General features: G+C 43.2%; 4 protein-coding genes across 7 annotated transcripts; 3 read left to right on the forward strand and 1 right to left on the reverse strand.

Annotated features, from left to right (window-relative positions):
- The first annotated feature begins 43,184 nt into the window (after nt 1-43,184).
- On the forward strand, nt 43,185-57,375 carry LOC117520953 (transmembrane emp24 domain-containing protein 9-like). The gene is made up of 6 exons (XM_034182288.1): nt 43,185-43,352; nt 47,670-47,770; nt 48,419-48,547; nt 48,645-48,791; nt 50,824-50,939; nt 53,949-57,375. The coding sequence occupies exons 1-6, from the start codon at nt 43,223-43,225 to the stop codon at nt 53,950-53,952; spliced, it is 627 nt and encodes a 208-aa protein (XP_034038179.1). The 5' UTR covers nt 43,185-43,222; the 3' UTR covers nt 53,953-57,375.
- On the reverse strand, nt 53,719-65,102 carry si:rp71-1d10.5 (transmembrane protein 216). Of its 3 annotated transcripts, none has more exons than XM_034182291.1 (5): nt 64,995-65,102; nt 59,394-59,407; nt 59,224-59,317; nt 58,764-58,856; nt 53,719-54,330 (listed from the first exon to the last, which is right to left on the reverse strand). In XM_034182291.1, the coding sequence occupies exons 1-5, from the start codon at nt 65,002-65,004 to the stop codon at nt 54,056-54,058; spliced, it is 486 nt and encodes a 161-aa protein (XP_034038182.1). In that variant the 5' UTR covers nt 65,005-65,102; the 3' UTR covers nt 53,719-54,055. The 3 variants fall into 3 exon arrangements, with proteins under 3 accessions (XP_034038182.1, XP_034038183.1, XP_034038181.1); XM_034182292.1 differs by lacking the exon at nt 64,995-65,102 and having other exon boundaries at nt 53,719-53,994; nt 54,129-54,330; nt 59,394-59,551; XM_034182290.1 differs by lacking the exon at nt 64,995-65,102 and having other exon boundaries at nt 59,394-59,561.
- A 126-nt stretch (nt 65,103-65,228) lies between these two features.
- Nucleotides 65,229-76,702, forward strand: LOC117520955 (transmembrane emp24 domain-containing protein 9-like). The gene is made up of 5 exons (XM_034182293.1): nt 65,229-65,391; nt 73,598-73,698; nt 73,775-73,900; nt 74,198-74,344; nt 74,688-76,702. The coding sequence occupies exons 1-5, from the start codon at nt 65,244-65,246 to the stop codon at nt 74,835-74,837; spliced, it is 672 nt and encodes a 223-aa protein (XP_034038184.1). The 5' UTR covers nt 65,229-65,243; the 3' UTR covers nt 74,838-76,702.
- A 10,120-nt stretch (nt 76,703-86,822) lies between these two features.
- b4galt7 (xylosylprotein beta 1,4-galactosyltransferase, polypeptide 7 (galactosyltransferase I)) lies at nt 86,823-102,785 on the forward strand. Of its 2 annotated transcripts, XM_034182294.1 has the most exons (7): nt 86,823-87,151; nt 87,185-87,273; nt 97,150-97,494; nt 98,338-98,563; nt 100,225-100,308; nt 100,566-100,670; nt 101,530-102,785. In XM_034182294.1, the coding sequence occupies exons 1-7, from the start codon at nt 87,143-87,145 to the stop codon at nt 101,683-101,685; spliced, it is 1,014 nt and encodes a 337-aa protein (XP_034038185.1). In that variant the 5' UTR covers nt 86,823-87,142; the 3' UTR covers nt 101,686-102,785. The 2 variants fall into 2 exon arrangements, with proteins under 2 accessions (XP_034038185.1, XP_034038186.1); XM_034182295.1 differs by having other exon boundaries at nt 86,823-87,273.
- The last annotated feature ends 41,394 nt before the right edge of the window (nt 102,786-144,179 follow it).

The raw sequence follows: 144,179 nt of genomic DNA on the forward strand, positions 1-144,179 counted from the left end.
CGAGGATAGGAGACGCCTGTCCAGATAGGAGTCGGGACCCACACAATTTCCACCGCCAACGGATCTGGAACACACCGGAGCCGCCAAGTCCTGAGTCACCAGGTGGCCACCGTCTCCAGCTGTCAGATCGGGTACTGCTGGCAGGAAGCAGAAACAGTCAAGAGTGGGTGTGTGAGCACACACCCAGTAAACAGTCAGCAGAGTTCTTCTGATAAAGGGGAGAAAACACCTCCACCTCGTGTTTCTCAACTCAGAGTTCGTGCAGAATCCAATGTCACACTAATTAATGCAGGAGTGTGGAGCGGGAACGCCAACTCCTCTCGACTTCCACAAACTCAGCCTCAAGCTGTGAGTGTAAAAAGGATACGTCTACAAACTCAGAATCACAGATTAACAGCTTTCCGAGCTTAGAAGCAAAATACGTTGCAACAGTAAGCTTAGCTGATCAAACATGTGCATAAGGCACCAAAACGGCTGAGAGTTTTACCTGAATACTTCAGACGATTTCTCGGCAAGGGTGTTGTGTCTTCTCCAGGCTTTTATGGTTGGCATGATGAGGTGATGAGTGACAGCTGTCAGGGTTCCTGAAGCTCCTGGCGGTGAACTGCGCCCTCTGGTGCCTGAAGCCCGTCTACAGGCAGGGCGCCCTCTGGTGTTGGCCAGCAGTACCTCCTCATCGGGCGGCCCACACAACACAGGGCATCTTGAGGTTAGCCTAGCGCCCTGCGGTGCTGGACCAGCATCCATCGAGGATGTTGTCAGTGCCTCAGACAGAGAGAAAAAGAGCAGAATCAGTCAACCGGAAATAAATGCACCTGAGCCATTAATTCACCAGCAGTAAATCAACAGGGAAGCAGAGAGGTTACTAAAGTGGCCACCGGCAGTTACAACTGTGGTTCACGAGCAGACCCAGAGTTTAGATGTAGTGAGGCCGAGACTTAATTGTTTGCTAATAATATGAATTAGAATGAGAGGAAGCATAGTTCCATACTACACTGGTATGGTGACCATACAAGTGGGAGAGTTTTAGTTTTAGTCTGGACTTGAATGTCTCTACGGAATCTGACTGTTTTATTGATGCAGGGAGATCATTCCACAAAACAGGCACACAATAAGAGAAGGCTCTGTGTACTACAGACGTTTTTTAACCTTAGGGACACAAAGTAGTCCTACACCCTGACAACACAGACACACGGGGTTTAATTAGGTCAGCTAAGTGGGGAGGTGCTAATAATTAATCATTTTATAAGTTAGCAGCAGAACCTTAAAATCAGACCTCACAGACACAGGAAGCCAGTGAAGAGATGCCAAAATCAGTGTAATGTGGTCAAATTTTCTGCTTCTTGTCAAAATTCTGCCAACAGCATTTTGAACCAACTGGAGACCCCTAATGCTGGTCTGTGGTAAACCAGAAAACAGAACATTGCAGTAGTCCAATCTAGAAGAGACAAATGCATGAATCAGGGTCTCAGCATCAGCCATGGACAGGAAGTGACGAATAGTAGTCTTAGTGATTTTTCTGATGTGTAGGTCAAAGGACGACATGGGATCAAAAATCACCCCAAGGTTCCTCACTTTGTCAGAGTGATGTATAATGCATGAGCCTAGGTTAAGTGTTAGCTGGTCAAACTGATGTTGATGTCCCACTGGACCAAGAACCATCATGTGACTCTTCTCCAAATTTAAAAGTAAGAAATTCCTCGACATCCAGCTTTTCACTGTATCAATCTTCTAAGGACTTTATGTGCATGAGATTACCAGCAGTTATCGGCATGTACAAATGAGTATCACCAACATTGCAGTGAAAAGTAATCCCATAACGTTGCAGTATGTGCCCAAGGGGTGTTATATAAAAGGAGAAAAGCAGGGGGCCTAAGACAGACCCCTGTGGAACCCTGTATTTCATGGCAACAAGGTCTGAGGTGACATTATTGTAGAAGACACAGTGAGAACGACTGGTCAGGTATGATGTCAACCATCCAAGGGCACTCCCCGTAATCCCAAAAAGATTCTCCAGACTATCAAGTAGAATATGATGATCCATGGTATCAAACGCAGCACTGAGCTCTAACAGCACCAGAACCGTAGTGGTGTCCGAATACATTGCAAGCAGAAGATTATTCACCACCTTATTGAGAGCCGTCTCTGTGGAATGATATTTTCAAAAAGCAGACTGCAGTGGCTCAAAGAGATTATTCTCAGTAAGGTGGTCCACAAGCTGCTGTGAAACCACTTTTTACAGAATTTTAGAACAAAATGATAGATTTGATAGTGGCCTATAGTTTTTCAGTAGACTGGGATCAAGGTTACAGTTTTTAAGTATTGGTTTAATCACTGCAGATATAAAACATTTAGAACACATCCTGAGGTCAGTGACAGATTAATACAGTAGGCCCAAGTGTAGGCCACAGATTTGTTTTGTTGGTATAGGGTCGAGCAGCAGGTCGTGCATTTAGCAGAAGTTAGAAGTCATCACATCCAACAGAAGGTTCCTGGTTCAAGGCCATGCTGCCCATTCTCCATGTCATGTGAAGTTGTGTCAGGAAGGACATCCCATGTAAAACTTGTGCCAAATCAACAAGCACATCTGTCTCAGATCAGCTGTGCAGACCCCAAGAGGAAACAAGGGAGAAGCTGAAGGAATCTACTGACTGTTCAGTTGAGGCCACTTCATTCAAAATCTGCCCTGGACAAACAACAAATCTTTGGCAGTAAAATACATATGGCACTTTAAAATAGAGTCTAATGTTGACCTGTTGCATTGTAAAGGATGTCTGACATGAATCCTTTATCCCTGAGGCAATAAAAACAAAAAATGTCATATTAGTTTATCCTGTCAAACTGCTCAATGGAACAAAAGTTTTGTGCTGGATGATGAAACGCAGAAACAGGTTGATGCTACAGCTCTTTTGCAGGCCACTGGTCCAAAAATTAAACTTGTTGAGCTCTTTAGCATGCAAATGATCTATTTTTCTAAAAAAAAAACAAAAAAAAAACAAAACAAAACAAACAAAAACTGACAATTGGATGATGTTGGTATCTCAACCTTGCAGCTGTGATGTTATATACTCGTATTTGTGTGACGCTTCACATCAACAGAACAACAACAACAGCAAAAGTCATTTAATCGGTAAAATTCAAGTGTCTGCCTCCACAGATGTCACTATGAATGAACCAGAAGAGCAGTCAGAGAGCAGATTCTTCCACAGAGGTCCAACAGTCCTGCTGAAACATCCACTTTACATTTCTATCACTGGGAGAAGGTACAAGAAGGTTATTGTTTTGCTGTCTTCTCCATCATCCTTACGTCATGATTCTTTATCTTTGATCGCGACAGCTGAGCTCTGATTGTGATCTTTGTTTCTGAAAACTCACCTGATTACTGACTTTTGAGTGTATCTTTGATCCTTTCATTGACATTGGTTCATGTCTTTTTGAGATGTTCTAACAAACACAGATGAAAACATTATCTCCTCAGCCCAGATAGATGTGTCACAGTACTTTCATTATGCCTCAATCACATCTGCATTTCTTTTCTAATGAAAGGAATTAGAGTTAGAAAAGCAGCTGCAGCGGGTCAGGGTCAGCAGAAACAAAGGCACTAAAGCAGCTCTGGTGGAACGACGACTTCAAGGTTTAAAATAAGGTGACATCAGACAGCTCTGTTGTCCTCCTCTAAGATAATACACTTCTGACTCAAGATTCCAGAATATTCTCAAGATTTTTTAAGATATGGGGCCCTTTCTTGATGGCAGGAACATGACAAACAGTGCAAATGCTTTTGTCGTGTCTCCAGGTTCTGTTTGCTGTCAAGAGGCACGTAAGATGAGCACAAACCAAAGGGGCTCCAGAACGCCGCCTCATGAATCACAGGCGTGTTGTGCATCTGACATAAAATCAACTAACCAGAGTGTCTTTTCCTGTAAACTGGACTACTCCACATGCATAGTGCTGTGGTATGATGCAGATGCAAGTGAGAGAGTTTCTTGTGAGGAAAAATATCTGCGCACCTGCAGCAGGTGCAGGAACCACACAATGTTGGAAGCACCTTGGTTGATATGACACCTGTTTCCACCACTGCCATGTGTGAAGATTCTTCACTGAACAAGGTGAATTAATGGAAGATTTATGAAAGACAAGTCCACACTGAGGTGCCTCACCTGCAGCACTGTTGATGGTAAGGTAAAAACTGTTAACCTTTCTGCTGTGATGTGTTAACATGGAGGAAGCATATTAGTTGTTCTTTTTCTGGTTGGAGTTCCTGATTACTGTTTCTAATCTGTTTTTGTATCACGGCACTGTGGTGACCAATCACACACTTCCAGCCATCAGGAGGGAGAAAAGAGGTATAAACAAAAACTTGCTTTATGAAAGTTTTCCAGTCTTCTAGTAATTAGTTTTGTGTTATTGTTGTTTTGTGTGCTATTGTGCTTCTCTGTGCCCAGGAGCTCAAGTGGATTTGTGATTTAGAGGATGTAGGCGCTGGTTGGAAAAACCATAACTGAGTCACATGGACATGATCCCAGGGTGCAAAGTGTGGTGCACAGAGTCATAAATAAGAATTTGGCTTCTGACTTTGGGGAAGTGCTTCAGATTGATTTGATAGTTTTAAGTTAGATTGTTGCAGCAGCACATGCAAGATCGAGTCAGTCTGGATTTGGATCTAGACTCCAGAAATCTTTGTCAGTTGTTTGTTACAATTAAAAAATATTGGCTGCTGTATTCCTGAAGCTATTCCTGAGTTTCTTGAAGAGGTGACACCTTCACCAACATGTACTGATCTACTGCAGGAACTGATCCAGATCAAATGATTCCTCTGGATCTTTGGGTCAAGAAAAAACAATTTCCATACAGTCTTATAAAGGCCCTGGACTTGACCTGCACACTGGTGCCTGAGTGGATGAGGTTATAGGACTCTTTCTGGATGGGTCTCCAGTCCATTGCAGGTTACTTCACCAGCCAAGACTGACACCCATTTACAACTGGGTGGACTCAAACATGACTGGGACTCAAACCCAACTCCTATCTCGCTGAACTGCCTGCTCTCGATATCAAAATAATAGTATCTTAGAACAGATCAGATGAAGGAAGAACTCTGTGCTAGAAAGAAGAAAAGTGCTGTTCATTGTAAAAAGAAAAAATATATATACATCTGCTTTTTGTTTCAAGTACAATAACTAAGTGGATTTTCACCAAGGGGACATTTCGGGCTCCATAACAGCCTGAATAAAGGTTAAGATGTAGATTTTCTCGCAGCTCTCTGCACGCTTCCTCTGATGGACAGAAAACATCCTCTGACTTGGTTCATGTGAGTTTCAGCATCTGTGTCATGATTAGAATCATAACCCTTGTAAATATGCATCTTCCTCCAGTCTTACTCTCTGACTGATCACATACATTATGGATGTTCTCCTCTTCCTCCTCCTCCTCTTCTCTTGCAGAACCTTTTATGACAAATACAGTTTTCTTTTTTCTTTTTTTTTTTCTTTTTTTTTTTGTTCTCACTCCCGAGCAGTGACGATGCTTCACTGCCCCCAAGTGGCTGCTGTGTCTGCGTCTACATGGTACACGGGCTGTGAGGGGCAGTTATCATAAAATGTGTGCAGGGCTACGAGCAATTACCATAAAATACATGCAAGGAGGGGCAATTACAATAAAATAGGTGAAGGGTTTGGGAATCTAATAAAATGGGTGCATCTAGACCCCCATGCATGTACTCTGTGCGCTACACTAACCTCAACCCCAACACACATTTGCGAAGGTCAAGATCTGCCCATTGTTTGATAATAGCCCCGCCCTACTCCCACTTTAGAGCTGCGCCCAGTCCCACTAGTCAATTCATCATCTAAGGCGCTTCACACAAATAAGGCTGAACCTCACTCACCCTCAGAGCAAACACATGGCAACGGTGGTCAGGAGAAACTCCCTCAGGTGTTTAGGAACAAATCGGGTCCGGTGGCACTGCCCGTAAGAAAATAACAAATTAAACAAAGTACCACAATCAAGTGTCATACACGCAAAGACAGAAATGTCGCAGCTAAGCAACTTTCTAATAACTCTGCCTCGACTTCGTGGACGATGCTGTGACCACAGCGTGACTGCAACACTTGAGTTGCTGAGTGAGGAAGTGGACTGTCCGTGACTGCACTTGTCCTGCGTCAAGACTAAGTCAGGATTTCAGTGACTTGGCTATCAGAAGTGTGTGTGTGTGTGTGTGTGTGTGTTTGTATGCGGTGAAGGTGTTGGACTTGTAGAGACATTCACTGGTCTGGGTGACATGAAGACTGGACAGAGATGTCTTTGCAGGAGGACGAAGGTCAGAGGCTTTATGGACCCGGTACTCCGGTACTTCCTGTCTCACTGTGTGGTTCTGAGTCTCAGATGCTAACCGGTGACCTCAGGGGACAACTGGATGTCTTTGGTACCAGGTCTCTCTCGGAATCCTTGGGTACTGTTGGATTGACTTTGTGTCAGATGAGGAGGATGATTTGCATCGTGAAGGAACATCAGCTGTGACATTTTGGCCATGTGGTGAGTTTTTCTAAACATGATTCATTTTGAAGGTGCCTGAGTGTTGAGGACCCCAGCTGGAGAAGGTCACGGACATGCCCATGGTTTTCTTGGCTGTGGCAGATAGATGGGTACTTTTGGGAGGTGGGGATGGACTGGTTGTCTGTCAGAGTTTGTTGCCATCTAGGACCACGGTGTGGTGAATGTGGTGAGGCAGAGCACCAGCACCACCTTATGCTCCCAGATCTGACGTGACCTCTCTCTACTTACGTTTTAGAATAACTGCTGAGGAAAATAAATGTTTTGAATTCTGCAGAACTCGACAGGTGCTCCCTGGTTTTTTCCTGAATTGTATATTTTTTTAAAACAGGACTTCTTCGTTGATTAACGTCTTCAGCTTCCCAGCCTGTTTACGGCAGCACACAAACCCAGCACCTGGAAATACAGTCAGATGACTTCATTACACAAAAGCTCTGAAATTAAGTGACTTCAGGAAAAAAACTTTAATAGTCAACTTGTTAAATGTGACAGATTAACTCTCCCAAGGTTTCAAGTATCAGCAGTTTCATTTTAATTTCATACCAAAATGATCTGAACCCAGCGGCAACAAGGAAAAGGAAGGAAAGTTCTTCTAACTGCACAAATCCAGAAAAAGGACATGTTCATGTTACCGCTCACGTTAGGGCCCGGTCACACGGCGATCGCTGAATGAAGGAAAAAAGTCACAAAGTCACAAATGGTCGAGAAAAAGTGGACTACAGGTCTTGACAGTTTTGACAACAGGTTTGTCTTCACAACAACATGTGAGCACGTGTGTGCACGTTCCAGACACAGACGACATACGAACGTGTGCATAGCTGTTTGTGGTGCACAGCTGTCTGTGGCTGTGCATAGAGCATCTCCCGCCACAGACAGCTGGAATGTGTGTAAATAGTTAAAGTAGTTGATCAAACGTTCTTGTTGCTAATGTTTCTGTTTGAAAATGTTACTTTTCGTCCCTCACATGGACGAGTCACATTCAGCTCATCAGATCTTTAGTTATTGATCTATTCAGATATCGTCAACGTTCATGCAAGACATTGGACTTGGGAGGATGGACAAAGTCGGATGACAGTCAAACGGAACGCTGACGGTACGGGAACTACACAAACGATGAGGAACCGTCACGACAGAAAGCAAAATACGGACAAATTGAAGTTGTTGTTGGGATTCGTTCACATTTTTCAACAGTTTGAAAATTTTGACGAAGCGCCAGCTGCAGAAACCAAGCTGGACGACGGTTAAACGATGTCTCCAAAAGTCAACGTAAGTCCAGATTTCTTGTTTCGTTTTGGCTTTGGTATCCTTCGTTAGTGCCGTGTGACCAGGGCTTTAGCAGCTAGTTGGAATCATCACCTAGCAAAGTTAGTGCTGTTAGCAGCTAGTTGGAATGATCACCATCACCTAGCAAAGTTAGTGCTAATGTTAGTGTAGCATATACGTTAGTATAAACATTAATTAGTGTCACTATAAGATAATAAGAGCCTGAAGGAGGCTGCTATAGAATACCATAGGTAATAGAGCACTTAAGAGTAATGTGCTAATGTATTAGCTAGCATCAGAACTTGGTTCGACTCTAGAAGAGAAGAGACAGAGACTGGATGTAGTTTATACATAAAAATGGTACCATGTATTGATACAAACAAAATAGACAAGACAACATTAAACATTTAGAGGTGACTGGCCAATCAAGACACTCAATCAGCTGCAATGTTTACAACAGAATCCAAAACCACTTGCAACCCCAAATATACGGTGTGCAAAAGTCCATTTGATGAATGCGAGTGGCTGTGGCACCCAACCAATCGCTTACAGTCCAACAGCTCTACTGAGCAGAACAGTTCATACGACTCAAAACCCACTCCACTCGACTCAAAAACAAAGTGTCCATGGGAGTGAGTGTGTTTGTGCTGGGGGGTCGTAGAGTGGAGTGTGAGAGTGAACAAGTCGGCTGCAGGAGCCTCCTACCAACCCATTGAGGTAGGTGTAGAAGTTGGTTGAGATTCAGGACTAGCTCAGTTCTTAGCTCGCCATCAAGACCTGGCCAATTCCACGTATTCTAACAAGCCAATGCTCCCATCAAACGCTTGGATCATGGTAGCTCGGCTCCTGCAGCAACAAATCCAGCGGCGTCTCCTGCATTCCCCGGTGTTTCCTGAATGACGGTAATATAGCCAACTAATTGGCTGGCTGCGGTCACATGACCGGTACGCAAAGCATGCAGGGGAACCAAAAATCATTTATGCAAAATGATGCATCACACTATCGGGGTTTTTTTTTTTTTCTTTGTTTTACCCGTGTTACACTAGCAGATAATTAGAATCATCGCCATTACCTAGCAAAACCAGTGCTAATGTTAGCAGGTAATTAGAATCATCGCCATCACCTAGCAAAGCCAGTGCTAATGTTAGCAGATAATTAGAATCATCGCCATCACCTAGCAAAGCCAGTGCTAATGTTAGCAGATAATTAGAATCATCGCCATCACCTAGCAAAGCCAGTGCTAATGTTAGCAGCTAGCTGGAATGATCACCATCACCTAGAAAAGTTAGTGCTAATGTTAGCAGCTAATCGGAATGATCACCATCACCTAGCAAAGATAAGGCTAATTTTAGCAGATAATTAGAATCATCGCCATCACCTAGCAAAGCCAGTGCTAATGTTAGCAGCTAGTTGGAACAATAACCATCACCTAGAAAAGTTAGTGCTAATGTTAGCAGCTAGTTGGAACAATCACATCACCTAGCAAAGTTAGTGCTAATGTTAGCAGGTAATTAGAATCATCGCCATCACCTAGCAAAGCCAGTGCTAATGTTGGCAGGTAATTAGAATCATTGCCATCACCTAACAAAGACAGTGCTAATGTTAGCAGGTAATTAGAATCATCGCCATCACCTAACAAAGACAGTGCTAATGTTAGCAGCTACTTGGAATGATCATCATCACCTAGCAAAGTTAGTGCTAATGTTAGCAGCTAGTTAGAATGATCACCATCACCTAGAAAAGCCAGTGCTAATGTTAGCAGCTAGTTGGAATGATCACCATCACCTAGCAAAGCCAGTGCTAATGTTAGCAGCTAGTTGGAATGATCACCATCACCTATCAAAGTTAGTGCTAATGTTAGCAGCTAGTTGGAATGATCACCATCACCTAGCAAAGTTAGTGCTAATGTTAGCAGCTAGTTAGAATGATCATCATCACCTAGCAAAGTTAGTGCTAATGTTAGCAGCTTCTCAGACATGTCAGTAATTTGCTTGTTGGCTCTCTCAGCCTTGGAGGCAACACACAAAAATATGTCCTGAACTTTTAAGTGGATTTTTGGGGACCAGTGAAGCAGCACGTAACATCCAGTGATGGTCAATTTGATCAAAGTGGTCTTTTGAAAAGTGGCTACATTAACGTAGAAATGAATGACAACAGGTTTTTCTGCAGCACAGTAGCTCCGCCCACAATCAGTCTTTAGCATTTTCGCCGCAGTGCGTTGAGGTGTGCGCCTGGATGTTGTAATTTTTTATTTTGATGCCTCAGAAGAGTTGACTCAGTTTGTGTTGGAGTTTGCAAAGTCGTCGTTGCGATTCATCGGCAACACAAAGTCTCTGGGATTCAAATTGCTCGTGACCTCTGACCCTGTATGCTTCAGCTGTGTTTCCCATTATCCCTCTGTGCGTGTCTGCTGCTGTTGATGGAGCATCAGAATATGATTTCAGGCGACTTCATTTGTTTTATTTATTTATGTTTTGCTGCCTGTGCGGCTTTAAACATAAATCAGTGCGCGTCGAGCGCCGAGCTCATATAAATGTCAGGAGAGACAGCGGAGCTCATAAACCTCTAATTTGATCTTTATTCATCTGGGACACAGCGTGAATAAAAGCTCACCTAGTAAATCATCATTTTCTGCTTTGTGTCAACACCGAGTGCTCCGTCCATCCATACATCACTTCTGTAAGCCCCGCCTTCTACCGCTGCTGGCTGTAGTTGCAGAGTAGCTCCACTTCTGATTGGCCAATTCAGCACCCTCCCTCGTTAAGGCTGATTTGTGAGTGAGTGCTTAATTATAAGTAATAGCTTATTTGATGCATTTAGAAAATAATTCACAGAAGCAATTAATTAAATTTGCCTCTAAGTGATGTGATTGGAAAAGTTTTAAAGTATCATTAAATGTGCTGATTTATAATTCTACATCATTATTGTCTTTTTTTGATGGATGTTTACTTTTTGTGTGTCTTTCTATCAAATCCAGCCCCACAATTTATTTCAGTCTGACTTCAAATTTTATTTGCTGTCATCCGTTAAACACAGACAGGTGCTTTGATGTGATAAAAAGAAGAAGGGCTCTCAGAGGACACACGCTGCCTCCACCAGACTGCTAACACCTCCACCATCTGACAGGGCATCACAGCTTTATGACATCATAAAGAAGACAAAAGGAAAACACATTCAGGCAGGTCTTTGCTCACGTGGTGAGTATCCCACTGCAAAGATAAATCAAAATTCTTTCTCACATTTTTGAGATATAGCATTCTGTCAACAGGTTGTTGGATAGGAAAAAAATCATATAAGCTCCACCTTCCTCTGTTAGCTGCTAATTTACCAATTACAACATATTGCTAGTCATCATTACAAACTAGTGTCAAGGTAGCGTGCACGCAAGTCGGGGGGTGGTGCGAAGCCCTGATTACCTGTGAAAATGAGAGGTGCACAGTCATAACCCCACAGATGTTGGCACCATTGGCTCCTCAGCCAAGCACATATACCAAATCTTGAAGAAATTCACGTTTTTTGACTTACGAGGTCTGTCCATAAAGTATTGTACCTTTTTATTTTTTTCAAAAACTATATGGATTTCATTCATATGTTTTTACGTCAGACAAGCTTGAACCCTCGTGCGCATGCGTGAGTTTTTCCACGCCTGTCGGTGACGTCATTCGCCTGTGAGCACGCCTTGTGGAAGGAGTGGTCCCGCCCCCTCGTCAGACTTTCATTGTCTGGAAATGGCGGAATGAAAAGAACTTTTTTTCCATCAGAATTTTTTCAGAAGCTGTTAGAGACTGGCACCTAGAAACCATTCGAAAAATTTATCTGGCTTTCAGTGAAAATTTTACGGGCTTCACAGAGAATAAGGACTTTAACTACAGCTTTAAGGACCCCTTTAAGGATGGTCGGTGAGCCGCGCTGCGAGCTGCGACGATGCGGCACAAACCACTGGATCATTTCTAAGCTGATGGCTCTGTGGATACGAGACCGTCGTGTGCTCTTTCTCTGGTTATCACAAGACCTGGACATCAGCCATTTTCCGGCAGATTTCACTTTTAACAAGAGATTTTGTCATGGAAAGCCGCGCGGAGGCTTCGCGCGTCACGACCGATTCGCTGATGAAGCGAGACAAAGGAACACCTCCGTTTCGGAGTGTTAGAGGACAAGTTGGGACATGTCCAGCTCTCCACAAGTTCTTTTATACTCACTCGACTGGTAAGCACTGAAAGCCGAGATAGACATGTTCCAACTTGTCCTCTAACACTCCGAAACGGAGGTGTTCCTTTGTCTCGCTTCATCAGCGAATCGGTCGTGACGCGCGAAGCCTCCGCGCGGCTTTCCATGACAAAATCTCTTGTTAAAAGTGAAATCTGCCGGAAAATGGCTGATGTCCAGGTCTTGTGATAACCAGAGAAAGAGCACACGACGGTCTCGTATCCACAGAGCCATCAGCTTAGAAATGATCCAGTGATTTGTGCCGCATCGTCGCATCGTCGCAGCTCGCAGCGCGGCGCACCGACCGTCCTTAAAGGGGTCCTTAAAACTGTAGTTAAAGTCCTTATTCTCTGTGAAGCCCGTAAAATTTTCACTGAAAGCCAGATAAATTTTTCGAATGGTTTCTAGGTGCCAGTCTCTAACAGCTTCTGAAAAAATTCTGATGGAAAAAAAGTCCTTTTCATTCCGCCATTTCCAGACAATGAAAATCCGACGAGGGGGCGGGACCACTCCTTCCACAAGGCGTGCTCACAGGCGAATGACGTCACCGACAGGCGTGGAAAAACTCACGCATGCGCACGAGGGTTCAAGCATGTCTGACGTAAAAACATATGAATGAAATCCATATAGTTTTTTTAAAAAATAAAAAGGACCGTTAATTTATGGACAGACCACGTATATTCTGCGAGACCTGCGTTTACGCATTTCGGTAGATATTTTTTTCAGTATTCACGTTTTGCAATTCATGATTTGCAGCTGATTCACGTTTTAAGGGTTAACAGGCTTCAGCAGCTCTGCAGTAAGTAATGTGCTGTGTGCATGTGACTGAGGAATGCACAGTCCAGTGTTGAAATTCAGTTGATTGTTATAATGAAGATTTTGCTAAAAGATTTTTTTTTTCAACTACATTTAAGTTGCAATTTTCCATTTTCCCATGGAAAGTTTCAACTTTAAACTTATGAAATTCCCCAAATTTTGCAACCCAAGTCCCAAATAAATGGAAGCAATGAGACCTGTCACGTGCAGTAGTTTTTAATGTAAGTTACAAACTGTTTGGCTCGTCTTTAACTGGATTTTTGTTGTCGTGCTTTCTCTGTGTGTGTGTGTGTGTGTGTGTGTGTGTAGGAGCACTGTGACACAGACGGAGTGAGCTGTCCTTTTCTGTTAAATTTTTGCATGTGTGATCAGTGTTTGTGACGTAGTTTTGTGTCTTTGTGCAGATGACCTTCTATCAGCAGGCTGCTCTTTTCTTTAAACCCTGATTCAAGCTGATTATTTTTCTCCATCACACTTTTTCCTCCTCCTCTTCATGGCCCGTCCTTTGTCCATCCTTCTTTCTTTTCATGTCCCTTCATCCTCTCTGTTCTCTGCATGCTTTTTCTTCTTGTCTCATCCTCTTCATCTTTCTCCTCTCTGTTACACACCTCCTCCTCAAATCTCCCTCTTCTTTCACTACTCCATCTTTTCACTTTTGCTTCTCCTTTTTCTTGCCTCCTTCCATTTCTCTTATCTTATTGCACTTTTTGTTTTATTTCTCCTTCCTCTCCATTTTTTGTTCTCAGCCTCTGATTCTTTAGCTCTTCTTTTCTCCTCCCCCTCTTCATTTTTTACCCCTTCCTCCTACTCCTCCTCATTTCCTTATCTCCTTTTGTTGCCTCCTCCATCGTGTTAATCTTTCTTTCCTTCAATCCTCGCCTTTTGTCCTCTTGATCCTTCATCCTTTACCACCTCCATCTTTCACTTATTCATCTCTTCCTCACCCTTTCTCTATCGTACCATTTCACCCATCCTCTCCTCCGTTGCACCTCTTCCTTGCCGCCTTTCTCCCTACCTTGTTTCATCATTTTCCATATTTTGTCTCCTCGCCCTCTTATTCTTCCTCACATTTCTTGTCCCCACCTCTGCGCCCTCCTCTCCACTTTCTTGCTTCCTCCTCTATTCCTTTCTCATTTGCTCATCTCTTTCTTCTTTCTCATTCACACTCATTTCTTTTTTCTCATTCGCACTCATTTCTTTTTTTCTGATATCTTTCCTTTACATCTTTCTATCCTCCTGCTCGCCTAACCACATCACAACTTCCTCTATCCCTTCTCCTCCTCTTCCATGTCTTCTCTCTCTTCTCCCTCATTCTCTCATTTTGTTCCCTCCTCTTCATTCACTTCCCTTCTTCCTTTCCTCCTCCCCTCAGTTTTATCTTTTGCCAAATTGCTTCTTTTTCTCCACATTTTCCTTTTTTCACTCTCTCCATCATTCTTCTCCTCCTTTGTCCCTTCTTCTTTCTCTATTTTTCAGGTCTTCTTCGCTGAAGGGTTAACAGCTGCTGGTCATGGAGCTTTACTGCCATCTGCTGGTTGAATACCAAACCTGCAGCAGAACAGAAGAATTTCTCGTGCGAAAAAATATCTGCATTTGATCTTTAAAAAGGTGTTTCTGCTCCTCAAACATTCTTCTTCAATCCTTCAGGTTTAGACTCTCGACAGCGTGAACACGTTTCCCTCCAGATACTGTGAGAAACATTTTTTTTTTTTGAAGCGAATAAGTGCCTCTGTCCCTCTCTGCTGCTTCACTCGGTAATAACCCCCATTCTGTCAGAGCTTTGTGAACTAAGTGCATCTTTTACAACATTTGAATTCATTATTTATTGATGCTTGTGTGTTATACAGTAAAAGGCTGCGGCTCCATGAAGCTCCAGAGAGGAAAGAATATTTGATTTCTTTCTTTATGGCAGTTTGCGGTTGCTGCAGGAGAAATAAAGACTCTGTCAGACTTTCACTGTGGCTGTTACCCAAACAGAAAGACCAAAATAAAAAGAAAACATCCTCCGGATTTCTGTTCAAATGTGAGTTAAAATTGCATGATCGTAAATGTGAAAAAGTCTACAAAAGCAACGTTCGGTTAGGTCCGTATTTATTTGGACATTGACGAGGTTTTTGTTATTTTAAATGTCTGTCACGGCATTTAAGAATTGTGAGCATGTAGTGAGGATTTGGTGCTAATCATCCAAATCAGTGAAAGGCAGCAGAGGAGGGATGTAAACCCTGCACGCTCTGCACACCACAATATCAATGCACAGGTAAATATACGAGGTCTATTAGAAAAGTATCCAACCTTATTATTTTTTTTTTCAAAAACCATATGGATTTGAATCACGTGTGATTGCATCAGCCAAGCTTGAACCTTCGTGCGCATGCGTGAGTTTTTTCACGCCTGTCGGTTGCGTCATTCGCCAGTGAGCAGGCTTTGAGTGAGGAGTGGTCCACCCCTCTCTCGATTTTGTCATGGAAAGCCGAGCAGAGGCTTCGCGCGTCACGATGGATTCGCTACTGGAGCGAGACAAAACCACCTCCGTTTTGATCTCACAGGACGGCTTTGAGATGGCGTTCAGACAGCTGTCGGTGGTTTTTCCATCGAGTGATTATCCGAGAAATTGTGGATGTGCCTGGACATGCCAGAACATGTCCTGTGAGGCTTCATCACGGTGTTGCTTTGCACCATGCGGCACCGCACCGCCGCGACGCGCGAAGCCTCCGCTCTTTCCATGACAAAAACTCCTGTAACAGTGGAATGTGCCGTTCATTTCCAAACTGGACGCTGTGTTTTATCCGGGATGTCATCTGGCTAGCACAGGAATTGTGAAAAGACGTGGACATCAGCACTTTTTCAGCACATTGAGACAGACGTGCGGAGGAATTCTGCGCGTCGCGGCGGCGCTGCATGGTGCAAAGCAACACCGTGATGAAGCCTCACAGGACATGTTCTGGCATGTCCAGGCACATCCACAATTTCTCAGATAATCACTTGATGGAAAAACCACCGACAGCTGTCTGAACGCCATCTCACAGCCGTCCTGTGAGACCAAAACGGAGGTGGTTTTGTCTCGCTCCAGTAGCGAATCCATCGTGACGCGCGAAGCCTCCGCTCGGCTTTCCATGACAAAATCTCTTGTTAAAAGTGAAATCTGCCGGAAAATGGTTGATGTCCAGCTTTTGTGATAACCAGAGAAATTGCACACGATGGTCACAGATCCATACAGCCATCCGTTTAGAAATGAAATGGTCGCTCAGCCTGTCGATGGCGGCTTCGGAGCGCGGCGCACCACCAGTCGCTCTGGGCCGTCCTTAAAGCGACAGTAACACTCCGTAATCTCTTTGAAGCCCATAAAATTTTCACCAAAAACCATCTGAATTTCTCGAATGGTGTCCACTTTGATGTCCCTCACAGTTTCTGAAAAAATTTTGATCAAGCAAAGTGGCAGTCTCTGAGCCATTCCTAAACAATGCAAAAAATGACGAGAGGGGTGGACCACTCGTCACTCAAAGCCTGCTCACAGGCGAATGATGCAACCGACAGGTGTGAAAAAACTCACGCATGCGCACGAAGGTTCAAGCTTGTCTGACGCAATCACACATGATTTAAATCCATATGGTTTTTGAAAAAAATAATAAGGTCGGATACTTTTCTAATAGACCTCGTACATCTGTCTGTAGTGGTGTTTTTAACTGTTTATGATATCATCGTGTGACTTCTGTGTGACTTCATGAAAACTTTCATACCAGTCAATCACAAATGTTTTGCCAAAAAACATAGGCTAGTTCATGTCATCCATCTAGGCTTCTTGGTTGTTGAGGTATTAAAAAAACACGTTTTTCAGGCCATCTTTTACTTGACCTTTGACCAAACTACTGAAAGATCCATTCACCTCTCAATATCTACCCAAGTAATATTCCCAACAAGTTTTATCTATCTCAGCTTCTTCGTTATTGACATTAATTTTTAAAAATGGGTGTGCTTCTTTTTGTGTGTGTGTATGGGAGGGGGGAGTGTTGGGGATGGGGAGCCATGTTTTGTTTGACATTTGACAAAACTACCCCCAAAATCTACCCCCCCCCCCCCCCCCCCCCCCCCCCGCTTCACTTTTAATTTCGTGCAGCCATCACGGTATGAATTAGAATGAATTTGTGCTGCCATGATGAAAATGAGGCGCTTCTCATCACAATATCACAAACCAATAGATTAATGTATATTTTGTCCTGCTGAATCACAACTTGCCCTGAGACCAGGTTGAATATTCATCCATCAATAATGTTCAGAGATATGAGAAAAATTGAATTTTGGTGAGAAATCTGGCAGCCATCTTGAAAAATAGTGGCCATCTTAGATTTTCAATTTGTTCTTCAGAAAAGTTTTAAAAGTATCTCAATGTGAATATTTCTGCCAGGTTTCAACCTTGTATCATCATTTGAATTATTATTTTTTCCATTGTTTCCTCCACTATTTGTGCCAGTAACTGGAAAAATACACTATTGACTGGAAAGACTGTAAAAGACTTAAACAGAAGACAAACTCATGGTTGGAGTCTCCCATGTGCCTTCTGGCGAAATCAATCTTAGATTTAATCTGTCTTATTTTTGACAAAGAAGTGTACTGTTGTGCACTTGCAGCACCATCTTGGGGCTTTATGAACAACAGTCATCGTGTGTCAAAGTGTTTTGATGTCAAAGGTTGTGTGAGAGCCTGCGTTTGTTTGTCTGTCTGTCCATTTGCAAAAACTACAGGTTCTTGCTTGATGATCACAAAAAGGATCTGGTCACACAGCATCAAAGTGTACAGTGGATCAGGAGTCGGAGCAGCATCTACCAAAGCTCCCTGAGGTGAAGCAGTTGAACACCTCCTCCATCTCTGTCCACTGGATTTGCTCCTTATCCCATCAGGTGTGCAGTCTTACTGCTCCCTGCCACCAAACCTGGTGAGAAAGAAAGCCAGCATAAAAATATGATGCAGGCTCAAACAAGTTATTAAAGCTTTGTAATTTTCCATTACTTTTTCACTTTTTTATTTTTTTTTTTTAAATGGCTTTCAGTGTAGTTTGATGACTATCACCCCTGTGTGTACCAGCAGAATGCATATGCAGTGTGAACCTAAAGCCGAAAACTCTGCGCCTGTCATCAGACCAGATTTTTGGCAGCTTAATCTCATCCTGCTGCCTCCTGATAGTCACACACCAGTGCTGTGCCTGACCACATCACCCACAGGCGTGCAAAAAAAAAACAAAACAAAAAAAAAACAACCTAAATGCACTTGTTGTTTAAACACAATTATGCCAGGTGTAAAATGAAACCAAAAATGAATTTAGGGGGGAAATATATCTTATGGAGAGATGGTGCAGAAAGAGCTGAGCAAATGTTGATGGTGGTTTAGATGTGGCTCAAAATCTTTACATTTATTTCTTTATTGAATTATTTTATTTCTGGGCACCACAGTGCCTTTGTGGTTAGCACAAGAAGCAAGAAGATCATGGGATCGATTCCCACCTGTAGCCTCCCCGTATTTGTGTGGGTTCTCTCCGGGTGCTTCGGCTTCCTCCCACAACTAAAGGACATGCAGGTTAGGTGGATCGGTAACTTTAAACTATCCGTAGGTGTGAATGTGTCTGTTTGTGTCCCTGTGACAGACTGGCATCCTGTCCAGGGTGAACCCCGCCTCATGCTCTGTGACTGCTGGGATAAGCTCCAGCCCCCCGTGACCCTTAATTGGAGTAAGCGGTTGAAGATGAGTGACTGAGTAATTTATTTCTTGTGGATTAATTTTCCTGCTGAGATTAAACAGTCAACTGCCAGTCAGTCAACTGACTTTTTTTTTAAATACAGACCTTCCCTTCTTTGCAACCATGTAAGTTAGAATTAAATATTCTAATGTTTCAATATTTTAATTTTATTTTTATATTGCAAATATATCAGTTTGTTTTAATGATTATCTTCTTAATTAATGTACTGATTTTCTGATTTTGTTATTATCATTACGCTGTCATTCAATGATTATAATTCATTCGGAATTAATTTATTAGTATGATTTAAAAAGTCAGAAATAGAAAAATTGTCCACACATAAAAATGTCAGTAAAATAAAAATACATCAATTTTATAGCCCAACTGCAATGAATCAGACCCCCCCCCCCCCCCACACACACACACACACACACACACACACACACACCAAAAATTCCTGGATCCACCCCTGAGTGTAGATTTCTTGACCAGAAATTTAATTAGACTAATATATTTGAAATGATTTTGCATTTTTACCATTTTTCTTTTTTTCTTTCTTTTTTTTTTAACTCACACACAAGTCCGAGGTCTGGATCCAGCTGACGAGTTCCAGTCAGACTTTATAGAAGTGTTTGGGATTGTTCTCAACACCCTGAGGGGACTGAAGCATTCGTGGTGCACAAGCGATGGTAAATGGTAAATGGACTGCATTTATATAGCGCTTTTCCATCTGCATCAGATGCTCAAAGCGCTTTACAATTATGCCTCACATTCACCCCAATGTCAGGGTGCTGCCATACAAGGCGCTCACTACACACGGGGAGCAATAGGGGATTAAAGGCCTTGCCCAAGTGATTTTCCAGTCAGGCAGGGATTTGAACCCAGGATCTTCTGGTCTCAAGCCCAACACCTTAACCACTAGACCATCACCTCCCCTATGGCACCTCCCCGATGGCAAACCAAGAAGTAAACCGTAGACGTGCCGGTGTTCTGTCGCCCTCACAGGTGTCTCATTTACAGGGCGACAAACGCGCCCTTCTGAGCTCGCCCGCTGTGTTTGAGTTTTAGCGCATCGCGCCTCCCTGCTGCTCCTTGTGCTCATAAAACAGGACGTGAAATGTGAATTGTCAAAGACGTCTACGAATCCCTTTGAGACGCAAGCTGAAAGAAAACGTGTAAAAATGTAAATGCGTCTGTTGTGAGTCTTTTGTTGGACGTTTTGTGCGGACTGGGAGCCGAGATGAAGCTGGAGTTATGAGCAGAGGTGTTCAGCAAAGTGGCACAATTTAATTTGCGTTGGCGGATGGACTCGGTAATGAAAGCTCGCCGCCTTAACTTCGCTCTGCTTTATATTCACGGTGACAAACGAGCGAGGCAGCCATCGTGGAGACATGCAAATGCACACAGCTCTTTAATACCAGCTTCAGCCAATTGGAGGCGACTTTGACAAGCAGAACAAATGCCGTGCGCACACAAACACGTGCGGGTCGGGAAAGAGCGGCACCAATGGCCGAGGCAAACGGCGCTTGCTTTATCCTCTTTTCAACGCCGCCGGTCACATTCTGCCTGTTCGCTTACTGTTAAATTAGTCATCTGAGATTAGAAATGGCTTAAGGAAGTTTTCCTGCCAAAGTCGATAAACCCTCCAACTTTATGAAAAAACAAAAAAAAGTAAGTTTAGGTTTGTTTCAGAGCTGCATAAAAACTTTTCAGATGGAGGCGTCTACTTAGCATTATGTGAACTGACCAACCTGATGTATTTAACGGGTTTGCAGCACACTACAACCACCAACAGTCACACTGGCTCCAGTACTAGGAATCAACTCCACCAGGAAAGATGTTTAAAGTACTCATCCAGTTTTGTTTTTCTCAAAAAGAAAAAAAAGAAAATACCAAGCAGCTCATTTCACACTAACCTATCCTCAGCCAAGTCCTCTAACTCTTCCTGGGAAATATAATCCCTCCAGCATATCCTGGGTCTTCCCAAGACCCTCCTTCCAGTCAGATGTGCCTGGAAAACCTCTGCAAGAAGGTGACAAGTGACGGAAGCCACTTAGGGCTGTGATTGTACCTGTGCTGTGCAACTTCTCTCTTTTGCCATAACCAGTGTTCAGCTTCATGGAGGCGTGGCACAGAGAAGAAAAGGTGACGTGACATGTAAGGTACAATTTGTAAGAAGGCACATAAGCGACTCAAGATGAAATTTGATGTTTTCTTATATGAAAAGCCTCCATGAAGCTGTGGCTGTGGGTTCAACAAACAAAAGTTACAATCCTCAATCCAGTTGGGAGACACAGTGCATCTGGAAAGTATTCACAGCACTTCACTTTTTCTACGTCATAGCCTATTCAAAAATGGAGTAAATTCATCTCAAAATTCTACTCACAACACTCCATAACGACAACATGAAAAAAACTTTGTTTTTTATGGAAATTTATTAAAAATAATAAACAAAGCAATCACATGCACATAAGTATTTACACCCTTTACTCAATACTTTGTTGATGCTCCTTTGGCAGCAATTACAGCCTCACATCTTCATGAATATGATGCCACAAGCTTGGTGCACCTATCTTTGGGCAGTTTTCTCCATTCCTCTTTGCAGCACCTCTCAAGCTCCATCAGGTTGGATGGGGAGCGTTAGTGCACAGCCATTTTCAGATCTCTCCAGAGATGTTCAAGGGAATTCAGGTCTTGGCTCTGGCTGGGCCACTCAAGGACATTCACAGAGTTGTTCTGAAGCCACTCCTTTGATATCTTGGCTGTGTGCTTAGGGTCACTGTCCTGCTGAAAGATGAACCGTCGCCCCAGTCTGAGGTCAAGAGTGCTCTGTAGCAGGTTTTCATCCAGACTATCTCTGTACATTGCTGCATTCAGCTTTCCCTCTATCCTGACTAGTCTTCCAGTTCCTGCTGCTGAAAAACATCCCCACAGCATGTTTCACTGTAGGGATGGTGCCTGGTTTCCTCCAAACATGATGCTAAAGAGTTCAATCTTTGTCTCATCAGACCAGAGAATTTTGTTTCTCATGGTCTGAGAGTCCTTCAGGTGCCTTTTACCAGCTCCTGCTGGGCTGCCATGTGCCTTTTACAAAGGAGTGGCTTCTGTCTGGCCACTGTACCATACAGGCCTGATTGGTGGATTGCTGCAGAAATGGCGAGGTGATGGTCTAGTGGTTAAAGCGTTGGGCTTGAGACCAGAGGATTCAGGTTCAAATGCCAGCCTGACCGGAAAATCACTAAGGGCCCTTGTGCAAGGTCCTTAATCCCCTATTTGCTCCCAGTGTGTAGTGAGTACCTTGTATGGCAGCACCCTCACATCGGGGTGAATGTGAGGTATTATTGAGCATCTGATGCAGATGCAAAAAGTGCTATATAAATGCAGTCCATTTACGGTTGTCCTTATGGAAGGTTCTCCTCTCTCCACAGAATACAGCTAACCGAAAAATTAGCTTTGATAACCATTAAACCGCAAACTGAAACGTTAACTTTTATAACGCTAAACCGCTAAAAAGTTTAGCGGAAGTCAATACTAAGTTTTAGTATTGACTCGGTATACACTGTGGACTACTGATGCGCAAGGTTTGAGTTTAAGCACCGCAAGGGCTGCTGGGTAAATTCAAAGGCGATCACAAACACAAAATAATAAATAAATAAAAAATAAAACCCCAAACACTTTCATCATCTTTCTCAAATACAGTAAATCACAGTATTAGAAGTCACAGTTTATCTTTTATATTTATAAACCATTAACAGAGCTACGGCTCTGTTAATGGTTTATAATGGGCCTGGCCTGTGGCAACCTCTTCTGGTGGTTGGCTCTCACTGCGGTATTGTATCACTTCCTGTTCCGGAGCACAGCGGTGTTTTGCTGTATCTGTTAACTGTTTAATCTGCGTAGTTAGATTGATCTAGATAACTAGATAACGATTTATTTCACAGTGTAATCTTCACATGCCTTAACTAAAGCACTCTCTCTGCTGAATCACCTCTAAATTATTTTCACATTATTCACTTTGTGTGTTTTTAGGAATCCGCTAGCTTAGCGCAGCTATTAGCTCTTAGCCGGTTTAGCATGGCAGCTTCTCCTGTCTCTCCTGCACTTTTCTGCACTGGGTGTGAAATGTTTAGTTATTCCTCAGCCTCCTTTAGCAGTAACGGTACTTGTAATAAGTGTAGCTTGTTCGTAGCTTTGGAGGCCAGGCTGGGCGAATTGGAGACTTGGCTCCGCACCTTGGAAAATCCTACAGCTAGCAGGCCCCTGTAGTTGGTTCGGACCAAGGTAGCTTAGCTGCCGTTAGCTGTCCCCCAGCAGATCTTGAGCAGCTGGGAAAGCAGGCCGGCTGGGTGTATGTGAGGAAGAAGCGTAGTTCTAAACAGAAGCCCCGTACACCACCAACCCGTTCACATTTCTAACCGTTTTTCCCCACTCGGCGACACTTTGTTCCTCGGCCGAGGAACAAACTCTGGTTATTGGCGACTCTGTTTTGAGAAATGTGAAGTTAGCGACACCAGCAACCATAATCAAATGTCACTTTAACCACACTTTAGATCTTGTTCTGACATATCAATCAATCAATCAATCAATCAATTTTTTTATATAGCGCCAAATCACAACAAACAGTTGCCCCAAGGCGCTTTATATTGTAAGGCAAAGCCATACAATAATTATGTAAAACCCCAACGGTCAAAACGACCCCCTGTGAGCAAGCACTTGGCTACAGTGGGAAGGAAAAACTCCCTTTTAACAGGAAGAAACCTCCAGCAGAACCAGGCTCAGGGAGGGGCAGTCTTCTGCTGGGACTGGTTGGGGCTGAGGGAGAGAACCAGGAAAAAGACATGCTGTGGAGGGGAGCAGAGATCGATCACTAATGATTAAATGCAGAGTGGTGCATACAGAGCAAAAAGAGAAAGAAACAGTGCATCATGGGAACCCCCCAGCAGTCTACGTCTATAGCAGCATAACTAAGGGATGGTTCAGGGTCACCTGATCCAGCCCTAACTATAAGCTTTAGCAAAAAGGAAAGTTTTAAGCCTAATCTTAAAAGTAGAGAGGGTGTCTGTCTCCCTGATCTGAATTGGGAGCTGGTTCCACAGGAGAGGAGCCTGAAAGCTGAAGGCTCTGCCTACCATTCTACTCTTACAAACCCTAGGAACTACAAGTAAGCCTGCAGTCTGAGAGCGAAGCGCTCTATTGGGGTGATATGGTACTACGAGGTCCCTAAGATAAGATGGGACCTGATTATTCAAAACCTTATAAGTAAGAAGAAGAATTTTAAATTCTATTCTAGAATTAACAGGAAGCCAATGAAGAGAGGCCAATATGGGTGAGATATGCTCTCTCCTTCTAGTCCCCGTCAGTACTCTAGCTGCAGCATTTTGAATTAACTGAAGGCTTTTTAGGGAACTTTTAGGACAACCTGATAATAATGAATTACAATAGTCCAGCCTAGAGGAAATAAATGCATGAATTAGTTTTTCAGCATCACTCTGAGACAAGACCTTTCTGATTTTAGAGATATTGCGTAAATGCAAAAAAGCAGTCCTACATATTTGTTTAATATGCACTTTGAATGACATATCCTGATCAAAAATGACTCCAAGATTTCTCACAGTATTACTAGAGGTCAGGGTAATGCCATCCAGAGTAAGGATCTGGTTAGACACCATGTTTCTAAGATTTGTGGGGCCAAGTACAATAACTTCAGTTTTATCTGAGTTTAAAAGCAGGAAATTAGAGGTCATCCATGTCTTTATGTCTGTAAGACAATCCTGCAGTTTAGCTAATTGGTGTGTGTCCTCTGGCTTCATGGATAGATAAAGCTGGGTATCATCTGCGTAACAATGAAAATTTAAGCAATACCGTCTAATAATACTGCCTAAGGGAAGCATATATAAAGTGAATAAAATTGGTCCTAGCACAGAACCTTGTGGAACTCCATAATTAACTTTAGTCTGTGAAGAAGATTCCCCATTTACATGAACAAATTGTAATCTATTAGACAAATATGATTCAAACCACCGCAGCGCAGTGCCTTTAATACCTATGGCATGCTCTAATCTCTGTAATAAAATTTTATGGTCAACAGTATCAAAAGCAGCACTGAGGTCTAACAGAACAAGCACAGAGATGAGTCCACTGTCCGAGGCCATAAGAAGATCATTTGTAACCTTCACTAATGCTGTTTCTGTACTATGATGAATTATAAAACCTGACTGAAACTCTTCAAATAGACCATTCCTCTGCAGATGATCAGTTAGCTGTTTTACAACTACCCTTTCAAGAATTTTTGAGAGAAAAGGAAGGTTGGAGATTGGCCTATAATTAGCTAAGATAGCTGGGTCAAGTGATGGCTTTTTAAGTAATGGTTTAATTACTGCCACCTTAAAAGCCTGTGGTACATAGCCAACTAACAAAGATAGATTGATCATATTTAAGATCGAAGCATTAAATAATGGTAGGGCTTCCTTGAGCAGCCTGGTAGGAATGGGGTCTAATAAACATGTTGATGGTTTGGATGAAGTAACTAATGAAAATAACTCAGACAGAACAATCGGAGAGAAAGAGTCTAACCAAATACCGGCATCACTGAAAGCAGCCAAAGATAACGATACGTCTTTGGGATGGTTATGAGTAATTTTTTCTCTAATAGTTAAAATTTTGTTAGCAAAGAAAGTCATGAAGTCATTACTAGTTAAAGTTAATGGAATACTCAGCTCAATAGAGCTCTGACTCTTTGTCAGCCTGGCTACAGTGCTGAAAAGAAACCTGGGGTTGTTCTTATTTTCTTCAATTAGTGATAAGTAGAAAGATGTCCTAGCTTTACGGAGGGCTTTTTTATAGAGCAACAGACTCTTTTTCCAGGCTAAGTGAAGATCTTCTAAATTAGTGAGACGCCATTTCCTCTCCAACTTATGGGTTATCTGCTTTAAGCTACGAGTTTGTGAGTTATACCACGGAGTCAGACACTTCTGATTTAAAGCTCTCTTTTTCAGAGGAGCTACAGCATCCAAAGTTGTCTTCAATGAGGATGTAAAACTATTGACGAGATACTCTATCTCCCTTACAGAGTTTAGGTAGCTACTCTGCACTGTGTTGTTATATGGCATTAGAGAACATAAAGAAGGAATCATATCCTTAAACCTAGTTACAGCGCTTTCTGAAAGACTTCTAGTGTAAGGAAACTTATTCCCTACTGCTGGGTAGTCCATCAGAGTAAATGTAAATGTTATTAAGAAATGATCAGACAGAAGGGAGTTTTCAGGGAATACTGTTAAGTCTTCTATTTCCATACCATAAGTCAGAACAAGATCTAAGATATGATTAAAGTGGTGGGTGGACTCATTTACTTTTTGAGCAAAGCCAATAGAGTCTAATAATAGATTAAATGCAGTGTTGAGGCTGTCATTCTCAGCATCTGTGTGGATGTTAAAATCGCCCACTATAATTATCTTATCTGAGCTAAGCACTAAGTCAGACAAAAGGTCTGAAAATTCACAGAGAAACTCACAGTAACGACCAGGTGGACGATAGATAATAACAAATAAAACTGGTTTTTTGGACTTCCAATTTGGATGGACAAGACTAAGAGACAAGCTTTCAAATGAATTAAAGCTCTGTCTGGGTTTTTGATTAATTAATAAGCTGGAATGGAAGATTGCTGCTAATCCTCCGCCCCGGCCCGTGCTACGAGCATTCTGACAGTTAGTGTGACTCGGGGGTGTTGACTCATTTAAACTAACATATTCATCCTGCTGTAACCAGGTTTCTGTTAGGCAGAATAAATCAATATGTTGATCAATTATTATATCATATACCAACAGGGACTTAGAAGAGAGAGACCTAATGTTTAATAGACCACATTTAACTGTTTTAGTCTGTGGTGCAGTTGAAGGTGCTATATTATTTTTTCTTTTTGAATTTTTATGCTTAAATAGATTTTTGCTGGTTATTGGTAGTCTGGGAGCAGGCACCGTCTCTACGGGGATGGGGTAATGAGGGGATGGCAGGGGGAGAGAAGCTGCAGAGAGGTGTGTAAGACTACAACTCTGCTTCCTGGTCCCAACCCTGGATAGTCACGGTTTGGAGGATTTAAGAAAATTGGCCAGATTTCTAGAAATGAGAGCTGCTCCATCCAAAGTGGGATGGATGCTGTCTCTCCTAACAAGACCAGGTTTTCCCCAGAAGCTTTGCCAATTATCTATGAAGCCCACCTCATTTTTTGGACACCACTCAGACAGCCAGCAATTCAAGGAGAACATGCGGCTAAACATGTCACTCCCGGTCCGATTGGGGAGGGGCCCAGAGAAAACTACAGAGTCCGACATTGTTTTTGCAAAGTTACACACCGATTTAATGTTAATTTTAGTGACCTCCGATTGGCGTAACCGGGTGTCATTACTGCCGACGTGAATTACAATCTTACCAAATTTACGCTTAGCCTTAGCCAGCAGTTTCAAATTTCCTTCAATGTCGCCTGCTCTGGCCCCCGGAAGACAATTGACTATGGTTGCTGGTGTCGCTAACTTCACATTTCTCAAAACAGAGTCACCAATAACCAGAGTTTGATCCTCGGCGGGTGTGTCGTCGAGTGGGGAAAAACGGTTAGAGATGTGAACGGGTTGGCGGTGTACACAGGGCTTCTGTTTAGGGCTACGCTTCCTCCTCACAGTCACCCAGTCAGCCTGCTTTCCCGGCTGCTCGGGATCTGCCAGGGGGGAACTAACGGCGGCTAAGCTACCTTGGTCCGCACCGACTACAGGGGCCTGGCTAACTGTAGAATTTTCCACGGTGCGGAGCCGAGTCTCCAATTCGCCCAGCCTGGCCTCCAAAGCTACGAATAAGCTACACTTATTACAAGTACCGTTACTGCTAAAGGAGGCCGAGGAATAACTAAACATTTCACACCCAGAGCAGAAAAGTGCGGGAGAGACAGGAGAAGCCGCCATGCTAAATCGGCTAAGAGCTAGTAGCTACGCTAAGCTAGCGGATTCCTAAAAACACGCAAAGTGAATAATGTGTAAATAATTTAGAGGTGATTCAGCAGAAGGAGTGCTTTAGTTAAGGCACGTAAAGATTACACTGGGAAACAAATCGTAATCTAGATAACTAGATCAATCTAACTGCGCAGATTAAACAGCTAACAGATACAGAAAAACACCGCTGTGCTCCGGAACAGGAAGTGATACAATACCGCAGTGAGAGCCAACCACCAGTAGAGGCAAGCAAGAGCCAAATGAAGGCCTTGAGTTCCTTGAGTTAGGGTGAGTCCACTTGGAGGGGGATGTCCTTCGTTGAAAGCCACACCTCCTGCCCGGGCTGGTAAGCAGGGGCCGGGGAACGCCGGCGGCCTGCATGGGCTGTAGCCCTCGTCCGGGCCTTCAACAAAGCAGAACGGGCGGTGCGCCACACCCGACGGCATCTTCGTAGGTGGGCCTGGACCAAGGGCACACCGACCTCTCCCTCCACCACGGGGAACAATGGGGGCTGGTACCCCAGACACACCTCAAATGGGGAGAGGCCGGTGGCAGAGGACACCTGGTTGTTATGGGCGTACTCGATCCAGGCCAGATGGTGACTCCAGGCCGACGGGTGCGCGGATGTAACACAGCGGAGGGCCTGTTCAAGTTCTTGGTTGGCCCGCTCTGCCTATCCATTCTTCTGAGGGTGATACCCGGACGAGAGGCTCACGTTGGCCCCCAGTTCTCTGCAGAAACTCCTCCAAACCTGTGAGGAGAACTGAGGACCACGGTCCGAGACAATGTCAGTTGGTATCCCATTCAGACGTACGATGTGGTGGACCAGGAGGTCTGCTGTCTCCTGGGCCGTAGGGCGCTTCGGAAGGGCCACGACATCGGCCGCCTTGGAGAGACGTCCACTATCGTGAAGATGGTCATCATGCCTTGGGACGGCAGGAGGCCCGTGACAAAGTCCAGGCCAATGTGAGACCAGGGGCGACGAGGCACCGGAAGCGGTTGCAGAAGTCCTTGTGTCTTGGAGTGGTCTGCCTTGCCCATGGCACAGGTGGTGCAGGCCTGGACATACTCCCGGATGTCGGCCTCCATGGACGCCCACCAGAAGCGCTGCCGGACAACTGCCATGGTCCTACGCACCCCTGGATGACAGGAGAGCTTGGACCCGTGACAGAAGTCCAAGACTGCAGCTCTGTCCTCTGGTGGAATGTATAAACGGTTCTTTGGTCCAGTTCCGGGGTCCGGGCTCCATGCCAGGGCCTCCCGGACGGTCTTCTCCACATCCCAGGTGAGGGTGGCCATGATAGTGGACTCCGGAATAATGGGCTCCGGTGGATCCGACAGCTCAGTCTTGACCTCATCTTCGTGCACCCGGGACAAGGCATCCAATCTCTGGTTCTTGGTCCCGGGGCGGTAGGTGATTCAGAAGTCAAAATGCCCGAAGAACAGTGACCAGCGGGCTTGCCTGGGGTTCAGCCGCTTGGCGGTCCTGATATACTCCAGGTTACGATGGTCAGTAAAAACCGTGAACGGCACAGACGCTCCCTCCAACAGGTGTCTCCACTCCTCAAGAGCCTCTTTCACCGCAAGGAGTTCTCGATTGCCGACATCATAGTTCCGTTCAGCTGGGGTCAACCTGCGAGAAAAGTAGGCACACGGGTGAAGAACCTTATCGGTCTCTCCGCTCTGGGATAGCATGGCTCCTATCGCTGAGTCAGAGGCATCCACTTCAACCACGAACTGGCGGCTACGGTCGGGCTGCACCAGAACTGGTGCAGACGAGAACCGACGTTTCAACTCCTTGAACGCGGCTTCGCACCGATCTGACCAGGTGAAGGGGACTTTTGGAGAGGTCAGGGCTGTCAGGGGGCTAACTACCTGACTGTAGCCCTTAATGAACATCCTGTAGAAATTTGCGAAGCCGAGGAACTGTTGCAGCTTCCTATGGCTTGTTGGTTGGGGCCAATCTCTCACCGCCGCAACCTTGGCCGGATCAGGGGCGACGGAGTTGGAGGAGATGATGAACCCCAGGAAGGACAAAGAGGTGCAGTGAAACTCACACTTTTCACCCTTCACAAACAGCCGGTTCTCCAACAACCGCTGCAGGACCTGACGTACATGCTGGACATGAGTCTCAGGGTCCGGGGAAAAGATAAGTATGTCATCCAGATATACGAAGACGAATCGGTGCAGGAAGTCCCGCAAGACGTCATTAACCAAAGCTTGGAACATCGCAGGGGCGTTAGTGAGGCCGAACGGCATGACCAGGTACTCAAAATGACCTAATGGGGTGATAAATCCCGTCTTCCATTCGTCTCCCTTCCGGATCCAAACCAGGTGATACGCATTCCTAAGGTCCAGTTTGGTGAAAATTTGGGCTCCATGCAGGGGCGTGAACACTGAATCCAACAGGGGTAAAGGGTATCGATTACGAACCGATATGTCGTTCAGCCCCCTGTAATCAATGCATGGACGAGTCCGCCATCTTTCTTGCCCACAAAAAAGAAACCCGCACCCATCGGGGAGGTGGAATTCCGGATCAGCCCGGCAGCTAATGAGTCCCGGATGTAGGTCTCCATTGATTCGCGCTCAGGACGTGAGAGGTTGTACAGCCTGCTGGACGGGTACTCAGCGCCCGGGACCAAATCAATGGCACAATCATACGGACGGTGCGGGGGAAGGGTGAGCGCCAGATCCTTGCTGAAAATGTCAGCAAGGTTGTGGTACTCAACCGGCACCGCCGTCAGATTGGGAGGGACTTTAACATTTATACTGGGAGGAACCAAGGATCCTAAACACTTCCGGTGGCAGGTTTCGCTCCACTGAGTCACAACCCCAGACGGCCAATCAATCCGGGGATTGTGTTTAATCATCCATGGGAAGCCCAAAATCACACGAGAGGTAGAAGGAGTTACAAAAAACTCAATCTCCTCCCGGTGATTCCCAGACACTACCAGGGTTACATGTAGTGTCTTGTGTGTGATAAAAGGGAGAAGAGTGCCATCTAGTGCTCGCACCTTCACTGGCGAAGAAAGCGCCACCAGAGGGAGCCCTACCTCCCTTGCCCATCTGCTATCCAGCAGATTCCCTTCTGACCCCGTGTCCACCAGTGCTGGGGCTTGAAGGGTTAAATCCCCGCTCAGGATTTTAACTGGGAGTCGTGTTGACAGATGTGTATGACCCACGTGAATGTTTTGACCCCCCCTCAGCCCAGTCTCTAAGGGCAGGCGTTTGTGTTTTGACCGTTTGAGGCAGTCTCTCTGCTGATGCTCACTCGAGCCGCAGACAAAACACTCCCCGCGGACCAGCCTCCTCTGTCTGAATGTGGCCCTGCTCGTGTCCCTAGCACCGTCAGCAGGGGGAGCTGTAGCCACACGGAGCGCTGTGGCTGTGGAGCGTGGGGAAGACGGCTCTCTTTCGGACCCAGGAGGAAGAGGGACGGCTTGTGCCTGACCACGCCCTTCGCCTCGCTCCCGTCGGCGTTCTTCTAACTGATTGTCCAATCGTATAACCAAATCGATAAGCTCAGCCAAATCCCGCGGTTCCTCCTTAGCCACCAGGTGCTCCTTCAAGACCGACGACAGTCCGTTTATGAAGGTGGCGCGGAGCGCAGTCATATTCCAGCCGGATCTCGCAGCCGTGATGCGGAAGTCGACTGCATATTCGGCTGCGCTGCGGTGCCCCTGTCTCATTGACAGCAGCACGGTAGACGCGGTTTCGCCTCTGTTAGGGTGATCAAAAACAGTTCTGAGCTCCCTCACAAACCCAGTATAAGAGGCGAGGAGCCGTGAACTCTGTTCCCAAAGCGCTGTAGCCCAAGCGCGTGCCTCGCCTCGAAGCAAATTAATCACGTAAGCCACCTTGCTGGAGTCAGACACGTACATCACGGGATGTTGTGCAAAGACGAGCGAACACTGCATAAGAAAGTCCGCGCACGTCTCCACACAACCTCCGTACGGCTCTGGGGGGCTTATGTATGCTTCAGCGGATGGTGGGGGGGGGTCGTTGAATGACCAGTGGAATGTTTGTATTCAGCACCGGGTCGGCAGGAGGAGGAGCTGCAGCAGCGCCCTGAGCGCGCGCTTCCACCTGCGTGGTGAGAGCCTCCATCCTGCGATTAAGGATGACGTTTTGCTCGGTTATCAGGTCCATCCGAGCGGTAAAGGCGGTGAGGATATGCTGCAACTCACCAATCACGCCTCCAGCCGACGCCTGCGCACCCTGCTCTTCCATTGGCTGTCCAACAGATGGTTGACGCCCCTCGGGATCCATGACGTTGGCCGAGATATCCTGTTGGGGAAAGTGTAGTGACACGGACCCACAACAGGGGACGCAAATGAACGGTCAATAGATGAGCCAAAAGGTAACAATTTAATGTTGTGAATGTGCACAACGAATATACAGACAATCTGAGAATCTGATAGCAGTCAATACACAAAGGTGATGTGTGGGCAGGCTTGAGGATAGAAGACGTCTGTCCTGAGAAGAGCCAGAACCACACGATTTCCGCCGCCACCGAACCTGGTTAATACTGGAGCCGCCAAGTCCCGAATTCCCAGGTGATCACCGTCCCCGACTGTTGGATCTGGTACTGCTGGCGAGGAGCACAAACAGTGAGATGTGGGTGTGTGCACACCCAGTAACAAAAACAGTCAGAAGGTGGAAAGTCACCTCCACCTCTATCTGGTTGGGGTGTGAAGCGAAGCCGTCGCTGATCACACCAAAACGCCAATCCCACAGATAAGGCAAAACCCACAGGAAAACGGCTACAAAGAAGTTCAGACTATAAAGTCAGTGTTAAGTTCAGATACAGCAGAGAATATTACCTTCACAGGTAGACGATATCTCGGCAGCGAGGTGGAGATGACATCCGGCTTTTATGGAGTGATGAAATGATGGGTGACAGCTGTCATGAGTTGATGTGTGACAGCTGTCACTCCCGGTTGTGTCCGTGGCGGCAGCGCCCTCTCGCGCCTGAAGCCCGCACTTCAGGCAGGGTGCCCTCTGGTGGTGGGCCAGCAGTACCTCCTCTTCTGGCGGCCCACACAACACAAATCCTCCTAAATGCCAGTGGGACAGGGCCCTAAGATAGCATCACGCCACGCAAGGTGGAATGCTTCTAATTTTGAACTACTCCATTTCCGTTCTAGACCTCTAGCCTCATGCTTGAGGTCACGCAGGTAATCATTGAACCAAAATTACTGTGTTTTGGGGGGCTGTGATTTTAACAAAGGTGGTGCAGTCATGTCGAGTGTAGTTTTGAGCACTGAGTTTAAACTATCCACAAGACTGTCTACTGACTGGGTATTTGCCAAATGTGACGCTAAGACATCAGGCAGTGTAGCTTCAAGTTCAGTCTTAGTTGAGGAGTTGATGCATCACCTTAGTGATAAATAAGGTTGTTGTTCCACAAAACAGCAGCAAAACTGTAAACTTAATAAGTGAGTGATCAGAGACCACCGATGTAAGAGGCATGATGTCAATATTCGGGACAGCAATACCACGTGCGAGAACCAAATCCAGGGTATTTCCACTAATGTGCGTCGAGTCCTGAATGCATTGCCAAAATCCAAATGCATCCACAATTTCCATAAATTTGCAGAAGGGATCAGAAGGCTTATTTTTTGAACATTAAAGTCACCAATGATCAGAATGTTATCTGGACTAGTTGACAAGTTAGAGATGAATGCACCAAATTCATCTAAGAATTCAGAATATGGGCCAGGAGGCCTATATACAGTCACAAAATAATACGGCTGATTTTTATTCTTCTGACCTTGGCAATGCGTAATATCCTGAGCAAAGTAGAGAATCAGATGCTCAAACAAGTTATATGAGGTCTGGTTAGAAAAGTATCCAACCTTTTTATTTTTTGCAAAAACCATATGGATTTGAATCACGTGTGATTGCATCAGCCAAGCTTGAACCTTTGTGCGCATGCATGAGTTTTTTCACGCCTGTCGGTTGCGTCATTCACCTGTGAGCAGGCTTTGTGTGAGCAGTGGTTCAAACCTCTCGTCGGATTTTTTTGCGAATAAAATGTCTGAACGATTTGAAGCTTTGCTGCATCAAATTTTTCCAGAAACTGTGAGAGACCTTCAGGTGGACACCATTCGGAAAATTGAGATGGCTTTCAGCGACAATTTTATGGGGATTACACAGATTAAGGAGTGCTCCAGCCGGTTTAAAGACTGCCCACAGCGTCTGAAAGCGCGGCGCACTCCGAGCGCCGATCATCAGGCTGAAACCCCGCTCAAACAACCAGATCATTTCCAACGTGAAGCTTTGTTGATCCGGGATGTCGTCTGACTTCCACAAAAAAGGCAGAAGGCGTGGACATCAGCACTTTTTCGGCACATTCCACTGTTACAGGAGTTTTTTCCATGGAAAGAGGAGCGGAGGAATGTGCCACCGTGCCGCTCATGGCGCGGAACAAAACCACCTCCGTGTTGGTCTCACAAGACGGCTTTCAGACGGCTTTCGGTGGCTTTTCAGTCGTGTGACTATCCGAGAAATTGTGGATGACCTGGACATACCAGAATATGTCCTGTGAGGCTTCATCATGGTGTTGCTTTGCGCCATGCAGCTCCACCACGACGCACGGAATTCCTCCGCACGTCTGTCTCAATGTGCCAAAAAAGTGCTGATGTCCACGTCTTCCGCAATTTCTGTGTTAGTCAGACGACGTCCCAGATCAACACAGTGTCCAGTTTGGAAATGAACGGCGCATTCCACTGTTGCAGGAGTTTTTGTCATGGAAAGAGGAGCGGAGGGATGCGCCACGGAGCCGCTCATGGCATGGGACAAAACCACCTCCGTGTTGGTCTCACAGTACGGCTTTCAGATGTCTTTCAGACGGCTTTCGGTGGCTTTTCAGTCGTGTGACTATCCAAGAAATTGTGCATGAGCTGGAGATGCCAGAACATGTCCTGTGAGGCTTCATCATGGTGTTGCTTTGCGCCATGCGGCTCCACCACGACGCACGGAATTCCTCCGCACGTCTGTCTCAATGTGCCGAAAAAGTGCAGATGTCCACGTCTTCCGCAATTCCTGTGGAAGTCAGACGACGTCCCGGATCAACACAGCATCCAGTATGGAAATGAACGGCACATTTCACTGTTACAGGAGTTTTTGTCATGGAAAGAGGAGCGGAGGAATTCCGCGCGTCACGGTGGAGCCGCATGGTGCAAAGCAACGCCGTGATGAAGCCTCACAGGACATGTTCTGGCATGTCCAGCTCATGCACAATTTCTCAGATAGTCACACGACTGAAAAGCCACCGAACGTCATCTGAAAGCCGTCCTGTGAGACCAACACAGAGGTGCTTTTGTCCCGTGCCATGAGCGGCTCCATGGTGCATCCCTCCGTTTCTCTTTCCATGAAAAAAACTCCTGTAACAGTGGAATGTGCCAAAAAAGTCTTGATGTCCACGTCTTCTGCCATTTTTGTGGAAGTCAGACGACGTCCCGGATCAACAAAGCCTTCACATTTGAAATGATCTGGTTGTTTCAGCGGGGTGTCAGCCTGTCGATTGGCGCTCGGAGTGCGCCGCGCTCTCAGACGCTGTGGGCGGTCTTTAAACCGGCTGGAGCACTCCTTAATCTGTGTAATCCCCATAAAATCGTCCCTGAAAGCCATCTGAATTTTCCGAATGGTGTCCACCTGGAGGTCTCTCACAGTTTCTGGAAAAATTTGATGCAGCAAAGCTCCAAATCGTTCAGACATTTATTTGCAATAAAAATCCGATGAGAGGGGTGGACCACTGCTCACACAAAGCCTGCTCACAGGCGAATGACGCAACCGACAGGCGTGAAAAAACTCATGCATGCGCATAAAGGTTCAAGCTTGGCTGATGCAATCACACGTGATTCAAATCCATATGGTTTTTGCAAAAAATAAAAAGGTCGGATACTTTTCTAACAGACCTCGTATTTGTGACCCCAAACAGCTAATAAGCTAAACCTAAATTTATAAATAAGAGCAACACCCCCATCTTGATTCACATCATGGGGGACGTGACTAAATGTATATGCTGGTGGGCAGGCCTCATTTAAGGGGAGGACAGCTGTAGGTTTAAGCCAGGTTTCACATAACCCAATCACATCTAAGTGATGATCAATAATTAGATCATTAACCAACAATGATTTTGAGGATAGTGATCTTATGTTAATAAGACCCAGACTAAGGACCTCAGTGGGGTTGACAGTTGGACTGTTTGGGTTTAGGGGTGGTTCCAGAGTAGCATATACGAGGTCTATTAGAAAAGTATCCGACCTTATTATTTTTTTCAAAAACCATATAGATTTGAAGCACGTGTGATTACATCAGACATGCTTGAACCCTCGTGGGCATGCGAGAGTTTTTACACGCCTGTCGGTTATGTCATTCGCCTGTGGGCAGTCTTTGAGTGAGGAGTGGCCCACCCTCTCATCGATTTTTTTCATTGTTTAAGAATGGCTCAGAGACTGCTGCTTTGTTTGATCAAACTTTTTTCAAAATTGTAAGGCACAACTGAGTGGACACCATTCGATAAATTCAGCTGGTTTTCGGTAAAAATTTTAACGGCTGATGAGAGATTTTGGTCTGGTAGTGTCGCCGTAAGGATGGCCCATGGCGCCTGACGGCGATCTGCGCTTCGAGGCGGCAGCATCTCGCCGTTTCAAGTTGAAAACTTCCACATTTCAGGCTCTGTTGACCCAGGAAGTCATCAGAGAATAGAGAACTTTCAGAAGAAGTTGGCATGAGGAGTTTATTCGGACATTCCATTGTTAACGGACATTTTGTAATGAAAGAACGTGCGGGCAGAGTCGCATGTCGGGCCGCTCCATGGGAAGTCCTTACACCGACAGAAACACCCCATAATCTCTCATCAGCCGTTAAACTTTTCACCGAAAACCAGCTTAATTTCTCAAATAGTGTCCACTCGGATATTCCTCACAGGTCCAGAAAAATTTTTGATAAAGCAATGCGCGCCGTCTGGAGCAGCGTGTGAAACAAAGGAATTCAGCCGAGAGGGTGGGACCACATCTCACTCAAGGCCTGCCCACAGGGAAATGACGTCACCGACACACGTGAAAAAACTCATGCATGCGCACGAGGGTTCAAGCATGATTGGTGTAGTCGCACGTCATTCAAATCCATATAGTTTTTTTTAAAAATAAAAAGGTAGGATACTTTTCTGACAGACCTCGTATAAGATGCCTCGAAGTAGGTTTAGGTTTGAGACATTCTACACGAGTTGTAGGTAGCAGACACGAAATCTTTGATATTACTGGAACAACTATTGGGCCATCCTCAATTTCACCATCATCCAATGTAGTAATGGGTATTAAGTTTGCAAAGCATATCCCTCTATGGACATGTCTACTGAAGCAGACGGTAGGCACCATTACTGAGGTATTACCTAGATTTACAGAATTTGAATTTCCCTCCCTGGCAGATAAACTGCACTATCACCATAGTGGATTTTCTGCACTAATTTCTCCGCTAAGCTAATGGATTCCACATCCACATTTGTCATAAGCCTTGCAGGCTCTCTAATCACCTGCTCCATGGCCTGCTGTCAATTCCTAATGTTACCCTCCCTGAAGAGCTCTATCTATGTTCGCAGACAAGATGGCAGCGCCTTCCCTAGTAGGGTGGAGTCCATCTGGCATCAGCAAGCCACGGTGGCCCCAGAACGAAGGCCAGTTATCAATAAAGCTAAAGCCTTGCTGTCTACAAAATTGTGCCAGCCACTTATTTAACGATGTCAGCCTGCTAAATGCCTCATCATTACCCCGGGAGGGGGGGAGGGGGGCAGAGGCTATTAATCAATGCCGGCACATCTTTCTGGCAAGGTCACAAGTCCTCTCTATGTCCATTTTTGTGACCTCTGAGTGCTTCATACTTACATCATTGGTGCCAATGTGAATAACTGTGTGACTATATCTCATGTCATGTTCCTTAGTCTGTCGTCACTTCTGCGGCATCAGCACTCTAAGATGGGAGGCAATGTCGGGAGCTGCGGAGCCAGGAATACATTTAATGTCAGCTGGCGTCTGTAACCTAACTTTGCGGGTGACAGAATCCTCCATCACTAAAGTCCGGCGTTTTGGCCTGGAGACAGCAGTGGAAGTTACTCGTGGGCTCAGAGAATTCACATCCCCCTGATGTGAATTCTCTGAGGGGGAGAACCGATTCACAGTTCGCAGTGGTGACTGTGATCGGGGTACCACAACCGGGCACCAAGCCCTATGGGGCTTCCTCCGCCTAGCCACAGTCTGAAAGCCGTCCTCCACAGCCGGCGTTTCTAGGCTGATGCTAATGGGCACACTAGCCGGCCCATCACTAACCTCATCTGGAGTGCCTGTAACATCTAACTCCACTGAGCTAAGAAGCTGTTCTAACTTATGGACACGGCTCTCTAAAAGAGCCACCCTATCTTTCAACATCACGCAGGATTTACGGAGGGTGTAAAGTAGTATACTTTGTGCACTAGGAAATTTAAGAGTACAGCCAAGCAAGCATGAGCTAACCAATCATGAATAAGCTAACCACTCCTAAAGCTCACACAGAAATAAATAAATGAATTAAAATTCACAGCACTTACACTGAAAAAGTCGCAGAAGTATTAGACTTGTAGGGAAAAAAAAAACCCTCCTTAGAGTAAACCACTCCTAAGATTAACACAAGAGTAAAGTACTAAGCTAAAATTCACAACAGTTACACACACAAAAAAAACACCCTCCTAAGAGTAAACCACTCCTAAGATTATCACAAAAGTAAAGTATTAAGCTAAAATTCACAACAGTTACACTAAAAAACTAACAGAAGTATTCAAAAATGGGGGGGGTTGAACTAGCTAACGCAAGCTAACCGCTAGAGAAAAATGCTAACCACTCCTAAGATTTACACAGGAGTAAAATAATGACCTAAAATTCATAGGCTACACTGACAAACTAACAGAAGTATTAAGCAGGTAAAAAAAAACAGCTATAAAAGTAACGGCGGGGGGTGGGGTGGTGAGTCGACCTAGCTAGCAAATGCTAACTGCTAGCGATTCACAACAGGGGTGTCGTTAAATAAGTCTCAGATTTGATACACTTAACAACCAGAAGAGTGCTGAACAGAAATAAAAGAAACTTATACAAAACCCTTTAAAGCTTGGAAGAGCATCACAACAGCAAACAATCCACAATGGAAGCCTCTGGTACGGTGGCTGGGAAGTGCCAAAAATTAGTGGTTACTGTGCTGACTAAGGTGCTGATTACTCCCTGACTAAGGTTCTTGCTCAGTTTAGACAGGTGGCCAACTCTAGGAAGAGTCCTGGTGGACCCGGACATCTTCTATTTATGGATGATGGGGCCACTGTGCTCACTGGAACCTTCAAAGCAGCAGTGATGTTGTCGGTCACTGATAACTCACAAGAAAAGTCGACATGGAGGTATAACATGTGGTTCCTACATTCACATCAGAAGCATCAACCAAGACTACAAACTGATGGTCGGGATCCAGAAAGGAGAGGATGGGCGCTGAGGTTAGGGTTGCCACCTTTCAGAAATGAAAATAAAGGACGCCCACCACGGCTCCTCTGGGCCACTACCACCACCCAAGGAGTGGTATATTTACTCTTATCACTCACTCATCTTCAACCGCTTATCCGGGATCGGGTTGCGGGGGCAACAGCTCTGGGAGGGGACCCCAGACTTCCCTTTCCCAGGACCACCTCTGACTGGGGGATCCCTAGGCTTTCCCAGGCCAGTGTGGAGATATAATCTCTCCACCTAGTCCTGGTTCTTCCCCGTGGTCTCCTTCCAGATAGACATGCCTGTAACACCTCCCTAGGGAGGTGCCCAGAGGGCATCCTTACCAGATAACTGAACCACCTCAGCTGGCTCCTTTCAACGCAAAGGAGCAGCAGCTCCACTCTGGGCTCCCCACGGACGACCAAGCTTCTCACCCTATCTCTAAGGGAGACACCAGCTACCCTCCTAAGGAAACCCATTTCGGCCCCAATCTAGTTCTTTCGGTCATGACCCAACCCTCATGACCATAGGTGAGGGTAGGAGCGAAGACTGACCAGTAGATCGATAGCTTCACCTTTTGGCTGAGCTCCCTTTTCATCACAACAGTACGGCAGAATGAATGCAACACCGCCCCTGCTGCACTGATTCTCCGGCCAATCTCACGCTCCATCGTCCCCTCCCTCGTGAACAAGACCCCAAGGTAATTGAACTCCTTCACTTGGGGCAAGACCGCATTCCCTACAAAGAGTAAGCAATCCATCGGTTTCCTGCTGAGATCCATGGCCTCATATTAGAGGCACTGATCCTCATCCCAGCTGCTTCACACTCAGGCACGAACCAATCCAGTGAGTGTTGGAGTTCACCGGCCGATGAAGCCAACAGGACCACATCATCTGCAAAAAGCAGTGATGAGACCCTGAGCCCACCAAACTGGAAACCCTCCTCCCCCAACTACACCTCGATATCCTGTCCATGAATATCACAAGCAGGATTGGTGACAAGGCGCAGCCCTGGCGGAGGCCAACCCTCACCGGAAACGAGTCCGACTTACTGCCGAACACCTGAAAACAGCTCTCGCTTTGTGAGTACAGAGATTGGATGGCCCTGGTAAGGGACCCCCACACTTCATACTCCTGCAGCACCTCCCACAGTATCTCCCATGGTACCTGATCATTCGCCTTCTCCAAGTCCACAAAACACATGAAGACTGGATGGGCATACTCCCAGGCACCCTCCAGGATGCTTGTGAGAGTGAAGAGCTGGTCGGTTGTTCCACGACCAGGCCAGAACCCGCATTGTTCCTCTTCAATCAGAGGTTCGACTATCAGCTGAAGCCTTCTGTCCAGCACCCTGGAGTAGACTTTACCAGGGAAGCTGAGTCGTGAGATGCCCCTGTAATTGGCACACACTCTCTGGTCCTCTTTTTTAAAATATGGTGACCACAACCCTAGTTTGTCACTCCTTTGTCCCAGACCTCAACGCAATGTTGAAGAGACATCTCATTCAAGACAGTCCCTCCACACCCAGAGCCTTCAGCATTTCTGGACGGATCTCATCAACCCCCAGGGCTTTGCCACTGCGGAGTTGTTTGACTGCCTCAGTGACTTCCACAAGGGAAATTGATGAAAATCCTCCATCAGCTTCCAGCTCTGCCACTACTATAGAGGGCACTCTGGTCTGATGCAGGAGTTCCTCAAAGTGTTCCTTCCAGTGCCGGATTACATCCTCAGTTGAGGTCAACAGAGTCCCAGCCTTATTGTAGACAGCTTGGATGGTTCCCCATTTTCCCCTCCTGAGCTGCCTCATGGTCCGCCAGAAGCACCTTGGTACCGCCCGAAAGTCCTTCTCCTCCCACACTCAATTATGAAAAAAAATCATTTAGTCATACTTAAAGCTTTAAGTGCTTTATTAACACGAAACTGTTTATGATAAACTGTGCAGGCACTGAAGTGTGCAACAGCAAACATAATTATCAAGGAAAACAGACCAATAATTTTAATCTTTAAAGTGAGGACATTTTTACTTTAAGAGGAAATAAAAATACTTGTTTGCCTGCAGTTTGCCAAGTACCCATTGCCACTAATGCTGCCAAGTTAGACTCTTCCGACTCACATTTGAACTTTTGCAGATGTGTTTGCGTCTTTGGATGTGGTGGAGTTTCCTCGCTACATGGACCCAACGCGAGGTATAGAGATGACATTGGCAGTCCTTAATATTTCCTGTGTTTTATTTTGTTCATTATTCAGTTTTGATGAGTGTGTGTGGGACATTTTTGAAAATACAGAAAAATTCACAGTCAATATGGGACGCAACAATTATTTGTCAAATAAAGGACAGTTCTGTATTTTAAGGGATGGGTGGCAACCCTAGCTGAGGTGCACTGCTTAGCGTGGAACACCTTGTCAGTCAGGGAGGACTACGACAACTCAACCAACTGACCAGCCGCAGGCTGCCTGGTGAGATGATAAAACCAAAACCCAGGAAGGAGGTGTAAAATTGGAAATTTGTTGTTGCTAATAAACACGTTTTATTGCATAATGTGAGAAGTGATGCAGCTGTGTGCTGTGGGGTTTATGGGATGTCTGTTTGGAATGTTGAATTCAACTATATATTAGAAGGTCTTCAAGGGACGTTTGTTGAGCTTTGAACTGTGAAGTGGAACAGCACTCAATTTTTCCACATTAAAACAGTAGGGTGGCAAACAGCAACAAATGAGCTCAAAATGTCCCAGTCATGGCGGCCCGGACATTAAGAACTACAACACCCAGAAACCTCCTCGGTCAGATGTTGAGTTGGACCTTCTGGGGCTGAATAAGACTGTAGCCAGCAATCTAGTAAATCAGTTTATATCTCAGAATACAGTTAGTATGTGTCACATTTTTACAGATGGGTCTAGGGATACAAGCTCTGGTAGGGCAGGCTTTGGGGTTTATGTTATGAATAATCAGAAAAGGCAGAGTACCCGTGTTACTAATTGCTCTTCTGTATGTTCGACGGAACTGTCAGCCATATGGTGGGCGTTAGAGTGGGTACAAAGTAACAGACCTTCTGAGTGTCGTATTTATTCTGATTCTGCAGCTGCATTGCAAACTTTGATGGGCGGAGCCTCAGGAGGAGCTCGTCCTGACCTCGTGCTAGAGATTCTGTCTTGCCTCCATCGCGTTGAGTCAGCTGGCTGGGCACTCTGGCATTATAGGTAATGAGATTGCAGATTCATTGGCCAAAGAGTCCCTTCTGAAAGAAAGTTGTTGTTAATATCCCTTTGGGAAAGGTTGATTGTTTTAGTATTTTTAAAGAGTTGAGTGATTGATCAGAAGTGGCAAAAGCAGTGGGAGAGTGAGTCGGTAGGGAGGCACTATTTTATGTGTCAGCCTTTGATTAAAAATAAGAGATTCCTGTTCTCATCCTGTCGTAAGGATCAAGTCAAATTGATTAGATTGAGACTGGGGCATTGTGGGTTGGCAGCATATTTAAAAGTGATTGGAAAACATCCAGATGGGTTGTGTCAGTGTGGTCAGTTGGAAAGTGTTCATCATGATTTAATGTGCTGTCCTATGTATTCTAGTGATAGGCGGAAATTGTTTAAAGATTTGTCAGACTGTGGATTGACTGTGTTTTCTTTTAGGTCAATTTTTTCTGAGAGCAGTTACTCGCATTTAGTGGACAAAGCTGTGATTAAGTTCCTCCATTCCACCAACCTCTATTTGAGAGTCTAACATAAGATAAAGTATTTAACTATTACCTGTGGGGGGCAGCATTATGCTACGCCATCGTATAGCCTGCCGGAATCTAAAAAAAGAAGAAGAAGAAGAAGAAGAAGAAGAAGAAGAAGAAGAAGAAGAAGAAGAAGAAGAAGAAGAAGAAGAAGAAGAAGAAGAAGAAGAAGAAGAAGAAGAAGAAGAAGAAGAAGAAGAAGAAGAAGAAGAAGAAGAAGAAGAAGAAGAAGAAGAAGAAGAAGAAGAAGAAGAAGAAGAAGAAGAAGAAGAAGAAGAAGAAGAAGAAGAAGAAGAAGAAGAAGAAGAAGAAGAAGAAGAAGAAGAAGAAGAAGAAGAAGAAGAAGAAGAAGAAGAAGAAGAAGAAGAAGAAGAAGAAGAAGAAGAAGAAGAAGAAGAAGAAGAAGAAGAAGAAGAAGAAGAAGAAGAAGAAGAAGAAGGTGGTGGTGCTCAGCAGTCAGGTTTAGAATGGCTGCGTCATTTTCAGTTTTACTTCTGAACGTTTTTTGCAGTTTAGTCTCTTCATTGTACTTTCACATTGGTGATGGCGAACAAAAATGTTTCATAGAAGAAATTCCGGATGAAACCACGTTAATCGGTGAGGACTTTTTTAAAAATTCAGTTAAAATCACGTTAGCTGTTACTTTCCAACTTTAGCTAACTGGTTAAAGTGTCACTTCTCAGAAACATCAGCCCGAGTAATAAAGACCGTTCAAGGCTGTAATTTGCACATTGGTGTTATTTTTAAGCTTTTCCAAGTAGCTCAGGATTTTTTTTAGTCAACTACACAATCATTTGCGATGTTTAAAAATACGTTTACATTTGTTACGACCAGAAGGGGGCAGTGTTTTTACTATCTGACAGTTTTAAGTTAGAACAACAATTACCTTTTTTTGTGTGCCATAACATGCAATAAAAAATAAGAATTACTCATCAATTTTAAATTTTACTTATAAATTTATTTTTGAGAGGGATAACTCGATGTGGTATATTTTCCATCTTGTTTTTTTTTTAGACCTTTACACAGCTGATAAGCATAATTTTGCTTCTCAGATAAAATCAATGGGTGAATTCAGTCTTTATCTCTTGTTTTTTAACTTTAATATCTCTGCCAACAGATGAGGGGTGGAAGTTATGTGATTGTGCAGAGCAAGATATTTCAAAAAGTGTCGACTGATTTTTTTTTTTTTTTTTTTTTTTTTTTTTTGGAAAAGAGGTAAGATGGTCCTTGGTGACCTGGACTTGCCTTTTTCTCATTTCTTTTTTTTTCTTTCTTGAGCATTCTCACCTTATAGTGTCACAAGGCATTACATCAGCGCCAAAACCACACTCAAGTAAAAAATGTGTTCACGTGCAGATATGCACTGCTCGCTCGCAAATTATCACATCAAGCACACAAATTATCACTATGTGCGTGCGCGCAAAGGTGCTGCGTGCGACGACTAGTGCGCTCGTAGTTGATTTTTGATCGCGCGCAAAGAATGCCTGCTCTCTTGCTTGAAATTTATGGCACGGTGGGGGCTGGATTATTGCACTATGGGGGAGGGAACCAGGCCGGTGTTCTGTCGAGATGAGGCACATGGCACCTCGCGTAACTGCATATGTGTGCACTGAAAAAATTACTTGACTAAGTTTGCTTATTTTGCTGGGCAAGTAAATGTATAAATTGCTCATCCAAACGTAGTAATGTATAAAATCTACTCACTATAAAACGATAAGTATTTTTTAGCTGGAGTTAGCTTATTTCGACAGGCAAAATATACATATACATACATTTATGCTACCTAACGTAAAATACAGAAAATGTTTTACTTACTAGGCTATAAATACACTGAATACAATTAATAAAAAAAAAGAAAACTTTGACGGAAAAAACAAAATGCGCATGCGCAGTTGCACGTCAAGCGAGTTACATCTTCTCCCCATGTGCAGTTGCGCGAGGCACCTCATCTCGACGGGTGACATCTTCAAGTCTGGGGTAAATGGTAAATGGACTGCATTTATATAGCGCTTTTCGATCTGCATCAGACGCTCAAAGCGCTTTACAATTATGCCTTACATTCACCCCGATGTCAGGGTGCTGCCATACAAGGCGCTCACTGCACACCGGGAGCAATAGGAGATTAAAGGCCTTGCCCAAGGGCCCTTAGTGATTTTCCAGTCAGGCGGGGACTTGAGATCGCATCGATTTGAGCCCATGATCTTCTGGACTCAAGCCCAACACCTTAACCACTAGATCATCACCTCCCCTAAGGGGCAGAGCGATGACGCGCCTTATCTTGACGGGACACCGGCACTGGCTCTGTTGTGATTGGTCATCTCTGTTTGATTGACAGGCCTCCTTTTACGCGGAAGTCAGTCGGAAACAATGGCGTTAAGTGATTATCGCCTCGTTTCTGCTTAAAACGTCATTCCTGTCATCATCTATCTCAGAGACAGATCTCTGAAGCTTCTGTACAACAATCATTTCCACATAAATTCAGCATTATTCAATAATAAATAACAGAAAGTAAAAAAAAAATCACCTCCTGACACCAGTGTATCTGAGTCTGACTCTGTACACCCAAAGCGATCAAAGGGAATACTGTGATTATTAACCATCAGTGTTGCTAAAGTAACTTTGAAAAGTTATTTCATTAGTTACTTTATACAGTTATATTTTACAGTGTGAGAGCACTGTCTTTTCTCTTTAAATATATAAAAATGAGGCTATAAAAAGTCTATCTAAAAAAAATAAAAGTACTTAATTCTTTCACCAAAACATCAAATCTAGGCTTTCATCTTAGGTGCACCTTCTGGCAAATTGTAGCTGAACTTTAAGGTCTCCTTTTTAAGAAAAACCTCATATAAAATCAACAATTATGATAATAATAATAATATTAAAGCAAACACGGCTCTGGTATCAGATTGGAAAAGTATTGCTATCAGCAGATATCCAAATTCAGGCATCGGGATCGGATCAGAAGTGACAGAAGTGCCGCCTGCATGGATCATTTCACCACAGACTTGCGTGCCTGTTGGATCACACGCGCTGCGGGTTTTGTGGATCATAGTCACATGTACATGCACAGTGGTATGATTATCACTGTGTTACATCACCTTTCCTTCTACAACACTCAATAAGTGTTTGGGAACTGAGGACACTGATTGTTTAAGCGTTGTAGGTGGAATTCTTTCCCATTCTTGCTTGATGTACGACTTAAGTTGTTCAACAGTCCGGGGTCTCCGTTGTCGTATTTTGCACTTCATGATGCGCCACACATTTTCAATGGGTGACAGGTCTGGACTGCAGGCAGGCCAGTCTAGTACTCGCACTCTTTTACTACGAAGCCACACTGTTGTAACACATGCAGAATGTGGCTTGGCATCGTCTTGCTGAAATAAGCAGGGATGTCCCTCAAAAAGACGTTGCTTGGATGGCAGCATGTGTTGCTCCAAAACCTGGATGTACCTTTCAGCATTGGTGGTGCCATCACAGATGTGTAAGTTGCCCATGCCATGGGCACTAACACACCCCCATACCACCACAGATGCTGGCTTTTGAACTTTGTGCTGGTAACAATCTGGATGGTCTTTTTCCTCTTTTTCCCAGAGGACACGACGTCCATGATTTCCAAAAACAATTTTAAATGTGGATTCGTCAGACCACAGCACACTTTTCCACTTTGTGTCTGTGCTTTTCAAATGAGCTCGGGCCCAGAGAAGGCGGCGGCGTTTCTGGATGTTGATGTATGGCTTTCACTTTGCATGGTAGAGTTTTAACTTGCAGTTGTAGATGTAGTGACAAACTGTGTTAACTGACAATGGTTTTCTGAAGTGTTCCTGAGCCCACGCAGTAAGATCCTTTACACAATGATGTCGGTTTTTAATGCAGTGCTGCCTGAGGGATCGAAGGTCAGGGGCATTCAGTGTTGGTTTTCGGCCTTCCCACTTACATGTAGAAAGTTCTCCAGATTCTCTGAATCTTATGATTAAATTATGGACTGTAGATGATGGAATCCTTAAATTCCTTGCAATTGAACGTTGAGAAATATTGTTCTTAAACTGTTGGACTATTTTTTCATGCAGTTGTTCACAAAGTGGTGATGATCACCCCATCTTTGCTTGTGAATGGCTGAGCCTTTTGGGATGCTCCTTTTATACTAAATCATGAGTGTCCTCAGTTCCCAAACGCTTATTGAGTGTTGTTAGAAGGAAAGGTGATGCAACACAGCGATAAACATACCACTGTCCCAGCTTTTTTAAAATGTGTTGCAGGCATCATTTCAAAATGAGCAAATATTTACACAAAAACAATAACCTTTATCAGTTTAAACATTAAATATCTTGTCTTTGTGGTGTATTCAGTTGAATATAGGTTGAAGAGGATTTGCAAATCATTATATTCTGTTTTTATTTACATTATACACAACGTCCCAACTTCATTGGAATTGGGTTTGTAGATTTGCATACAGTAGCGCAGTGTTGTGCAGAATTGCTTAAAAACTTCTACTTTCTGCATCCAGTGCTCTACGCAGAAAAAAATTAAACATGTATAATTTCTTGCGTCCACCCCATGTACCCCTCAGCATACTGCGGCATAAGGGAGTAAATACTCAGCGTAGAGCTGCTTAACTCTGCGTCGTCGGTACGCCACAATACGCAACTCTACATTTGCCCTGGTGTGAAAGGGGCTTAAGCTACTGATCATCATATAGATCACTGTGACATCATAAGCTTTAGAAATATTTTCTAATGTTAATGAAAGAGATCAAAGGCAGGAAGCGGCATGGTGGATTAGCAGTTAGCACTGTTGCATCCAGGTGTGATTGTGTTTCTCTGTCTATATGTGGCCCTGCAACAGACTGGCGTCCTGTCCAGGGTGTACTCTGTGTTTGTCAAATACTGTGCTTGATGCCTCATTTTCCCTCTCTAGGTTATTATCGTATTCAGTGGTATGACCAGCAGAGGGAGCGGGAGCCGATGGACGCTCAGGATCTCAGCGTATTTGTCCAAGTCAAGGATCCTGATGACATGGTTTGTTCTGGACCTGAGTGCCACAAAACTACTTTGGGTTCATTAGACGAATACCTGACTGGTGCACAGTTTGATCGTGAAAGAATGGGACCTAAACAAAGCGTGGCATCGTGTTAGAGATGAGCTCATAGTACAGTTTGTTGACTTTAATTTGAGGGCCCAATTCTTCAGCAGTTCCTTCATTGATTCCTGATCAGTTTTCTGTGTGGTAAAATGTTGATCCACACAGGTTTTCAGTATCAATGCAGCTTGTTGCCAGATCCCTACCTATCTGGCAACAAGGAAAATCGCATGAATTTTCTGCAGCGCCAAATTGTCAGAAAAACATGGTGGTATTGATAAGATAAATTGATAACATTGAGACCTATGATTACGAAACATCTGAAATCAGTTTTCAACTGGAACTGGTTCTCAATTCCCATCCCGAGGCAGCACCAGTCTTTTGGTTGTTAGGTTTTAAGTTGCATTTTTTTCCACTTCCCAGTTGATTTGGATCCATTCTGTTTTGGATGAATACACCGACTGGTTCAAAATTAGGTTTTGAACCAGAATAAATTAAGTTCTGCTTTTGTGGATATGGATGATTGTTTATTTCTGGCATTGGTATAATTTTCATTATTAGCAGTTTTGTTTCTGCCTTTTGTCCAGATGGTTCTGTCCCGGGTCTGCAATGCAGAGGGAAGCTTCACCTTCATGTCACAAACACCAGGACAACACCACATCTGCCTGCACTCTGCTTCCTCACCGTTCTCCCTGTTCAGCAGTGGAGGCATCCTGGTGAGAAGATGCTTTTTGTTTGTTACGGACATAAAATAGAAAGCCGTTTTCCATTCTGATCACCTTCCTGGTTTCTGCTCCTCGTGTTGCTATGCAGACGGTTCACCTGGACATCAGAATTGGTGAACATACAAACAACTACACACAGATTGAAGCTGAAGAGAAGCTGTCCAAACTGCAGCTGAGAGTCCGACAGCTCGCAGCGCAGGTGGAGCACATCCAGAAGGGCTTGGACTACTACAGGGTCAGTGGTAAAAATGATCCTGTCCTCATTAGGTCATGGTCTGTCACAGGTAGTGGGGTGACGTAATCGCTGCTTCGTTCATGTGCACGATGGAGACTTGGCCATGATCCTCTCCGTGGCAGTCAGTAGTAGCCTTTATATAATGGCTGAGTGAATCCTTGTCATTTGATTGGTGCTTTGTATGTCACATGACATGGATTAATTCATCCCATTTGTGTTGCATTGCATTTAGAGTGCAGCTTGGTTCCGTTTAGAGTGCAAATGTGGTTCCATACGTTTGGTACCATTGCACTCTGCATGCACACGCGTCCTCGTGCGCATGCATGTGTGCGCACACGCACATGCATGAGCGCCCACACATGCGTACGCACACACAAAACAAATCCACTGTGCTGTCTGGAGGCTGTTAGCAGGAAGAAAGAAAGAAAAGCTGGACTCATTTTTAACTTTTTTTTTTTTTTTCGCTGCACTGAGGAGGTACACAGTCTTTTTTTTTGGTAGTACACGCAGGTTGTGTGTGTGCGCACACACGCAGAGGACAACTCTCCTGAGACATAATTTGATTGAGCTAACTGACACTGCTAATTCTGTCTCGCACACACAAAACAAATCTACTGTGCTGTCTGGAGGCTGTTAGCAGGAAGAAAGAAAGACAAGCTGGAATCATTTGTATGTGATTTTTTTTTTTTTTTTTTTTTTGCTGCACTGAGGACGTACACAGTCAACCGGGCCGGTTGCGGTGTGTGCGCGCGCAGGGGACGACGACACAATGATTTGATTGAGCTAACTGACGCTGCATACACACATATGCACACACACAAAATCCACTCTGCTGTAAGCTGTCTGGATACATGAAGACCTGTTCACATGAAACGCTGACATGATTTTTGGCTGGACTGAGGAACTACTGAAGTCCAAAGTCAGTGCACAGCATCACACGTTACAGTGGAACACCAAAATGTAAGTCCCTTTTCTGTGGTTTATAAATTAATAAAATATCAAATGACAAGGATCTGTTTTAGCCATTATATAAAACAAATATTGAATGTTTTTACATTCTTTCAATGAGGGGGGGGCTGCATACAAGATTTGTTTTTATGGCAACAATAAATGGCTAATGACTGGCTTATAATGTACAGTGAAGAAAAAGTACTCACCATCAGCAAGAACGAAGCATCTGTCTAATATGCTGTCACAGATGACTTTGGTTTTTTTGTTTCTGTTGTGGTAGATGAGCGACAAATCAGCAACTGAAACCTCTCTTCCAGTTGACCTGAAAAGGCACTGCAGTGATATCATGGTGTCTTTCAGGGATTTTAAAGTTAAGTGATTTTCAAGCAGCTCCCTCTGGGGGGAAAAAAAAAAAAACACAAATCTGGGTGCAGCCCCCCCCCCCCCCCCCCGGCAGCGACATGTGCTCACATGCTCCATTCTCATTCATAGGTAATCAATAAATAAAATGCTATATGGACACGGGGCCTAAAACCATTTTTAATTTTTCATCATTCACTGACTTTAGCAGGTCTGTTAATTCCACGATTTGTTCTATGTTTATCTGAAAGCAGTACATTAATTTCCTCTTCACAAAAACAAAGTTCCTCTGTGATGTTGCCATTGGACACCTCTGACATATAGAAGGGGCATGTCACCTTATTTGATATTTTGGGAGGTATTAATGGTAATTTGCTTTTCTGAAGATTTCAGAACATGTACAGTAATTGACAATTCTCTGGATTTAGGTGCATTTGCTGAATCCAGTATGACACGCTTACATATATGAAAAAGGTATGAGAACAGTAAGAAGTTTACCAAAATGTTCTCGCGTGAGGCTCAACATGTGTGACTTGGAAATATGCCACGTGACATAACAAGAAAGGGGTAATATAAGTCACTGAAGTTATCAATATGAATTGACCAGGTATTGTTATAGAGTCATTGTGTTGAGATCTACACACACATACCACCTGAGTTTATAGTGCTGAGACATAAAAATCCCATCTCATCACCATCTGCTCCTGCGGTTCCTTCACAGCTCCAGGAAAGACATTGGCTTAAGGTTGATCACAACATCCACGTGCTGCTGTTCTGGTGGTCGTTCGTCCGATCCCTCTATGTGGTGGTGATCATCATCTGGTTCACGAAGTCTTGGTAAGAACGACGTCTATTCAACCTGCACCCTTAAATTATGAGACTGACCCAAGATTCATTTCAGCAGGTTTAAGTCAGTGAATGCCAGTTTTCAGGATAATCATTAAAACACATTTTCTGTATTATTATTGTTATTTTAAACATAAAAATTACATTTTATGTCTGGAGCTCATTCTGAATTCTCCTGACTGCATGTAGGAAAAAATAACCCAGAATGCATTGCATTAACATCTGGGGGGGTGCCAGCAAAAACACTTCTTGTAGCATTGGAACAGTTACGATTTTCAATTAGCCTCACCTGACTGATATATATATATATATATATATATATTTATTTTTTTTTTATGTTTGTTTACTGTTACTTTCACATGCGTTGGATCAAAATCTGTCATGGAGGAGCATGGCAATTTCAGGAATACCACAGTCCCCCCCAGCTGAAAAAAGTTCTTGCAATAAGTCGTATCATTTAACAAATAAAATGCATTTATCATTTCAAATTATCTTGTTTATTTCTGACATACAAACCCAAACATGTAAACAAAACAATGGTGGTTGTATAATGAGAAACTTGCCACCAACTGGCTCCTCGGGTCTGGCAGAGACCGGCTCACCGTGTGGCTGCACAGGGGTACCTGTGGCGGGGCTCCAAACCAGCAACGAGCACCCCGGAGTTTCTCGGACAACCGAGAACTGTGCTGTGGCGTTTCTTCCTGTCTGCTGGCAACAGTGCTCACTCCATTGGCAGTTTACATTTCTCTCTTCCTAATCCATAGTTGTTCCAAAATAAATATTTTGGTTCACCAGCAGCAGTTCGGTCATCATTTAACTATTCTGCATCGACCATAAACGCAAGTTCTTGGTTGTCCTTACAGCGCAGCAGCTTTTGCCTTTTGCAGTTTTTCAGGACTGTTACCCAACTGACGGCCTTCGTCCACGGATATTTTGTGGAATTGTTCCTCTTTGCATTATGTGACCAGCACAAGGAAATCTCACAGAAGTAAACTCACAAAAAATAACCATAATTTGTCATCTTAAACATAGAAATACACAAACACAGCGTGCTTCGATCACGCTACCTTTCTTTTTTCATGCTGCAGGTTACAAAGGAGGTCGAAGAAGGAAATGCGTTCGCTGGCAAACCAAAAATCCAGGCTAAAACTAGTAGTGCACACCCTACTGTAAGAATTACAGCTACTGAATTGGTTTTATTTCATAGATTCTCTCTCTGATTTTAAATTTGTCAATGGGCTTAGTTAAAAAAAAAAAAACTAAACTAAAAATGCTCTCTGGTCTAACATAAATTTTCAAGAGTGGGTGTTTTTAACCTGTACAGAAATTCTTCACACATTCAGTCACATCCAGGCAGAGGTGTCAAGTAACGAAGTACAAATACTTCGTTATTGTACTTAAGTACACTTTTTAGGTATCTATACTTTACTCCATTACTTATTTTTCTGCCTACTTCTGACGTCAACTCATTACATTTTCACTCAAGTATCTGTACTTTCTATTCATTACATTTTTAAAATAAACAGCCTCGTTACTCTTGGCTTCAGTTTAATGTGTGTATATATATATATATATATATATATATATATATTTCATGTCATGTGCGCCTGTAATCACCTTTTCTGCAGCACGGCTTTGCTTTGAACTGTGAACCAATCGAAGCAGTGGTTCGTAGATTGAAGCAATACTTCGACCTATTGCTTCGTTTATTCTTTTTCTTTCTTTCTTTCGCTTAATTTTCCCCCACTAAAACCCTAAAGAGCATACGTCTGTGAGTATTACTTACCATTTCTATGTTAAACCGACCTGTAATGGTCTTCTGAAACAGTTGATAGATGTATTTTATAACTTAAGCGACGCTAACGCGTTAGCATGTCTATGGCATTTTCAATGTTAAAACTTAGCATTAAGCAATTGCAGCTCTCATCACGTTCAGGTGCATTTGTTTTCAAATTGTAATATTTCTTAAATTTATTTTTGTTTATATATTAATAATCTAATGATTATTATATACAATTTTAGAGAAAGAGGCAAAAAGAACCTGAATAGAAACACAGAAAATATAAAAGCAACTAACAATGAACATACATACATAAGTGTTTCCTGTGAACACCTAGTGACTCTTACACCTCCACTTCATCCCTGTCTTATTTAATGACAGTTTGTTTTGGTCAAACCATATTTTCAATTTGTTAATTTCTTCAGTGATTTTCTCCAGAGCTATCTGCCAAACTACAAAACTGCTGCATCCTAGTAAGAGCAGAATATTACTGGAATGAATTTGAATAAGGAAAGTTGTGTTGTTTTTTTGTTTTTTGTTTGTTTGGTTTGTTTGTTTTTTTTTGTTTTGTTTTTTTTCCTTCACTAAATGGATGCTGCACTCACTGCAGTTTATTGTCTGGAATAGTCCCAGATTGCATTTCAGAGCTTCTAGAATTGAAACATTTTTGTGCAGGTGGTGTTGGGGGGTAATTATGGGTTTTTGGTCTTGGGCCACATGTAGAACGAATCAGTTTTTAAATTAAGCTTTCAATTCATATAGTGGCATCTACCTTATTTTTTTTTAAAGGTTACTTTATACTTTAAGTAGGTTTTGGAGCACATACTTTTTCACTTTTACTTGAGTAAAGAGGTCAAGTTGATACTTCAACTTTTACCAGAGTGTTTTTAAACTGCAGTATCTATACTTCTACTTAAGTAACAAATGTGTGTACTTTTGACACCACTGCATCCAGGTATTTAAAAGAGCCTCTGGGAAGAAGTTTTAATGGTGTGTTTTAAATTGTTGCCTTTTCAAATACATTTATTGTTGATGAATCCAAAATGAAGAAGCGCTGCATTGGTCCGTTACACCTCAGAGTCCATTTGAAAATAGTTCATATAAAATAAACGCTAGATATTTACATCATCAAATGTATGAAAAGAGACATTTACAGCATATCATCTGTACATTTTACTGGACCAGGCCGACCTCTGACCTGCCCCGATGCTCTGTTTCAGGTGACGAGGCACCTTGCACATGCGCCTGCTTCAGTACACTCTGGACCTGCAAGAAGGAAAAATATAAATTTTCTCTCCAGATGAAGACAATCAGATTTATAGTCAGATTATGATTTGTTTTTTAAATTGAACTGAAGACTCAACGTAAGGCAGGTTGTCAGATCAACACCAGCCACCCACCTGGAGAAGGCCGAGAGGGACAGGAGGCCGAGCAGGAACTCCAGCCCGTAGAAGCAGAGCAGGACAGCGTTGAGGATGACCTCGAGCCGCAGGACGAAGGTCTGCAGCAGCAAGTAGTAGACGGCCAGTGTGACGCACGGCAGCAGGATGACAAGCGAGACACTGGAGGACAGAGTCTGTTCACACAGGTTCCCCTTCCAGCCTGAAGACAGGACACAAAGACTGCTGACGCCTTTGTCACATGACCCTCTGCTGCTGTGATGGCCGTGGCCTCATCTGGGTTTCTGCGCATACTGCAGAGGAAGTTGTCCTTTGTTGTTGTTCACAGTGACCTGGTTCACGCTTTACACAGAAGCCAAAATGTCCAGACAGAGGTTTGTGTGATGTCAAGAAATTTTTTGAAATAATGCAGGCGATTGTCAGAGCAACGTAAAATATACCTCAGCCAATAATGGGTCGGGCACGAGGAAGTGGGTGTGGAGATTATGAGAGTTTGGCAATAAGACTGTTTTGAAGATTTGAGAGTTCATGAGGTCTCGTAGACATTTTCTATGGGCCCTTTTACAAAACATGAAATCACAAACATTCTGTTTTACACACACAGTTTGTTCATTGGATATTGAAAGTGCACTTGTTAATGCTCTTTTGTGGGGGGGGGGGGGGGGGAAGTATTTTCTGGAGTATAAGTACGAGTTTGGGAAATGCTGCAACTTATTCACAAAAAGACATTTGTTATTAATAATAATTATGACAATTTATGTAGGACTTTCTCAGGAGTTAAAACAAAAGCATAAATAAGTAAAATGCTGTGATTTACATATGGCTTTTTCCTCTTTAACCTGCGTGACTTACACTCCAGATAATAATTAGATCAATCAATCAAACCCTTAAATGCACTTCTCATGAAGAAAGTAAAACAAAATCTTTAAAAAATTATCAATTTTAATTAAATTAATAAATGTAATGTGAAGTATTAATATATGTCAAGTATAAATGAAAGAGGGCAACTGTAAAACTATATAAACAAAATATATTTAAAACCAAAGTGTTATAAATCCAATTTGTATCACATTGATATCAGGTTAACTGATAAATACTATGCATTAAATTAAGTTTATTAATTCACTTTAAAACTGCAGTTCATTGTATGCAAATTAAATATTTAAATTGCCCATGCACACATTTAAAAGAGAAAACCGGGTCAGATCCAGTGCAAAGCATGAACCAGGTGTCACTAAACCAGTCCTTAAATTCAATGTTGAGGGAAAATGTTGTGTGTCATCCAAACATCACTCACTCATCTTCAACTGCTTATCCGGCATTGGCTCATGGGGTGACAGCTTCCGCAGGGGACCCCAAACTTCCCATTCCTGGGCCACATTGACCACCTCTGACTGGAGGATCCCGCGGTGTTCCCAGGCCATTGTGGAGTTATAATCTCTCCACCTAGTCCTGGGTTTTCCCCAGTATCTCCTCCCAGAAGGATGTGCCTGGAACACCTCCCTAGGGAAGCGCCCAGGGGATACCTTACCAAATGACCAAACCACCTCAGCTGGCTCCTTTCAACACAAAAGAGCAGTGGCTCTACTCCGAGCTCCCCACAGATGACGAGTTTCTCACCTTATCTCTAAGAGAGACACCAGCCACCCTCATAAGGAAGTCCATTTCGGCCACTTGTACCCGCGATCTAGTTCTTTCGGCCATGACCCAACCCTCGTGACCATAGGTGACAGTAGGAACAAACACTGACCAGTAGATTGAGTGCTTCAACTCTTTGGCTTTGGTGGACTCAGTGCCCTACCCGGAGTAGGCAATCCATCGGTTTCCTGCTGAGAACCATGGCCTCAGATTTAGAGGTGCTGATCCTCATCCCAGATGCTTCACACATGGCTGCAAACTGACCCAGTGGCTGTTGTGGTCCTGTTGGCTTCATCAGCCTATGACCTCCATGACACCCTGAGCCCACCAAACTGGAAACCCTCTTCCCCCTGATATCCGGCCCATGTATATCACAAACAGGATTGGTGACAAGGTGTAGACCTGGCGGAGGCCAACCTCCACTGGAAACGAGTCTGACTTACTGCCCAACACCCAAACACAGCTCTCGCTTTGTGAGTACAGAGATTGGATGGCCCTGAGAAGGGACCCCCTCACTCCATACTCGCGCAGCACCTCCCACAGTATCTCCAGGGGTACCCAGTTATATGCCTTCTCGTGGTCCACAAAACACACATCGACTGGATGGGCATACTCCCAGGCACCCTCCAGGATCCTTGTGAGAGTGAAGACCTGGTCAGTTGTTCCACAACCAGGACCGCATTGTTCCGTTTCAATCCAAGGTTCAACAATCATCCAAAGCCTCCTTTACAGCACCCTGGCGTAGACCTTACTCGGGAGGCTGAGTAGTGTGATGCCCCTGTATTTGGCACACTCTCTGCTTCCCTTTTTTAAATATGGGGACCACCAACCCAGTTTGTCACTCCTTCGGCACTGTCCCAGCCTTCAATGCAATGTTGAAGAGATGTCTCATCCAATACAGTCCCTCAACACCCAGAGCCTTCAGCATTTCTGGACAGATCTCATCAACCACTGGGGCTTTGCCACTGCGGAGTTGTTTGACTACCTCAGTGACTTCCACCAGGGAAATTGATGATGATCCCCAAACAGCTTTCAGCTCTGCCGCTACTATAGGGGTGTTCGAGTGTGACGCGGGAGTTCCTCACAGTGGAGGAACTCCTGTGTCCCTCACACATTTTTTCCAGTGCCTGATTACCTCCTCAGTTGAGGTCAACAGAGTCCCATCCTTACTATAGACAGCTTGGGTGGTTCCCTTTTTCCTTTCTTGAGGTGCCTCATGGTCCACCAAAAGCACCTTGGTGCTGACTGAAAATTCTTCTCCATGGTTACTCTGAACTCCATCCACTGCTTTGCCTCCCTCACAGGCTGCCGCCCTTCAGGCATGTTGGTACCTTGCAACTGCCTCCGGAGTCTTCAGAGAACATATTTTGAAGTAGAGCTGCCACAAACAACTATTTTGATAGTCAACTAGTCAACGATTATTTTTGCAATTAGTCAACTAGTTGGATCATATGTTATTTGCACCTTATCGCATTTTATCGATATCAGTGCCATTATCATTTCTGCTTATCAATCCAATTCCTTATCGATTCCCTTATCAATACCTCCTGTGAATTTTCTGTGTACTAAAAGTAGACTTTACAGGTTTTCTATGTCAACATTTTATTGAGTCTTAATGTAAATAAATATGAAATTGGTCACTGGATCCTTGATCTCTGTACATAAATAAACTACATGGTGGATCCTTAATCTCTGGACACAGATAGAAAAATGAAATCTGTAGTTTTTGTTAAAAGCATTTCCTTTCAGAAATTAACAGCATGGATGTCTCTCCATACGTCTGAGCTGAGCTCAGCTGGTTGCTGGAGTCTGCAGGTCTGCAGCCATACAGTCTTGGGCTGCTGCATGTCAGCCAGGACGTCTCATTTTGGGAAGAAAAAAACATTTTGATCGGCTGCAGTTTCCTGTTTTACAACATTTGGAAAGAGGTGTCATTTGATTTAAACGGCGATTCGCTTTGAAGTTATTAATTCCGAGCGGACTCTCTCTTTCTGACTTGACTCGGCGGCGCAGCGTTTTGAGCAATGGAATGGAGGATGATTCTCATTTCTTTCTCACAAAAGACAGGAGTCCCAGTTAGTCACTTTAATCCGCACAAAAGTGACTCCCGATTGACATATAATGGCTTAGAGAGGGGATAAGAAGCGGAGTTGCCGCTTCTGAAGAGGAGCGAAGCAAAGGTCCAATGAAGCAGCGGATCGAAGCACAGCTTCATTGGTCCAAGGTTCAAACTAAATGTCGACGGTTTCAGTAGTCGACGTAGTTGTGACTAGTTGACTAGTCATGGCAGCCCTATCTGGAAGAACTTCAGTCGGACAGCTTCCCTGACCACCGGCGTCCACCATGTTCTTTGAGGGTTGCCACTCCTTGAGGCACCTAAGACCTTCAGGTCACAGCTCCCCGCTGCAGCTTCTGCAATGGAAGCTTTGAACATTGCCCGTTCTGGTTCAGTACCCCCAGCCTCCACAGGGCTACCATAAAAGCTCCGCCGGACGTGTAAGTTGAAGGTCTGTAGGACAGTGGGCTCCTCCAGATGTTCCACATGAAGATCACTACACACTGTAAATTATTATTTTTGTTTTTATGTTGTCTGACTTGTTCTCGATGAAATTAACCAGCAGCAAAGTATGTTCAATTGTGCTTCAGTCTCAGGATTTTACACAAAGTGATTATTTGTGTTTTGGAGCAAATCAAGTTGTGACACTTTAAAATATTTTTTAAAACAACCAAACACCTTGGTTAGCAGATTGTGAAGTCTATGATTTAGAGTGAGATCGGCTCTGTTAGAAGCATGTTTTCCCGTTTCAGTGGTTGATGTTAAGATTGTCCACTTGGTGGCAGTGAAGCCCCTGAATAAATGCCTCTGGAAGCCAGAAATCAGATCCAGGCAGGAAGTGGACTCAAGTTACATATACATTTTTGATTAAGCAATCATGAAAAAAAAAAACGCCCTGATTTAATAGAGCAGCTGCTGATTGGACGGAGGTAATGACCCACCATAGAAGATCCTGAGGGACTCCAGGCCCAGGAAGAGAATCAGCAGAACCACATCCAGAATCAGGTTGTTTGATGGGTAGGGAAGTAAAATCCCTGCACAGACACACATTTGTTTAATTGAATGATGAATGTTGCACAGCCATGTGGAGTCACTGGTTCAGGTAATGGTGCAAAAAAAGTTGGTGCTTCAATACCTTTTTTATTACTGATCAAACTGATGAAACTGGCAACTGTGTGCGTACATCAGTGTGCAAAATATTAAAGAATTTTTAACATTTTATTTATGGAAATCTGTATATTTTGTAATGTGTTTCACTGTGAATTCAAATTTTCCCTAATTGAGAAAAAGGGACTTGAAGCATCTTGTAGAGTTTCATCCTATAAATTTATACTGGTTTTTTTTAAGCACCTCAAACTGATCTCGACCTGTCAGTGTTGTCGGCAGCATGGTGTGCATTACCTTTATAGATGAATATGAGAATTTCGGCCACGTAGAAGGCTGCAAAGTACCAGATGTTGAGGCTGAAGAGGACCTGCAGTGCAGCAAGTGACAGCTAAGCGAGACGCAGTCAAGGAGAAGAGAGAACTGTGAGCTGTGTGTCACAGAGGTCAAGCTCAGGTGAAGGATACGATTGGTTGACTCGCTGTGTGAGAAAAGATGACAATCATACAGAGTCATCAAACCAGACTTTTAATTACTTCATGATCAATACTGAGGAGAAAATCAGCTGCTTTTTTTTTTTCTTCTTCAAATATCAACTTGGAAAACTGACATTTAAATTATTTGACAATAACTGTAAACGTAAAATACATGTAACAGTAACTGCTCAGAATAACAACAAAGCAGAAACATTCTGCGGGACTTAAAACATGATGATAATAGAACAGCCAGAATTCAAAAAGGCATAACTATTAATATAATCAGTTATACTTAAAATGAGTTGGGTTATCAATTATTAACTGAATTATGACAACTTGATTTTTAACTTAATAAACTTCGTCTCTGCCACTGCCTTTTTTTTTTTTTAAAGAAAAAAAAAATCTCAACCTTAGCACATGTACAGTTTACAGACAAGCAATATGACTAACATACAACATGACTAACAGACAGACATCATTCCAATCAGTTAATAGAAGACATACAACACAGCCCCGAGGAGTACGAGAGGGTTTATTGTAAACTGAAGTTCTTTACTAGGTTTATTGTCTTTATTGCTTTTTTGTTTGGTATGTTATTTAAAGTGTTAAAGTAGGTGTTGATTTCAATTATCCATAGTTTAAGAAGGGGTCTAGAATGACTGAATTTAGCTTTGTATATATGATATTTGCCAATATATATAGGTTTACTAATATTGTATATTTTTGTTTTTATATTCAAAGGTTATTACATTATGATTGGCTATTTTAATTATATGATTGGTTTTATTATAAATGACTAGCTCCAAATTAAGCCAAATATCTCTTGTGAACTTGCACTCATAGAATAGATGTATTATTGACTCTTCCTCTTTACCACAAAAACAACATTTGGGAACTACTCGTACATCTGTAAATTTGGATATAAGCAGATTTGTCAGGTAAATGCAATGTAAAGTTTTCCAGTGTAGTTCTCCAATTTTATTATAAATACAATATTGGAAAGGGTGTAGCCATATGTGTTTCCAATTTGGATCACTGTATTGAGAGCTCCAATAAGATTTACAGGTGGGTATATTCCTATTAAAATTTTGAACTGTAGTTCTAATGTGTTTATTGCTGCATTTTTAGCTATTGAATCGAATCCCGTCAATCATTATTGAGCTTATGGTATATGAATTTCCTTTTTCATGTGCCTTCATCAATTCTTTCAGTCCACGAGGAATACTTTTCACAACATAGTTAAATTCTTTGCGAGTGATTGGAAATTGATGAATTCTTAAAAACATTTCATACGGAAATATTTGACCTTGATTGTCAAATATATCTTGAAGAAACATAATTTTTCGCTCTATCTATTTAGGCATAAAAAGTGTTTGATTCCGTATAGTGATGTTCTCATTATTCCAGATAACGTGTGGTGAAAAATTGTGCTTGTAGCACAGTGTCCATGCTGAAAGGGCTTGTTGATAGAAAGCACACAATTTCAGGGGCAGTGACATTAAAGTTACATTGCAGTTGGAATTGAAGACCTCCAGCCTTTTCAAAAATATTGTTGGGAATAATATACCACAAAGAGTCAGGGTTTCCAATTCAATTTTGTGATCCATTTGATCTTAAACGTATTATATTATAAAGCACCAGAGGACTTAAGCAACACCAGAGTAGGTCCAAGTGTGGAACATCAGCAACTCCGGTGCAGCGCACAGACCCAGAGTCTGGTCAGACGACGGAGAACTACAGCCAGGAAGCACCCCACAGTGCTGAAGATCTCTCCGCACCTGAGTTGCCTCAGCACCAGAAACCTGCTCATGTGAACCCCCCTCCAGTAACCCCAACCCAATTGGCAAAGCGAGAGAGGATTAGATGGCAGACGACAATGCGTGGATACAACTGGATGATGATATCGAGGGCATCTTGGAAGCAACCACAGCAGGGCCGGTACATAGGAAGATAGACACAATTACCACCATAATGTACAACCTCGCCAAGGAACGGTTTGGCACAATAGAGCAGAAAGGCCAGTGCCAACCGCAGCAGCAGCCAAACAGGAGGGAGAGGGAGATTCGTCACCTGAGGAGCGAGATAAAGGCGCTGAGCAAACTGTTTAAGACCAGCTCACCGACCGAGAGAGAAGGTATTAAAGACCTAACAAGTGAGCTGCGAGGACAGCTGTGCAGGCTCAGAAGAGCAGAACACCTTCGGAAGCAGCGTCGGAAAAAAAGAGAAGAAGAGAGCTCAGTTTGTAAGAGACCCATACAGCTTCACTAAGACACTTCTTGGCCAACAAAGATCTGGCTTACTCTCCAGCTCAAAGTCGGAGGTAGAAGAGTTTCTCGTGGAAGCCTACAGCGACCCCGACAGGAGTCAGGGTCTAGGAGCCAACCACAATATCTCAAGGCCTGGAAAGCCAACAATCGAGTTGAACGTGAAGGAACCCACATGGCAGGAGGTTAAGGACATCGTCCGTAAAGTCAAATCTTCAGCTGCCCCTGGCCCAAGTGGTATACCATATAAGGTATACAACAAATGCCCCAAACTCCTCAGGAGGCTGTGGAAAACCATGAGGAAGATCTGGGCCAAGGGCACAATTCAACCTAGCTGGAAACTGGCGGAGGGATGCTTTGTTCCGAAGGAGGAGAGGTCCTCCACAATCTCTCAGTTCAGGACAATCTCTCTCCTTAGCGTAGAGTGTAAGATCTTCTTTTCTGTTCTGGCACGAAGAATTACCACCTACATGACGCAGAACCAATATATCAACACATCCATCCAGAAAGGTGGTATCCCAGGCTTTTCGGGCTGTCTGGAACACACCTCGATGATCAGTCAATTGATTCAAGAAGCAAGGCAGAAGTGACCTAACATTCGTCTGGCTAGACCTTGCCAACGCTTATGGGTCAATTCCACATGACCTCATCCAAGAAGGGCTTGACCATTATTACATCCCTATGGCAATCCGAGGCTTGATTAACAACTACCTTGCAGGATTCCGACTCAGGTTTTCATCAGCGCTCTTTACCACCAGTTGGCTGGACCTCCAAAAGGGGATTCCAACAGGGTGCACCATCTCCCCCATCTTGTTCATTATGGGAATGAACTTATTGTTATCTGCAGCAGAGGGCATAACCCGGGGCCCCAAATTGGAATCCGGTGTTGTGCAGCCAGTGCTGCGAGCATTCATGGACGACATCACTGTAACAACTGTGACGCATGTCCAAGCAAGATGGGTGCTGGAAACCTTGGGCAGTGTCGCCACCTGGGCAGGTATGCTGTTTAAAGCCAGGAAGTCCAGGAGCATGGTCATTAAGAAGGGCAGAGTCACCAGCAAGTTTAGCCTCAAAGTCCAGGGTGAGGTCATTCCATCCATCGAGGGCAGCCCAATAAAATGCTTGGGAAAATGGTTCAATGCATCGCTGAAGGATGCCGCCAATGTTGCTGAGGCTGTGAAGCAGACCGAGGAATGGCTGAAGAAGATAGACAAGTCTTTACTCCCAGGTAAGTTCAAGACCTGGCTGTATCAACATGGCCTCTTGCCCAGGCTACTTTGGCTATTCACGGTCTATGAGTTTCCCATGACTACCATCGAGGTCATTGAGAGGAAGATCAACAAGCACCTGCGGAGGTGGCTGGGAATTCCCCCAAGCTTCTCAGCAGTGGGCCTTTACATCTGGTCTGGTCAGCTGCAACTCCCCCTGTCATCAGTTGTTGAGGAGTACAAGGTGGCAAAATGCAGGGTCGTCCTAAGCCTGAGGAATTCCAATGACAACCTCATCAAACAAGCTGGCATTACAACCAGGTCTGGACGCAAATGGTCTGCCAACACAGCTGTGGAACAGGCCATCGGTTCCCTGAAGTTGCGGGACATACTTGGCAACCAATGCGTCCACCAACAAGGTCTTGGCTCTGCACAATTTCAAACCTGGGGGGGCGCAAACATGAGAACCAGGCGAGGCATGGTGCAGGCAGAAGTGAGGAGCAGGGAGGAGGAGAAGAGAGTAGCCACAGCAGTGCAGCAAGGATCCCAGGGGGCCTGGACAAAATGGGATTTGCCCAGGCGCAAAGTCAAGTGGAGGGAGTTGTGGTGCCTGGAGCCATACCGCATCTCCTTCCTCTTGCAGTCGGTCTATGACACCCTCCCCTCCCCAGTACATCTGCACACATGGGGGCCAAGAGAGGATCCACTTTGCAAGTTGTGCAGCCAGAAGGGGACCCTGGCCCACATACTCTCTGGGTGTAAAACATCTTTAACCCAGGGGCGGTATAGATGGCGCCATGACAAAGTGCTCCTCTCATTGGCTGACACCATAGAGCAGGAGAGAGTCAAGAAGAGACCAGTTCACACAACTGCAGGAAGAGTGATCACCTTCCTTAAGGAAGGAGCCAGACCTGTACAGACCACCAAAGGGAAAAGACCCAGCATACTTCATTCCGCAAGCTCCTGGGAGATGAGGGTGGATCTAGGGAGGAGGTTGCAGTTTCCTGAGGTGGTGCAAACATCCCTCCACCCTGACATAGTGCTGTGGTCGGCAAGAGACCAGAAGATAATCCTGATCGAGCTGACAGTGCCGTGGGAAGAGGGCTGCGAGGAGGCCCACGAAAGGAAGGCTGCAAAATACCAACCTCTGGCCCAAGAATGCCGAGACATGGGCTGGCAGGCATGGGTTTTCCCTGTAGAGATAGGGTGTAGGGGCTTCCCAGCGAAGTCCACATGGAGCTTCCTTTCTGCCATAGGGATGGACGAGCAGAGTAAAAAGCAAGCGGCTCGCCAGATGGGGGAGGAGGCAGAACGTGCCTCATGCTGGATCTGGAGCAAAAGGGAGGAGGAAAGCTGGAAGCTGGGGGCAGATGGGCAGTGAGCTGGCCACTCACTGCGGGCCCACCAACTGGAGGGTGTCGTGGTTCAGGGCTGAAACACCCAGTGAAGGTTGGACACCACCTGACGACAGCTCTCCTGACTCAAGGAGTCCTCCTGACTCCTTGTGGTTAGTCAGTATAGTTCGTTTCACTCCATGCCGTTTATTCTTCCAAACAAAATTTGTGATTAACTTATTTATATCACAAACAGGTTGCTTAACATTCAGAGATTGAGCAGGATAGACAAACCTCGATATTCCTTCTGCTTTTGCTAAAAGTGATCTTCCCCAAATAGAAATATCTCTTTGAGTCCACATATTAAAAATGTTTTTTGCTTTCTTCAGTTTAGGAGAAAAGTTAAGGTGCTGGCGCATGTTATTATACAGATATCGTCAGTGTGCCGTTTTTGTTGGAGTGACGTCATCGCCGTAAATGTAAAAACACGAGGGCAGAAGTGCCGTTAAAACGGGTTAATTTTTAAGAAAGATACGGTCGGCCCTAATTAACCACTCTGTCTGATGCGGAAATTCGGTAAACTTTCATGGGCTTTTTTCTTTACTCAAATATAAGAGACAGGTTTTTTTTTTGTCAAATATTTACTGCCCCCCGAAAATCTTTTGCTCGCCCCTAATGAAAATACCTGTAATATATGATGTGGGTGTGTTGGGACGTCATCGGTTTCCACGCATCAGACTTAGAGTGGTTAATTAGAGCCGACCGAAAGATACAGACTTTTCTTACCAGGCGCCATTTTGTGTTGTTATGGAAACGGCTTCTTCTTACTCTTCTTTTGCTGCCGTATTCTTTTAAAGTGTATGAATCTTCCATGCATTATTACTGCCCTCTGCAGGATGAGAAGAATATTTGCGTCGAGACGTCACACGACGAGACCGCCGAACAGAACTTCATTTCCCAGCAGTCTCCTTCCGGGCGCTGATTGGTCCTTGTGGCCTCATAGTACGTGGCACTGTTGTGCCTTCCTCTGGGAAGATGGCTCCTCTTAGGATGCGGTCGTGGGTTTTGTCAGTTTTACTCGTTAACGTTTTGTGCAGTTTTGTGTCTTGTTTGTACTTTCATATTGGGGAGACTGAGAAGAAATGTTTCATCGAGGAAATTCCCGACGAGACGATGATTATCGGTGAGTGCCGCTCGTGAGCTGGTTAACGCTAGCCGTTAGTTGTTCCTTAGCTAACACGCTAATGTGCTTTTTGGTAAAGTTGCAGTTTCTTTAAATAATTAGTACCTCATTAGGTCCGCGGTTAACGAGCTAAAATCGTCAGACTGTCCCCATGACGTGTCAACAAACTGCTGTATTTGTTGAGGCACACAAACAGCATAAGAAATGTTCTCAAGAGGTGTTTTAACGTTCATTTAGTTAAGTGTCATACCGAGAAGAAATCCACGGAGAAAACACGCAGCAGTGTTCCGCATTGTAAAATAAGAAGCTTCATTTACTCTCAAAGCAGTTTTGAAGTTTTTAACCGGACCGACTTCCTGATATTACTGTAATCCCTCAAAGTGCAAGACATAACATTAATAAACAGCATTTCCAAAACACTTGGAAACAGCTGTTTTTGAAACAAGGAAGTTGGTTTGTGATCAGTTGTCAAAATGAGGCTGGTAATGCTAATGTGAGGGTGTGATTCTGTTTGGAATGACTGTCTTGGATGGCTAAACTTTTTGTTTTTGTGTGTATCTGCTTGCTTCTTTGAGAATGTGAGTATTTGTCAGGCTATTGATGTAGTACTGTACCCAGTAGGTTCATAAGATTATACTAGCTCCAGGATTAGGAGGCATAATTTCCCCCGCCAACGAAGTTGGTCTGTTTGTTTGTGAACAGTCTGGAACCCACAATTTTTCATATTCAAATTTAATTCAATTTATTACATTTATGTAGTGCTAGAATCTGGATCCAGATCACCTCCAAAATTCAGTGGTGTCTTCCATACCATAATATCAGTCTGTGGTGAACATTTGGTGAGACTGTGTGAAACAATTTTGACGTAATCCTTCAAAGCCTGTACAACCACTGGCAAAAATTATGGAATCACCGGCCTCAGAGGATGTTCATTCAGTTGTTTAATTTTGTAGAAAAAAAGCAGATTACAGACATGACACACAACTAAAGTCATTTCAAATGGCAACTTTCTGGCTTTAAGAAACATTATAAGAAATCAGGAGAAAAAAATTGTGGCAGTCAGTAACGGTTACTTTTTTAGACCAAGCAGAGGGGAAAAAAATATGGACTCACTCAATTCTGAGGAAAAAATTATGGAATCATGAAAAACAAAAGAATGCTCCAACACATCACTAGTATTTTGTTGCACCACCTCTGGCTTTTATAAGAGCTTGCAGTCTCTGAGGCATGGACTTAATGAGTGACAAACAGTACTCTTCATCAATCTGGCTCCAACTTTCTCTGATTGCTGTTGCCAGATCAGCATTGCAGGTTGGAGCCTTGTCATGGACCATTTTCTTAAACTTCCTCCAAAGATTTTCAATTGGATTAAGATCCGGACTATTTGCAGGCCATGATATGTGTCTTTTTGCAAGGAATGTTTTCACAGTTTTTGCTCTATGGCAAGATGCATTATAATCTTGAAAAAATGATTTCATCATCTCCAAACATCCTTTCAATTGATGGGATAAGAAAAGTGTCCAAAATATCAACGTAAACTTGTGTATTTATTGATGATGTAATGACAGCCATCTCCCCATTGCCTTTACCTGACATGCACCCCCATATCATCAATGACTGTGGAAATTTACATGTTCTCTTCAGGCAGTCATCTTTATAAATCTCATTGTAACGGCACCAAACAAAAGTTCCAGCATCATCACCTTGCCCAATGCAGATTCGAGGCTCATCACTGAATATGACTTTCATCCAGTCATCCACAGTCCACGATTGCTTTTCCTTAGCCCATTGTAACCTTGTTTTTTTCTGTTTAGGTGTTAATGATGGCTTTCGTTTAGCTTTTCTGTATGTAAATCCCATTTCCTTTAGGCGGTTTCTTACAGTTCGGTCACAGACGTTGACTCCAGTTTCCTCCCATTCGTTCATTTGTTTTGTTGTACATTTTCGATTTTTGAGACATATTGCTTTAAGTTTTCTGTCTTGACGCTTTGACGTTTTTCTTGGTCTACCAGTATGTTTGCCTTTAACAACCTTCCCATGTTGTTTGTATTTGGTCCAGAGTTTAGACACAGCTGACTGTGAACAACCAACATCTTTTGCAACATTGTGTGATGATTTACCCTCTTTTAAGAGTTTGATAATCCTCTCCTTTGTTTCAATTGACATCTCTTGTGTTGGAGCCATGATTCATGTCAGTCCACTTGGTGCAACAGTTCTCCAAGGTGTGATCACTCCTTTTTAGATGCAGACTAACGAGCAGATCTGATTTGATGCAGGTGTTAGTTTTGGGGATGAAAATTTACAGTGTGATTCCATAATTTATTCACTCAGAATTGAGTGAGTCCATATTTTTTTTTTTCCCTCTGCTTGGTCTAAAAAAAGTAACCGTTACTGACTGCCACAATTATTTTTCCTTGATTTCTTATAGTGTTTCTTAAAGCCAGAAAGTTGCCATTTGAAATGACTTTAGTTTTGTGTTATGTCTGTGATCTGCTGTTTTCTACAAAATTAAACAACTGAATGAATATCCTCCGAGGCCGGTGATTCCATAATTATTGCCAGAGGTTGTATAAAGTGAATCTTGAAATCCAGATCTAGCTGTGGATCATCTCCAAAATTCGGTGGAGTCTTCCATGCCCTAATATCTATCTGTGCTGCAAATTTGGTGAGAATCCGTGAAAGCAGTTTTGATGTAATCTTTCACAGCCTGTATAAAGTGAATCTTGATCCAGAATCCAGATTTGGATGTCCTCCAAAATTTAATTCATTCTTCCATGGCCTAATTTGTATCTGTGTAGAAAATTTTGTCAAAATTTGTGCAGTAGTTTTGACATAATCCTTCAAAACCTAAATAAAGTGAAAATTGATCTGGATCACATCCCAAATTTAATGTGTTCTTCTGTGGTGAAAATTTCGTCAAAATCCGTTCAGTAGTTTTGATGTAATCTTGCTAACAGACAAACATCGATTTTTATTGCTTCCTTGGCGAACGTAATAAAATTAATTTCAAAGGATAGGATGCGTAGTACCTTACTATGCCAGTATGCTAGCCATATCAAAAGGACAAGAATTGTGTGTTAAGTCATATATTATGAAAGTTTTGCAGAGGATTCATCATATCCTGTATATTCATTTTGTGAATTGTTCTGTAATTTGTCTGTAGCATGGCCCAAGTAGAGGGTCACTCCTTTGAGTCTGGTCTGCTTGAGGTTTCTTCCTCAGAGGGAGTTTTTCCTTACCACTGCTGCTCTGGGGGTTAGTAAGGTTAGACCTTACTTGTGTGAAGCGCCTTGAGGCAACTGTTGTGATTTGGCGCTATATAAATGAAAATAAATTCAAGTTGATTTGAAATCCTGATAGGCAAGATAGGATATTCAATTTTCAGTGTTGGAAAAATCCCTATGCTTTAATATTGAACAAATTTTTCAAAAATTCATCACTCTGTCAAAAAAAAAGATATCCTTTATTGACTGACCGTTTGATACGGATCTGATTAGGGCTGAAACAATTAATCGAGTAACTGGAATAATTTGGTTACAAAAAATGTTTGAGGCAATGAATTTGCCTCAAGGTTTTATTTAACACTGTAGTACATATGCCAGGCCTGTATGTGGTGCTGTAATACTCCCACAAAAAACAGAAGACCGTAGAGCATGCGCATAACTAATATAAGAGCTAATCAATGTAGCACGCTTACAAAGCCGCACGCTGGGTAAAGTAAAGCCTTTTAAGAGAAAGGGTCTGCGGTGATTATCTGAAATGGACTTATTGCACATTTAAAGTGAAGCAGTGTATATTTTTTAAAAACAGAGTTTGGTCCATTGGCTGCGGTCCACTTCTGCAGATGAAGCAAAAGGATGTGCACTTTAAGAGAATCATTTTTTTACCTATTCCAAAAAAAAAAACGCCTTTTATTCAGATTTGATAAGAGTTTTTATCAACAGGCTGTACAGTTGATTTATCAGTGCAGCTTTTGTGGAAACACTGCTCTCTACAGCCAGTTTTCAAAGGCTGTGTTATTTGCCAAGTATCCACAGAAAACAAGGAATTTGAGTTTGGTTTGAGCTGCACTCTGTACAGCATGTATATACACTAAACACTGAATAAATCACAGCATTAAAAAAGCGCAAAAGAAATGTGCAAATGAGGGGGGAAAAGGAATGTCCTGACTTCACAGACCACCAGCGACATTGTGCCGTTGCTTAGGGAGAGCCCTGCCAGTATGGATATTGTTTAAATTCACAAAAGTACTTTTTATCTGATTAATTGATAGAATACCAGATTCCAATAATATTCAGTAGCTGCAGCCCTAGATCTGATCCAGATGACAGATTTTGTGGCCGTTTAAATTTAACATTGAAACCCCCATTTAATGTATATTTTGCATTATATCTTAATCAGACATGCCCAAATCACTCAGATTTGAAAGTGAGGTACAGACTGGCACTCACTGTCAACTGACAAATTTTGATCCAGATCTGATCTGGATTGTAGATATTTCTAGACATTTGAATTTAAAATTGAAAAGTCCATTTGGTGTACATTTTGCATTATATCTCAGTCAGAAGTGCCTCAGTCACTCTCACTTTATGGATTTACCTACACCACCAAAAGTAGATTTATGTTCCAGTTTTATGCCTGTTTGTCTATCTTCCAGTTATCAGTCAGAAACCAAGTGCCAAAAAGCAATGGCAAATTCTGCATGACAGAGATAACAATGTTCTGTGACAATTATCTGAAAAAGAATTCAGAACCCCCCCCCCCCAAAAAAAACCCCTGACAACACCAGAAAATTTTGATTTAAGTGCATCAAATAAAGGCATACTCCTGACATTTTATCATATCTATATTATAATAAAGAGGTGGCCTCTGTGTGGGTGTGTATGACTTTGATCACTCAAAAACCGAGAACTGACATTTGCAGTTTGGTATGCTTATGTATTTTGGGTCAAGGCTGAACACTGCGAAAATGGAAAGTTGAAAGGACATTTTTTTTTTTGAAAAATTCAAAATTTTAGCTAAACAATGGATATTGTGCTGCAATTCACTGTGGGAGTTTGGGGTTTTGTTATTGTGGTTCATGTTAATTTAACAGTGTTGTTATTCATTTATTGTTTTTGTAGTTCAATTGGTTCAGTCAGTTTAGTTAAGTGTCATGTTGTTGTTACCATCAGTGAAAAGAGTATTGCTTTTCATGTCTTCTACCACCATCTCTTTGTGCATGTGTAAAAGCACCTGCTTGCAGCAGAATGCAGCAAAAAAAACAAAGCTCTTCGTGTGTGAGACTGGGGACAGCTGACATTTACCATTTGGTATGCTTATGTATTTTGGGTCAAGCATGAACGGTGCAGAAACGGAATGTTGATAGGGCTAATTGTTTTTGGAGAAACTATGAATATTGGCTAACATTGCTAATTACATTCTTGACTAACATGCCATTCCAGCAGGGGGAATTAAATCATCTTTATATTAAAAGCATGAGTGCGTGCAAGATTTTATTTAGTAAGGTCAATGTAAATGTATAATTTAATTGTAAATGCGTTAAATATGCAAGGATGACACAAGAGAATAAAATACTTATTTCCATTGTCCATTTAAAAATCAAATGACAAAATAGAAGTCATAATAATAATGGTACTGATAATAGTGCATATATGACAACAAGAACCTACACATTTTATAAATATATTAAGACAGTAACATTCAAAAAATTACATAATTAACAGGAAATAAAAAAAGTTGAGTTCCTCTTCAAAAAACTGTTGCTGTCCAAGGTTCTAAAAGCATTCTGGAATTGCACAGCATTCCAAATCATTATACAAGCTTTGCTTAATTTATTAGCCTACCACCCTTGAAAAATATCAGCTATGTTATCACCTATGTTATAAACACTACCCAATCTAGACCCCGTGGATCCCCACGGGCAACACGCTAGTCTGATTTAGCTTATGAAAAGCCACTTCTAACAGGACTTTGACCTTGAAAATTTTTTCAAAAGTAAAAATTTGTGGACTTGTAACCTAGTGTTGGCGGAGGCAGTCTGCGAGCGCAGTGCTCTAGTTACATCACTGTTACCACTAATTATGCAGAAAGTAATCTGTGGTGAATGTTTTAACTTGAAGGTAACAAATTATTCTGAAATATAAACTGTATTCCTTTATCTGTTTTCTATTTGTATATTTTGTAAATCATTTGTGATTCTCCTGAGGCCATCGTTTCCTCTGTGCAGTAGTTGAGTTTTCATGGTATCACAGAATTAAATTTAAAAAACTTAATACAGACTTTGCAATCTGATTCTCACAGTTGATGTTACGTTGTTGCACCCCTTGTACACGAACTGCGAGTTGATATTATTACTTAACTTGTTACTTAAACTACCCAATAACATGGTACATGCACATCCTCAACCTTAAATTTGGAACATGAAAATCATCAGTTGCCTCCTGTACAGCTTCAAGGACTTGATATCCCTCTTTATCAAATGATAATCAAGGTGGCTTGTCGTTGAATGTTACATGGTAAAGGGGGATTTGGTACATATCAGTAGCCACTTTGTATTTGTTATTGGAGAACATCTAAACTTAGGTCTGATCATGGTTTTCATACCCAACAATGTTGACTTTTTTCATATGACGTGGTTCTGAGGTGTTTTGTTTGTCATTTCACTCCCTAATATACAACTACTTAAAATTGTTCAACTGGTAATGCAGTGCATGTTTGCGTTATTACTGTGTTTTATAGTCTGTGTACAGAAACACTCAAAAAATTTGAGTAGGTTTTTACCAAATGTTCCCTGGGTGGGTGTATCCAGGTGATTAACCTTTGGCTCAGATAGATCAGGGTCTAAAAACCACATTTTCTAAAATCTCTGCAACCAATAGGGCTACAGAGATGACATAAAGCTTATCATCAATAAGTCATTTGAGCAGTGCTATAGTTAGGTGTCCCAAAATATTGCCCAGTATTTTGTACATGCAAAGGATTGTTTATTTGTATCCCCATTAGCTGTAACAAAGCTGCAGCTACTCTTCCTGGGGTCCACACAGGTTTACAAACACAATATATAAAAAAAAAAATTCTATCTCAAATTTATCATCTATATGTTTAAAGGTTTGACTCGGATTACTCATTATACCAATAAATGCCATTTGAGTTTTTTTTTTTTTTTTTTTTTTTTTTTTTTATCCAGTCAGCTGATTCAAAACCTTCTTTCTGTCAGTTCCTGCTTTCGGAACTTGATCCTCAAAAAAAAAATTTCTTTTTCTTTCTATTCAGTTTAGTGACAGAGTTAGTCATTTTACGTTAAAGATCCCAATCAAATTTATTTCCTGTTATAATTGCCGTCTTGTTCATCTGATCTCTCATTTTATTAGTGTTTAATTTCATCATCCAACCAGGGTGTGACGATATTCCTGACAGTAAACTTCTTCAAAGAAGCATGAATAAGCTATTAAATCTTGGAAGTGCAATTTCAGTATTATGAGATAATACCTCAGACCAGTGAACGGCTTTCATATCAACAAATTTTTCATTATTAACATTTTATGACTTCTTGAATATAACTGTGGGTCCAGGTCTACCTACCATTGTGGCTAATACAATTATGATCACTACAGCCAATGGGAACAGAAATTGCTTTACTTCACCGCTCAGGAAAATTGGTAAAAATGTGATCAATACATGTTGATATTCTGTCACCATCATTATTAATATGTATTCTTGTAGGTTCAAAATCCACATGCAGTAGTGACGGTAAACAACTTATTTTTTAAATGGCAGTTTTTAGCAAACCAGTCAATGTTGAAATCACCCATAAGTGAATGTGATTGGATAAATGGATATGAATCATTCCTCCAGATCAGGTAGCACCTTGGGTCCTGGATGGCAAGCACCCAGACAGATAACCAGTCCATCACACCTCTTGAATATAAGTCAGTTATCTTCCCTCTGATGGGTTTTATTTACTTTTTCAAATGGTAAATTGTAGTTCCTGTAGAAGTTTGGCAATGTTACAGGACGGTATTTTGAGGAAATAATCAAGTAATGTGTATCTGAATACATCAGGCTGTTTTTCTTACTTCAGTTATGAAGGTTGAGAATCGGTGAAGTCAGTCTTGAGTAAACTCAGGATAACTGTTAAATTATTTGTTTTTTTTTTTTGTTTGTTTGTTTGTTTTTGGGTTTTTTTATTATTATTATTTTTAAGGTAACTATCGGACGCAGCTTTATGATAAGCAGAGGGAGGAGTACTTGCCAGCAACACAGGGACTTGGGATGTTTGTTGAAGTCAAAGATCCTGATGACAAGGTTTGATCCGGTTCTGATATTAGGCCATTACTAGTTTGGGCGAGACCTCACAGGTTTTTATATGTGGCTGTTCCAGGTGATTCTCTCTCGTCAGTACGGCTCGGAGGGACGGTTCACCTTCACGTCGCACACACCGGGTGAACACCAGATCTGCCTGCACTCCAACTCCACAAAGTTCTCCTTGTTTGCTGGGGGAATGCTGGTGAGAGTTACAAACATCTGAGCTGAACGGACTGTCTGTACTCCAGTAGTATTGTTGAATGCTTTTGTATTTTAATTGTTTTTTTAGCAAGCATCAGCGGCTTCATCACCTTAGCTCCACAGTCACTGAGATAATAAGACATTTTTAAGTTTTGATACCTGTTACCCAAGCCATGGACTTTGGATAACCGCCATCTCATCTACAAAAAATCCATTAAAAAAAAAAAGACATCCAGGTTTATCAATGTATATATTTTTTTTAATGATGTGTGTGGCGTCTCCTGGTGCTCTGTTGCAGAAGGTTTACCTGGACATCCAGGTGGGTGAACATGCCAACAACTATGCAGAGATTGCAGCCAAAGACAAACTGACAGAGCTGCAGCTTCGAGTGCGACAGCTGGTGGAACAGGTGGACCAGATCCAAAAGGAACAGAACTACCAGAGGGTCAGTCCAGTACAGCCATGGCGTGGTCCAGCCAACAATTACATTATTGTTTAGTCTCTCTTAATTGGTTTTACATTATTTGTTTATTTTGTGGGCGGGATCAGATTTTTTCAGAACCCAAGATCCCCAGTTATTTTTATTTATTTATTTATTTATTTTAAAAAGCTTATGACACTGCCAATGAGGCAGGTATTGATTGTCTTTTAAACTGATTTATGGGTGCTAATTTGGGTAAGTTTTAATCAAAAGTTGTTTGAAATGGTCTGAGTTGAGATCACTTTAATGGGATTAACTGTAAATCCAGTATAGTTGTCTTAACACTAACATTCCTGTTTTTGTTCAGTACCGTGAGGAGCGTTTCCGTCAGACCAGCGAGAGCACCAACCAGCGTGTCCTGTGGTGGTCCATCGTCCAGACTCTCATCCTGGTGGCCATTGGTATCTGGCAGATGAGACACCTCAAGAGCTTCTTTGAGGCCAAGAAACTGGTGTAGCTGGGTTTGTGTTGGTCTGTGCTATTTGATGCAGTACCGGGCGTCAACCGTGGTGGCGCGCAATGCTGCCAGAGGAAAAGAGATGCAGAGATGATTGGGCTTGGGGTGTTTTTAGTCTGTCTTACCATTCTGTTTATAATTATTTCTGACTTATTTGTCTACTGTCAGGGAAAATGTGACCTTTTATTTATTACAAATATCTTTACTTTTCTTTATCGTCACCATGAGAAACCCAAACGTTTGTTTCTCACGTTGAGATGTGAAACTGCACCGCCAAAAAACAGCTGAGGTGTTTGACTTTTAACCGGTAGATAAACAAATTTTTTTTTAAAAGTTGTTTGTCCCTCTTTTTGTTTTTCCTCACTTCCTGCTGGAGTTACTGGCCACCAGAGATTGTTCCTGAAGATATGGTGTTCAGCTTCATGGTTAGCTTTGTTTGTTTTCTCTTCATCATTTAGTATGCCCATTTTAATTCTTGTTTTTCTTGACCAGAAACAAATTGAAATTTTATAGATTTAATGGAATTAAAGTTTTTAGCAGCTCGTTTAATATTTCTTTTCTCTAAAACTTGTTATCCAACCATTAGCTCATACACAAGCGGCACGGGTTACAGTTTTACCATTTTAATTATTAGAAATGTGCATTTCTTCATATTGTGGCTAATTTCTTGGGAAATTATTTGAACTTTACATATCCAGGATTTTGACACATTGGGAGAGAAACTCGTCCAAATGCAGCTTTAGAAGAGCCCAGATTTTTGCTCCCACCTTTTTTTGTGAGGACAGAAATATTTGTGGAAGTGTTCTTAAGGAAGTCGATAGACCACAGCTCTTCTGATCTGGGTCCACTCTGGAATTATTGGTTGGATATTTTTTTCCCTTCTTTGATGCCTTCAGATGTGCCATTTTTCAAAGTCCTGTTTTTGATATATTTGACTTTGATCTCTTATAAAATAATAAATTAATATTTGTGTAGAATTGTTTTTTTTTTATATATCCTCTCGTCAGCAGATGATCCCGACTCACATCCTCAGTAAAGGTGATGGAATAGATTTTGAATTCAATCCGTCTTTTTGAATCGTATGAAAGGATTTGAACTGGCAACCCTCTGCTTCCTGAAGGCTTGTGTTAATTTAGATTTATAGTTTGGAATGTGTAAATTTCAAACTGAAAGGTTGTGGTAAAGAAAAACATTTTGACAAATGTCAAAAAAATGCCTGGGCACTGCATCGTTACTAACTGTTGGATTTTTGTTTGTTTGCTTTTTGTCAGTTTTACGTTGTGATTATTCAATCACAAAATAAAGTATACAAAGATGCAGGTTTTTTGAAAACTCTTGTGAACCTTAAATATTGGAGTTTCTGATCCAATGCAGGATCATAACTGCTAAATATTCTAGTTTGTTTCCTTGAGCAGCAGAATTGTCATTAGATTTGACCCCCCCCCTTCTTAAATGTTTTGCAGTGCAGATGCCTGTACTGCAGCCCTGATAATTAAATTGTATCTGAAGTTTCAAACCTCTTCAAAATAACTCACTCCTGCCATCTTGGTGTGAATCTACTTCAAACCTTCCGATGTTCAGTCAGACTGCTAAACAAAACTTACAGCTGAAGGGTGGAATCATAAATTTATTCAAGTATTCCAATCGAGCAGCTGTTACACAAGAAATATGATTGCAGTTTGTCAGAAATTATTAGTTTTGTTTTTCCTCTGGTTGGTTATTGTATTTTTTAGGTATGTATACCCTTTTTTTTTTTTTTTTTTTTTTGACTGAAATGGTTAAGGTTTTGTCTGGAAAAGGGGCATGAGTTCATTTCAGATGCCTATTCATGTGAAAATCTGTCAAATTGCACTTGAAATAAAGATGTCAATTTTTCTCCAGTTAATAATTCTCTGAAATTCTTAATTTAAGAAATGTCAAGCAGTGAAATGAAAGGTGATCTGCTGCATCTGTCTAGTTAGTTTTCATTGGATGTTTGTCTAAAATTCACACATTTGGAAAAAATGAATAAATTGACATAAATATGGACATACTTGTTGCATGTGAGATCAAATACTGCTTAATGTGCAGGTTTGAGTTTTCATTTTAATGCAGATCAGTTGAGCTTTGTTTCCCTTTTAGATGACTGAAACTAGTGACTGAGGTGACATATTATGACTGTTCTCATTTCACTGACGTGTGAGCAGCTGGAGTCAGTCCCCCCCCCCCCCCCATTTGAAGTTTAGTGCTGTCTCAAACTGACAGAAAACTTAACCAAAGTCAGGTGCAGCCACTTTTAATTATTTCATCTGTTCTTTTGCGAGTGGGGGGGCTGGATTTGTTGAAAGCTGATGAAAACAGCCAGAACAAGAAAACCTTCCATAATGTAGTTTGTTTTTTAGTTTTTTTTTTTGTTTTTTTTTTTTACTTTAGATACTGAGGCTTTATGGCAAGATAAATATTTATGAATTTATAAATTTCTACACATTTTTAGAACAACTACTGGAATGTGAAAACCTGTTTTTGGTTCTTAATCTGTGGGATGTTCTGTTGCGGTCAAGTCGGTCACATGAACTCTGTCAACTTTTTTTTTTTTTTTTAATAAACCACCTGGAGAACTAGTTTGTAACATCACTAGACCAAAAAACAACACAACGAATATTAAAATTTATTTTATTGTACAATATACAGTAGTGTTCAAATAATAGTCCTATGTGACAAAGATTAATCCAGGTTTTGAGTATATTTCTTATTGTTACATGGGAAACAAGGTACCAGTAGATTCTCACAAATCCAACAAGACCAAGCATTCATGATATGTACACTCTTAAGGCTATGAAATTGGGCTTTTAGTTAAAAAAAAGAAAAGGGGGTGTTCACAATAATAGTAGTGTGGCATTCAGTCAGTGAGTTCGTCAGTTTTGTGGAACAAACAGGTGTGAATCAGGTGTCCCCTATTTAAGGATGAAGCCAGCACCTGTTGAACATGCTTTTCTCTTTGAAAGCCTGAGGAAAATGGCACGTACAAGACATTGTTCAGAACAGCGTAGTTGATTAAAAAGTTGGAGAGGGGAAAACATGCAGGTTCAAAAAATTATAGGCTGTTCATCTGATCTCCAATGCTTTAAAATGGACCAAAAAAAAGATGCGTGGAAGAAATTGGAAAACCACCATCAAAATGGATAGAAGAATAACCAGAAAGACAAAGGCTCACCCACAGATCAGGCCCAGGATGATCAAAGACAGTCTGGAGTTACCTGTAAGTGCTGTGACAGAAGACACCTGTGTGAAGCTAATTTATTTGCAAGAATCCCCCGCAAAGTCCCTCTGTTAAATAAAAGACGTGCAGAAGCGGTTACAATTTGCCAAAGAACACATCAACTGGCCTAAAGAGAAATGGAGGAATATTTTGTGGACTGATGAGAGTAACATTGTTCTTTTTGGGTCCAAGGGCCGCAGACAGTTTGTGAGACGACCCCCAAACTCTGAATTCAAGCCACAGTTCACAGTGAAGCATGGTGGTGCAAGCATCATGATATGGACATGTTTCTCCTACTATGGTGTTGGGCCTATATATCGCATACCGGGTATCATGGATCAGTTTGGATATGTCAGAATACTTGAAGAGGTCATGTTGCCTTATGCTGAAGAGGACATGCCCTTGAAATGGGTGTTTCAACAAGACAATGACCCCAAGCACACTAGTAAATGAGTAAAATCTTGGTTCCAAACCAACAAAATTAATGCCTCGCAGATGTGAAGAAATCATGAAAAACTGTGGTTATACAACTAAATACTAGTTTAGTGATTCACAGGATTGCTAAAAAAACAGTTTGAACATAAGTTTGAGTTTGTAGCGTCAACAGCAGATGCTACTATTATTGTGAACACCCCCTTTCTACTTTTTTTTACTATAATAGCCCAATTTCATAGCCTTAAGAGTGTGCATATCATGAATGCTTGGTCTTGTTGGATTTGTGAGAATCTACTGAATCTACTGGTACCTTGTTTCCCATGTAACAATAAGAAATATACACCCCTGGCAAAAATTATGGAATCACCGGCCTCGGAGGATGTTCATTCAGTTGTTTAATTTTGTAGAAAAAAAGCAGATCACAGACATGACAAAACTAAAGTCATTTCAAATGGCAAGTTTCTGGCTTTAAGAAACACTATAAGAAATCAGGAAAAAAAATTGTGGCAGTCAGTAACAGTTACTTTTTTTGACCAAGCAGAGGGAAAAAAATATAGAATCACTCAATTCTGAGGAAAAAATTAAGGAATCATGAAAAACAAAAGAACGCTCCAACACATCACTAGTATTTTGTTGCACCACCTCTGGCTTTTATAACAGCTTGCAGTCTCTGAGGCATGGACTTGAGTGACAAACAGTACTCTTCATCAATCTGGCTCCAACTTTCTCTGATTGCTGTTGCCAGATTAGCTTTGCAGGTTGGAGCCTTGTCATGGACCATTTTCTTCAACTTCCACCAAAGATTTTCACTTGGATTAAGATCTGGACTATTTGCAGGCCATGACATTGACCCTATGTGTCTTTTTGCAAGGAATGTTTTCACAGTTTTTGCTCTATGGCAAGATGCAATATCATCTTGAAAAATGATTTAATCATCCCCAAACATCCTTTCAATTGATGGGAAAAATATCAAAGTAAACTTGTGCATTTATTGATGATGTAATGACAGCCATCTCCCCAGTGCCTTTACCTGACATGCAGCCCCATATCATCAATGACTGTTTACATTTACATGTTCATTTACATGGTGTGATCACTCCTTTTTAGATGCAGACTAACGAGCAGATCTGATTTGATGCAGGTGTTAGTTTTTGGGATGAAAATTTACAGTGTGATTCCATAATTTATTCCTCAGAATTGAGTGAGTCCATATTTTTTTTTCCCTCTGCTTGGTCTAAAAAAGTAACTGTTACTGACTGCCACAATTATTTTTCCTGATTTCTTATAGTGTTTCTTAAAGCCAGAAAGTTGCCATTTGAAATGACTTTAGTTTTGTGTCATGTCTGTGATCTGCTTTTTTTTCTACAAAATTAAACTGAATGAACATCCTCCAAGGCTGGTGATTCGGGGTACTCAAAACCTGGATTAATCTTTTTAGTCACATAGCACTACTATTATTCTGAACACTACTGTACTTTTGCTCTCAAAGTTGAAGTCCACAAAAAGTGAACACAGCAATTTCTTTTCTTCATTCTGCTGCTCCCGTTAGGGGGTGCCACAGCAGATCAATCGTTTCCATCTCACCCTGTCCTCTGTCTTCCTCTGTCTCACCAACCACCTGCATGTCCTCCCTCAGCACATCTATAAACCTCGTCTTTGTCATCCCGCTTCTCCTGCTTGGTGACTCCATCCTGAGCGTCCTTCTCCCTATATACCCTGGGTCCCTCCTCTGCACTTGTCCAAACCATCTCAATCTGACTTTGTGAGGTGTGATGCGGCTTGATGCGGGAGACATGGAAAACCGGATGGATCCGCAGTGAGGCGGGGAGTTGGAGCCTCACTGCGGTAGGACTGAGGACCTTCAGGATGGGGAAGGGTCCAATGAAGCGGCCTTTTAGCTTGGGGGACTCGACCTGCAGTGGAATGTCCTTAGTGGAAAGCCATACCTCCTGCCCGGGCTGGTATGCGGGGGCCGGGGACCGTCGACGGTCTGCATGGGCTTTAGCCCTCGTCCGGGCCCTCAACAAGGCTGAACGGGCGGTGCGCCACACCCGACGGCATCTCCGCAGGTGGGCCTGGACCGAGGGCACACCGACCTCTCCCTCCACCAAAGGAAACAAAGGGGGTTGGTACCCCAGACACACCTCGAATGGGGAGAGGCCGGTGGCAGAGGACACTTGGCTGTTATGAGCGTACTCGATCCAGGCCAGATGTTCACTCCAAGCCGTCGGGTGCGCGGAGGTCGTGCACCTAAGGGCTTGCTCCAACTCCTGGTTGGCCCGTTCGACCTGTCCGTTAGTCTGTGGGTGATACCCAGACGAGAGGCTTACGGTGGCCCCCAGTTCCCGGCAGAAACTTCTCCACACCTGCGAGGAGAACTGGGGACCGCGATCCGAAACGATGTCTGTTGGTATCCCATGCAGCCGGACGACATGGTGGACCAGGAGATCCGCCGTCTCCTGGGCCGACGGGAGCTTCGGGAGGGCCACAAAGTGGGCCGCCTTGGAGAATTGGTCCACTATCGTGAGGATGGTTGTGTGTCCCCGGGACGGCGGGAGGCCCGTGACAAAATCCAGACTGATGTGGGACCAGGGGCGGTGAGGCACAGGAAGTGGCTGTAGGAGTCCCTGTGCCTTCTGGTGGTCCGCCTTGCCCCTGGTGCAGGTGGTGCAGGCCTGGATGTAAGCCCGGACATCAGTCTCCAGGGACGCCCACCAGAAGCGCTGCCGAACCACTGCCACGGTCCTACGCACCCCTGGGTGGCAGGAGAGCTTGGACCCGTGACAGAAGTCCAGAACAGCAGCTCTGGCGGGACGTACAACCTGTCTTTAGGTCCTGTTCCGGGATCCGGGCTCCATGCCAGGGCCTCCCGGACGGTCTTCTCCACGTCCCAGGTCAGGGTAGCCACGATAGTGGACTCTGGTAGAATGGGTTCCGGTGGATCCGACAGCTCGGTCTTGACTTCCCGTTCATGCACCCGGGACAGGGCATCCGATCTTTGGTTCTTGGTCCCGGGGCGGTAGGTGATCCGGAAGTCAAAACGGCCGAAAAACAGTGACCAGCGGGCTTGCCTGGGGTTCAGTCGCTTGGCGGTCCTGATATACTCCAGGTTCCGGTGGTCCGTGAAAACCGTGAAAGGCACTGACGCTCCCTCCAGCAGGTGTCTCCACTCCTCAAGAGCCTCTTTCACCGCAAGGAGCTCTCGATTGCCCACGTCATAGTTCCGCTCTGCTGGGGTCAACCTGCGGGAAAAATAGGCACACGGGTGAAGAACCTTATCGGTTCCTCCGCTCTGGGATAGCACGGCTCCTATCCCTGAGTCAGAGGCGTCCACTTCAACCACAAACTGGCGACTAGGATCGGGCTGCACCAAGACCGGTGCAGTCGAGAACCGGCGTTTCAACTCCCTAAACACGGCTTCGCACCGATCTGACCAAGTGAAGGGAACTTTTGGTGAGGTCAGGGCTGTCAGGGGGCTAACTACCTGACTATACCCCTTAATGAACCTCCTGTAAAAATTTGCGAAGCCGAGGAACTGTTGCAGCTTCCTACGGCTCGTAGGTTGGGGCCAGTCTCTCACCGCTGCGACCTTGGCCGGATCCGGGGCGACGGAGTTGGAGTAGATGATAAACCCCAGGAAGGACAAAGAAGTGCGGTGGAACTCACACTTCTCGCCCTTCACAAACAGCCGGTTCTCCAACAACCGCTGCAGGACCTGACGTACATGCCGTACATGGGTCTCAGGGTCCGGAGAAAAGATGAGTATATCATCCAGGTATACGAAGACGAATCGGTGCAGGAAGTCCCGCAAGACGTCATTAACCAAAGCTTGGAACATCGCGGGGGCGTTAGTGAGGCCGAACAGCATGACCAGGTACTCAAAATGACCTAATGGAGTGTTAAATGCCGTCTTCCATTCGTCTCCCTTCCGGATCCGAACTAGGTGGTATGCGTTCCTAAGATCCAACTTTGTGAAGATTTTGGCTCCATGCAGGGGGGTGAACACCGAATCTAATAAAGGCAACGGGTATTGGTTGCGAACCGTGATCTCGTTCAGCCCCCGGTAATCAATGCATGGACGAAGACCGCCATCTTTTTTGCCCACAAAAAAGAAACCTGCTCCCATCGGAGAGGTGGAGTTACAGATCAACCCCGCAGCCAAGGAGTCCCGGATGTAGGTCTCCATTGATTCGCGCTCAGGTCGGGAGAGGTTGTACAGCCTGCTGGACGGGAACTCCACACCTGGCAACAAATCGATGGCATAATCGTACGGACGATGCGGGGGAAGAGTGAGTGCCCGATCCTTGCTAAAAACGTCAGCAAGATCGTGGTACTCAACTGGAACCGCCGACAGATTGGGGGGAACTTTGACCTGCTCCTTAGCCTGGGAACCGGGAGGAACCGAGGATCAAACCAAACACATCCGATGGCAGGTCTCGCTCCACTGTACCACCACCCCGGATGGCCAATCAATCCGGGGATTGTGTTTCAACATCCAGGGGAACCCCAGAATCACACGGGAGGTAGAAGGAGTCACAAAAAACTCAATCTCCTCCCTTTCATTCCCTGACACTACCAGAGTTACTGGTAGTGTCTTGTGTGTGAGTAAAGGGAGTAGGGTGCCATCTAGTGCTCGCACCTGCAATGGTGTAGGTAGCGCCACCAGAGGGAGCCCTACCTCCCTGGCCCATCTGCTGCCTAGCATATTCCCTTCTGACCCTGTGCTGAGGCCTGAAGGGTTAAATCCCCGCTAAGGATTGTAACTGGGAGCCGTGTGGCAATATGTGTGTGTCCCACGTGAATTTCTTGGCCCACCCTAAGCCCAGTTTCTAGGGGCGGGTGTTGGTGTTTAACCGTTCGGGGCAATTGCTCAATTGATGCTCCATTGAGCCGCAAACAAAACACGCCCCGTGTGGAAACCTCCTCTGTCTATTAGGTGGTCTAAATGTGGCCCTGCTCGTGTCCATAGCTTCGTCAGCAGGGGGAGCTGTCGCCCCACGGGACGTAGAGGCCAGGGAGCGTGGGAAGGGCGGACCTTTCTCGGACCCGGAAGGAAGAGGGACGGTGCGCGCCCGGCCACGTCCTTCGTCTCGTTCCCGACGGCGTTCCTCCAACCGATTGTCTAACCGTATAACGAGATCAATAAGCCCATCTAATTCCCGCGGTTCATCCTTGGCCACTAGGTGCTCCTTTAGGACTGACGACAGTCCGTTTACGAAGGCAGCGCGGAGCGCAGCGTTATTCCAGCCGGACCTCACAGCCGCGATGCGGAAGTCGACTGCATAAGCGGCTGCGCTCCGGCGTCCCTGTCTCATTGACAGCAGCATAGTTGAAGCAGTCTCTCCCCTGTTAGGGTGATCAAACACAGTTCTGAACTCCCTCACAAACCCAGTGTACGTGTGAAGGAGCTGTGAATTTTGCTCCCAAAGCGCTGTAGCCCAAGCGCGTGCCTCTCCCCGAAGCAGAGTGATCACATAAGCTATTTTGCTTGCATCTGACGCGTACATGACGGGACGTTGTGCGAAGACGAGCGAACACTGCATAAGAAAGTCCGCGCACGTCTCCACACAACCTCCGTACGGCTCAGGAGGGCTTATGTATGCTTCAGGGGATGGTGGGAGGGGTTGTTGAACCACCACTGGAACATTTATATCCAGCACAGGATCGCCAGGAGGAGGAGCTGCAGCAGCGCCCTGAGCGCTCGCCGCCACTTGCGCGGAGAGAGCCTCCACCCTGCGGTTCAGGAGGATGTTTTGCTCGGCTATTTGATCCATCCAAGCCGTAAAGGCGGTGAGAATATGCTGTAGCTCACCAATCACGCCTCCTGCAGACGCCTGCGCTCCCTGCTCTCCCACTGGTTGTTCAACAGCCTGGTGACGCCCCTCTGAGTCCATGACGCTGGCCGAGATATCCTGTTGGGAAAGTGTAGTGACACGGACCCACAACAGGGGGCGTAAATGAACAGACAATGGAAGGAGTCAAATTATAACACTTTACTGTTGTGAATGACACAACCAAACACAGCAGATTTCAGAATGTGCAAAAGTCAATCAATAAAGGTGTCGTGTGGGCAGGCTTGACGATAAGAGACGCCCGTCTGGAAATGAACCGGAACCACACGATTTCCACTACCACCGAACCCGAGGAATACTGGAGCCGCCAAATCCCGAAGTCCCCAGGTGGCCACCGTCTCAGCGTGTCGGATCTGGTACTGCTGGCAGAAAGCAAAGACAGTCAAGTGTGGGTGTGTGAACACCCAGCAACAATCCTGGTGGGAATTCCATCTCCACCTCTCACTCAATACTTGCAGCGCGTCCTCAGAGGAAAAAGAGTGCAGTATTGCACAGCCTCCACAAAAGGACCGGTACTCCTGCAAACACTCACAATAAACAGATTTTCAATATTACCACAAAGGCTGAGGATATTACCTCTAGATGAAGATGATATCTCGGCAGTGTGGTGGAGGTGTCTTCCTGCTTTTATTCCAGATGTGGGTTGGTTGATTAGTGACAGCTGTCACGGATGATGGGTGACAGCTGGCATCACGGCTTGTTCCTGAGGCGGCAGCGCCCTCTCCTGCCTGAAGTGCGGGCTTCAGGCACGAGAGGGCGCTGCCGCCCTCTGGTGGTGGGCCAGCAGTACCTCCTCTTCTGGCGGCCCACACAACAAATCATTCAATTAGTCTTTGCTATATTTAACACTAGGTTATTGGATGTAACCCAGTCAACTACCTTAAGCAGTTCCATGTTTAAGAAAGTTTCTAAATCATTGTGTGAGTATGCTAATGCATAAATGGTAGAATCATCTGCATAGATCACTATATCAAAAATATATGGTAAATCATTTGTGAAAATAGTAAATAATAATGGACCGAGACAACTCCCTTGGGGCATACTACACTCCTGTCAACCTGTCCATCACCACTGCAGACATGAAAGGATTTGGAGCTGATCCTTCATGTAACCTTGAATGAGTCTGTCATTCATACTGCACATCTCACCGCTATCACATTATCCTTGTCCTGCCTGCACTACCCTCACATACAGTGAGCCTATGCTCCTGCTCTTACTTCCCTTCTACTTGGGCTCTTACTTGCACACAACATGTCTGCCTTTCTCTGCTCCATTATATCAGCCAGCCCTCTCCCTTTACCAGTCATACTACCAACATTCAAAGTCCTGACTCTCCCTTCCACCCTTCTAGTTTTCCTCTTCCCTGCTGTCTGTGTACATGTTCTCCTCTTCGTTTTCTCCTTCGCCCAGCAGTAACCCAAGTTCCACCAGTACCCTGTTGGGCAATGGCACTGGTGGACTGGCCATTGTTGATAGATCTGATATGGAAAATCAATTTGTTCTCTGCATCGTTATTGTGGCTTGTTTTACACAGGACGTCCTTCCTGATGCAATTCTACTCATTTATCCTGGCTTTGGACAGACTCAGAGTGTACTGGCTGCACAGATTAGATTATATACAACTTTTATTCCTTGGGAAGACTCACTCAAGGAAATTGAGGTTCCAGCAGCATTGGATAGCAGCACACAGACTATCAGAAGCAGAAGTAAGAGACAATTTGCAAAATGTAACTGTAAATATAAATACCAGAACTACTGTTTGACTGCAACTGCTCCTCTCCTTCCTGTCCTCTTCTTGTTACTCCTCCTCCCCCCAACTGTCGGGGGATTTGACAAACTTTAAGGTAGGGGTGTTGGCCAAGTGGTCAGTGCACTTGGTTTCAGTGCAAAAGGTTCCTAGTTCAAATCCCTCTCCTGCCACATTTCTCCATGCAATGTGTAGTTATGTCATATGTATAGCGTAAAACTTGTGCCAAATCAACATAAAGATCCACCTCGGATTTGCTGTGGCGACCAAGACTGGAGCAGCCGAAGGGATTTATAAGGTTAATCCTTCTGCCCTCATCTGTCTGGCGTTGGTACCTCGTGCACACCAAACGGCAAACGCTTTGAGCCTGTCAAATCATTTATGTCCACATGTTTATGATCTACGGAAGGGCATGCATCACTAGATAAAAAGTAGACCCCTGATCTTGCGAGAAAAGTTCTCGTAATTACGAGATCTTTTCTCACAATAGGTGCCTATTTTAATCCAGTTTCTGTAAAATGCGCTTCCGCAATAATCTCGGGTAATTGGTTTTAAAAATGTATTTAACCAGCACAATTTTTTATTATATTTTATTTATTTATTATTTTGCGTAGCGTTTATTTCGGCCGGAACTTTAATTCTGTTGTCCTGTCTGTGCTTTCCGGCCGGATTTATTTCAGAGCCGGACAGCTTCACACCGACGGACACCAATGTTACAGTCTGTTAAAATGATGTAAAAATGTCACCGGTCGGGTACTATGTCCGATTTTTTTTTTTTCTTGTGTTTCATAGGATTAAAACGTTGACGGATGTTTCGTGGAGACAAACAAGGGACCATGTAGATTTTGTGGGAGAATGAGCTCAGCGGCGTTTTGTGCGACGTGTACTCGCAGCATAATGCTAACACTCGAAGCTAACGGACTCCACCGACACAAACATGGATTCAAAACTTTAAATTTGACCTTCTTTAAAAGTTACTTTAGTATGTTACTGCGACAGATCAGCATGAAGAACGCTGTGTTCATAGTTACAAATGATTTCTAAAATACAATTCATTATTTTGTTTTAGAGTCTGTTTATACTTTTTACATTTTTTATAATTAAAATAAAAATGATGTATTCGTCCAGAAGAAAACCGGTTCTTTACATTAAAGAGGACAAAAGGTAAGACAGACTTTATATTTTTCTATGATATGTCATTACTCATTCACCGGTAAACTCGATGTAAACGTGAGAATTCACTATTTATTACAGATATTTAATATTATCCGGAAGCATGATAATTCAGTACGGCTTATCTTCTGTCATGTTTGTTGTTGTTCCTTAGAAAGTTTTTTCCCCCTTTATGTTGACTTTCAGCAAACTTTACAAATGTGTTTTTACTGCGCGGTGCTTTACCGACCACCTAAATATAACAGATACTTTATAAAAGAGCTCTCCGATTTCTTGGCTGGTGTTATGACAAACTATGACAGGATTTTATGTGTTGGTGATCTTAATGTGCGTGTCTGCTGCCCTTCTTGGCCACCGGCTAAGGACTTTTTAGACCTGGTTGATCCTTTTAACCTTGTACAATATGTTACTGGATTCACACATGAACATGGGCACACGTTAGACCTTGTTTTATCACACGATCTGTCTATTTTTAATGTTCAGGTATGTGATGCAGTCTGACCACGTGCCTGTTTTATTTTATTTTAATTTGCCCTGTCATAGTTTTAAACCGTGTGCACCTGTGCGACACTGCCACATGTTGAAACCCTCCATCGCTGCAAAGTTTTTTTTTCTGTATTTTTTGCTGAAAATCAGTTTGACACTAGGCTTTCTGTCCTCTTTGACACTGAGCAATTGACTTCAGCCTTTCTTTCCACCTGTGCCAGCACTCTCGACTCTGTCGCTCCTGTAAAAATCTGAGCCTTGGCTGAATGATACCACCCATGCAGCCAGGTGTGAGTGCAGGAGAGCTGAGCGCCGGTGGAAAAAAAATAAGCTTCTTGTGTCTTATGAAATTCTCAAAGAAAGCTGGAGAAAATATCAGAGGACTGTCAAAGCAGAAAAACAACCTATTTTACTGATATAATTTCCCCAAATTTTAATAAACCTTATGTTCTTTTTAAAACTATGGATTTAATTTTAAATGCCCCCCAATCCACCTGTCTGGAAGCCTCTTCCCAAGTCTGTGAAGATTTTCTCTGTTATTTTATTAATAAGGTTGAAACTATCAGAACTCATATTTCACTCCCTTCTTTTGACCCTTTCATACCTGTCACTCGCTCAGTTGTCTTAAACCGGTTTGAGCCTGTGTCGCTTTCATATCTAACAAAAATTGTCACTCAACTTAAACCCTCCTCCTGTCCCACAGACATTGTTCCTCATCGCCTCTTGAAAGAGGTCTTGGAGATCATTGGACCTCATGTCCAAAAAAAAATCATAAATAGTAGTCTTGCTTCCGGTGTTGTCCCAGCATATTTTAAAGAAGCAGTTGTGGAACCTCTGCTAAAGAAACCAAATCTAGACACCTCAGTTATTTCTAATTATAGGCCCATCTCAAAGCTTCCATTCATTTCTAAAATCTTGGAGAAAACTGTATTTGTACAGCTGCAGTCTTTTTTGGAAGAAGGTGACATTCTTGACATTTTTCAGTCTGGCTTTAAAGCATTAAAGCACTGAGTATGCACTTTTAAGGGTTTTTAATCTTTTATTAACTACTGACTCTGGTGACTCAGCTATTCTTATGCTTTTAGATCTCACTGCTGCTTTTGATATGGTCGACCATACAATTCTCATTTCTCATCTCGAGCACTGTGTGGGTATCAGGGATGCTGCCTTGGAGTGGTTCAGATCATATCTGTCTTAGAGATGCTTTTCAGTGAGGATTGGTGATTTCATCTTGTGTACTGCTCCCCTGTCTTGCGGGGAGCAGTAGACGAGATGGGCCCACAAAAGGGTGGGCCCCAAGGTTCTATTCTTGGGCCCATCCTTTTCTCTTTATACATGGTCCCTCTTGGTTTAGTTTTTAAAAAACATGGCATCTCCAACCATTTTTATGCAGATGACTCCCAAATTTATCTGCCCCTTAAGATGAATGACAAGAGGTCCCTGATACCCTTATTAGAGTGTCTAAAGGACATCAAGGCATGGATGGCTTTTCATTTTTAAATTTAAATGAAGAAAAAACCGAGGTCACGGTGTATGGACCCAGTCAAGCCTATGGTGTCTCCTCTATAGAACTGGGTTCCCTGCACCCATATGTAAAACCCATTGTCACAAACCTTGGTGTTAAAATGGACAGTGATTTTAAACTTGATAAACTCAGTAGTTAAAACCAGTTTTTATTATCTGAGGCTTTTATCTAAAATTAAATCTGTCATATCTTTTGATGATTTTGAGTGTTCAGTTCATGCTTTTATCTCGACCTGTTTGGACAAATGCAATGCACTGTATACTGGCATTAACCAGGCCTCCCTTGGCCGCTTACAGTTAGTCCAAAACGCGGCTGCTCGTCTTTTAACAGGCACTCGTAAGCATGATTACATCACCCCCATTCTCGCCTCTCTCCACTGGCTTCCTGTCCATTTTAGAATAAATTTTAAGATTTTATTGTTTGTTTGTAAGTCACTAAATGGTCTGGCACCTCAGTATATTGCTGATCTTATACATATCTACGCCCCCATGAGAGCATTGAGAGCCATTGATCAGCTCCGTCTTGAGACAAAGGACCAGGGGGGGACCGTGCTTCTTCAGTGGTGGCTCCTAAGTTATGCAAGGCTGTGAAAACTCCGCGGATCCGCGAGATTCCGCGGATTTCATCATGGGGAGGCAGGGCGGGGTGTTAGTGATGTACTCTTTAATGAATGAATTAATTTATTTGGCACACAAACAACAATAATCGTGAACATCACTGAGTTTTTAAAATGCTTATCGCAACGTGTTCTTTTTTTTATGACATTGTGTAAGTTTTATAAGTCCGCGGACACTGATCTGTGTGTCACAGATACAAATCAGTTTCCTCGGATCCGCAGAGTTTCGCGAAGGAAAAATGCCACTCAAAGCGTAGCTGTTATGACAGTTGTTGTAAAGCAGGACTGGTTGGTTGCTGCGGCGACGCTGTGTGGCTCCTGTGCGACGCCACAGCTAAACGTAGCGTGTGGACATCCCAGACTTTTAGAGCTTTCAAGTTTTAAAAGAAGAATTGTGCAGCATGTCTGTGTCATGGACCGACGTCGCACAGAGAGAAGATGGCGAGAAAGACTGTTTGAAAAAGTCTTATAAGGACAAGAATCCGTGGAATCGTCGCTGGCTTCATCAACACACCTGAAAGATAAAAGAAACGGGAAAAGTGAACTGTGTTCTCAGGAAACACGGTAAGAATTTTTCTCTCCCTGGAAAATAAACATTCTGCTGTTCAAACAGGATTTTAGACAAGATTATGTGACTTTTTTCACTAATCTAGACTTTCTTTCATTGTAAAAAGACATTGTGGCTTTGAATGGATTTAGGCTGCATGAAGTTACACAAGAATATAACTGACTTTTTACTATAAGGCATGTTATTAATATTTTACCATGATTTTCAAAATATTCTACAAGCTTTAGGTGTGGTTTTTGAAGTCTTCATAAATTTCATGTAGTTTAATTGTTCTGAGTTAATGCATAATTTGGTTTACAATTAAAAGGAAAGTCATTCCAGGTCCTACTTCCACATCATATTCTGTTATTTCAACATCATCATTGACGGGTCAAATAAAAGGTTGAATATAGGATCATTTAAATATCCACTAATTTTAAGATTTGTTCTTCAAGGAGATGCTGAAAAAGTATCATTTAATTCTGGGGCCCCACAGTGGCCTAGACCCCGGCTCCTGGGGTGCTGAACCCCCCCCCCTCAAATTTTCCTCGGATTTCACAATTTTCATTTCACAGCCCTGGTTATGGAATGAGCTGCCCACTCATATCAAAATGGTCCCCGCCCTGGATACTTTTAAATCTCATTTAAAAACTTATTTTTATTCCATGGCTTTTAATACTGCATGAGTTGTGTGGTCTTCTGTCTCTGTTTTTATTGTTTTTATCTTTTACTGTTTTATCTTATCTGATGTCTTCCTTTTGTTTTTATATGTTTTTACTCTATTGTATTTTAACTTTATTTTATGTTTTATATTTTATCTTTTGTGCAGCACTTTGGTAACCTTGTTGTTTTTAAAATGTGCTGTACAAATAAAGGTAGATAGGATTGGATAGGATACTGTTCTGTATCAAGATAAAATTATATTTAAAAAAAAAATAAGAGGCAAACTACCAGTAAAGGAATAAGAAATTTGTGCATTATATACACCTACTACGTAGGGTGATGGCACAAAGTAATGTTTTGTGCGGGACACACACACACACATATTAGGGCTGAAACGATTAATCGAGTAATAAAAATGTTCAATGCAAATTCTTTGCCTTGAGGCTTTGTTTAAAGCACAGAGAAGGAGACCATAGAGCATGCCCATAACTAATGTAAGCCCTAATCAATGCAGCAGGCGATGCTACAAGTTTACAAAGCCACGCACTGAGTAAAATAAAGCTTTTTAAGAGAAAGGGTCCATGCGGATGGTCTGAAACGGACTTATTATGCATTTAAAGTGAAGCAGTATGTTTGCATTTAAAAAAAAAAAAAACACTGTTTGGGCCACTGGCTGCTCTCCACTTCCACAGATGAAGTGAAAGGACACGCACTTTTCCATGAATCATGTTTAATTATTCCAAAAAAATGCCTATTTTCAGATTTGATAAAAGTTTTTACCAACAGGCTGTACAGTTAATTTATCAGTGCAGCTGTTGTGGAAATGCTGAACTCCATAGCCATTTTTCAAAGGTTTTGTTATTTGCCAAGTATCCACAGAAAACAATGAATTCGACTTTGTTTTGAGCTCCACTCTCTCTGTACGGCATATATAAATATACACTAAACACTGAATAAATCACAGTAATAAAAAGTGCAAATGAAATGTGCAATAAGAGGGAAAAAAAGAACTGAAGATTTCACAGACCACCTGAGCTTATTGTTTGGCAAAACTCCAAAACTGTTAATAATGCAAAAAAAATAAATACCGGAAAACAGAGCGAGAGAGAGAGAGAAAACACTCTGTACTTAAAAATCTACATAATGGCATATCGGCATTGTGCCATTGCATAGGGAGATATTGTTTAAAAACACAAAAGTACTTTTTATCCGATTAATCAATAAAATAATTGATAGAATGCTCAATTTCAAAAATATTTGATAGCTGCAGCCCATATATATATATATATATATATATATATATATATATATATATATATATATATATAGTGCTGACTCCATTGTATATATGCGTGTGTGGGTGCGTATATGTACAGTGGGCACAGCTAACCAAAAAGCTTCAATAACAGATAATCAGCTATAAAGCTAAACCAATAAACCACCCAAAAATTTATCAGAGGCTACAGCTAACTGATAACCGATAACTTCCAGTATTGTCTCCGGTACACTTGCAACTACTAACAAGCTTATTTTGAGTTGTAACACCACATCGCTTCTGGTAGCATCAAAGGTGACTACAGGCCCAAACAACGAGTCAGCACTTCTGTCTTTGTGCACCCTCCCACTGCTGGAAGCTCCTGTTTATTACATGGCTTCCAGCAGCAAAACAGTTGAGAGGAGCAGCGAAGCTCAACTCTCTACTCGATAACAGTGTTGCCGTGAGGCGGAGGTCTTGGAAAATAAAGCAGTGCTGACTTATGGTTTGGTTTATAAATAAAATTAATACTGATAGAATAACTCCATTAATGTCAATTTTGTCATTTGTACAAAGTTAAAATATAATGTATATCTTTTAATGTTGAATAATGCACTCATTCTGAAGTTTTGTAACAAACACAGACAGATGCCAAAGGGATTATGGGTAAACTGTGCCTCCGCTAACACTGGTTGGTTGACTCATTTAATCTATGTAGACCAACACATTAATGTGAGGTGTGTCGTGTGTTGGTGTTCACATATAAATGTGCTTTTGTAAAATATGCCAATTTTTTATTTGTAAAAAAAAAAAAAAAAAAAAAGCATTTTCAAAAAAAAAAAAAATCCAAGTTCTCATTAGATAACCATCTGATATAACCAGTGTCAAAATAAATAGAACACTGCCATGATCTACTGGTGCCCAGACGCTCAGTACTTAAGATGGGCTTACACTGTGTGAGTTTTGGCCCTTTTTCAGCTGATTTTTCACTCGTGCGAGAATTTTTTTGGATTGCGCCGAGTTTCATCTTAATCGCGCGTCCTGCATCGTGTAGTATACATGGAGTAACGAGCTGCGTTTAACCTCTCACGACCACCTCCCGATCCGCAATCATATGGTCGGATGAAAATCAAACCTGTTTGATGTTCTGGTCGGCCGTCTTGAGGGTATCCCGCTGCTGAAGTGCTACAAGCGTCCAACCTCTCACACTGTGTATGTGCAAACACCGATGCGGAATTGGAGAGAGCATAAACAGTGATCATCTCTTTGGGAGAGCAGCTTCTGTTTCTTTCCCCCCCTTTCTTCAACTCGTGTAAAGACTTGTATTGTTTTTTTTTTGTTTTGTTTTGTTTTTTTAACTTTGATGTCTCCCATCGAGAGTTTTTGTAAAAATAAGAAATGTAAATAAAGGTTTTCAAAAAAAAAAAGCTTCTGTTTACGTTTTCCTTGTGGAAACACGAGTCCGACGTGTGGTTTTTGAACGTACAATGTGAGCAGTCTGATCGCATCAGAGCATCGGACCGTATAGTGTGAGAACATAATCGTGTGCTCTGAACTTGTACACCATATGGTTTTGTCGTACAGTTTGAGCTGGAGCCGAGTACAACAATTGAAAATATCGTACAGTGTCTTCCCAGCTTTAGGGCACATACTGCCATGAACACTACTGGCCAGTAGATGGCCAGTAGACCGTGAAAACTTTCCAAAACAAAATTCCAGATAATCCATGTCTACTACGTTTAAGATACGTGGAATTTAATAAACGCAAACTGAATTTCAGACATCTTATACATATTACTCTGGAACAAAGACGACAGACCGTGTTTGACATAAGCAGGACACTAAATAGCAAACAGGAATCGATTGCAATGATTCCATTTGAAAATAGTGGAGAAGCATCCTGAGCTTCTTCTGGCATTTTTACATAAAACAAACACAATAACAATGTCTATAAAACCAGAGAATATATTCACGAACGTTTTAGGCACAGTATACAAAGAGTTTAATGCTGTTGTCCGTGTGGAGCCTGATCAGAGCGTCTCAAATGCATTTCGTCTGTTGTGAATGTACTGAGATACCCATAATGCATTGGGCACAGCATGCCCACACTAAAACCTTCAAAATTAGTGCATTACTTTAAAACTAAAACATATATCTGATACTTTCGCTTTATAAAACTTGCTCACTTTATGACTTGTCCGAAATTGGTTAAATTGAAATTGGTTTGGTTAAATTTTAACCATAAATTAAAATTGTATGCCTCTGGATGACTTGGGTGATACTGCCAGTGTATCAGTATGGGGTCAAAAGAAATTAGCTTTTTTCTTTTCTGTGACCAGTTTGCCAGAGCAGTTTCTTTTAGAACCAGCTCTTCTCTGTTAACAGAGGCTAGAACTGTGCATCTACTACAAAACATTTAACAGGTAGGTACTCAACTGATTTTAGATTTCATAAATGTTTGTAACTATTCAGCTTTGTTTACCAAGTCTGCAAAAATGCATTAGTGCTCTTAAAATTATCAGACCAAAACTTATTAGAAGATAATTAGTCCGATAATGGTTTTCAAAGTTATCTGAAAAGCGAATTCAATAATGAAAACATTATCTTCGATAACTAGTGGTTAGCGGATTAGCAGAACTGTGCCCACCACTGTGTGTGTGTGTGTGTGTGTGTGTGTGTGTGTGTGTGTGTGTGTGTGTGTGTGTGTGTGTGTGTGTGTGTGTGTGTGTGTGTGTGTGTGTGTGTGTGTGTGTGTGTGTGTGTGTGTGTGTGTGTGTGTGTGTGTACTGCGTGAGCAGACTGATCTACATATAAAATAAAGTGCTGTGTATGTATATTTTACAGTATGTAACAGATAATATGTATATGTCGCGGACATGATGAGCAAAGCTTTTCAGCATCTCACCAAGTCATTTAGGTCCTTCAGACTTTTTTTTTTTTTTTTTTTGAGTAAATGCTTTGGTGGAGCATGTCTAAAACCTTTCACATTCTGGGGGAGCACCACCCCAAAGACCCCCCTACTTGCAGCCCTCTTTACCCCCTGCCACTTGAAGCATTTTTTTAATGTAGATGTAAATTTATATTCAAAGTTTTCAGCTAGTTGACAGTAGGGCTGTACAATATGGCCAGATTATCATATTGCAATATTGTCATATCAATATGATATACGATATGACTATGATTTCACACAAAGTGCAGCAACAGTGAAAATTAAACACTCCTAAACAAAACAGTAATAATACCACACTTAGTATTATTACTTTGGTACCACACTTGGTATTTCACACATTATAAAATATATATATGCACTTCTTGCCAGCATTGGAACAGTGTCCCTAAAGAAATTACGTTGCAGTTGAGCCGTTCCACTGTTTCCGAGGTTGTGAAAATGATCATTTCTCTGCATTGACTGTGCACCTGCTGGTTCTGATTTCGAAGCAGCAGGTCATGCAGACCCGGTCTGTGCGGCTGTGGGAGAAGTTCTGCTGCAGCATGTCGCACTGCCAGCGCTGTAAGGGAGACCGGGACCGTTTGCCCCAGAAAACGTTTTAATTTATAACTCTCTGAAACACTGTTGCCTGCATTTTGAGGGCCAGATTTTATGAAATAAAGCCACAGTTTGTTTTTTTAATCTTTGTTACAACCTTACTTTAAACCCAAAGAAGCAAGGGATCAGGCCAAAACATGGAAGCCTGTAGAAATGTAGCTGTGTCAGCACCAATGAACCAGACACCTCTGGTGCCCTCTTTTGGCTGCCATTCAGCCTGTTTGTAAAATAAAGATACTACTCTATCATTCTTGGAGGGGGATTGGTCTGCGCCAACATTCTTATAGCCATCATGTCAATATAATAATATATAGCATAACTAGACATTCAGGTAACGGCTTAAAAAAAGGTTTTAATAACATTAACAAAATCAATATTGAATTTAATTGAATCTTAAGAATCTGAATCAGATCGATTCTTGAAATTTGAAACGATACTCAGCTCTAGTGGCTTTGTTTACCATCGGTTTGTGGCTTTTTACGGCTTTTTATGACAGTGTTGTCCAGTTTGGAGCTTTCCCCTATGGGCACAGTTTTTGTGCCATTTCTGGATTGTTTTGTGCCATTTAGGGATTGTGCCTTCCTCTACCATAACAGCGAGCTTCATGCTGCTGCGCAGCACTTCACTCATATTGAAAAATGTTGGGTTCTTAGACATTTTAATTTTTATTTTTTTTTTCTCTTTCCTGGCATAAAACTTGTCAAATTTGCATGTGGATCTAGCATATCCGCTGTGGCGATTCTTAGCAAATGTAATTAGAAAAAGAGCTTCCAATTTCTAATACCATTTAATATATATATATATATATATATATATATATATATATATATATATATATATATATATATATATATATATATATATATATATATATATATATATATATATATATATATATATATATATATATATATATATATATATATATTGCTGGCTTTAAACTCAAGCAGAAATTAATCTCTACAACACTATATAAATTAACTAAAAATATCATTGCCAGAATGATGGGTTGTATAAGTAATACTTTTGAGTTACTGTCTTCACAAAGTAAGGCAAAGATTCATTTCTGTATTTATTCATTCACACACTGCCTTTAGGTTCAGTCACATTTTTGTAACACAGTCATCAGGTTGTGCATGATAAACCTTTTTTGTCTTTATTGAAAGTTGGTTTTGATGAAGACGAAAACTCTTAATTTTTGCAGCGCCTCACTTAATCTTCTGTGCAGGTTCTTGTCAGGAAGATGCACCATCTACAAACTGTTCGGTCTCTGTCTGGTGCTCGTGCTCGTCTCTCTTCTCTGGCTTCAGTTCAGCTGCTCTGGGGATTTGTCCAGTTCCCAGCGCGACAGCGGGCGAATGTACCACCAGCAGCAGCAGCCTCCATGCCCGGCTGAGAATGTGGCGTCCGCGGTGGACGACCTCACTTGGGGTCCTCACAAACTAGCCCTCATCATCCCCTTCAGGGAGCGCTTTGAGGAGCTGCTGGTGTTCGTTCCCTTCATGCACACGTACCTCAACAAGAAGAAGATTCGCCACAAAATCATCATCGTCAACCAAGTGGATCACTACAGGTCAGCAGATCAGTTGTACTTCAGCTACGTGAACGTTGTTAAAATTTAATCGGAAAGCATGTCGGCACAGCAGATGGAGCTCAGAATAGAATGAAGTGTGGCGATGAAAATAGGACACGTTAGTGACCGATTCAAGGAGGAAGTTTAAGTCCAATGAGGTCAGTGTGTAGGAATGATGGAAGAGTGGGACCACAGTGGTGTGTACGGCAGGCAGGAAAGGTCAAGAGACAAAGAAGAAATCAGATGCATTGGTGAGGAATAAAGGTAGAACAGTGTAGGTGGGGATGAACCCTGGTAACAGGACCAATATAATAATTAGTTAGGGTTGCAAAATTCTGAGAATTTTCAACTCTCCAAGGGAATGAACGGGAATATATCACAATTAACAGGCCTAAACAGGGATTTTGCAAAAGTTATAGGTTAGCCTATAACAGGAAATGTTTATATATTATATATTTATTTTTTCCAACCATATTTAAAAATATACTTGGAAAAAATAAATCTGCTGTGTAATCTTGGTTAAAACAATCGATTTTCACGCAAATTCTGTTGACTTTCCACCTGCGTTGTGCATTCCTCAGTCATGTGCATACAGCGCGCAACTTACTTTTTTCATGTAGTCATTATGCGGTGTTGAGAGTAGAATTGGGGGAATTGGGGCATTTACTCCATTTAGGAATAAGGCTCGAATATAATAATAAAACCTTTAAAAAGAAACAAACTAGACTGTAATCCCAATTTAAGTCTCATGTTTTGACATAAAAACATGAGACTTAAATTGGGATTACAGTCACAGCAGCCAGACCATGTGGTTACTTTTGTTTTCCTGTTGTTTTTTCTCAGATTTAATAGAGCGTCGCTGATAAACGTGGGCTACCTGGAGAGCGGTAACGACACGGACTACTTGGCCATGCACGACGTTGACCTACTGCCTCTAAATGAAGCTCTGGATTACGGCTTCCCGGAGGACGGTCCTTTCCATGTAGCCTCGCCTGAGCTGCACCCGCTGTACCACTATAAGACCTACGTGGGAGGCATCCTGCTGCTCACCAAAAAACATTATCACATGGTCTGGTTCATCACGAGCTGTCGGGTTCTTTAATGACATTTTTTCACGCTGCTGGTCATCATGTTTAAGTCCTTGCCTCCAGAGAAATGATGGGTTTAAATAAATTCTTGCATCTTTTTGAATAAATTTTCGAAGACCGAAAACGCACAAGAAACAATATCTTATCTGTGGAATGCTGTTAATTGGCCACCAGGTGGTGATGATGACTCCAGTGAAATTAGGTGCGGTACCACTCCTGCTGGTGCCAATTTTGTTGTTTATCTGACCTCATCAGACCTCCTGATTACTTTAGATAAAGCAAATAAAAAGCTTTCTGTAAACCACCTGTATAATAGTAAATTTTTTTTGGCATGAACACATTGGCCTGTATCCGGTTGTTAAGCTCTGACGTAATGCATCACGTGATAAATCTGTTTCCAGGTCCAAAGACCTGCAACTTTACAATTAAAGTTACGTCTGTATGATCCTTTTAAGGATCTACAGTTTAAGTTGAGTTTGAGTTTACAGTGTGCGCAAACCTCTGTCCCTCCCTTCTCCGCCTCCATTAAACGCATTTGTCTGTTTCTAGGGTAAGAACACTTATATAAAATAAAATAAAAGTTTTATTATTATGCACAGGTAAAATATACATGTCTGTTTGTCAATAAAAAAAAAATTATTTGTTATTTTCAATGGGGGAAAATTGTTTGAAATATGAGCAGATTGGCTTACGAGCTTGGTCACGGAACAAATTAAACTCATAAATCATGGTTCCACTGTACTACTAAAATGTAATTTTTTATGCTTTTCATCACGTTAATAAGAGACTGAATCCATGTGACTTGAAAACTTGCTAAAACAAATATTACCAATGATCCATGTCTGCCACGTTTAACCTGCGTGGAATTTAATAAGCGGAAACCGAATTTCAGACATGTATATATTACTCTGGAACAAAGACGGCAAACAGTGTTGTAAAGGACAATAAACAGGACGTTAAAGTGTAAACTTCACTTCCCCCCCCCCCCCCCCCCGAATAACATGAAACAGAAAGCGATCGCAGCTCACAGCAACTCCCATTGAAAATAACGGAGCAACGACCTGAGCTGGCATTTTACATAAAACAAATGCAATAACAATGTCTAAAAACCCAGTTAATATATCCAGGAGAGTTTTAGGCGCAATATACAAAGAGTTTTATGTTGCGATGTTAATGGTGCTGTCTACCCGTATGTGTAACAGTTTAAGTGCAGCCTGATCAGAGTGTCTCAGTGCAGTTCTCAATGTTAATGACAGCGCACCTTTTTTGTTTGGAGCCGGAAGTTGAAAATCACATGATGCATTACATCACACTTAACTGGATTATTGTACCTGCATTAATGGTAAATCTCCACCAGGTGGAGATATTGCTCCATTTCAAGAACCATGAGTACAGGCTTCTGTGGGACACAGCAAACCTGCTGCTTGTAGTAGTGGGTTTGTAAATGTATTAGCATAATTTTTTGGTTAATGCTGGTTAGTAATAGATGATCTGATGGTGTGGGACTTTAACTTGAGCTGCATTGTTTCGATTTTTTTCTTCTTCAGCTGAAGTAACTGTGTGTCTGATAGTTACCGTTGCAGACAGCCTCTCCGTTTTGCAACTGGGGAAAAAAAGGTTTGTTTTTGTTTTTTAACTGCAGTGTAACGGAATGTCGAATCGGTTCTGGGGTTGGGGTAGAGAGGACGATGAGTTCTACAGACGCCTGAGAAAAGCTGATTTACAGGTAAAACCTCCAGAAATCACCTGCTGTTTTTTTTTTTTGTTTTTGTTTTTTTTTTAACTGCTCATCGTAGATACCGTGAACTTGAAATTGCTGTAATGAAGTGGCCTTTAAAGCAGCTTCAGATCTGAACAACACTTCATGTCATGTCACAATAGGGACAGGGTTGATCATTGTGTTATGTAATGACGCAGTTATACAGGAAGTTAGTCTGCTAATTTTTCTTGAGCATATTACCTGGTGATTTTCGGTGTTTACAGCTGTTCAGGCCGAGTGGAATCACGACGGGTTATAAAACCTTCCTGCACATCCATGACCCAGCTTGGAGGAAGCGAGACCAGAAGCGGGTTGCAGCACAGAAACAGGTGACGTTAATATTTTACTGATTAGGAAATGTTAAGTAAAATGAAAATTTTCCAATCATCCACTGCTGATTTGAGTCATAATACCAGACAGTAATGAATTCAGATTTTTACTCCTTTGGACCAAAGTACGTAGTCCTGATGCTATCAAGATTTACACACTGTGCTGTTTGATAATTTTCTTAAAAGCCTTTCATAATAAAATATGTCTGAAATTTGGTACAAACAATCCTTCGGGGACTGTCTGGTCAGAGTAAGTTGGATTTTCTGATTGAATCCCTGTGGGGTGACCCCCAAAAAGACAAAAAAGAGAGCCATTTTCACACGGTTCTATTTATTGCAAAAAATTGTGTAACAACTTTTTGTTTAATGTTGCATAAAGACTGTTAAACTGCCTAAAGGCACAAAAAATATCATTGTCCTTGAATCATTCTAAGGGCTCCTCAGGGCCCCCCAACAAGGCCAAAATAGCATTTTGCACACTTCTTAATGTATTACTGAAGAACCATAAGTCTGCAAATAAGATTGATTGAATTAGTGTTTTCATTGACCTTGAATTGTTCTAATGGCCACCAAGAAGAGTTAAAAAAAAAAAAAATCACTGCTGATTTTGTCCAAAACTATTCAATGAATTTTTCTGAAATTTGGTACAGACATTCCTTGTGTGAATATCTGTTCAGGGTAAGATGGACTTTCACAGTGAATCCCTGTTACTTGATACCACTTTGCCCATATTTGGTCAAAATTACTCCAAAGGGCGTCAGTCCTGAGTTTATGCCGTGAAAGTGAGGATGGATGTTTGGTGCAGAGAACTCGATAAAATGTTCAGACTTGAAGCGTGATGGACGTTTTCTCACTGCAGGAGCAGTTCAAAGTGGATCCGGACGGGGGTCTGACCAACCTTCGTTATCAGGTGGAGTCCAGGCAGGAGCTGACTATCAGCAGCGCTCCCTGCTCTGTCATCAACACCAAACTAGAGTGTGACCTCAATGAGACGCCGTGGTGCCTTCTTGCCTAGACCGAGCTGGACTGTTCGGTTCCCAGTGGAGCTGCAACCATTTCCTCAGTGTTCATCAGGTGCTGTAGAGCTTTTTTGCCATTTGGTTTGTATCCAGACATGACTGAGGTTGGTTCACAAATAGAACAAAACCCAGCACCAGACTGATCAGAATCTCATCTGGCAGCTGCAGCAGAGACTCGATCATAAACTGACCTGTGGTCGACGAATCAGTTTTTTCCTCTTTTCTTTATCCTGAATGTAACAGAGACTGAAACCTGTTGAGATAAACGTGATGGTACGTCATCAAACTTCACAGACTTTTCCTTCAGTGACAGCCACAGGTATGAGAGAACAGTTAAAACTTGGTTTCACAAACAAGTTCGGCTCTTCCAGCCGGTGGGAGCCTCCAAGTTACGGTTATTTATGTCTGAACTAATCCATGTTGATTTTATACTAAACTGACCTGAGATGAGTTTTCTTCAGCAGAACACATGGAAACAGACTGTTACGCTGCCAAACAAAAATAAACAGACAAGTAAAATCGACCCGGCTGGTTAAAGGGCGTTTTTGTTTTTTTCTGGTACCTGCTGGAGTTAATACTGTTTTTAATATATATATATATATATAATTATTTTGTATTCTGGGTTTGTGCAAAATGAGCAAAGACAGTTCTTCATCATTCAGCAATTTTGATTGTGAAAGGTCTCAATTTATAATTTTATTAATACACAGACTGAAAGTCAGACATTGTTGCTTCAAGATTAGTGTGTTTTCAAGAGAATAAATCAAAGGTTTTGTTTGTTGGTTGGTTTGGTTCGGTTTTTTTTAACTGTATTTTCTGGAGTACATGTTTCACGGGGGATTTTTTTTTTATACCGTATTTTCCCGACTACAAGTCACACGGCCTCCAAACTACTTAAAAAAAAAAACAAAAAAAAAACAAACAAAAAAAACCTGCCACTTATACTCCAAAAAATACAGTTTAAAAAAATTGTGACAATTTCTCTGGAAAATATGGCAAAAAACCCCACTGAACCACAATCTCATGTCTTCTTTTATTTTCCTGCTGACCATGTTAAAAGTAAAAGATTTTTATATAAAGTTTTATTTTTACGGTCTTTGATTTGTTGTTGTTATTATTGGAAATAACATAAGACATTAATTGCTGAGTGTGTCAAGTAGCTTGGAGCATGAGTGGTCACATGATCAGAGTTTAATGACAAGCCTCCATCAGCTGATCACTCTGCTGGAAGCCAGAGTTCAGCATCCACGGAGCTACACACTGCTCACAAAATGAACAAAGCTACAGTACAATTTGTGCCCCGTGAATAATCAACCACTGTCTGTACTTACATGTTACCGTGTCCGTCACACAATGTGTGATTGTTGTGTCGCTGTGTTTGTTTTATGTCTCCACTAAATGAAGTTTGGTGGTGGGGGGGGCAAGAATCATGTTTTCACCCTGTCTATGAATCTAGTTTAAGTGGAGTAACTCAAGAACATCTCGTCTGATTGAAACTTATTTCTTCGTGGTACACTGAGGAAGTCTAAAGGAAGGTTCCTTTTGAAAAATCTGGAACGTCTTGTTTTATAATACAGGCACCGCGGTCACATCATGATTTTTGTTTCCACATAACTAAATAACACCTGTCTGATTTAAACTATTTCTTGGTGGTGTATTGGGGGAGGTTCCAGGTAGTTTATTTTTGAAAATGTGGCTCGATGCACCACATTCCAAATGTAAAGCAGCAATCTTTCGCCAAACAAAATACACCATATGCCATCTTTAAATTAGCAGTCGTAGAAATCATTTCCAAAGTTAATTGTTGCACTGACTGTAAAACCATACAAGCCGGGGTGTACGTATGCAACGCAGACAAAATCAAGCCTCAATTCTCTGCTTTTCATTCTGGCAAACTTTTTTTTTTTTTTCTAAAAAATAAATAAATAAAAAAAACCTTTTGCATGCACTTTGACCTGGCCTAGCTCCACCCCTTTTTAAATCTCTAAATAAACAGAATCTGTGTCAAATTTTGAGAAGTGTATCCATGAGGCAAGCTGTTCAATCGGCCTACCAGAAGGTGGTGCTGAACCCTCATGTTGTTGCTTGTTCAAGATTCAACTACTTTTTACAGTGAAGATATTTTCTGAAAAACATTTGGGAAACACTGACTGAAAAGCCCCCATCACACAGAGCCAGAATGTCCAGGAAGCAGGCTGACACGGCGAAAATGGTCATAATCCAGATGCAGTCGGGAGGAAAAGAGGCGTGGTCAGCCGTGTCAGAATGCAGACAGGCTGCCTCGTGCACACCTGTCAGATCGCATCCAAAGCGTATGTAGACGACACAGACTGCTGTCAGATGGCCTGATCTCCAAATGTCTGGATGGAAAACATGGGACCAGAGTGGGAGACAGTGCTCTGTCCTTCCTGTGCACTGGACCTGTACTGGACATCAACAACCAACATGTGGACCGGACTCGCGCCATATGTGTCCATCCGTGCGGTCACCCGCTCCCACCCAATCCTTTGCTCGTCCTCTTTTTCCCACGCTCACTGACCTCATGTGCATGTGTGTGCGTAGAAATGCTGACATGATCGCTCAGTGTGTGCGTGTGTGTGTGTTCATAATAAGCCGCTATGTGTGTGCGCACATGTGCTCAACTGTCACTTGACAGCTTTTGATGCTGAATTTTACTCTCAGCTAAACTTCATGAAGTTTAGCTGAGAGTAAAAGGATGCCTATGCTTAAAGGTTTGCAGGTGCAGTGGAGGTGGACGTTATAACTAAATAAGTGGCATGTGCAGGTCATGCTGGGAGGCTTTGCCATGCCCGATCCATCTCGAGGTTCCCTCATACGTGCTCAAATCGTTTCGGATCCTGTTTATGCTGCCTTCAGAATATGTAAATTGCGGTCAGATGGCACTGAGACCGCCGTCGGCTAGGTGTCCCATCTCAACAGCGCCCGGAGGGTTTTGAACATGTGCATCGCACTTGGGGCCACTGGCCAATTTGGACCGACTATGTGGACTCTCACAGATGGCTGTCAGAACGTTTTGGAACTTAAACTGACACTTTTCGGATGTGCGCCGATTCGTCATTCTGACCATTCTGCGTGATTCTGGCTGTGTGTGACGGGTGTAAAAGGGATCAGTAGTCACCTGGCTTTAGCTCACGGGTGCATTTCTACTGTGACAAACTGATCTGTCTCACATTTGTAATCTGTCTGTTTAATCTGTTGGTTTTCACTTGAATTTGAAATCCTGATCAGTTTTAGCTTCATCTTTTTGTCGTCTGTCCACCTGAAGCTGCAATCTGCTGCAAGCCGAATCCTGCACTGATGGTGTGGATTTAAGCTGGAGACAAAAGGAGAGAAACAAAGACATGATGGGGGGTCTGCCCCCCTCCCCGCTCAAAAAAAAAAAAAAAAACTGTTCCCTCCAGGGTGCAATTTTCACCTTTTTGTTGGAGGTGAATGCGCCAAGAAAAAAATAAACACCTTTCTGCTGCCAGGAATAGAAGCTCCTGCACGAGGGTTTTTTTTTTTTTTGCAGAGATTTAATTCCTGACTGAGATTATTCGTCTTTATCTTTAATATAATAAAAATAAAAATAAGACCGACTGCTGCACAGTTCACACATCAGCTGCGATGGGGGCTCAACAGCAGATGTGCCAACACTTAATTTTCAGCCTGCGTTAATGAACGCTTCTATTATGGAGCAATTAGCAAAAAGATAAAAGAAAGTCGAAGGATGGTTCACTGTGCACTGTTTCTTAAAAAAAAAAAAAGCACTGCACTTTCAAGGTCAAAGTCCTGTTGGAAGTGACTAAGCTAAAATATATATGCTAAAATATACAAACTATCGATCAAAAAGAGCTTTTCAATGTTAAAATCAAATATTCACTAAATTTGCAATACAGATCAGATGTAGATCAAACTTAGTCTATTCATTGAGAGTGTCAGTTTGCACCTCATTGTCACAAAAGAGAGTAGAGAGAAAACTGACCCACCTTTCGTCAAAAAAGTGACAGCTGCCAATCAAAATCAGCCACGTCACTAAGCCCCGCCCCCTCTATGACGTCATAGCCAATCAGAATTGATGACGTCACTATGTCCCGCCCCTAAGCCCATCCCCTAGTCCCGCCTCCAAGCCCCGCCCCTTATGACGTCACAGCCAATCATACTCGATGACGTCATTATGCCCCGCCCCTAAGCCCCGCCCCTAGTCCCGCCCCTTATGACGTCACATCCAATCAGAGTCGATGACGTCATTATGCCCTGCCCCTAAGCCCCGCCCCTAGTCCCGCCTCCGAGCCCCCGCCCCTTATGACGTCACATCCAATCAGAGTCGATGACGTCAGTATGTCCCGCCCCTAAGCCCCCGCCCCCGGCTCCTCCCCTAGTTCCGCCCCTGGCTCCTCCCCTAGCCCCACCCCCAAGCTCCTCCCCTAACCCCGGCCAAGCACCGCCTCCAAGCCATACCTCCCCTCCCACCCAGGGTCTAATATTTTAATGTCATTTTATTTCATGAATTAAAGAATGATTAAAAATACCTAGATCTTTTTAATGTATTAAAGAATTAACTAATTCTGAAATAATTAAACATAAATCACTGTCTATTATTTAATGCCCCTTTAATATCTTTAATTCTTAAATTATTACGTTTCCTTTTCTGTTTTTAATTCGTAAATTAAAGAAGGGGAACAAATAGCCGTCTCTCTCGGCTGTAAGTCTTTGCAGCAAGACGGTCAAATACCCACGCATAGAGCCGCTCGCGGAAACATGACCCCACGGCTGTAAAACCTGTTGCAGACGCTGTGTCTGTGTGAGTGCGTGTGTGTGTGCGTGTGTGTGTGTGTGTGTGTGTGTGGCGGGACACCCGCTGAGCGGAGATGCTGCCCCGAGGTGATGAACCCGAAGAACAATAAACAATGCTCCTTATCACTCACGCCAGATGATGTTTTCTTTTAAGATATTAGCCGATCGATCATGGGGCGCGGGACACCCGCTGAGCGGAGATGCTGCCCCGAGCCCGAACAATAAACAATGCTCCTTATCACTTACGTCCCTGGGAACGAGTTAGCGAGCATTTCCACTACGACCGGTGAAGAGTGAAGATGCCTGGACCCCCAGCTATGGGTATAAAATAGAATAAATTTGCGGAAAAAATCCTGGAAAACCATGTTGTTTAATTAAGTTTTCTTGTCTTCGAGCAGAGTGCGAAAACCGCATCAGCTTTCAGGGTAAGTGATTTAAGTAATCTGTTTTGATAGAAATGAGTGTTTTTAAATGATGCACGCCGTCTGAAACTGTCTTTTTTTTTTTTTTTTTTTTTTTTTAGACAAAACCACGCAGACGGTCCAGAGCGCGTTCGGACCCGTCCTCGGTAATATATTTGAAATAGTACAGAATATCCGCTTGCGAGGGTGATGCTTTGTATTCATTTATTTATGTTAATTCTAGAAATCAAGTCAGAGCCCCCTGAAGAAGTTCGAAGGCTGGAAGCCCCGACTTCACCACGCAGATGTAAGTACAGCGATCGAGATTAAATCACGATTAAAACTCTGGAATAACCCGATTTTTTCTGTCACAGCCCATGGAGAAGCGGGTCAGTGGGAGAGACCCGTAAAACGATCCGCGGATGTACACGGTAAGGAGTCGGAGTTTATGTATTTATTTATTTTAAATATTTAATAACTAACGATTTTCTCTTTTTTCAGCACGCGGTGGAGGGAGACCGTCTATTTGCCACCGAGACGCAAGGCTCGAAGATATTCTGAGCTGGGATTAACCTCGTCACGCAACTTTCTTGAAAATGTGTAGTCTGTTTTTATTTTTTTATTTTTTTCTCTTATTCCGATGGAACGGGAGAATTCATTTGAAGAGGTATATTAACTGAATTTCTTGAGGTAGATTCTTCCTGCTACAGATTTTAAAAGATGGAAGGAGAGAATTCACATCGGGAAAATAACTTCGGACGTGTATTGGATTTAAACGCTTCAATAATCGACTCAGCGGGGAGCGCTCCTGGAGCAGATGGCCCATTACCCGAGGCGTTAAATTCGCCGCCTCAAAATAACATCGAGTCCGGAGAGAGACTTTTAAGTCGTGTTCGTTTAACACCGTTAAATGAGGCTCTTAACAATTTAGCGGCTGAACGAGAATCGGAAGAAATTAACCCCTACATCATTTCTGCGATTAACGCTATAAATTCGACGGTCCAGTCTGATACTGAAGAGCCCCCTGACCCCCCGCACACCTCACCTCCAGACGAGGCCGGTCCCGTGGCGTTGAACCAGGTACGTCTGACTCCGTTAAATAACGCCGTAAACCTCCTCGCGTGTGAAGTTAATCCTCACGTCCAATCCGCGGTGGATGAATTAAATCAAACGCCTAACGACGCTCGCGCTTTTTCACCTTTAAGAAGTCCCTCCCCGCGCAGTGCGCACGGAGAAGAGATTTTAAACAGAGCTCGTTTAACCCCGATAAACGCGGCGATCTCTGTTTTGATGGAAGACGGGGATGATGCACGACCGGGGTCCAGCCGACACTCTCCCATGACGGGCGGTGGGGCTGCTAACGTCATCAGGAGACCTGCTTTTAACAATATCGAAATCAGGCTGCCTCTCAATTTCCAGCGCGCCGACGAAATTCCCGACTACGCGGAATTTTACCGTAACGTCGTTGGGGCTCTTCATAACTCGGTCGAAAAGGCTTTAACACACGCCAGGGCCGGGGACTTTATCCAAATGGAGATTCGTGGGGACTCAGTCTACAACGAGGCCGCTTTGATCAGCTCATATAACGACGCTGGCGATGTGACGGGCTTCCAAAATCTGTTAGAACGATTGATACAATCAAATTCCAACGTTTTATCCGACGAGTCTCTGGAATTAGTGGTTCAAGTCATCCGCAACCAGAACGGCGCGGGGAAGCGCAGAATAGATGACCTCCTCCATCACGAGGTTCTGAGGAAAAAATCCAAATGCCTTAATATCGTGTATAATCCTGACAACAGTTTATGTTTCGCGATAAACCTCGTTCAGTTATTGAATCCTCATCTGAGTACGCACGAGGCGGAGCAGCGCGGGCTGGCGTTACAAAATAGCGTCGGATTAACGGAAGCTACGCCGGTATCTTTAGAGCAGGTGGGAAAATTTGATAACACTCTGGGTTGTAAAATTGTGGTGTTTTTCAGAGCCGAAGGGGAGAGAAAGCTGACAAAATTCCAGACAGGAATACCGGCGCAGCAGAAAACTCTTTTCGTTTTTCTGTTTAATAATCATTTTTACGGAATCATCGATTTAAAGAGATTTTTGGGAGTGAAATATGTATGTAAGTTTTGCTTTGAGGGGTACAATAACCACGCCTCCCATAATTGTCCGTCATATTGTAAAATTTGTGAATCCACGCAGTGTTATGAGAAAAATAACCCTGTATTCTGCAGCGAATGTAACAAGGAGTGTCGCTCTCCCACCTGTTACAGCCTGCATAAACAGCCGAAGTATCGTCCTTCCGCCGGTAAGTTCGTTAATGTGTGTGATAACAGAAAAAAATGCCCTCGATGTAAACGTGAGTATTACATAGCGTTTTCTAAAAACAGCGCTCCGCACGTGTGTAAGCAGAAGAGGTGTCATATATGCGGCGAGGCTCTCCAGGAGCCGAGCGAGGGTCACCTCTGCTATATGACGCCGGTCAAAGCTGAAGAGACGCATTCAGAGAAATATGTTTTTTATGATTTTGAAACGTATGTCGATAATAACGGGGAACACGTACCGTTTTACGTCAGCGCTGTAACAAAGACGGGTGATTTTTGGAGCGCATGGGGGACAGACTGCGTAGCCCGCTTCTTTAAACATTTTAGAACGAGAAAATTCAAAGAATACGTGTTCATCGCTCACAACTCAAAAGGTTTTGACGGCTATTTGCTTCTAAAGTATTTAGTCCAGCAGGGTGTAACCCCCGCTGTGATTATGACCGGGAGTAAACTATTACTCATGACAGACGCCGCCTTTAAACAGAAATATATAGATTCGTTATCTTTCCTTACAATGCGCTTATCTCAGATGCCTAAAGCCCTGGGGATCCGGCTGAAAGACGAAATCATCCGCAAAGGTTACTTTCCGCACCTGTTCAGTTCAGAAAAAAATCTGAACTATGTCGGTCCGTACCCGGACTCAGCGGCTTACGGGGTCGCAAATATGTCAGAGGGAGAAAGAGAGGAATTTAACGCGTGGTACGTGCGGAAAAAAAACGCAATTTTCGATTTTAAAGCCGAGGCCGTTATGTATTGTGATAACGATACAAAAATCTTGGCTGCAGCCTGCTCCAAATTTATGTCTGAATTCATCGCTGAAACACTCGTGGATCCTTTTACCTGCGTTACAATCGCCTCGGCGTGTATGAAAGTCTTCCAAACTAACTTTCTTGCTCCAAAAACGCTGGCGATCCCCTCCGCCGACAATTATAGAACGAGGCATAAAAAATATTCGGACGTGGCCGTGCAATGGTTAGAATGGGTTGCTGAGACGCAAAACATTATCATCGATCATGCTCTAAACAGGGGCGAGAAAAAAATAGGAGGTTATTATGTTGATGGGTATGCTCAGATTGACGGCCGGATAAAAGTGTGGGAGTTTCTCGGATGTTTTTACCACGGGTGTGCAAGGTGTTTTACACAGCATGAAATAAACCCTCTCACAAACACCTCATTTGGAGAGCTCCACGCAGCGTGTCAGAAAAAAATAGCCTTTCTGCGGGCTATGCCGGGCGTCACCCTCAACGTAATTTGGGAGCATCAATGGCTTGAAATGAGCCTGAGGGATGAGAGCGTTCGGTGTTTCCTCGCCCGCAGGGGGTTACCGCCGCCCCTCGAACCTCGCGACGCTTTATACGGCGGTCGGACTTGTGCGGCCCGTCTGAGGTACACGGCTGAGCAAGATGAGACGGTCTATTACGTCGACGTGACCTCGCTGTATCCTTACGTTAACGTAAATTTCACATATCCCACGGGGCATCCGGAAATTATCGAGAGAAATTTCCGAGACCCCAGGACTTATTTCGGGCTCATCAAAGCCATCGTGTACCCGCCCCAGGGGCTAAAATTCCCCGTCCTCCCACACAGAACTCCTCACGGTAAACTGGTGTTTACTCTGTGTCGCACCTGCGCTGATGAAAATAATCAAGCTGCAGCGTGCACACACAGTCAGCAGCAGAGAGCTCTGTCTGGGACTTGGACGACCCCGGAATTCCACAAAGCTCTGGATACAGGCTATGCTGTAGCTAAGATTTTTGAAGTCTGGCATTTTGAGGAAAAAAGTGATAAAATCTTTGAGGGGTACATAAACACCTTCTTAAAACACAAGCAGGAAGCCTCTGGTTTCCCTCCCGAATTTGATAAAGACTCCGAGAGCAGAGAAAAATACATCACGGACTACTGGCTGAATCAGAAGATTCGTTTAGACCCAGAAAAAATCAGTCACAATCCGGCAAAACGACAGATGGCTAAGATCTGCCTCAACTCCTTCTGGGGGAAATTCGCCCAGAGGGCAAATCTGACGCAGACCGCGCTCGTTAAAAATGCTGACGATCTGTTCAGGTATCTGTTTTCTGAAGAGTACGAGGTCACATATCTAACATTCCTCAGCAGTCAGGCGGCTATGGTTCAATAGAGGTACGGCCCGCGGCACGTCAGCCGACCGGGTAAAACCGTCAATATTTTCATCGCGGCGTTTACAACGGCGTACGCGCGTTTGACCTTGTACGGTTTTATGGAGGCTGTGGCAAATCCTGACAGGATTCTGTATTATGATACCGATAGCCTGATTTACGTTTGTAGGCGGGGTGAAACCCCGCTGCCTACCGGTAATTATCTGGGGCAGCTCACCGACGAGTTGAACGGCGACGTCATCACAGAGTTTGCAGCGGCGGGACCTAAAAGTTACGCATATAAAACCGCACGAGGTAAAACGGTCATGCGTGTGAAGGGGATCACTCAAACCCACGAAAGCTGTCAGAAAATAAACTTTGACAGCGTCAAAGATCTGGTCGAGGGTTATATAAAAGATCCCGCCCTCGCTGCATCTATCATAACGCCGCAGCAGGGAATTAAACGTCATAAAAGCAGTTTCAGTTTGACAAACGTGTCATTTCAAAAATCCTTCAGGGTGGTGTATGACAAGCGGCGTCTTTTAAAGGACGGGGAAACCGAACCGTTCGGATTTTGAAACATGTCTCACTCTGGAAATACGGTGGAGATTGACCCCAGACTTCAGCTCCCATTCTCCTGTCTCATCGTTGGACCGAGTGGTTCGGGAAAGACTGTGTTTGTGAAAACATTGCTGGAAAATTGTAGCCACGCTATGAGATATGTGCCTGACAACATTGTATGGCTGTATACGTCTGAACAACCTCTGTATTCTGAACTGAAGAATAAAAATATTAAATTTGTAAGAGGACTCCCTGACTCATTTCTGGACGACAGCCTTTTCCCTGAAGGTCAGAGCCATCTGGTTATTTTGGACGATCTCATCTTTCAAGCAACGGATCATCCTGAAGTTGTAAGAATTTTCACCCAGTACAGACATCACCGGAATATGAGCGTCATCATGATCACACAGAACGTGTTTCATAAAGGGAAATACAGTCGAACCATCAGTTTGAATTGTAATTATATGGTGCTGTTTAAAAATCCCAGAGACAAGTTACAGATGAACATTCTGGCTCAGCAAATGTTTCCCGGCAGAAAACAATTTTTTTTTGGAGGCACTTGATGATGCTACGAGCGTACCTTACGGGTATTTATTACTGGATTGCACGCAGGAGTGTCCAGATCAGTTCAGACTGAGATCGGGATTACTCCCGCACGAGTGGCCCACAGTTTATTTACAGAAAGATAAACGGATATGAGCTCTCTTTTAAAAAGGAACGCCCCCGCTCTTAAAGCGCTAATCAGAGCCGGGGCGAGGGAGCGTCACCACAGCCTGAAGACCTGCAGGCCGGAGCTTCTGAAAACTTTATCCGAGATCGCTTTGAATATATTAAAGGGGAATATCGCCTTGAGCGACTCTCAATTCCGGGCCTTGAAAAAACGAAAAAGAGTTTTACGTCTTCTGGCCGACAGAAAAACCAGTTATAAAAAGAAGCGGGGAGCGCTGATTCAGACGGGCGGCTTTCTCCTGCCTCTGCTCGCCGCGGCCCTGCCCGTTATAACGAGTCTAATAGTACCCAGAGGATAATGGCGTTCAAAGCGGCGCAAAAGATGTTTTTACTCACTCCACAGCAGATGCTTCAACTCAGTCATTCCGTTCCGCCGAGCGGAAATAACATCAGACAAACGGCGGAAAATGATTTAGACTCGCGAATGCGAGGTATACTGGAAGAACGTACTCACTCTCCTTATGAAAAAATTAAAAAGTATGAGGCTCTGCTGCAGCGCTATTTAACCCTGATCAAGCAGGGGGAACTCGAATCACGCGTTTCACCCCCGCAAGAGACTCGCGTCGCTAAGCAACCTGAGGAGGAGGGGGTGGAGGAGGAGGAGGAGGAGGATGAGACTGTCACAGAGGTCCTGAAGAATATCCCCTCCAGAGAGCGTAGAAACGCTGAATATATTATGAGGAAATTATCGAAGGGTGATACGCGCTGGAGTCCGTCGGGGGAATTTATTTACAAGGGGAAAGTCGTGAGGGGGTCTCACGCCATAGATCTTATGAAACATCTCGGATCCTCGTTCAAGAAATCGAGCCCTCCTACAGGCTGGGTGAAGTTCCTCAATATTTTACAGGAGCGGAACATCCCGGTGGCGTGCGTATCAAACCCGCAAGCCCGCGAGCAGCTTCAGAAGCTTAAAAAAGGCCGGAGCAGCTCGCCGGATGAATCCCTTCTTTTAACCGATTCGCCGGCCAGGAAGAAACTTAAGAAAAAGACTTCCAACGCTGGAAAGGTTTCTCACCATAAAAGGAGGGTATCGAATTAAAAACTGACTGGATATTATGATCAAGATTCTTTAAAATACATCGCAGTCAGTCACGTTTTTGTATATTGTTACTAATAAAACACAGACTGAAACTCATCTCCGGCCTTCATCACTTTTATTCGGTATACGGTTTAAAAAACAACTTTCAACACTTCTCTACTTAATAACAACGATGCAAAAACATTAAAGGTATGATCGGGGGTGCATTTTCTACACATTCGGAACATTTTTCACAAAAAACACAAAAAAAAATCAAAGGTCAAAGGTCAAAGCTTCTTTCTACGTTTAAAAACGGGGGTTTACATCATGCAAACGCGATAAAACTTTAAAGGTATGATCGGAAGGCCGCTCTCACACATCCACCCCGTTTTCAGGCGAAAAAAAAACATAAAAAAAATTTAGGATCAAAGATTAACACTTCTTTCTGTACTTAATAACAATGTTTTAAAGCGTGCAAACGCGATAAAACTTTAAAGGTATGTTCGGAAGGCCGCTCTCACACATCCACCCCATTTTCAGGTGAAAAAAAACACATAAAAAAAATCAAAGGTCAAAGGTCAAAGCTTCTTTCTACGTTTAAAAACGGAGGCTTACATTATGCAAACGCGTTAAAACTTTAAAGGTATGATCGGAAGGCCGCTCTCACACATCCACCCCGTTTTCAGGCGAAAAAAAACACATACAAAAAATCAAAGGTCAAAGCTTCTTTCTACGTTTAAAAACGGAGGTTTACATTATGCAAACGCGTTAAAACTTTAAAGGTATGATCGGAAGGCCGCTCTCACACATCCACCCCGTTTTCAGGCAAAAAAAACACATAAAAAAAATCAAAGGTCAAAGCTTCTTTCTACGTTTAAAAACGGGGGTTTACATTAGCAAACGCATTAAAACTTTAAAGGTATGATCGGAAGGCCGCTCTCACACATCCACCCCGTTTTCAGGCGAAAAAAACACATACAAAAATCAAAGGTCAAGGCTTCTTTCTACGTTTAAAAAACGGGGGTTTAAATTTTCCAAACGCAATAAAACTTTAAAGGTATGATCGGGAGAGCGTTCTAAGACGGGGGTTACATTTTCACACGGAAAAACATAAAAAAATAGGAACGCCGGTTAACACAAGCCGTGACAATATTTAAACTCATGCAGAGGCCCTGCTAGCTGGTTACAGGAGGTATTGCAGCTTTTCTTAAGGCAATAACGATATCTTTTCACAAAATCAGAAACCAAATCATCGTTCGCGATAGTATTTTCGGAGTATAAAGACACCACGTCCCGGTACGACTTCCCACTGGCTCTGTTATACAGATAATACATGCAGTGTTGTCCGCATACGTCGGATAACTCGTGCTGAAGCTGCTTGTTGTGATACAGAATGTTTTTAACATCTGGGAGATTCTCCAGATATTGCAGGATGCTTTTAGGGTAGTAATCAAAGTCAGGGCTGAGGCCGAACGAGTCAAAAAATGTGGCTCGACCATTTTTTTCAACGGTGAGCGCTAACCAGTGTTCTCCCGGTAAATGTCTAGGGTGGGTGTTTACAATGAAATATACGGGAGGGCCCGGCTTGATAACTCGTCAGACGCAAAAACACCGGCAAACAGGTCTCCTATTAAGCCCCTCATAACAGCGTCCAATTCCAGGGTGTTCATCAGTAAAAATCCACAAGGACCTGTCGCTTGGAATTAATCTCCAGGAGAGAATCATAACACGCGTACACTATCAGCGTGGTGGTATGCGGAGTCGCGACTCTGAATCTCATTTCAAGTCGCAGGGTGCCTGTGGAGACGGGGCTCAGAGCGCCGCTGTCCTCCTCCGGGTTTAAATTGAAGACGTACAGCGCGTAGCCGCGCGCAAAATCCTCCCGGTCTATACAGAGAGGCTGGTCTTTGAGGTGTCGTCCGGTCGCGGTGTAGAGATTGTAAAACTCCCTGACAGAGAGTTCGTTGTTAAATTCAGGCTGGAAAGCTTTAGCCGGCAGCTGTCTCCCGTTTTGACTGAGTGCGAGGTACTCCAGGTCATAGTGTGCAAATTCAAACGGGGACAGATCTCTTCTCCCACTGAATGCATTGTGATTCACCATACCCAGAACCACATATTTGGGCATGGTTCCTAAAAACAGGTTCTCCTGGTTGCATATCCTGGAATGGCTGGGGATCACGTAAGTCTTAACGTTGATTCGTGATAACGGGTACACGGCGTTCCCTTTCATGAGAGCCGCGGAGTGGCCCAATCTCACTGCAGGGGATACGGTGACTTTCTTAACGAATAGGGACGCGCCCAGAATTTTCAGCTTGAAAGTGGAGGCCGCCAGCCCCATCAGGCAGAAAGCATCGCTGGCTCGAATTAATTTAACTCTTAGATCAATGTTATTCAGAAGAAGCCTCTCGCAGAAAAATATGTCCGCGTGCAGCGGACCCTGAACTTGAAATTCACGCGATTCGGCGCTAAAGCGCGCTCTGCTCACGAGGCCTTTATTCGGGCCCGCGTCATCCACAGCGGTCGAATTGTGCTGACCCGGGGTGTCCTTGTAAAACAAACCGCCCGTGAACTGCGATTTCAATGAAGCGGGGGAAAAGTTCAGCAGCGTCTCAATCATTGCCCTGTACGGGTGCGTCGCGCTGGACTGGGAAATCAGCCGGTCACCCAGAGTCACGTCGACTTGTGAGAAAATCGTATTGAGAGGATAATTTATGACGCCCACGCGGGCGTCATTAGCCAGGTCAGTCCCGTCGGCGTTTGTAATTTTCATTCGCAGATAAAGCAGCGTATTATTGAGGTCTAAATACCTCTCACCGTCTCCGGGGATAAAAAACTCGATAGGGCCCATGTCCGTCAGGGCTAACAACGGGCTGACTTCAACGTATTGGCTTTGCTCGATGGACAGCTGGGTCCCGGGGACGGCGAATAAATCCAATTCGCTCATGGTGCATTCGGGGGAATTATTTCGCAAAAGAGACATTGTTTAAGAGAAAATATCCCCGGACAACCTCCTCTTCTTATGCTTCCTTCGAACTGTTCTGCTTTTTCCGGGGGTCTTTCGCTTTTTAACTGTTTTGACCCGTTTCCCCGGGGGGCGTTTCCGGGGCCTTCTTGAGAGCACCATGATCCCGGACCCCCGCTGCTGCTCGGGCTCCTGACTCCGTCCGGCCCTCTCAACAACGCGGCTCACTACGTCGGAAGCGATGCTTCGGGCTGCGTTTTTCAGGTGAGGCTCGGCGATCGTGTATCCTTGTTTAATCAGCGGCGACACAAATTTGAACAGTTTCGAAAATATGTTCCCGAGCCCGCGCCCGTACATAACAGGAGCGCCGTGGAAGCCGTGAAGGCCATTCCCGACTTGATTTTCATAGTAAGGCACAAATCTATAAATGTCGGCTTTGTGCGCTGCCCCAGCCATTTTTTTTTATCCCGCCGGTTTAAAATGTAATGTCACAACCACTTTACCGTATCTGAAATCCACCGTTTGATCTTGATCGCTTTTGATTTCGATGCGTATTGTCTCAATATGTCTTTTGGAGACCGGGATGTAATAAGCGGGGTTGAATTTCTTTGTAATTATTTCCCCGAAACGACCTCCAATTTCGAACGCTCGGAGGAGAGGAGCAAAAGCGTCACCCACCGCCTGAGGCTGTACAACGTCTGTATAACAGAACAGGTGATACATCCCTGCTTTTATATCGGGGTAGCGGGGACAGCTCGTGACCCCGGGTCCGCATCTCAGCCATTGATTAGGGTGCATCCCCAGCATGTACGCCGTCGGGGCTTCAAAATATACCTGGCTGGTACCGTCTCCTTCCCACAGAAACTTTTTCTGGATATCGTCATATTTTAAAGTCAGATTCGGATCTATAGTCTTCAAACGAGGGTTTATCAGCCCTGCAATAACCTCAAAGTTATCATAATATCCCGTGTCAAAATATCGCGAGTGAACGGCGAGTTTGTTCTTGCCCGTAATTTTCATCACCTGGAACGTACAGGAAGGCTTTTCCGGGATATTTAACCAGGTGTGCAGATAACAAATTTCCGTCAGCGCCACATCCCAGTCACCCTCTAGATCCAGGTGTCGAGCCAAGTCCACCTGGTAGCATGAAATTGTGTTGTCCGGGAATACTTTTAGGCTGGCGTTTGAAGGCAGAGTCATATAAAATCCGTGTTTCAGATCCCGATCCATTTCTCATATGTCGGTTGAAGATGGAAGTTCTCATATTTATACGGCCATCAGCTGGTCCGCGGGAACCCAGGAGTTAAATTTCTCGGGCCAATTTTTCCATCTGACAAATACAAATTTCTTTCCCTTGGTAAAACGTTCACGAATAATTTCTTGAACCTGATACGGTCTGTCTTTTGCTATTTTAACCTTCTGCAATTCCGGTTCATAGAATGAGCCTTCAATGATCTCACCGTCATAATCTTTCAATTTATAAACGGGCGGCGTACGTTGTATACATTCTGACACCGTGAACATTTCATCCGTAAAACTTTGTTCATATTTTTTATCAAAAACTCCCCTGAGCTTGGAGACCCTGACTATATCTCCGACCTTATATTTACACTTCACAGGCCTCCTGCGTAGGGTGGATGCCCCATACAAATTTTGAAACACTTGATCGACATTTCGATCATTAACCTCATTCGGCCTCATCTTAATGCTTTTATGATAACTCTCGTTATAAGCCGTGAGTAAAGACGGTAGGACGTCGATGTATCTTCTCGTGTTTTTAGCAGTAAAATATCTCCACATTCTCGTCTTTAGCGTGCGATTAAACCTCTCGACAACCGAGGCTTTCAGATCACTTGCGGTGGCAAAATGTAGAATCCGGTGTTTTTTCATTAAATCCTTGAACGGTTTGTTAAAAAACTCTTTCCCGGCATCAGTCTGCATCTTCAGAGGCACCCCGCTCTGCTTTAAGAGTGAGGCAAAGGCCTGTGAGACTTCGCGCCCTTGCTTTGACTTCAGAGGTCTGGCATACGCTTTTTTTGAGAAGATATCGATAACGGTCAGCAGGTACTTGTACCCGTCGTTAAAATCTGATAACCCCTGCATGTCGCATAAATCCGCCTGAAATTGGTTAAGCGGGTTTGTGACAAATACTCTATTTCTTGGAAAATGCGTCCTGGCAGGTTTGTGTAATGTGTATGCATCTTCCCCCGACAGGAAATCTCTGATATGCTTCATACGAATTTTAGAGCTGTGTTGATCATGCAGAGCCCTGCGTAAACGCTCCGGCCCTCCAAAACTCCCCGGATTTACCGGACTATAATATACATCCTTCATTAAACCCTCATCACCCATCTTTTAAGACGGATCTCTTCAGAATGATGAACCGGATAGTCCTTTTGCATTTTTATATGTTTTAGCGACCATAAATATTAGTCTTTTGTTTTAAATTGAACTCTGATTCAGCACCGCGGAGAGCGCTCACAGAGCAGCCTCAAGCTTTTAATAAGACCGTGTTAAAACCCCTCATTAATTCATACGAGCACCTTTTTTCCACCAAAACCTCGTTTGTATGACTCTGTCTTGCAATATGAAGCGCCTTGAGGCAACTGTTTTGTTGTGGTTTTGGCACTATATAAATTTGATTTGTAAAACATTTCACCCTTTTTCAACAATATTATAGGAAAGAACACAGGCCGTATAAGGTTTAGAATATGTGCTTTATTACATTCATTAAAGTCACACACAGAGAAAAAACAATTGTTCATGTTTATTAAACACAGCATACGTGAAGGAAAAAAGTATATGTTCACGTACAAAACTGGAAAACTCTCGGTAATACATCTCCCCCGCATTTACGGTTTATTTCAGTATTCAGCTGTAAAAGTGTAGGAACAATCTCCCCTCTGGACACCCCATCTGTTTCACCCGGCACGCTATCACATCCACAAACAGAGTGTATAATGTAAGCAGATGCATCGTATTACACCGTGTAAAATCGTCAGTGGTCAAAACAGAGATTTTCAGTAATACGTTGTACAGAGATTTTTCAGATGAATGGAGAGCCGCGCTGTAGATATGATCTGTCCAGACTCCGGGCCCGGGGCGACGTCTGATAACGTCGAAGACCCTCTCCATAGCGCATAAAGGCGGTGCGTCTGGGATCTCCAGCCTGCGAATGACTACCCGCTCCAGCTTATACGAGAGTCCACGTATAATATAAACTTCCCGCAAGCTTTGAAAGAGAATCATCACACAATTACCCATGACTGTAAAACAATATAATGATATTTTAAAAAAAAACAAAAAAAACAAACAAAAAAAAGCAGGTTTTTCTTCAGTCGTCTGGGTTATAGACGGCTACCATCCCCTCCAGGTCGAGATCTGCGTCTTCACCGAAACGTGTACAGTTCGTTGATCTTTGCTTCAAAATTATCAGTGTATTTCAGCTCAGTGAGGATGTTTTCTACCACCCCCTGAACCCTCGCAGCCGATGGGTTGAGGAAGCGCTGGGCTAGGAGCTTTACCACAGCCGGGATGAAGGTCGGTCTCCAGAGTCTCACCATTAATCTCTCAAAATGTCCGGTAAAGAAATATTCATTTAACGGGTCCAGGCACTCGTGCTGGCGCTGGCTGGGGTGATCGATCTCACACCCGTAACAGAGTTTTTGTCTGTAACTTTTGATCACAGCCAAAAGTAAGTGTGCCACGCCGACTTTCACCGTTTTCAGGAATTCCTCTGACAGGAACCCGTCAGGCCGGTCAGATGCGAAAGATGTGGCGTATTTCTCAGCCGGCTCGAGGTCTTGTACCTCCCGCGGACTCGCGGCCTCCGTGACAGCGGGAAGAGACCCCACGCCTCCCGGGCTGGAAAGCGCGTGAGAAGGATGGATCTCGCCCCAGACCGCCTCGAGCTGAACTCCCCACGGGCTCTCGTACCCACCGCGGGTCCGTGAAGCCTGGCTCAGAGAGGGCTGGTCTCTTCCACAGTCGAGCGCGCAGTCACAAGCGATGTCGTCGGCCGCTGCAATGGGAGAGGTTGAGGAGCTCATGCTGGTTCATCGTCCGATGCTTGAATGAGATGTGGTCCCCTGGTTTTTATAGAAATCCCCGTGCATGCGGGGAGGAGCTACGTCAGAGTTTTTTTTATTTTTTTTATTTTATTTTTTTATTTATTTTTTTTAAGTAAAAAGAGGGGCCAAGTTTTTTCGGACTTCGATAACGTCCCTCCAGGCCAGGCACCTTGTAAAGAGGCCCGTAATCCTGTCATTGCAGGTGTTGAACATCTCATGCCAGCTCTCAGCCGCAGCTGTGACGCTTCTGACGTGGCCGCTGGCACTAACCCGCTCCAACTTAATTTCACCCTCAGAGACAGTGTCAGGAGGTCCACGCTGGAATATCACCCTATAGCGAGGCCCCTGGGCGCTGAGCCAGGTGAGTTGGAAGCGTGTTTTCTTCTTTTCCGGCGTCCGATCTCCTGGAGGTTCAGGGTTGACCGTGTCGCGAATCATCGAGCCTGCCGCCGCGGAGAAGACACCCCAATCGGCGGAAGTAAGCGCCACCCGTGGGGTTCCTCGAGTGGCAGTCTCACCCTCGGCCAGAGTGAAGAAACTTACTTGGGCATAATACGGGTCGAACGTGTAAGTTAAACGTTCGTGCCCCTCCAGGCTGTACGTCAGATCTTCCTCCGGTATCGGCTGGCTCAGACGGCTGACGTACATTCTCGCTTTTTTTGGGGCAAGCGAGCCTTCTGTTGTCATGGTGATGTTAACCGGGGTCTCGCAGATGTAGCGGAGGATCGGAGTTCGTCTCGCCATGGTGAATGCTGTATGTCACTCTATCGTCGAAAGGGGATTTTTAAACCCTTCTTCGTCCGCGGGGCGTAATTCCTTACCTTTTGCTCTAAAAACACCGTTTGGCGTAAGTGATAAAGAGCATTGTTTATTGTTCGGGCTCGGGGCAGCATCTCCGCTCAGCGGGTGTCCCGCGCCCCATGATCGATCGGCTAATATCTTAAAAGAAAACATCATCTGGCGTGAGTGATAAGGAGCATTGTTTATTGTTCTTCGGGTTCATCACCTCGGGGCAGCATCTCCGCTCAGCGGGTGTCCCGCCACACACACACACGCACACACACACGCACTCACACAGACACAGCGTCTGCAACAGGTTTTACAGCCGTGGGGTCATGTTTCCGCGAGCGGCTCTATGCGTGGGTATTTGACCGTCTTGCTGCAAAGACTTACAGCCGAGAGAGACGGCTATTTGTTCCCCTTCTTTAATTTACGAATTAAAAAACAGAAAAGGAAACGTAATAATTTAAGAATTAAAGATATTAAAGGGGCATTAAATAATAGACAGTGATTTATGTTTAATTATTTCAGAATTAGTTAATTCTTTAATACATTAAAAAGATCTAGGTATTTTTAATCATTCTTTAATTCATGAAATAAAATGACATTAAAATATTAGACCCTGGGTGGGAGGGGAGGTATGGCTTGGAGGCGGTGCTTGGCCGGGGTTAGGGGAGGAGCTTGGGGGTGGGGCTAGGGGAGGAGCCAGGGGCGGAACTAGGGGAGGAGCCGGGGGCGGGGGCTTAGGGGCGGGACATACTGACGTCATCGACTCTGATTGGATGTGACGTCATAAGGGGCGGGGGCTCGGAGGCGGGACTAGGGGCGGGGCTTAGGGGCAGGGCATAATGACGTCATCGAGTATGATTGGCTGTGACGTCATAAGGGGCGGGGCTTGGAGGCGGGACTAGGGGAGGGGCTTAGGGGCAGGACATAGTGATGTCATCAATTCTGATTGGCTATGACGTCATAGAGGGGGCGGGGCTTAGTGACGTGGCCGATTTTGATTGGCAGCTGTCACTTTTTTGACGAAAGGTGGGTCAGTTTTCTCTCTGAGAGTGATTGAGGCATTTTTGATTGGGATATAATGCAAAATGTACATCAAATGGGCTTTTCAATATTAAATTCAAATGTCCACAAAATCCATAATCTGGATCAGATCCAGGTCAAACTTTGTCAGGTGATAGTGTCAGTCTGCGCCTCACTTTCAAATGTGAGAGTGATTGGGGCACGTTTGGTTAAGATATAAAATATACATTAAATGAGGTTTTCAATGTTAAATTTAAATGGCCACAAAATCTGTAGTCTGGATCAGATCCGGATCAAACTTTGTCAGTCGATAAAGGATACCATGTCATGGTCTGCCTCTGTCTATCTCTCTCCTGTCCTTTTTTAACCTTGTGTGTAGTTTGTTAGTTTTTCCCCGAGATGGCGCACTGCAGAGCCAAGGAACACCTGCTGCTCATCAATGCCACACACCTGATGTGCCTGAGCACCTCATCAGCAGTGGGTTACTTAAACCCAGGCTTTCATCTTATTGACTGCTGGATTCTTGGTTTTCCATGCCATGAAGCCAGATTCTTGCATCACATCCTGCATGAGATTCCATGACCTTGACCTCGTCTTTCCTGCCGCTTCCAGGCGCTCAGACGTCAGAGCTTTCCACAGCTCGTTTCAGCATAATCTGGCCAACTCTAATTTCTGTATTAGAGCTTGTTGATTTCTCTGGTGCTTCCAGACACTCTCCTGTGCGGCTTCCATGTTGCATATTCTCCTGGCTCCACGACTGTCTGCACCACGTCACTGTGGAACTCTCTGACAGTCAGCTACAGAGCGCATTGCTGTGCCACGCTTCAGTTAAATTCCTTCATGCTCTGTGAGATCCCACTCTCATACTGTTCCTGTCAGTGACTGTGCTTGACTAAGAACTGGCTCCAAGAACTAGTACCAAGAACTATTTCCAAGAACTGTTTTCCTAGAACTGTATGAACACTGATTGAACCACTAAGAACTTTCCAAGTTGTTTCTAAAGTCAAGTCCTGCTTAATTGGAACTATGTCTAGACGCGCAGCACTTGACCTCTGACAATACTCATGAACTGTGAAAGATTCCTGAACAGCAAACCTTATTTCATAGACTGTGAACATTATTTCCAGAACAGAGAACGTTCCTGTTTTAAGCCTACAGTGAACTGCTTGTTGTTAAAGGCTTCAGTGTTACGAGTGCAAGCCCTCACCTCCGTTCTCTTAGTTCCTGTCCTTGGCTCTGTGCACCCATCTGGCTCCGGATCCAGTTCCCATATACCCCAGGATTGCTGCTTGTTCTCAGACTCCCAAGTCTGTCCGTGTGCGCACTGCAGCTCCCAGATGTTCCACTGCTGCAAGCGGGCTCTGTCTTGGCTCAGCAGGCCGTCTAACCAGCGCAGAATTGTTCTTTGGTTTATTGTAAATACAACCCCAATTCCAATGAAGTTGGGACGTTGTGTAAAATACGAGGTCTATTAGAAAAGAAACCGACAGTTTTATTTTTTTTTTAAACTATATGGGTTTGATTCATATGTTTTTACGTCAGCCAAGCTTGAACCTTTGTGCGCATGCGTGAGTTTTTCCACGCCTGTCGGTGACGTCATTCGCCTGTGAGCACGCCTTGTGGGAGGAGTGGTCCAGCCCCCTCATCAGATTTTCATTGTCTGAGAAGTTGCTGAGAGACTGGCGCTGTGCCTGATCAAAATTTTTTCAGAAACTGTGAGGCACATCTGAGTGGATACCATTCAAGAAAATAAGCTGGTTTTCTGTGAAAATTTTAATGGCTGATGAGAGATTTTGGATTGTTTCTATCGCTGTAAGGACTTCCCACGGAGCAGGACGTTGCGCAGCGCTCTGAGGCGACGTCGTCATCCTGTTTCAAGCTGAAAACCTCCAAATTTAAGCCTCTGTTGACCCAGGACGTCCTGAGAGAACAGAGAACTTTCAGATGAGGTCGGAATCAGCAGTTTATCCGGACATTCCACTTTTAAAGGAGATTTTTTTAATGAAAGACGTGCGGACAGATTGGCGCATCGGCTCGCAGCCAGCGCGGCGCGCCCGCCACAGGAAAAACACCTCCGTGTTGATAACCATTTGTAAAATCCAGGCGGCTTTTGGTGGCTTTCAGTTGAGTGAGTATCTGAGAAATTGTTTAACAGCAGGGCATGTTCCAACTTGTCCTTAAGGCTTCCAACGGAGGTGTTTTTCCTGTGGCGGCCGTGCCGCGCTGGCTGCGAGCCGACGCGCCAATCCGTCCGCACGTCTTTCATTAAAAAAAATCTTTAACAGTGGAATGTCTGGATCAACTGCTGATTCCGACCTCTTCTGAAAGTTCTCTGTTCTCTCACGACGTGCTGGGTCAACAGAGGCTTAAATTTGGAGGTTTTCAGCTTGAAACAGGATGACGACGTCGCCTCGGAGCGCTGCACGACGTCCCGCTCCGTGGGAAGTCCTTAGCGATAGAAACAATCCAAAATCTCTCATCAGTCGTTAAAATTTTCACCGAAGACCAGCTTAATTTGTCGAATGGTGTCCACTCGGATGTGCCTCACAGTTTGTGAAAAAATTTTGATGAAGCACAGCGCCAGTCTCTCAGCAACTTCTCAGACAAAGGAATTACGACGAGGGGGCTGGACCACTCCTCCCACAAGGCGTGCTCACAGGCGAATGACGTCACCGACAGGCGTGAAAAAACTCTCGCATGCCCACAAGGTTTCAAGCTTGGCTGACGTAATCACACGTGATTCAAATCCATATGGTTTTTTAAAAAAATAATAAGGTCGGATACTTTTCTAATAGACCTCGTATAAATAAAAACAAAATACAATGGCCACTCGGGAGTCGAGCCGCTGCTCCTCCACATTGAAAGGAGTCAGTTGAGGTGGCTCGGGCATCTTTTCCGGATGCCCCCTGGACACCTCACTGGAGAGGTGTTCCGGGCACGTCCCATTGGGAGGAGGACCCGAGGAAGACCCAGGACACGCTGGAAGGATTTTTTTGCATGTGTGTTTTTGCATGTCTTGATTTTCTGAATGAAGTGTAGGTGTGATAGTAATTGGGCTCCACCCTCATTGCCCCATGAACTTCTACCATTGGCCAATGTGGCCCACAGACTGGGTTAAAAGCACAGAGGGTGTGGCAAGGGGGAGCGGGAGCGGGGGGCGCGCACATGAGAGGAAACCTGACGCAGGTGCGGACACGGAAGCGGGACAGGATGGAGAGAGACACGTACAACGCCCGCTAAACACTTGCTGGGCGTGGAACTGCAGGGAAGGAGAGACGCGGATTGCGGCCAGAGGCGCAGGAGCTCGAAAGAACACGACGCGCACAACGCTCGCTATATGGTTAAGTAAAAGGGACGTCTGCCAGACTGCTTGTGTGTGTGCGTGCGCACCTGTTATAGGTTGTGTGTGGCCCTCAGCCCCTCCTTCTGATCTGTGCAGCTGACTGTGTGTGGAGGTACGGAGGAAGAGAGACGCGAACCGCGGCCGGAGGAGCAGGAGATGGAGAGCTCCAAGTGCATGGGCAGCACCCATGGAGAATAGCGGAGGTCGGACCTGAGCCCGGACCACTCGGACGTTGCGGAGTATTGCCAAAAAAAAAAAAGAGGGATAATCTTTCAGCTCCTCACTGTCCCCACCAAGTTTTATGCAGAAGGTTTTTTTGGAAGAAAAAACAAGATCTTTGTGATTTTATTCTTTTTGACTGAGGCTTTGGGTTTTTTCTTTTTATTTTTTTTTTTGGTTACGGACGTTTTATATGGACTTTTCTTAGTTTTAGTCAAATTTATTTATTTTAATTGTGAATAATTTTTTTAATATTGCCAATATTAGCCTGGGCTCTTTCTTAGGAGTTGCACTTGGTGATAAAAGGACCCCGATTGGTGACATTTTCTTTGGCGTTGTCGGCAGGATCACCAGTGCTACTGCTAAGAAATGGACCCAGCTCAACCAGGCCCCAGTGCAGCTATTAATGCAAATTTTATGATGCCATGGTTCATGGGGGCGGCATGGATTCCAAAATTCAATGGGGAAGCTGTGAAATTTGCGGACTGGAGAGCCCAGGTGGAAGCAATGCTGAGGGCGCAAGGTTTAAATTCACAGCAGCAGGCAGATTTTGTCTTGGGAGCCTTGGAAGGGGAAGCCAAGCAGGAGTTAATGCTGGCCACCTCAACTGAAAAGGACACTGGGGTTAAGGTATTGGCTTTTTTGCAAAACCTTTACGCTAAGCCTGCCACAAAAGCAAAATTACGTGTAGATTTTTTTTAACTGTAAACAGAGGGCTGGTGAATCAATTAACACTTTTATTTTGCGCCTCCGCGAGGTGTTTTCTAGGTGGCAAGATGCTGATATAGACGGGACCGGGGAGGAGTATGACTTGCTTTTGGATCAGTTTATGGTTGGTCTCCTTAAAGGGCCACTTAAACAGGAACTTAGTCGCCAAATGCGGCGTAGAGATGATATGACTTTTAAAATTGCTTGTAAAGAGGCTCGCACCCTGGAGAAAGAGCTTGAGGAAGAGGATGAGGTGTTAGTGTCAAATCGTGTCTCAGCCTATGCTCCATCTAGGCCAATCACCTTTGACAACGAGAAATTAAGGGAAAAGATACATTCGGAGCTGAGGGAGGAGTTGTTGGGGGAGTTAAGGAAGGAGATTAAAGAGCAATTAAAGGTTATGTCATCTGCAATAGTAGAGGATATTAAAGCTCAGCTCGAGTTCCGTCTCCAGCCCCATCTCAAATGGGATGTCCACGAGCAGGGACCCCTTCTTACCAGTGGGATGAACAAGGGAGACCTATCTGTCGAAGCTGTGGCACTGATGGGCATGTCGAGCGCCATTGCTCTGAGATCTTCCAGGCCGCAGGATTTTTAGCCACCCCTGCAGCTGAGGGCCAAGCAGTGGGGGCGGTTGTTTCAGAGCCCAAAGCGCACTCCTTACAGGCCCCAGAACCTGTTGCAGCAACACACCCTGAGTCAAAGATGGTCCTGGTTGGTGAGTGTCCTGATGTGTTTATTAAAGTGAATAATTGTACAATCCCCTTTATACTTGATACGGGGTCACATATATCTTTGATGAGTCAGGCTTTGTTTAAGAAATATATGGAAGGGATGAAATTGACTAGCCCTGCAGAGGTCCCTTGGCTAACCCTGCGGGCTGCTAATGGTTTACAGATTCCATGTATTGGCTATGTGATTGTAAATTGAGTGGTCGGAGGAGTTGACATCTATGGAAAGGGAATTATTATCGTGGAAGATGGATGTCTTGGGCCGGAGAAGGGGATCCTTGGCATGAATATTATTCAAGATCTTTGGTCTTCGCTTACTCAGGGTAACCACCCTGGGCTAGCAGCCTTCAAAACCACTCTCCCTTCAGCTGAAGGGAAGGTGTCTACCAAAGCTTTTACTGAGTGCCAGCGGATCGCCATCAGTGGACCCCGACCTACAGTGGATGGGGTTGCCAGACTGCCACGTCAGTCGCCTGTGACCATCCCCCCATACACGGAGATGGTGTTATGGACACAGGTAAATGATATTCCTACTAACTGTACTGTTGTTATTGAACCTCTCCCAAGCAGTGACTGGGAGTGGCTGGTTGGGCAGACTTTGGCTACCGTAAAAGATGGACGAGTACCCTGCCGGCTTTGCAATCCCAATCCTTACCCAGTAGAGGTGCCTCAGCGACTACCATTGGCCCGAGTCACCGAAGTGGACCGGTGGCGATTCAGGGGGAGCAGGACCTTGTGCTGAATAGTGTGGCCCCTGATGTTATAGAGGTGGCAGTAAGGCACGTGGCTGATATAGCTGGGACACAGAATGACTTGCATCCAGTCATGTCTTTGCAGGGGAGTGGTTTGACTGAAGTACAGCAACAGGAGGTGACTGAATTGTTACTTCGCTGGAGGTTGGTGTTTGCGTGCCACGAGGAGGATTTTGGACACACGGGAGTGGTCAAGCACCAGATCCCCACAGGCACAGCTCCGCCAAGCCGGGAGCGCTATAGACCGGTGCCCCCGAGCTTGTACACAGAATTGAGGTCCTTGTTGAAGAATATGCTGGAGAGTGGAGTGATACTGGAAAGCTCCAGCCCATGGGCGGGACCTATTGTCTTGGTAAGGAAAAAAGATGGCTCCTGGCGATTTTGTGTGGACTATCGGAAGTTGAATGCACTGACCCACAAGGACGCTTATCCCCTCCCCCGCATTGAGGAGTCATTAACAGGGTTAAAAGCAGCCAGGTGGTATTCCACGTTGGATTTGGCAGTTACTTCAAGTTACGGCAGAAGGAGTATCGTGGGAGGATCGGCAGAAGGCGGACCCTGACCTCTGCTGTATAAGACTGCACAAGGAGTTGCAACGAGCGTGCCCTGAGGTATGTGCTGACACTTCCAAATTCCTGAAAGGCCTTATAAGGTATTGGGATAAGATTGAATTAGAGGAAGGGGTGCTGAAAAGGCGATGGAGGGATGTGGGGACTGGGACTAATTTCTCAGGTTCTTGTCCCCAAGCAGGAAACTCTGGCTGTATGGAGGGCCTACCACGAGGGGATGGGTCATCCAAGCAGGGATCGAACAAAGACGATTCTCCAGCAATGCTGCTTTTGGCCTGGAATGGAGGAAGATCTGGAGAAGTGGTGTAGCTCTTGTCCTCAGTGCGTGTACAATAAATCCGGGCCTGATGGAGGGCCCCATTGAAACCTATTCAGACCTCCTACCCTTTTGAAGTGGTCGGCATTGATTATCTGTCCCTTGGTCATCCGGAAGACAGGTATCAATACATATTGGTAATGACCGACCTATTTTCAAAGTATGCAGTTGCGTTCCCTACTTGGGACCAGTCCACAGATACCATCGCTAAAGTATTATATAGTAACTGGATTTTGACATTCGGCTGCCCAGAACAAATACTCTCTGATCGTGGAGCGGCCTTCGAATCATCTCTGATGAAACAGCTTTGTCAACTGTATGGGTGCCATAAGAGCAGAACGACAGCCTATCACCCCCAGGGGAATGGTGGTTGTGAACGATTTAACCAGACCCTATTACAGTTGCTTAACTCTCTTCCGGAGATTCAACAGCGGTTTTGGCCAGACAAGTTGCCAGCCTTGGTGCAGGCTTATAATAATACCATTCACAGCACGACAGGGATGACTCCTCATTATGTTGTGTTCGGTAGGCATGCACGGCTACCACTGGATTGGTTGTCTGGTCTGGCCCCTACCATAGATGCTCAGAGTTTAGAAGGATGGGCATGACACCATCAGCAGGCCCTGCGAGGTGTGTATAAGACTGTAAAAGAACAGACAGTTCACCATCAACATCGGGACCAGACGAGGTACAATCGATGGGCCCCACTCCCGCCGTTGTTGCCGGGCGAACGGGTATTGGTTCGTAATTTCCGCCGGAGGACCTGGGGAAAGCTGTCCACTAAATGGTGTTCAGACCCACATGTGGTGGTCTTTCAGTTAGCAGAGGACCACCCAGTTTATTGTATTCGTCCCGAAGGTAGGGAGGGCCCAACGTGTACATACCATCGTAATAACCTCCGTCCTTGCCCTTTTGATGTGTTACAGCAACCAGGTGTTGAGCTAGACGAGAGGCCGAAACAATCTCTATTACCACCTCCCACTGTATGGCTTCCTAGATTGACTGTGCCCCAAATGACTGCTCCTCCGCAAGAACCGCTTGTGAATCCTATTCCACCTGGCTCTCCAGAACAATCACCACAAGTAAGGCGCTCTCAGCATTCAAATTTGGGCACAGTACCCCTCAGATATCGGGTATGACTGGCCGGGACGACCAATGTTAAAGGAGGGGGGAGAATGTCACAGGGGCCTTGTTTTTTTCTTTCTCTATTTTTGCTGTCTGTTAGTTGCATGTGTAGTTGTGCTGTGCTTTGTCGTGTTTTTTTTTTTCTTTTTATCACGTCATTGCAGTGTTTTGTTTTTTTTGCACTTGTGTTTTTGCATGTCTTGATTTTCTGAATGAAGTGTAGGTGTGATAGTAATTGGGCTCCGCCAATTGGGTGTGGCAAGGGGGAGCGGGAGTGGGGGGCGCGCGCATGAGAGGAAACCTGACGCAGGTGCGGACACGGAAGCGGGACGCCAGGTGGAGAGACAGGACGGAGAGAGACACGTACAACGCCCGCTAAACACTTGCTGGGCGTGGAAGTGCAGGGAAGGAGAGACGCGGATTGCGGCCGGAGGCGCAGGAGATCGAAAGGACACGACGCGCGGCGCGCACAACGCTCGCTATATGGTTAAGTAAAAGGGACGTCTGCCAGACTGCTTGTGTGTGTGTGCGTGCGCACCTGTTATAGATTGTGTGTGGCCCTCAGCTCCTTCTGATCTGTGCAGCTGACTGTGTGTGGAGGTACGGAGGAAGAGAGACGCGGACCGCGGCCGGAGGAGCAGGAGAAGACAGAAGGCTCGAAGTGCATGGGCAGCACCCACGGAGAATAGCGGAGGTCGGACCTGAGCCCGGACCACTCGGACGTTGCGGAGTATTACCAAAAAAAAAAAAAAAAGAGGGATAATCTTTCAGCTCCTCACTGTCCCCACCCAGTTTTATGCAGAAGTTTTTTGTTTTTTTTGAAGAAAAAACAAGATCTTTGTGATTTTATTCTTTTTGACTGAGACTTTGGGTTTTTTCATTTTCTTTTTATTATTATTATTATTATTTTATTTTAATTTTTTTTGGTTCCAGACGTTTTATATGGACTTTTCTTAGTTTTAGTCAAATGTATTTATTTTAATTGTGAATACATTTTTTAATATTGCCAATATTAGCCTGGGTTCTTTCTTAGGAGTTGCACTTGGTGATAAAAGGACCCCGATTGGTGACATTTACCGCTGTGTTACATTTACCGCTGTGTTACATCACCTTCTAACAACACTCAATATGCGTTTGTGAACTGAGGACACTAATTGTTGAAGCTTTGTAGGTGGAATTCTTTCCCATTCATGCTTGATGTACGACTTCAATTGTTCAACAGTCTGGGGTCTCCGTTGTGGTATTTTGCGCTTCATAATGTGCCACACATTTTCAATGGGCGACAGGTCTGGACTGCAGGCAGGCCAGTCTAGTACCCGCACTCTTTTACTACGAAGCCATGCTCTTGTAACACGTGCAGAATGTGGCTTGGCATTGTCTTGCTGAAATAAGCAGGGACGTCCCTGAAAAAGACGTTGCTTGGATGGCGGCATGTGTTGCTCCAAAACCTGGATGTAGCTTTCAGCATTGATGGTCCCATCACAGATGTGTAAGTTGCCCATGCCATGGACACTAACACACCCCCATACCATCACAGATACTGGCTTTTGAACTTTGCACTGGTAACAATCTGGAAGGTATTGTACCTCTTTTGTCCAGAGGACACGACGTCCATGATGAGACAGCTAACATTCTGGAAACAAATACAGGAGTGCCCCAAGGCTCTATTCTTGGGCCTTTGCTCTTAACACTGTACATTAATGATCTATCTGATTCATGTCCAACAGCAGGTTTTCAAATGTATGCTGACAACGCAGTGATTTACGTGAGAGGGAAAACAGTACAGGCTGTTCCAGAAGAACTGTCCAAACATCTACAAAAGGTAGCTGTGTGGTTTCAGAATGCTCGTCTCTCTTTAAATGTAAAAAAGACGATGTCTGTTTGCTTTGCCTCGAGAAACAAGTCCATAACAGAACAACTGAATTTACAGATGAATGGACAAAACATCTTACAGGTCCCAGAGATTAAATACCTGGGCCTGGTTTTAGACTCTCAGCTCAAATTTGGGAGTCACATCAAAAAAGTCTGCAGAGTTGCTAAAGCAAACCTTTTTGCATTTAGAATGATCAGGGACCACCTGCCATTCTATGCTGCGCGCACTTTTATGCACTGCATGTTTTTCTCCCACATAAGTTACTGCATCAGCTCATGGTCACAGGCCATGCTAACTACAGTCAGGCCTTTGCAAATGATCTACAACAGAGCTGTGAAAATCTTGGATAAAAAGCCTTTCAGATCACATCATTGTGTTAAGAATGTAAAAATGTTAACTTTTGAAAATTTTATGAAATATTGTCAAAGTTAATGTTTAAATGTGTGCACCAAAAGGCCCCAATGGTCCTCAGTGACTGTATAGTTCCTCTCAGGTCTGTGGGCTCCAGGACCAGAGGAGCTCAGAGCGGGAGCTGTCAAATACCAAGCCGGAAAACATCATTTGGTCAGTCTGCTTTCAGTGTGCAGGCTGCTAAAGCCTGGAACTCTCTGCCCACTGATCTGAAGGGAGAGACGAACTGGGTCCTCTTCAAACATAAACTCCAGGACTTTTTAATCAGAGGTCAGACGTGTGACCATCACTGACCGCTTATTAACTTTGTGTTGTAATGCCTTTTATTGTTTTTTTGTTTTTGTTCTGTTTTATGCAAGACCCATCTAGGGACGGACATTGCGAATTAGCGCTTGCTAAAATGTTGTAGTATGTAACATGACTCATGAAACATACTTGTCCCTATTCAAATAAACCTAAATAAAAAATGATTTCCAAAAACAATTTGAAATGTGGACTCATCAGACCAAGGGCGCAATTTTGAAGTAGAAATTGGGGGGGGGGCAAAGTGCGAGGCCCATAGGCTGGGGGCCGCTTTAGGTCCCCAGAAGCCAACGATTTCTAGATAAGCTCAGAGGCATCCAGAACAGTAATTTTAATGTTTTGAGAAGACCATAAAGTGGAAACCATTTGACTTATGGGTGATTCTTAGACTACGGGCATTTATTATGTCCTTTGATCATATTGTATGAAAAAAAGGGAAATTTCACACTTTTATAGTTATCTTTACAATGAAAGTGTGTTAAGAAATTTTTTCTAGTAGTCTATGATGACTTTTTCACCTTTTTTCAGCATCATTATATGCAAATATTGCCGTTTTGTGCTTGTCCCACACCCAGACTTTTGATCTTCAATGATAAAAATGAATGGTAAAGAAACGTTTTTTCTAATGTTTTAAAATATCTTTGAATAAAATATCAGTAAAATAATCAAAACATAATTGGGGTATTCAATGTCATACAACTGCTGTGATTTTTTTTTAAACAAAATGTAGTTGTCCCACACTATTGCCGTAATTTACTGTAATGTCCCTAAATATATGAAAGATTGTTTGGGTAGTTTCTATGGAGATAAAAAGTGACATCAGAGCACATGTATATAGCGCCAAATCACAACAAACAGTTGCCCCAAGGCGCTTTATATTGTAAGGCAATGCTGTGGTGGAAATTACATTTACAAGGCCAATAGTGCCCGTAGTTAAAGAATCACCCTTATACAATTTGAAACTGTGGATATAAGTACTTTATTCTGAGAATAGCCAGCACTGATTTTATTAACATCCTGGTGTAAATAAGGTATCACCACATGTGTAGAACTCAAAAAGAATGATAGGTTGAGTTCTCATTAAAAACAACAACTGCAATGTGGTAAAATGTATTTATAAATATGAAAGAACAGGCTCTTAATAATTATTAACTATTGCATACTGTATTTTTTTTTTCCTCAAGATTTGTTTTTGCATAAGTTTGAAAAAAAAAAGATAAGTTTAGGATAAATTATTTATCATGAATTTAATTTTCAAAGTGGCACTCATACTGAACATAATTTTGCTTGCGGGTGATTCTTTAACTACGGGCACTATTGGCCTTGTAAATGTAATTTCCACCACACCATTGCCTTACAATATAAAGCGCCTTGGGGCAACTGTTTGTTGTGATTTGGCGCTATATACATGTGCTCTGATGTCACTGTTTATCTCCATAGAAACTACCCAAACAATCTTTCATACAAACTGTTTAAAGGGACATTACAGTGTTGTGGTGGACATTACTTCAATAGTGTGGGACAACTACATTTTGTTTAAAAAAAAATCACAGCAGTTGTATGACATTGAATACCCCAATTATGTTTTGATTATTTTACTGATATTTTATTTAGAGATATTTTAAAACATTAGAAAAAACATTTCTTTACCATTCATTTTTATCATTAAGATCAAAAGTCTGGGTGTGGGACAAGCACAAAACGGCAATATTTACATATAATGATGCTGAAAAAAGGTGAAAAAGTCATCATAGACTACTAGAACAAATTTCTTAACACACTTTCATTGTAAAGATAACTATAAAAGTGTGAAATTTCCCCTTTTTCTGTTTTTCATACAATATGATCAAAGGACATAAGTGCCCGTAGTCTAAGAATCACCCTTGCATAGACTGATTTTGGAGATCAAGCAGTAATTGCAGATGGGTTTTCTGAGGTCCCAGATAGCTTTTCTGATTTCCTTTTCTAACTTTCAGAATTTAGTAAATTAGCATATCGTCCATTGATAGTTATGTGTAGACACTAGTCCCTAGAGGCAACTATTTTTGGTTTCAAATCTGGGCAAATGCAGTCCCAGAAAATTCCGAATGTGACAAACAAGAAACAGGTGTAAACAAGTCAATGCTGCTAAAAATACAAACTTGCAGAAACAAAGATACTATTCTGACATGTTTTTGCACATAAGACTGGCATAGCATGTTTCAAGTACACACATATGTCAGAAGGTGGGGGGGACATACCATATTCTGTCCCCCCTGGTTGAAAAAGTGGGGGGGACATGTCCCTCCCATCGCCCACCAAATTTGGCCCATGCATCAGACCACAGCACACTTTTCCACTTTGCGTCTGTCCATTTCAAATGAGCTTGGGCCCAGAGAAGGCCATGGTGTTTCTGGATGTTGTTGATGTATGGCTTTCGCTTTGCATGGTAGAATTTTAACTTGCACTTGTAAATATAGCAACGAACTGTGTTAACTGACAGTGGTTTTCTGAAGTGTTCCTGAGCCCACGTGGTAAGATCCTTTACACAATGATGTCAGTTTTTAATGCAGTGCCGCCTGAGGGATCGAAGGTCACGGGCATTCAATGGTGGTTTTCAACCTTGCCGCTTACATGTAGAAAGTTATCCAGATTCTCTCAATCTTCTGCTTATATTATGGACTCTAGATGATGGAATCCCTAAATTGCAATTGAATGTTGAGAAACACTGTTCTTGAACTGTTGGACTATTTTTTTCATGCAGTTGTTCACAAAGTCGTGACCCTCGCCCCATCTTTGCTTGTGAACAGCTGAGCCTTTTGGGGATGCTCCTTTTATACCCGATCATGACACTCACCTGTTTCCAGTTAGGTGTTCTTTGAGCATTGATCACCTTTCCCAGTCTTTTGTTGCCCTGTCCCAAATTTTTTTGACGTGTTGCAGGCATCCATTTCAAAATGAGCAAATATTTGCACAGAAAACAAAGTCTATCAGTTTGAACATTAATTATCTTGTCTTTGTGGTGTATTCAATTGAATATAGTTTGAAGAGGATTTGCAAATCGTATTCTGTTTTTATTTACATTTTACACAATGTCCCAACTTAATTGGAATTGGGGTTGTAAATCTCTTTTCGTTCACAACCAGTTCTCTTCCTTGATCCTTGTGTTTAAGTCCCATCACCTGTAACAGTCTGGTCCCGTCCAGACCCCTAACCATAACATACCATCCTACATAATGCTCTCAAATATGCTATAAATTTCATTATTTTTTTGACAGAGATGTGAATTTTTTGAAAATTTGTTCAATGTTAAATGTTAAATGATTCTTCCTGGTTTTGACCTATGACCTTGAAAATTGAATCAGTTCTTGCCCATCAGGATATGAATCTTAAGCAAAAATTTTGTAATGATATATGAAAAATTGTGGGTTCCAGGCTGTTCACAAACAAACAAATGGGTGAAAACAGTTGGAGGTAAAAACAAACAAACAAAAAACCTGACACTTGAATTTCAGGATAACTGGATCCAAATCAGGTGCACGTTAAGAGCCACCAAGAGACTGTGCTGCTGCAGCAGTCACAGGTACATGGTGGAATAAAATACATAGATATTGTGAAAACGAAAACCTGATGCTTAAAGAATGATATTTTTTTTTAAATATATATATTTCATAAAGAAGTCTGATTTTTTCTTTCATGTAGTTTTGTTTAAATACAAACAAAGCCACAGCTTTTCAACATAGTCTGACAGTAAAAAATAATTTTGAAATTTTCCATTCAGATCTTACTGTCAGATCAGTCATCAGGTAAAGGCAGCGGAGTGGGAAAAAAAATCAGATACTGAATAATAAGCAGGTTGACTAAGTCTGGACATGTGCTTGTAGATTTAAAGAATTTACAGCTGTAATTAATGTGGTAATTTTCTCATTACAGATTGACCATTTTTAAAGCATGCTTACCTTTGAGCACTAGAGGTCGCTGTGCTGTTATAAGTCAGACATGCGTTTCAGGGTCTGTTAACAGGGAAAACGGAATTATTCTAATCTTGTTTTCATGAAACATGCTTTATACACGCGCATATATATATATATATATATATATATATATATATATATATATATAAAAGCATTCACACCAATTAAACTCCATATTGTTCTGGTGAGTTGAGTATCACAGGGGGTTGATGATCAGTTTCAGCTGCTTTGGTGTTAATGAAATTAACAAGTCCACTAGAAGAGCAACAATGAGACGGCCTTCAAAACAGGAATGGTTTTACAGGTGAAGGCCTCCAACATGGTGGCCAGGTAGGCGTCAAAATTTAAAAATGCTCCAACCATATTGAAAACACATTATTTGTCTGATCATAAATATCAGTTTGGACTACCTATGACTGAATGTTATGGGGTAAAAACAGCACAAATGGTGACAAAGGTCAGTTTCAGTTTGTACATGTTGTTGAATCCAATGGATGTCGACACTGTTTGAGAGTTGCTTTGCAAACCAAGCATTCAACACAGTCAAAACTATTCCATTGATTAATCCTATTAGTTCAACCAATAATTAGCACTACTTTGTACCAAAATTGGAACAACTTTAACTTTTGACTCCTGTACAAACTGAAACTGACCTTTGTCACCATTCTTAATGTTTTTACCCCATAACATTCAGTCACAGAGTCCAAACTATACCTTTTTGGAATCATAGTGATCAGACAAATAATGTGGCATAGCTTTCAATATGACTGGAGCATTTTTAAATTTTGACCCCCGTGTAATTGGGCACCACGGTTTTGTTTGAGGGCGGGCACTAAAGTGGTAAAATACTACATATATGATGTAATTTCTCTACTTCGGGGGGGGACAACAGCATTTTCAATGAGTTTTTGGGCAAATTACACACAAATAAAGTGAAAATGCAAAGAAAAAGTGAGGATGCAGTGAAAAGTAGACGTGTTGCGGTTTATTTATGACCTGGAGCTCAAACATGTTGAGGCGGTTTTACAGGCGAGAGAACAGGCAGCTACTCTGGTTAGCTGTGTAGGCTAACACTTACCGACACGACGTCTCCCACTCACTTTGCCTTCCCTTCTCCACTGCGAACTGAAAAACAAAACTTTTCGTGATTGCAGCCAAAAACAAAACAAACAAAATGGTACACCATTTATCCGTGTGAAGTTACGCTGTGTATATATATTGCACAATGGGACCGGAGGTCCCCATTAGTGGTCAAATTCCACAATATCAAGCAGGGTTCAAAGGAGACTTCGGTGCCCTATTCTTCATTGACCCTTACCTGGCTGCCATGTTGGATTTTCAAGTGGCCAGCACTTTTTTCTCAAACACTGATTTATGAAGAACATTCATGCCAAATCTGATGCTTGTATCACCATGTGAAGGATTGTTTATCTGCTGCACTAGCAGGGAGGAGATTCCAGGAGACAGGCATTTACTCCAAGAGAGCTGGAATAGGCCGTAGAAAGTCCTCAACCCATCGGCAGGACCAGTATCTTCTCCTTTGTGCAAGAAGGACCAGGATGAGCACTTCCAGATCCCTACAAAATGACCAGCAGACCACTGGTGTGAATGTCTATGACCAAACAAATGGAAATATATATATTTTTATATATATATATATATTTTTGTTGAGTATATATATATATATATATATATATATATATATATATATATATAATATAAACGCAACACTTTTGGTTTTGCTCCCATTTTGTATGAGATGAACTCAAAGATCTAAAACTTTTTCCACATACACAATATCACCATTTCCCTCAAATATGGTTCACAAACCAGTCGAAATCTGTGATAGTGAGCACTTCTCCTTTGCTGAGATAATCCATCCCACTTCACAGGTGTGCCATACCAAGATGCTGATTAGACACCATGATTAGTGCACAGGTGTGCCTTAGACTGCCCACAATAAAAGGCCACTCTGAAAGGTGCAGTTTTGTTTTATTGGGGGGGATACCAGTCAGTATCTGGTGTGACCACCATTTGCCTCATGCAGTGCAACACATCTCCTTCGCATCATCCGTGAAGAGAACACCTCTCCAACGTGCCAAACACCAGCGAATGTGAGCATTTGCCCACTCAAGTCAGTTACGACGACGAACTGGAGTCAGGTCGAGACCCCGATGAGGACAACGAGCATGCAGATGAGCTTCCCTGAGACGGTTTCTGACAGTTTGTGCAGAAATTCTTTGGTTATGCAAACCGATTGTTTCAGCAGCTGTCCGAGTGGCTGGTCTCAGACGATCTTGGAGGTGAACATGCTGGATGTGGAGGTCCTGGGCTGGTGTGGTTACACGTGGTCTGCGGTTGTGAGGCTGGTTGGATGTACTGCCAAATTCTCTGAAACGCCTTTGGAGATGGCTTATGGTAGAGACATGAACATTCAATACACAAGCAACAACTCTGGTTGACATTCCTGCTGTCAGCATGCCAATTGCACGCTCCCTCAAATCTTGCGACATCTGTGGCATTGTGCTGTGTGATAAAACTGCACCTTTCAGAGTGGCCTTTTATTGTGGGCAGTCTAAGGCACACCTGTGCACTAATCATGGTGTCTAATCAGCATCTTGGTATGGCACACCTGTGAGGTGGGATGGATTATCTCAGCAAAGGAGAAGTGCTCACTATCACAGATTTAGACTGGTTTGTGAACAATATTTGAGAGAAATGGTGATATTGTGTATGTGGAAAAAGTTTTAGATCTTTGAGTCCATCTCATACAAAATGGGAGCAAAACCAACAGTGTTGCGTTTATATTTTTGTTGAGTGTATATATATATATATATATATATATATATATATATATATATATCAATCAATCAATCAATCAATCAACTTTTTTCTTGTATAGCGCCAAATCACAACAAACAGTTGCCCCAAGGCGCTCCACATTGCAAGGCAAGGCCATACAATAATTATGAAACACAGTCTACGTCTAAAGCAACATAACCAAGGGATGGTCCAGGGTCACCCGATCCAGCCCTAACTATAAGCCTTAGCGAAAAGGAAAGTTTTAAGCCTAATCTTAAAAGTAGAGAGGGTATCTGTCTCCCTGATCTGAATTGGGAGCTGGTTCCACAGGAGAGGAGCCTGAAAGCTGAAGGCTCTGCCTCCCATTCTACTCTTACAAACCCTAGGAACTACAAGTAAGCCCGCAGTCTGAGAGCGAAGCGCTCTAATGGGGTAATATGGTACTACGAGGTCCCTAAGATAAGATGGGACCTGATTATTCAAAACCTTATAAGTAAGAAGAAGAATTTTAAATTCTATTCTAGAATTAACAGGAAGCCAATGAAGGGAGGCCAACACGGGTGAGATATGCTCTCTCCTGCTAGTCCCCGTCAGTACTCTATATATATATATATATATATATATATGTATGTATGTATGTATGTAACAGGTGATGGGAAGATGTTGTAAAATCAATCTGTTTACGCAGCCTGTTACAGAAGGATTTTTGCGAAATGGAATTTTGTGGCTTAGCTAGCTAATACGGTGATGTGAAGACTTTATTTCCATCAGGTGGAAGAGCAACAGTCACCTGTTTTTAGTCTTAGTGTTTTTTCAAATGTCCTTTTTAGTTTGTCATATTTAGTTGTTCACGTATCATTTTTATTGAGTCATGTGTTAGTCGACAAAATGTCTGTTAATTTTATTCTGGTTCTTGTCAAAAGGAACCTGAATGTGTTTTCATCTTGTTGAGACGTTTTAGTTTTTTTTTGATAAAAAAACACATTAGATCATTTCTGATTACCATTTCAGTCAATATAGTGTTTCACACATCTCAAATACTGAATGCTATTACCTGACAAAATATTCTTTGAATGATTGAAGGTTTGTGTTATTTTTCCCCAATACTTTAAATCTGTGAGGCTTCCTGTCAGATACGAGACATTTGGTTTTCTTGTAAATCTTTAGAAGGCCTTAGAAATGAAGGTCTTTAGAAATGAAGCATGTTGAATCTATTTATTCTGTTTGCACATTCAGAATTGGCTGGAAATTTGTTAAAGCAAAGCAGAATAAAATAGAACAAATATTGCAAGATTTGTAATGTTTTTATCTATTGTAAGAGCCACAACCTAAGTCAATTTAAATTAAATATGATGTACACTTCATATTTCATTATTTTGTTATATTTCTTGTCATTTGTTATACACTGAACAAAAATATAAAGACACCACTTTTGTTTTTGCTCCCATTTTTCAGGAACTGAACTCAAAGTTCTAAAACATTTTCTAGACAGACAAAAGACCTGTTTCTGTCAACGTTTTTTCACAAATTTGTCTAAATCTGTGTTAGTGAGCACTTCTCGTTTGCTGAGATAATCCATCCCACCTCACAGGTGTGGCATATCAATATGATGATTAGACAGCATGATTATTGCACAGGTGTGCCTTAGGCTGGCCACAATAAAAGGCCACTCTGAAATGTTCTTTAATCTTCTTAACACTTTGAGAGTGTAAATGTAAACTAACACACAGTAACTTTATTTTGAGCCTCAGAGAGTTGATGAGACGCTTTAACGCTGTGAGACATTAAATGTAAACTAACACACAGTAACTTTAATCTGAGCCTCAGAGAGCCGATCAGACCCATATTGAAAAGAAATAGAAAAAACTTACAAGAAGTTACATCGGTTTCAGTAATAAACTTTATATTTGACATGTGTTGTGCTTATAAGTCTCAATTTGATATTACACATATCTACTAAGGATTCTGTATGTGGAATTACTGTCATATATTGTTCTTTTAAGTTCACAATTTATATAAGTCACCTATTGTACAAATTTACTAAGGATCTTATATCTGGTTTGGCTGTCACATGCATTACTTACAAGTTCCAGATAGAACAGATACAAACTTTATAAAATTTATGTATATCTTTTCCATATGGGGACGCTTTATTGCCGTGACACAGTGTAAATGTAAACTAACACACAGTAACTTTAATCTGAGTGTCAGAGGTCACGTGATATGTACTTATCGCCGTTAACTTCTTAAAGCATTTTGACTTTTAGGTTCCTTCTTTGTAAGATAGTTAACTTTCTGGAGGCTGGTGTCCGCTCTAGTGGTCTTTACAGATCTATGCCGTAACACACAGCCGGGTGATACCCCCCCCATACACACACACACACACACACACACAGGAGATGGAAACAATGTTATTTTAAAAGACGCATTCAAAAGTGAAAATGTAGAGGGATTTTATTTCATGCAAAACATTTCAGTCTCACTCTGTTTCATCAACAACAGCGCATGATAATTTTGTTTCAGAACACTGACATTGTGTTGTCATCTTCTCGTTTTCGTCAGGTAAAAAAAGGTCGTTGACCAAGATATTTCGTCTTGTCTGATGGAATTAATGCTATGGTACAGAGACGGTTAATGCATCAAACCTTTTGATATCCGTGCGGTTGGAAATTTGCTCTAAAAAACTGCTAGCAAAACAGGAGTGTGACGTCGCATTGTTTCGAATTGAGGGATCTTTGTTTTGTGTCTGATTCTCATTAAGTATTTATACTTGACAGTACATTTGTTATCTTAAGGTGCGTTTAAGACAGGAAGTGGCCTGACGCTAATTTATGGCATTTTTAGCATAGCTGTGCTACAGGTGGGAACACGTCCCTCTGAAATGCACTTTAGCTAATGGTGCACCTCCTGCAGCAATTTGTCCTCCACAACAGCACATAAATTACTGTTTAGTTGATGACTGCAGGCCTGCGGCGCGCCGGATTGACACTTTGGGTGCATACAGTGGCGGTTCTCAGATTTGGCTGTGGAAGCTCGTGACGGTCCTTCAGGGAATTCCAGCCAGTTTAATTCAGCTTCACTTTGATTTACAAGAAATTCCCTCAATTACAGGCTGTAACCAGCGTTTGCGTTTCACTCACAAATCTGTCAAGTGGGTGCAGCATCGGCACGCCGAGAACCCAGGCTGTAGATCCCATCACGAACCATGTCGACCTGAGGGCCGGATGAGGTTCATTAAGGCCTGGAGCCTTTATTATTTATTAAACATGACATTATTCAACAGGAAGCACTCAGCAGAAACATGTTGGCTTTAGCTACATTAATGATATCAGCGAACATGAACACATTAATACCTAATTACTAAACAAACTCATTAGTCAATTCTTAACAACGAAGTAATAAGCTTTAACTAACATGAACACATTAATAACTAATTACTAAACAAACTCATTAGTCAATTCTTAACAACGAAGTAATAAGCTTTAACTAACATGAACACATTAATACCTAATTACTACACAAACTCAGTCAGTTCTTAACAACGAAGTAATAAGCTTTAACTAACATGAACACATTAATACCTAATTACTACACAAACTCAGTCAGTTCTTAACAACGAAGTAATAAGCTTTAACTAACATGAACACATTAATACCTAATTACTACACAAACTCAGTCAGTTCTTAACAACGAAGTAATAAGCTTTAACTAACATGAACACATAATACCTAATTACTACACAAACTCAGTCAGTTCTTAACAACGAAGTAATAAGCTTTAACTAACATGAACACATTAATACCTAATTACTACACAAACTCAGTCAGTTCTTAACAACGAAGTAATAAGCTTTAACTAACATGAACACATAATACCTAATTACTACACAAACTCAGTCAGTTCTTAACAACAAAGTAATAAGCTTTAACTAACATGAACACATTAATACCTAATTACTACACAGACTCATTAGTCAGTTCTTAACAACGAAGTAATAAGCTTTAACTAACATGAACACATTAATACCTAATTACTAAACAAGCACAAAATGATAAATTTGATATTGGTCGATAGTTTTTCAATATACTAGGGTCAAGATTAGATTTCTTAAGTAATGGTTTAATCACTGCAGATTAGAAACATTTAGGAACAGATCCAGAAGTTAATGAGAGATTAATAATTTCCAGCACAGTTGACCCAAGAGTGGGCCACAGGTCCTTAAATAGTTTTGTTGGTATAGGATCAAATAAACAGGTTGTGGTTTCTGTAGATGTTATGGGTTTCGTCAGCATGCCTTGAGAGATACTATCAAATTCTGTAAATCTAGTTAATACCTCAGTAATGGCGCCCACCTCAATAGCAGGGTGTAGTGGCTGGGTTAAGGCATGCTAGGATATGTTTAACCTGATGTCTTCGATTTTCCTCTCAAAGTAATCCAAGAAATCTTGTGCTGTAAAAGGAGAGCGAACTACAGGTGGTTGTCCATGAGTAAGTGTTGCCACTGTGTTGAACAGGAACTTTGAATTATGCTTGTTTTTGTTGATCAAATCAGAATAATAGGCCCGGTTTGTAGCCAGTAGCGCATGCTTATAGTCTAGATCAGAGGTCT

This window comes from Thalassophryne amazonica, chromosome 11, assembly GCF_902500255.1.
Source record: "Thalassophryne amazonica chromosome 11, fThaAma1.1, whole genome shotgun sequence".
Taxonomy (NCBI): Eukaryota; Metazoa; Chordata; class Actinopteri; order Batrachoidiformes; family Batrachoididae; genus Thalassophryne; species Thalassophryne amazonica.

Bases quoted from the DNA above. Each gene is read 5' to 3' on its own strand.
- LOC117520955 (XM_034182293.1), top strand. From the start codon at position 65,244: ATGGCTCCTCTTAGGATGCGGTCGTGGGTTTTGTCAGTTTTACTCGTT. The intron at 73,699-73,774 runs GTTTGATCCGGT...TGGCTGTTCCAG, and splicing joins TCAAAGATCCTGATGACAAG to GTGATTCTCTCTCGTCAGTA. The intron at 73,901-74,197 runs GTGAGAGTTACA...GCTCTGTTGCAG, and splicing joins TGTTTGCTGGGGGAATGCTG to AAGGTTTACCTGGACATCCA.
- LOC117520953 (XM_034182288.1), top strand. From the start codon at position 43,223: ATGGCTGCGTCATTTTCAGTTTTACTTCTGAACGTTTTTTGCAGTTTA. The intron at 43,353-47,669 runs GTGAGGACTTTT...TTCCCTCTCTAG, and splicing joins GGATGAAACCACGTTAATCG to GTTATTATCGTATTCAGTGG. The intron at 47,771-48,418 runs GTTTGTTCTGGA...CCTTTTGTCCAG, and splicing joins TCAAGGATCCTGATGACATG to ATGGTTCTGTCCCGGGTCTG.
- si:rp71-1d10.5 (XM_034182290.1), bottom strand. From the start codon at position 59,432: ATGATTGTCATCTTTTCTCACACAGCGAGTCAACCAATC. The intron at 58,857-59,223 runs GTAATGCACACC...GTGTCTGTGCAG, and splicing joins TCTCATATTCATCTATAAAG to GGATTTTACTTCCCTACCCA. The intron at 54,331-58,763 runs GTGGGTCATTAC...TCCTGTCTTCAG, and splicing joins GTCCCTCAGGATCTTCTATG to GCTGGAAGGGGAACCTGTGT.
- b4galt7 (XM_034182294.1), top strand. The intron at 87,274-97,149 runs GTAAGACAGACT...TCTTCTGTGCAG, and splicing joins TACATTAAAGAGGACAAAAG to GTTCTTGTCAGGAAGATGCA. The intron at 97,495-98,337 runs GTCAGCAGATCA...GTTTTTTCTCAG, and splicing joins AACCAAGTGGATCACTACAG to ATTTAATAGAGCGTCGCTGA.